The following is a 144,179-nucleotide window of genomic DNA, read 5'->3' on the forward strand; positions in this document are numbered from 1 at the left end:
ATGATATTTATAACCCAGGAACAAATATTATGTTACATAGTGGAATGGAATGGAAGTGGTGTTGCCGTCTTGGGCTCCAAAGCATCGAGAGCAGAAAGTGAGCTTGTCTTGTGCAGCTTTACTCATTTCAACATAATTTGTATCATGGCACTGTGCTATAAGGGGTGCACCAAGATTGCTCCTTGCCCCAAGTCTCTAATCCACATATTGACTATAAGTGATGTGGTGGCACACCATCAAAGTTGCATCTACACTGTAGATTTAACATAGTTTGACACCACTTTAATTGCCATATAGAATCCTGAGATTTGTACTTTGGTTAGGCACCAGTACTCTTTGGCAGAGAAGGCCAAAACCTAGAAAATGATGCCTCTCATGATTTCATAGCATTGCGAAATGGCAGTTAAAGTGGTGTCAAATTGCACTAATTCTATAGTGTAGATGCACCCTAAAGCAGAGTATTTCTTTTCTACTGCAGTGTGACTCAAAATAATGGTCCCTGGAGCAGTGCTGATCTGTTAAGCAATACATGACTGGTTAGCAGAGAATTTCCAGGAAAGAACCAGTCGTAGCCAAAGGGCACCAATATGGTACCAGTCCCTGGCACATTAAAAGAAAAAACTGCGGCCTTATTAGATATTCTAAGAAGCACTGCTCTGGCTGCATGTGAGCAGAAGGCAGACAGTAGATGGGCTTTGTGGCAGTAAAGAGGCAGTGTAATATTATGTTCTGAGTGTTGGGACTATGCCCCCTTCTACACTGCTATATAATCCAGATTATCAAAGCAGATAATCTGGATTTATATGGCAGTGTAGAAGGAGCCTATGACTCTGAAGACCAGGATTTTATTCCTTGATCAGTCATAGAAACTCACTGGTTGACCTTAGTCACATGCTCTAAGGTCCAGAAATCCCATGAAAGGTTCACCTTAGTGACACCATCAGTTGGAAATGATTTGAAGGCAAACAACAACAAGATGGGCAGTATGGCATACTCAGGTTTGGTCCCAGAGAGTAGAAATAAAGTAGCTTGAGTTTGGAAATTAAGCAATAATATACTTTATTTATATTCTGCTCTATCTCACTGAGGGGATTCAGGGCGGATTACAGAACACATATCCAGCAAACATTCAATGTCGTTATACAATTACTGTATATACTCGAGTATAAGCCTAGTTTTTCAGCCCTTTTTTTAAGACTGAAAAAGCTCCCCTTGACTTATACTCGGGTGAGGGTCCTGGTTGGCTTATATTTGGGTCAGCTTATACTCGAGAATATATGGTACATTTATTATTTTTCTCTATTATTTTTGGTATTAATACATTTATTTTTTCTCTATTATTGTTGCTACTATTACATTTACTCTATTTTTATTATTATTATTAATACATTTATTATTTTACTCTATTTATTATTACATGTATTATTTTCCTGTATTTATTATTATTATTACATATATTATTTTACTCTATTATTATTAAAAGGATACATAAACACATTTACATTGAAGAAAATGAGAATAATGATTTGATCAGAGTTGGACAGTCTTATCTTAAATTTGAGCTTTATGTAACTATTTAAAAACATTTAACCTACTGATGCCTCAATTAATGTAATTTTATTGGTATCTATTTTTATTTCTGAAATTCACCACCCTCGGCTTATACTTGAGTCAATGTTTTCCCAGTTTTTTTGTGGTAAAATTAGGTGCCTCAGCTTATATTTGGGTTGGCTTATACTCGAGTATATACGGTAACAAGGACAGACAGTACATAAACAGAGGTAAAGACTTACCGTGTTTCCCCGAAAATAAGACCTCCCCAAAGAATAAGACCTAGCAGGGGTTTGGGGGGATTGCCAAATATAAGGCCTCCCCTGAAAGTAAGACCTAGCAACTGAGGCTGCAGCAGAGTTCCATTGGGAAGCATGGCTGCAGGGCTAAAGCAGCACTCATTCATACACGGAGGGAGGGAGGGAAAGTGCTTGCTTTCTGTGCCTCCCTCCCTCCCTGCCTTACCTTTCCTTGCCTGTCCCCCTGCCGAGGCTTGAAGAACCTTCCGTGGCTGCTGCCGTTTCTTCCTTCCTTCCGTCTCCCTCCTGGCCATGCTGCCTTGCTTCCCAGAGGCTTCTGATTGGCTCCTGGAGCCAGGGCAAGGGAGGGTGGGAGGGAGGGAAGGAAGAGGGCTTTCCACTCCTCCCCAAGGCTTCGCTCCTTAAAGGTACAGGACGCATTGGGATTCTCCTCTCATCTTCCTATCCTATGCCATGAAACTGATTATTTTATACTATTATTCTATTGCCATATTACTATCATCATATTCTGTTACTATTATTATATCCCATTATTATATTATCCTATTAATATATTTTAAATAATTATATTATATTTTTCTATTATTATTATATCATTATATTATTATTCTATTATATTTTCATATTATTATATTATTATTCTGTTATTATTAAATTCCATTTTATATTACCCTATTAATATATTTTATATCATTATATTCTATAATATTATTCTATTATATTATCATATTATTATTTTATTATTATTAGCATATTCTGTTATTATTATTATATTCCATTTTATATTATCCTATTAATATATTTTATATCATTCTATTCCATTCTATTATTCTATTATATTATCCTATTATTATTATATTATTATGCTATTCTGTTATTATATCCCATTATTATATTATCCTATTAATACCATATTATTATCATTTTCTGTTATTATTATATCCTATATTATATTATCTCATTAATATATTGTATCTATATATATAAAAGAGTGACGGCATCACGGCAATTCACAAAACAACAAAAGTACAGGCCCCCCAACCTCAAAATTTGACAACACAACCCATCATCCACGCCTCAAGGTTGATTCAACAAAAAGAAAAGAAAAATAAAGTCCTAATTAGAGGGAGAGCAATAATTTTTTTATCCAATTGCTGCCAGTTTAGAGGGCTAATCTCTGCCCACTTGGTTGCCTAGCAACCAGCCAAGGGACAGCCAGGTTTCAGTTAGGGGACAGGCAGATTTAGGCCTCACTTAGACTTCTTCCACAGATTATCTAATTTGCACTGGATTATATGGCAGTGTAGACTCAAGGCCCTTCCACACAGCTATATAACCCATTTATAATCTTATATTATCTGCTTTGCACTGGATTATCTTGACTCCGCACTACCATATAATCCACTTCAGTGTGCATTTTATACAGCTGTGAAGAAGGGGCCTCAGATAATCCAGTTCTGAGCAGATAATATAAGATTAGAAATATACAGTAGAGTCTCACTTATCCAACGTAAACAGGCCGGCAGGATAAGTGAATATGTTGGATAATAAGAAGGGATTCAGGAAAAGCCAATTAAACATCAAATTAGGTAATCGTTATACAAATTAAGCACCAAAACATCATATTATACAACAAATTTGACAGAAAAAGTAGTTCCATGCGCAGTAATGCTATGTAGTATTTACAGTAGAGTCTCACTTAGCCAACACTCGCTTATCCAACGTTCTGGATTATCCAACGCATTTTTGGAGTCAATGCTTTCAATATATCGTGATATTTTGGTGCTAAATTCATAAATCCAGTAATTTCTACATAGAATTACTGTGTACTGAACTACTTTTTCTTCCAAATTTGTTGTCTAACATGATGTTTTGGTGCTTAATTTGTGAAATCATAACTTAATTTGATGTTTAATAGGCTTATCCTTAATCCCTCCTTATTATCCAACATATTCGCTTATCCAACATTCTGCCGGCCCATTTATGTTGGATAAGTGAGACTCTACTGTATTGTATTTACAAATTTACCACTAAAATATCACAATGAATTTAAAACACTGACTACAAAAACATTGATTATGAAAAGGCAGACTGCGTTGGATAATCCAGAACATTGTATAAGCGAATGTTGGATAAGTGAGATTCTTCTTTAATATGAAATAATTACTGGGATAGAATAATGCAGAACAATATAATCTCTAAAACCAGGACAGTAAATAAACAGGGGAATTCCACACAGGAAACAATTAGGGCCAGCTAACACCTCCCAACAAAGTATTCCCATAATCAAAGTCTGGCAAATCCTCTGTTTTCTCAGGGCCACAGACAGTAGAAGCACATAAAATATCGCAAACAACACCACTCTGAAAACAAGGGAATTCCAGACAGGAAACAATCAGGGCCAGCTAACACCTCCCCACAAAAAATTCACTCAGGGAGGAAACAGCCAGGCTTTAAAGCTGCAAGGCCATTACATCCTAATCATTTTTCCTAATTGCAGCATTCATACTTGCCTGCAACAAACAAAAAACCCAATCAGAAATATTATGTATTCACAACCTTTAGGAAATAATATCCCCTGATGGCGCAGCGTGTTAAAGCGCTGAGCTGCTGAACTTCTGGACTGAAAGGCCGCAGGTTTGAATTGGGAGACCAGAGTGAGCCTTTACTGTTAGCCCCAGCTTCTGCCAACCCAGAAGTTCAAAAACATGCAAATGTGAGTGCATCAATAGGTACTGCTCCGGCGGGAAGGTAACACCGCTCCATGTAGTCATCCCACATGACCTTGGAGGAGTCTACGGACAACGCCGGCTCTTCGGCTTAGAAATGGAGATGAGCACCAACCCCCAGAGTAAGACACGACTGGACTTAATGTCTGGGGAAAACCTTTACCCTTGACCTTAACTACCACCAATTCCTCAATACTTTATTTCCCAGACCACCAGACTTCACCACAGCAACGCGTGGCCGGGCACAGCTAGTATCATTATATTATTATTATATTATCATATTATTATTATAGTATATTATATTATTCATCATTCATGACTACATAGAGAGAAATCAGCGTGGAAACCTTGTGAAACCTAAATTGCAAGAGGTACCATAGATTGTTGTACATGTAAATAATGGTAGTAACAAGAAATTCTTGATAGGATTCATAGTTTGTCTGGTTATTCTGGTTTGTGATGACAACTACTTTACAGTATATAATAAATGTTCATTTTGTTGTTCAACAATAAATGTGAGCTCTTCTTCATGGAAAAATAAGACATCCCCTGAAAATAAGACCTAGTGCATCTTTGGGAGCAAAAATTAATATAAGACCCTGTCTTATTTTCAGGGAAACAGGGTAGCCCTTGTTAGTATTTGGATGAGAGGCTACCGCTGCAGGCTATATTTCAGAATATAAGAAAGACCTATGAAATGCACAGGGTTTCAAGTGACTTGAAAGAATGAACACACATATATACACACAATTAGAATGTTTAAAGGGTGAGAAAGACCTAAACTACAAACCCCAGAGTTCAATGGGCGAATTTAAAGTGGGATGTAAACTCTTGAGCTACACTTTAAGCTCTAGTGTGATAAGGTCCATCACATTATGCTATATGTGAGAATGTGTACTTGTTTGCACTGCTTAATTACTTACAAGAAAGCAGGAAGGGTTGCCCAATGTGCTTTTTCCTCAATGTGATTTTCTGTTAGCTAGAAATATCAACTCAAATAAACACATATCTATAGAATGTGGGTTTACTTATCCATAGTTTTGCTTATTCACTTTTTTTCGTGTCAGCAGCAGCTTGAGAAATTGCAAGTCACTTCTGGTGTGAGAGAATTGGCCGTCTGCAAGGACATTGCCCAGGGGACACCCGGATGTTTGATGTTTTACCATCCTTGTGGGAGGCTTCTCTCATGTCCCCGCATGGAGCTGGAGCTGACAGAGGGAGCTCATCCACACTCTCCCCGGATTCGAACCACCGACCTTCAGGTCAGCAACACAACTTTCAAGTCAGCAGTCCTGCCGGCACAAGGGTTTAACCCAGGGGTCCCCAAACTAAGGCCCGGGGGCCAGATGCGGCCCTCAAAGGTCATTTACCTGGCCCCTGTCCTAAACTTTAGACTTAGGGTTGACCTAAGTCTACCTGGTCTTTGGAGGTCTCTTTGCTTACCTATGGTCTTATGAGATTATTATTATTATTATTATTATTATTATTAAACTTTATTTGTACCCCGCTAGCATCTCCCGAAGGACTCGATGCGGCTTACAAAGGCCAAGGCCTCAACACACAATATCACAATACAAACAAAGGCAAATTAAAAGAATTAAAACAGTATAAACCACAAGCAAAACAATATGCTAAAACACAATAGAACTGGGCCGGGCCAGAGTAACGGGTACAAGATTAAAAGTGCTGATGTGACAGGTGATATATAAGGCTTATAAGGCAAGTGCAGAGTGCGATATGCGATCTTAATTCTAATAAAGTGCTTATGGGACTTGGTATTGGAGATTTCCTATTAATCTGGGAAGGCACATTGGAACAGCCAGGTCTTCAAGTTCTTTCTGAAGACTGCCAATGTAGGGGCCTGTCTGAGATCCTTGGGGAGGGTGTTCCAGAGTCGGGGGGCCACCACAGAGAAGGCCCTGTCTCGTGTCCCCACCAACCGCGCTTGCGACACAGGCGGGATCACGAGCAGGGCCTCTCCAGATGACCGAAGTGAACGCGTGGGTTCGTAGACAGAGATGCGGTCACGGAGGTAGGATGGTCCCAAACCGTTCAGGGCTTAGATCATCCTAAACTAAGGCCCATGGGCCGGATGCGGCCCCCCCAAGGTCACTGACCTGGCCTCTGTCCTAAACTTTAGACTTAGGGTTGACCTAAGTCTGAAATGACTTGAAGGCATACAACAACAACAATCCTAATTTTGGATTATTTCATCCTAGTCCGGCCCCCCAACAGTCTGAGGGACTGTGAATCGGCCCTCCACTTAAAAAGTTTGAGGACCCCTGGTTTAACCCATTGCGCCACCGGGGACTCCTCTGCTAATTCACTTAGGGCCTCTTATACAAGCTCTACCTTCTTTTTGATCCCTGCCATTCACTCAACTGAAAATAATAGGGTTTGATAATATCAGTGGTTTCTCATATCCATGTAAAGTCTGGGAATGTATCCCCTGCAGATATATGGATGGCATGGATTTGCTTGGATCTTCTTCTTCCTTCTTAAGGAAGATGAATGCAGGCTTGAATATCTTTTAAAAAACTTAGTATGGAATCATTTCCATTGCCAGTTCTCTCCTCATAGAGAGGGTGATGTAGATTTAAGAAATCTTTCCAAATAGGGTTGTTGTATGTTTTTCGGGCTGTATGGCCATGTTCCAGAAGTATTCTCTCCTGACGTTTCGCCCACATCTATGGCAGGTATCCTCCTCTGAGGATGCCTGCCATAGATGTGGGCGAAATGTCAGGAGAGAATACTTCTGGAACATGGCTATACAGCCCGAAAAACATACAACAACCCTCTGATCCCGGCCATGAAAGCCTTCGACAACACTTTCCAAATAGGATATTTTTAAGAAGAAGAATGGGGTGCAGAAGAGAAATATAACTTTCTGTCGCACGTTTTACCATCTTGCAGTTGGCATTCAAAATATTTATTCAAATGCCAACTACTCTTTGGTAAGTATAGGCCCAGAGTCCTGTTCTCTCTTTGGAACCATCGTCCCCAAATAGCTTCCCTTTCCCCTAATCCTTTAATTCACCCAACACTGTTATTTATGAGAAGAGGCATAAATCACAGGCCTCTTTTTCCCTCCTGAAAATGGACTTTTATGGCTTTTGACGGGGTCAGGTTTCTGTTGCCCTTAGATGGCAAGGCATAATTGCTATTAACCCATGCCTTGCAGGGCTGAGAGAGAATCTGAGAAAGAGGTGTCACCCCGGAAAGTGCTCTTTGCGAGAAGAAAAACCGTTTTGCATGCTCTGGATCTGAAACTCCACCAGGCAAAAGGAAGCGAGGTTAGAGGCACATGAAGGAATGCAGCTTCTGAGGGTTTATTGGGGAATGAAGCTATGTTTTCTTTTCTTCAGAATTAGAAGCATGAAGTGGTTTTGGCTGGCTTTCTTTGTAGATTGAAAATGTTGGGTTTTTTTTTATAAATCCACATTTATCTTTTATCTCAGCAATCCTTGTAAGGAAAGCTTGCAGTGACATTCTCTTTTTAGGAATGTAAAACAACCAAAGGCAATTGGGAAAAAAACCCCAATAATGTATTTTAAATGTTTTGGTTATTCTCACTCTGATTTAAGAAAAATGCTTCTGTTTACCAGTGGGCTTTTTTTAGGTTGCTATGGGGCCCCTGGTGACACAGTGTGTTAAAGCGCTGAGCTGCTGAATTGGCGGACCAAAAGGTCCCAGGTTCAAATCCCGAGAGCAGAATGAGCGCCTGCTGTTAGCCCCAGCTCCTGCCAACCTAGCACTTCGAAAACATACAAATGTGAGTAGATCAATAGGTAGATCAATCTGGCGGGAAGGTAACAGTGCTCCATGCAGTCATGCCGGCCACATGACCTGGAGATGTCTAAGGACAACGCCGGCTCTTCGGCTTAGAAATGGAGATGAGCACCAACCCCCAGAGTCAGTCACGACAGGACTTAACGTCAGGGGAAACCTTTACCTTTACCTTTTTATGGGGTACAGTAGAGTCTCGCTTATCCAACCTTTGCATATCCAACATTCTGTATTATCCAGTGCAGTCTGCCTTTTAGTAGTCAATGTTTTTGTAGTCAATATTTTCAATACATTACGATGTTTTGGTGATAAATTCGTAAATACAGTAATTGCTACATAACGTTGCCATGTATTCAACTGCTTTTTCTATCAGTTTGTTGTAAAACATGATGTTTTGGTGCTCAATTTATAAAATCATACTGTAATTTGACATTTAATAGGCTTTTCCTTATTCCCCCCTTATTATGCAAATTTTGCTTATCCAACATTCTGCTGGCTAGTTTATGTTGGATAAGCGAGACTCTACTGTATAGGAATCTTGTTACTTTTGCCACAACAGCATATTATGAGTATCTGTCATAAATCTCAATACTCCGAATGTCTGTGGCAATATTCCCTGCCTAATTCTCTATCTCAAGAGCAAAACAGGATAATGAAATACAATATTTATACAGTATCCACTGGGGTTTGGTCCCAGGATCCATTGTGGCTAAGCTCTGAGGATGTTCAAGTTCTATTACATTAAGTGGTACAGTTTAATGGAGACACCAATATAAAATGGCAATATCAAAGTTTCGTTTTTGACTTTTAAAACGTATTTTCAAACCAAGAACAACTGAGTCCAAGAATGCAGAATACTTGTATATGTAGGATTAACTGTTCTTTGATAGGCAACAATGATAGCCATTTTTATGTCCTTTTCAAGGTAGGAGTGTGGGGTGCTGTTCATTCCAGATGACTCCCAGTGTTAGCAACTGGAAGACACTGAGCAGTTCACCTGTTTCACTGCCCTTCGTGCATTTTTTTTCACAGTAAGAAATGAAATCGAGCAATTTAGGGTAGTCACAGATAGTGAGGTCCGGACTTAAGGTAGCGAAATCGGATACCAAAACCTATTAAGTGGATGACCGGCACTGGCCATAGGCCGCCTGTGGATCCGTGACCAATAAGCTATAATCTCACTGTTTCCTAATCAAAAGATCTCACCAGTTGAAGAAGAAAGCCATCAGGGTATTTTGATGGAAAGGATGACAGCTTGTGGTAAGCCACATAAGGAAGCCGACATATTTATAAATAAAAAAAAAAACTTTATTTATAACCTGCCCTCTCCCTCCAAAGGAACTAGGGCAGTTTGACATAGGCAAAAGCATATATTTTTACACAGTGAAATTCTTTGTATTTCCTGCTCATGCCCCAACTGGAGCCGGTTTCACACTGATTGGCAGAGCCGGCCTTGACATCATGGCCCGCTGTGAGGATTCCCTTTGGGAGGTGGGACTGCAGCTCCCGCCAGCCAATCAGAGAGCATTCCCTGCTTCCAATGCAGATTTCCGTTCTCCAATGGCTGACAGGGGACAGGATGAGATGCTGGACACAAAATGACTTGCGGGAATTACCATGTCCCAACTCTGGGACGAATGAAGAGGGGCCATTTGGTCCCATGAGTTCTATCGTCTGGATAAATGGGTCATGAGTCCTCAGTTAATGAGCCTAATACCTCTGGCGCAAGTGTCCATTGAGTTCCAATTTAGAATATTGTCCATGATGTAATCTGTTCCTGGAAAAGGGGAAATGTCATTGTAAATGACTGGAGCAGGACCTCCTGGCATATGCCAGATGAATTAATTTCCCATCCATATCATCCTGAATAGCACAATAAAATATTCCCTCATTTGCATTCCACATATATGTCATCCTAAATAGATGTTTTATATGAATTGTTGTTTTTACATTGTTTTTAGGCATTGAATTTTTGCCTATTTACTGTAAGCCGCTTTGACTCTCCTCGGAGAGAAAGGCGGGGTAAAAGTGATGTAAATAAATAAATAAATACACAGATTCTTTTCAGTTACAATTCATTTTCAGTAGTTTTGTGAAAACATAAAAAAAAACTGACAAGAAGAAAGGAGATGGAGAATGTCCTGTAGGCTTCTTTCAGCCACACTCCAAAAACATTTGCACCTGATCACTTAAAAAATATGACAGAGCACTAAGCGGAAAGTAAGGCAAGGTCAAATAGGGGAGCAGCCCACTTAGATTTAATCAGTTTCCTATCATTTAATTAGGCTAATCATCAATCATAATTTTCTCTACAAATTATATTCTAAGTAAAATAAAGTGGTTTATGGTTCCATTAGGAAGGAAGATTAACAGCTTCTTTCCAACCTAGGTTCCTACTACAAACATCACACCACCAGAAACATGCACACACACAAAAAAAAAAACGACTACAAAAAAAACCAAAACCTCAATTGGCCCCTGTGACAACTTAAAACTAGAAAACTGCCATCTTGACTAAGGCTTATGAGTTGGTGTCAAGCAATGCTGTTCTGCATACTCTTAATACTCTTACTTAGTATTATGTAAGTACTACAAGTGTTTATCCAAAATGCTTGGGACCAAAAGTGCTTGGGGACTGGGACTTGGGAGATCAAGGTAAAGGTAAAGGTTTCCCCTGACGTTAAGTCCAGTCGTGTCCGACCGGCATGTGGCCGGCATGACTGCATGGAATGCCGTTACCTTCCCACCAGAGTGGTACCTGTTGATCTACTCACATTTGCATGTTTTCAAACTGCTAGGTTGGCAGAAGCTGGAGCTAACAGTGGGCACTCACTCCGCTCCCTGGATTTGAACCTGGGACCTTTTGGTCTGCAAGTTCAGCAGCTCAGCGCTTTAACACACTGTGCCACCAGAGGCTCCTTCATGTTCAAACTCTCACCTAAACATGAAGAAATGTCATTGAGCCAGACTACCTTCTCTATCTCAGGCTGTTCTCCCTCACAGGGTTGTGGCAATGAGAATTAAATGTACCAGAGGACAGCTATGAGCTAACTGGAGGGAAGATGGATGTGAAATGTTAACAGTAGGTACATATGATCCTTGTATCTGTGGCAGATGTGTTCCAAGCTCTCCTATGACAATATATAGCAAACTCTATATTTTGACTGTATTTGGGCCAGAACCATTCCACAGAATTGCATGGGAAGTTCTTGAAAGGCCCAATATTTCCAGGGAGGGAGATATTTTGTGTAGTGTGAGTTAAGCCAGAAACATTGAATCTATGGGTAAGGGGGAGTGCTGTATTAGATGATGGTAATTTTATTGCATTTTATTCTTTTCAAGTATTCATTTCAAATGTCTGAATTTTGTGTATAAACACAGTCCAACAAAAAGAAATCTTAGTTTTCAGGATTGTTCCTGGGGTTATTTGGGACTCTGATTGAGAAAATTGCATTGGATTGGTATATGGCATATGTTCTATATCAAAAACTAGAACTGATAGGGAGAAACTGGTGGCATTCATGGAATCAGTGGATCAAATAAACACAGAAAGAGGGCTAACATTTGAGGCACCAAAGTGCATGTTGGCCAGTGTAATGTCATTCTGTTTTAATGTTAATTTTTGTGTTTTTTGATATTGTACTTGTTTTAAAGTGAGTCACCTTGAGTCTTAATTTGAGAGGAAAGATGGGGATGATGAGAATGATGAGAATGATGATGATGATGAAGAGGAGGAGGACAAAAAATCAAACCAAGTAAATGTCAGCAGGCGCAGACATAGACGATTGGATAGCCTGCATCCATGATGCTATTAAAGACAAAAGGGTTTCATCTTGTAATTAATTTGGTAACACCCCAGGTGGGATATCCTTGGTGGTTGGAGAACAGATTGCAAACAGATGCCTCCTGTCACCAGTCCGTTGAGAGGAAATATCTTGTTCCTTCCGTCCCCCAAGAGCAACGGCTACAGCTGTCCAGGTTGGCAAAGACCCAATAGCTGCAAATGTGTGTTTCAGAGGAAGGCAGAGAAAAAATACTTGTAGGGAAGAGACCCTATCCAGCTGGGGAAAGAAGAGGGTCTGGGTGGGTGAGTGGGGGTACTAATGCAGTGGAACATGCGCCTCCTCCCAGTGTGAAATGCAGCCGGAAAGGCAAGAAGTGCTGGTTTCTCAGCCAAGGGCTCAGTGCCAGAGGGAGCCATGCCCAAAGATGGGAATGTCTCAGCGAAGAGAGAGCTTTGGGATGTTCCTCAGCTGCTGCCCTGCATGCCAACAACCTTTCTGTGCCAACTTGGAGACATACCAAGCCAGCTGAGGCATCCCAAGAGATTCAAAGCCTAAGCCCACCTTAGTCTTTCTAAGCTTCAGCAGCCCTTATTAGCAGGCTGCCCAAATCCAGTGCGTGAAAGAGCTTGGATTGGCGGCCCGAGTCCATCCTTTGAGGAAGGAAGCCCAGGGAGTATCAAAGGAAAGAGCTTTATAGCAAAGGCTGTCCCAATGTAGAATATGGTCAAGCGTGTGTCTGTCTGGGACTGGAGAAATCTCCTGCCAAAGCAATTACTGGCTAGCAGATACAATCAGACCTCCATATCCATAGATTCAGCATCCATTGATTCAACCACATACAGCAGTGAAATCAAGAAATCAGAAAATCTTGATTTTGTCATTTGTAATACAGTAAAGGATAGGAGCGCCGGTAACAACGTGCGTTAAAGCACTGAGCTGGAGACCGAAAGGTCCCAGTTTCAAACCCTGGGAGTGGCGTGAGTGGCCGCTGTTAGCTCCAGCTCCTGCCAACCTAGCAGTCCCAAACATGCAAATGTGAGTAGATCAATAGGTACCACTCCGGCGGGAAGGTAACGGCGCTCCGTGCAGTCAGGCTGGCCACATGACCTTGGAGGTGTCTACGGACAACGCCGGCTCTTCGGCTTAGAAAATGGAGATGAGCACCAACCCCCAGAGTCAGACATGACTGGACTTTTCTGTGCCAAGAAGCCTGTTATCTGTAGATATCTCTGATACGTACATTGGGACTGATATCAGACTGATACTTTCTGTCTGAGAGCAGTTGTTCCTTTTTCATTGTATTTTTCATGTTACTGTATTGAAGCTTTGTATTGGGGATTTTGGTGTCACCATATGCTATATGGTAATTACAGTTCTCCTTTTGTGTTTGTCTGCTTCTGTTCAGCACATTTCTCCCAATGGGATAAGGAAATTTGTTTTAAGTCATGAATCCAAAATGCACTTCAGCATGTTCTATGTGTTGTTTTTTCTATGTGCAGTAGCAAGGGCTATCACCCATCCAGTCCCATTTCTGCTTTTCCTTTCCATACAGTTAGAAGCTTCCCTCTACTATTGATATGTAGGTGTCTATGTGTGATTAAGGCCAGTCCTATCATTAAGCATAATACCCAGGGACAGGGCTGTTTGTGTGTCTTGTTACTTGGCAGTCTGGTCAGTTTCTTGTGTGTCTTGTTACTTGGCAGTCTGGTCAGCTTCTATCTTGAGTGGAAATCTCATCTTTTCCCTCAGAGATCAAAATGCATAAGACCAGTCACAATGGTTTAAAAGTATAGATTAAATTAGCTTTGTCGCTCCAATTTTTTTTTGTTTTCTTCTAGTCACCTGGTAAAGCTGCTCAGCAATGAAGGAAGATACAGGCTTGTGTAATTATTTCTCATATTTTTTAGCCCCTGAAATGTAACCATAGCGCTCCTCCTTATGCTTTAGGGCAGAACAAACATCTTTCTTTCACTTCCTGAAAAAGCAAAAGCATGCTATAGCACTCAGATTGCTCAATAGACCCTTGTGCAGTTTTGCGTTGAGTGAAATTCCTGTTTTGGCGCTCATCACTATAATAAAAGTCATTATGGTACCTGCATTAAACAAGAAAATAGCAATCCAGATGGCTCATCTAATTAAAATTGCTACTGTGCTTGTTCTCGTGCGCAAAGAGAACAACACGATATTGTTAGGCTCATAGGAAAGTCCTATTCATTTAAGCAAAGATTATTACTGTAAAATGGATTTGTATCTTGCATTCTTTCCCAAAATCAAGGACCAGTTTCCTAGTATACACTCAGAATTAAGATAAAGGATATACTCAGTCCAGGAATTATTTTCAGAACCAGCATGATGTACTGGTTTCAGCACTGGACCACTCTGGAGATCAGGGTTTGAATCCCAACTCAGCCACGAATACACACTTGGTGCTTTTTGGATAAGTCATGTTCTCTCTGCCTCAGAAGGAGGCAGTGGCAAACTCTCTCTAAATAAATCTTGCCTAAAAACACCAGTGGAGATTTGATTGTCATATGTCAGAAACGACTTGAAGGCACACAACAAAAAACAGAACTTGCAGTTCCATTATGAAAAAACTCCCTGGTCTCTCTCTCCACGTCTTCCATCTCAGCAGCCAAACTGGACAATGGGAGAATACGTTTTTGTTGTTGCAGTTGTCAAACAACTCCAAGTCAGAAAACATTAGGGATCGATTGCAATTCACCCTATCTACTTTCTCCATTCTTGTACTATAAAGGTAAAGGTTTTCCCCTGACATTAAGTCTAGTCATGTCCAACTCTGGGAGTTGGTGCTCATCTCCACTTCTAAGCCGAAGAGCCGGCGTTGTCCGTAGACATCTCCAAGGTCATGGGGCCAGCATGACTGCATGGAGCACTGCTACCTTCCTGCCGGAGCAGTACCAATTGATCTACTCACACTTGTATGTTTTTGAACTGCTAGGTTGGCAGAAGCTGGGGCTGACAGCGGGAGCTCACCCCACTCCCTGGATTCGACCTGCTGACCTTTCAGTCAGCAAGTTCAGCAGCTCAGTGGTTTAATCTGCTGCACCACCGGGGGCTCTACACTATACTATACTATACTATACTATACTATACTATACTATACACTATAGATTGTCTCATATGACTATTCTGCAAGTGTTTTAAACACCTAAATGCACATCTAAGTTTTATGTTAGAATCAGGGGCGGCTGAACCTATACGCAAACTACGCAAATACGGAAGGTGCCAATCCCCTGGGGGCACCCTGGGTTTCCCTAAGCTGGGCCTTTGCCAAAGGGAAGTGTTTCCTCCCTCCGGTAAAGGCCCAGGACTTTGAGGAAATCTCCATGGCTCTCTTCTTCCACTCACTGCATTTGAGTGGGGGCGCCAAAATACTGTTTGCTTACACTTGAAAATTGCCTAGGGCCGGCCCTGGTTAGAATTATAGTTCTCAGGATTTTTTCAACCCTCTCATCATTTTGGGCTTCAGGTTTCAGAATCTCTGACCACACTGCCTGGAATTTCTGGAGATCGAAGTCCAAGCTATCAAAGGTAGATGACTATTCAACTAGAAGGCCTCTCCTTCCAGACAGTGTAAGCAGGACATCTTGGACTCCAGGATTTGTAGCAGTCCTTGCTAATGAGGACAATTTCTGTTTGGATAACCCCCATGCATGTATCTTTGGAATGAAGTTACAGGCACAGGACATCCCTGAAAAACCCCAAGACAAACAGTTCTTTTCTATAAATAAGCATGCAGTACTTGTATCATGCATTCTTGTGCAAATATAGGCACCTCAACAGACCGGACCACAAATGAGTCTGAATACTGAGCCAAGAACCACACCCTATAATATTTTACTTACTTCTCATTGGTATTTGTGAAAAATGGAAAGACAAGGATAACTCTTATCTCATAGCCAAATACTCTCAAATGTTAGCCAATACCTCTTAGCTTTCATGCACATTTGAAACGATATATGCAAGATATTGCTTTTGTATGAGATGCTGTGATGAAAATACACAATTGTTAAGGGGCATCTGGCCCTAATATCAGATCCATAGTGATAAAAATATCACTATGTGGTGGAGGCTCTTTCTTTGGAGGCTTTTAAGCAGAGGCTGGACGGCCATCTGTCAGGGGTGCTTTGAACACGATTTCCTGCTACTTGGCAGGGTGTTGGACTCGATGGTCCATGAGGTCTCTTCCAAGTCTACTATTCTATGATTCTATAACATATCTGCTCCATATTTTTACTGGTTTGTCCAGAAATGGAAGGGAATAACACTCTGGAAGTATGTGTTGTTGGTTTCTGAAATAGTAGCCCATCCTGTAGAGCTGATTTGGGCAAAATCTGGCTCTCCAAATGTTGGACCATTTGCTATGCTGAATAGAGCCGATAGGAATTTCCGCCAAACAATATCTGGAGTCAACAAGTTCCCCAGTTCAGATATACCACAGCCAGCCCTGCATACTTGTTGGGATTTGAAGCACAGGACTGATATGAAAGAGGGAAAACCCCTTTTTTGTACTTGAGAAAACATTTCTCTAGGAATCGCTAGGTCCTCCAGCATGTCCAGAGGAATTTGATCAGTCACACTGGAGAACCTGAGATTTCTAAAGAGACCATATTAATCAAATCCATAAACTCTCAAAAGTAGAGGGCCAAATTTAGTGCCAGTTTCACATTCAATCTTGGTTATTTTAAGGATCTACCCCATAACTGAAGGCCTGCTCCAGGGATATATGACTTGAGTTGCTTTGTGGAGGTTTGTTGGCAAATTGAGAATGCCCAGAGTGCAAAGAATGAAAACAATCCAGCTCACTCATACTCAGGGTTTGAGTAGGGCTGTTGGCTATGGGAAACCACCGGCAGTTGCAACGTATCACCTCCACCTTTGGCCACTAGCAACTAACTTGCAACTAAGTTCTCACGCTGGTGTGAGCTCAACCCACTTGCAACTCTTTCAGTTGTTAGAGAAATAGAAATTAGTCATAGTTTCATATTAGACATAACCTTGGCTTACCTCAACATAATGCTCATTAAACAGAAACAGCCCCAGCCTAGTTATTGGGATCAGTGAAATTTCAGCACTTTTGTCATTGATTAAACAAATGTTCCTGTTCCTTACTAGCTGGCCATCTCTTCCCTAGTCTATAACATCCATCAGAATTCAATGGATGTTCTGCTTCTTGACACTAGAAATCTCCATCATTAGACTGCAATTCCAAAAATGGCCTGAGAAAGTTACATCCCCAACTATGCAGAAAAGTAAGGTGGTAATCTTCCTGCGTTTTTGAGCTGGAAAACATTCCCTGCACTCCAAGTTGGACATAGCTTTTGGGAATTCAGTATCTTCTTCCAGAATTCACTTGTGCATATGTGTGTATGAATAAAGCAGAGTTATACAGATGTGTTCTTGATCCTTCTCACACAGAAGATAAACACCACCTTTGCAGCAATCCATTAAGAAGTAACTCCAAGCCTCTTTCACTTTTCATTAGGATGCTCTTCTCAACACACATTCTTCTGATCATTTCACATATCCAACAAGGCTTCTTTTTTATCTTGTTGGTTCAGCCCATTACACTCCCAAAACTCCAATTTCAAGTCAATTATACTATATTCTGCTCCTGGATACTCTGCAGAAATGTCTTTATACATTTATACAGGGGCCGGGCTGTGCCGCAGCTGGTTAGTAGCTAGCTGCAATAAACCACTACTGACTGAGAGGTCATGAGTTTGAAGCCCGGGTCAGATTGAGTGCCCGACCATTAAATAGCCCCAGCTCATTGTTTACCTAAGCAACCCGAAAGATAGTTGTAAATTTAGGGACTGTTTATGCGGGGAGACTAATTTATGTCACCATAAAAATGTCCAGCAACGTGCGTGCTGGAAGATGAGGAAGTACTCCATCAAGACTTGGCATCACAGTGGGTGATGAAGCAACAGTTCTTCCTGTGGCCAGAATCGAGCATACCCTCATGAAGCCGGAAAATGTTAAATAGCCTCTGTGTCTCTGTGTGTCGTATGTCTAATGGCATTTAATGTTTGCCATGTATATGTACATTATGATTCGTCCTGAGTCCCCTTCGGGGTGAGAAGGGCGGAATATAAATACAGTAGAGTTTCGCTTATCCAACGTAAATGGGCCGGCAGAATGTTGGATAAACTAACATGTTGGATAATAAGGAGAGATTAAGGAAAAGCCTATTAAACATTAAATTAGGTTATGATTTTACAAATTAAGCATCAAAACATCATGTTATACAACAAATTTGACAGAAAAAGCAGTTCAATACACAGTAATACTATGTAGTAATTACTGTATTTACGAATTTAGCACCAAAATATCACGATGTATTGAAAACATTGACTACAAAAATGCGTTGGATAATCCAGAACTTGGGATAAGTGAGACTCTACTGTAATGTAATTAAATAGCAAGTTCTCAAAACTATTCCTGGGAGCTCCTTTATAAGATTGGTAAGGGCAGGAAGGTTCTTCTGAGGCGCACTGCTTTCTCGTGGCAGAATTGTTATTGAGTGGTGGGACTGTGCAGCACAGAATATTTTATGACATAGTGATGGACCATAACAGGAAACAATTGAGGAAAGCATTCCTCAGGCATATGAGAATTGAAACCAACCACGACAAGGCAAAGCCAACCTAGTTCTGAGAGAGCATGCATCTCAAATCCCTGAATAAGTAGAAGAGAGGAAAAACTGACAAGAGATAACCAACAACCATTTGAAGCAGAACGTTTTATTCCCCTTCCCTCATCAGAGAAAGGACTTGGCAGTTGTGTACGACTTAAGTCTTGGAAGGACTAAACAAAGGTTTTTGGTTATAAAACTGGCAAAGCAAGGAGCAGCTCTTGCCATTAGGTTATCTGTTATCAATAGAGCTTCCATCTCAAGCCATAAAATGGGAAAGGAGATCTAGAGACGAAAGAGACAGGCCGTCTGCAGTTCCTTTGGGAGCAGTGGTTTCTCTCAAGCAGTGGATGGCACTGATACGCATATGTAGTAGCCAGATGCCAAACTTTTGTTGTTGTTAATAGGGCAAATCTAGGAAGTGGCACAGATTCAGTCCATGGGCACAAAGCTGGTGCTTTGGCAAAGAAAAAAAAGTGTCATCAGTCCTGCCTCCTGCCCCAAAAGGGAGAAAAGGAAAAATCACTGACAAACTGGATGGGAAAAGAAGTAGTTAGTGCTGCATGTAAACAGATCCACAGGAATTCCCTCTCATCCTAAGGGCAACCTGCTCCCTCCCAATCCCATAAACCAGCCTCAGTGGCACAGAAACCCTGCCCATCCAAGAGAGCAGTAGTGTCTCAAGGGGAGGGGAGTGGTACTACATTGGGGCCCAGGAGGAAGGGCAGTGTTACAATCAGGCGGGGAGGGGGAAATTAAGGCACAGAGACGTGAAAGGGGCTGCCGGGGATGTGCTCATCTCCCCATTTCACCACCAGCACATAATCCCCTCTGTCCTTCAGCAGGTAGGTGACGTTATAGAGCCGGTTGCCCAGGTGCTTCACCACAATCTCCTCACAGGGGGTCTTAGGGCCATGGACGCCCACCAGCAGCATGTTGTTCCCTGAGAAAAGAGCAAGGGCCAAAGGGTCAAATACAATGGAGACAGGGAATGCTTGAGTTATGCCTCACCATTTCTCAGTCAGGGTATTTCAGCTCTCCCCTTTCCCATCAATCCAAACTCCTATATTGGTCTGGGAAATGTATGGGACTCCAACATGTTGTCCAACTGCATGTTCCAGTATTCCTTACTACCAGCTGTGCTGGTTAGGGTGGCTGGGAAACACAATCCAACATTGTGAGATTCCGTTTAAACAGCCGTATAACAGCGGAACACCCTGCCTTAGAGTGAAGCAGACTCCCCTTTCTGGAAGTTTTTCGCTGATTGAGAACTCCTGCATGGGAGGGGTTGGGCTAGATGGTCCTTTCCAACTTTAGGATTATATGATCATTCAAAGAGCTACACACTGCTATTTAATCAGCAAACATCAGCTCTGTCCCAGCAGTATTAGCAGGGGACAGTCAGGCGTATATATGGAGGATTGTACAGAGACTTTAATCCTTCTATACCAGTGGTTCCCAACCTTTGGGCCTCCAGATGTTTTGGACTTCAGCTCCCAGAAATCCCAGCCATATTACCAGCTGTTAGGAAATGAAGTCCAAAACATCTGGAGGCCCAAACGTTGGGAACCACTGTTCTATATTCCCCTCCACCCTCGAAGGTCCCGAGTCCTACATTCTTTCAGAACCAGGAAGAACCTATAATTTTAGCTGGGTCTGGCAGCTTCCATAATCTTGTTTATTCCAATAACTTTAAAAAAAATACAAGACTAAAAAAAATACTAAGAGGTATCATATATCACTCATTGCTCAGCTCACTCAGACTATGAAAATAAGTCCCTCGCATAAGGTATCACTAGCAGAGAGAATGGAAGTTAATAATTCCTATAACATGGGTGTTTTCATAGTTGACAACAAATAATGTTCCCACCCAGCAGCTGAATCCAGAACACCAAAGGAACTTTTGAGACACTCCCTGCACAATTCAACTTTAAAAGCAGACCACATATTGCCATAGGAAGCTTATCTCTTCAAACAAATGAAGACATACTGCAGAAAAGACAGACCTTTATAAACGGCAGAAATTGTTATGAAGATAAAAATATTAAAACAAAAGAAATGGCAGAAGCTTCAGACTCCATGCAGTCCTCTTTAGAAGTCACTGACACTCACCTGCTTTGCTGCAATCAACAGTGAAGGAATTCTTTTGCCCCACAAAACCCTTGTTAAGGCCCAGACCCTTGGCCACCACTTTGCTGGCATCAGAGGCAAACTTGGGTGTTGCTCCATCAGGTTTGGCTGCCCCATCCATGAAGACTGACGAAGTCTCGTGGAGGCTGTGACTGGGGACCAGGCGGGTCCCTTACAGAGAAAGGAAAACAACAGCATGAGTGCGAATAGTCCTCACCACCATAAAATATTATGCATGAGGAACCCTAAGGCCCTGGGGACAATTCCAGTTTTCCCAGAACCCTTTTTTAGCCCAAGAGTGTATCTGTGTGTCATGTCGGGCCCCACCTATCTTCGCGACTGCATCCCCCTCCCCCCTATGTATCTGCACAAGCGTTAAGATCTGTTGGGGAAGCCCTTCTCACAGTCCCACCATCGTCAGAAGCATGGTTGGTGGGGACGAAGGAAAGGGCCTTCTCAATGGTTGTCCCCAGGCTTTGGAGTGCCCTCCCCAGGGAGATTAGGCAGACCCCCACCCTTGTCCTCCTTCTAGAGTTAATTGAAGACTTGGATGTTTAAGCAAGCCTTTGAGAATGTCTAGCCCAATGGTCTACAATTATGACACAGCACAGCACTTTTATCCCAATCCTTTGTTCTTTAGCTACAACTTGCACTATCCCTTTCCTTTCTTCTTGTTTACAGTTGGCCATGATTTTATGACAGATGATACTTTAGGTTATTGGTGCTGCTCTGAGTTCAAATACTAGTGGTTTTTTTTTGTATTGTACTGTTTATTTTATGAGTTGTTTTAGACACCTTGTGCCATATGTAAGCCACCCCGAGTCCCTTTGGGGAGATGGAGGCGGGGTATAAAAATAAAGTTATTATTATTATGTCAAAAGTGTAGGGAGAAAGCCAACCAGAAGCTCTAGAGAACTACTAAAAGGTAAACGTAAAGGTTTTCCCCTGACGTTAAATCCAGTCGTGACCGACTCTGGGGGTTGGTGCTCATCTCCATTTCTAAGCCAAAGAGCCGGCGTTTTCCGTAGACACCTCCAAGGTCATGTGGCCGGCATAACTGCATGGAGCGCCGTTACCTTCCCGCCAGAGCGGTACCTATTTATCTACTCACATTTGCATGTTTTCGAACTGCTAGGTTGGAGAACTACTACCAGCTGGTAAATTACAGTAAAACTTCTGTATCCATGGTGGATATGTTCCAGGAAAGATAATTCAGAATACTATTAATATAAGTTAAATTACCAAACAGTTACATTGAAGGGCTAGAAATTTCTAGTAAGCTATCCCTCTAGGCCTTTGTTTGCCAGTAGTTATACAGCCCTCTTCTCCATTCCAAAAGACTTTGATGTCTTTCACTTTCACCTTTTCATCATAAATGGCACTATAATTCCACTTCAATGGCTGTACGGATTACTGAGATTTGTAGTTTGTTAGAGAAACCAGAGGTGCTCCCCAGCTGAGAATTTTAAGAAACCCCTCTCAAGGGCCAGTCTCAAGACGTAGTGCCTCATGCTGAATGAGGCAAACAGGAATTGCAGGTCACATCTGGCAGGGCAAAGATGCACCTACCATTTCCCTACCTTTGAAGCAGGCTTTTGTACCTTTTACTGCCTACAGAACAGCTTACCTGTGATTTTGGCTTTGAAAGGGCTGCCAGCAATGTGGTATGGGCCACCAAACTTAATGGAGATGAGGTAACTACCAGGCACCATGGGTGTATAGATGACCTTATAGCCCTCTGGGCACTCTTGGCAATCCATCTTCACTTTCGAGGGGCCATCAATTGTGACAGCTAGCGCCCCAGGTCCCGCATTTGTGGTGTTGACTATGAATTCTGCAGGTTTTCCTATAAACATTGAGAAAATTTCCAGAGTAAGATGAGCTGGTTCTCCCCAAGCCTCGCCCACTTCCAGCTTCTTCATAACTGGTTCTTACCTGTTATACCACCTTCTAAGCCAGGGCCATAAGCAGACACCATCCCGGGGTCACCAGCTTGGCCCACCTCCCCAACACGAATCTTGAAGGGGCTGCCAGGGATGTGGCTGCCATTGAATTTGACATCGACAGAATAGATGCCATTCTCACGGGGGATGAAACGCACGGCATACTTATCTGTGGCAGAACAAAGTACAGAAAAATTAATCAGGAAAGTATTAAAGCAGCTGACTGCCGGCAGGGGAACATTCAAGTCAACATGAATATAGTCACATTCAATTATGTGTGTATAGCCTTTTCCCCGTTCTTTCTGTATCTCGGAAAGAAACAGACATCACCAAATATATCCTATTGACAATAAGGAAATAAACAAAGGGTAGATGGTAAGATAAAGACGGGGGCTCAATGCCTAGTAGCCTTGTGGTTGCTTATAGTATAGTAACGTATGGTTACATCAGTGCAAGTGCTTTTAAAGATATAGCACAAGGAGGTACTTGGTACCTCATTCCACAATACCACTGCTCTTGCTGTGCAAGGGCAGTTGAAAGCTCCCAGACACGGGTCCGTCTTTGGGGCTAAATGTGGGAGGAAGGGTGTTTTAAGGACTGAAGCATTCTTGACTTCAGAACACATTACTGGATCAGTCTTTACATGTGAACTGTATCTTTCTTTTGACCCAAACTGACAGCTAACGAGTTTTAACTCAATTCCAGAGCTTTTAGTTGTGTTTCAAAATGAAGTCAAGGCCAAGTAATAATTAGACTGGCATTTCAGCACACAAATAGAGGAGAGCTGGATGCTGCATAGGAAGCTTAATGCTATTTGCTCTTGCACTGAGACATATTTGGATGCCATTGCAGAGAAATCAACCATGCACATCCAACAGCATTCAACCCAACAACCCACAGAATTATATCAGCTCTGGTCTCTGTAGCAACATGAGTGTTGCTGTCTCAATGATTGCTCTGCAAGATGGGGGTTTCAAAGCGGCAAATGCTGACAGCTTTTCCTAGTCGATAACTCAAGTCAAGACTACAGTGGGGGAAAGGAATCTCGTTTCCTGTCTTGGAGAGCTAAAACAGCCCCACCCCCCTTACACTCCCACCGCAGATCTTGCTAACATAACTGTTCTAGGGAAACCCCCTGAGCCAGCAGGAAGTGGCTGGGAGCCCACATCTACTGCTCTCTTTTGATGCCGTGCCTGTCGTCCCTATTTCTACTTCTGTCTTACCTATTGAACCAGCAACCATAAATCAGATCAATAAGACAACCCTGGGGAGGGAACTGTTAAATTAACAATCTGTTGTGGGAGCAGTTTTGGCTGCAGGGAAGGGTATCAATACTTTAAATAAATTCCACAACAGGGACCCATGGTGGTTAGACTGGAATTATAACATTATAATGCCAACAGGCATACTTGGAGAAAATGTCACAGGCACTGAAAGAAAATGGATGTCGTGAGCAAGGAAGATGATTGTTTATCCACAAAATGGCTGCCATAGATGGTGTAATCAGTTATAAAGCACCCAGGAAAAAGGGACTGCTTCCTATGCTATTTTCATTCTCTAAGAATATACCTGAGCTCACATATGGCCCAAATGCTTTTGGGGTGAAGGGGGATTAATTGCACAAGTGTCAGCAAAGACAGGTACTTCAACTTGCAGGTGGCTCAGCAGGAGAACCATTAAATGTGCTAAGATCATATGGGAATCATGTATCCTACTGGTTGTGTGTCAGCAGTGCAGCCCTATTTTGTCTGGGGAGGGCCAATGCCAGAGCCCCTTACCTTCATCGATTTCTGTAACATGGCACTCTTCCAGGGCCCCTGAAGGGCTGTGCACTTTGGCATCAATCACACCTTTGGCCCCGTTCAAGCTGACGGCAAACGAGGCTGGCTGGTTCACTTTTAACCCTGACTCCTGGAAGCACAGAGCATGTTAGATAACAAGAAAAGACCAAATGGGCAGTGGCATCATTCTTGGGCAACTTGGATTCCCTCCCTACCTCAATAGAAGATGGAAGTTTGCTTACCTGAAAAAAAGGGGGCTTAGAGAGGGAGAACTGCTCTGGGAAATCTGGGAAGCAGTGCAAGAGGCAGGCAAGCAAATAAGGGCGAGGGGCAGGGAGATTTAGATTAGCACCCTAAAAAGCGGGAGACTGGATAGTTTTTGAGGCGGGCAGCAAGATTGGCAAAGCTGCATCCAGGGAAGCTCTCCATCTTTAAGCCCCCATTGGTTTGAGATGCAGGACTGTTAGCAGCCTTTAAACGAGACACGAGAAAAACCCCAAGTAGATCCCTGTGTGGCTGGCAGAGTTGGCACCATGACTGTTCTGAGGTTGGCGTAGGAGATTTTCCCATATTCAAATTTCACAATGTTTTCTCCCCTGAGAAGATGCCAAGACCCCCTTTTCACCCATGACACATCTTCTACCCAATTTGATTCCCACCCTCTGGGACCCAAACCCTGTTTATTTGTTTTCTCTCTCTGGTCAAGATTTCTCAGCCAGCCCAGGAGAGCAACAGTGCCAATTCAATCCAACCAGCAGGGGGAACAAATGGGCGGTTTCTCCCAGTGCCTCACCTGAAGACTAGAAACAGTAAGCCGGCGGGCATCATCTGAGGTGGAGGTGGCTGGCACCACAAAGGGACTGTCTGGGATGTGCTCATCATTGAACTTCACTGAAACTTCATAGTCGCCTGTCAGAGAAGAGGGAGAGACACAAGAAATGACAATCAGACAGTCATACTTGACTGAGGGCATATTTACTGACAATATATTAAAACTTAATGCCTTTAGGGAGGTACTGTTGGACAATGGCTCTAATTGTTCAACAGTGAACAATGATTCTGCACTATGCATGGCTTTTATCTGGCATATGGAATCCTGGAATTTGTAGTTTGCTGGGGATACCTGGACCTCTTTGCTACAGGGATCTAGCATACTCCACTAAGCAATACTAAAGCTCTCCAAGTTCCCCACAAAGCAATAAATCCCAGGATTCCTTCAGATGCAGATATGGCAATTAACATGATATGATTTTTTAAAACTGTGTACTGTAGAGGTGAAAAAAAAATCCATTGCAGAGAGTTGATTTCAATCAGTAGAGTTGATTTCAATCCTAAGAAGCAATGACTGGAGGGGGGATTAAAAAGCACTAAGAAATGTTTTAATAAACCAGAAACATATACCCTGTTTCCCCGAAAATAAGACATTCCCATAAAATAAGACCTAGTAGAGGTTTTGCTGAATTGCTAATTATAAGGCCTCCCCCGAAAGTAAGACCTAGTAAAGTTATTGTTTGGAAGCACACCCGCTGAATAGAACACCAAAACATGCAGGAACGGTAAAGGTACGTATCGTAGATTGTTGTACAAGGAAATAACAGTAGTAACAGGAAATTCTTGATAGGATTCTGGTTATGCTGGTTTGTGATGACAACTACTGTACAGTATATAATAAATGTTCATTTTTTGTTCAGCAATAAATGTAAATTCTTCTTCATAGAAAAATAAGACATCCCCTGAAAATAAGACCTAGTGCAACTTTGGGGGCAAAAATTAATATAAGACACTGTCTTATTTTCGGGAAAACGGTAAGATCCTGTAGAGGAGAGATTGCTTAAATATTTGGCAATTCTACACTGAGATCTGCTCCCAGAAAATTTTAGTTGCATGTGCAGATGACTTTCAATATGGAGCAACTATCACATAGCTACTGTGTTTGACAATATTGAACCCACAGTAGGAAATAGCATTTAGAATCTAACCATTTGCTTGAGATTACATATTTTGACATATGAACTAAAGGTGTCCAACTAGCAATTAAGCAATTAAAGCGATTAAGAAGAGCAGTACATCAAAAAGGCATCATTTTAAAACTCTGGAAAACTTCCAACATTTACAGCTCTAGCAAGTTGTAACCCATTAGTTAGATCATAGATTCCACCCAACCCAGCTCAAATTCCATAGAGATCATAGAAAAAATTTGAAGAAACAATTTGATATACAACAATGCCCATTTCGTATATAATCATTTGCTACCCGCAAACTTAATTGAAAACTATTCAAGGTTCTTCATCATTGATTTCTTCTCCCCAACAGAAAACTGCAGGATGACAGATCTCCCAGCCTGTGTTCCAGATGGCTGTTCCAAAAGATCTGCCAACCTTCTGAGCAAACAGAAAGAAATCTCTGTACAACTCTGGAACCATTCCAGGCAGCTGGCAACATACAGCCATGACAGATTTCAGAAGCTGGCTGCCACACAGATTTGCTAAGCTGCTTGCCACAGCCTTTTCCAAGAAAAGGATCTAGAATAAGCCCCAAAGTCTGCCTTTGGAGCTTCTCCAGCGCCCACCCTTGGAATGAACTCTGATTTTTGAAAAGTTACTACAACTCCCCAACTACCAGGGCCATAGCTAGAAAAGAAATTGGAGGGAGGGGGTTTTGAAACTTTTTGTGTGTGTATCATGAAGAACAGTTTCATAATACAAAATAATTTAAATAGTACATCATGCCTCCATCAGAATCTGTTGCCCATACACATAGGTGACCACTTACCAGGCTCTTGCACAATGTAGGAAACACCACATGAGCCATCTTTGCGGTCCTCAAAAGCAATTTCTGCCTTACTGGGACCTTCCACAGCAATTGAGAGACCTCCTGCCCCTGCCTCCCGTGTCCAAATGCTAAATTCAGCTGTGGAATAAAGCAAATATTCAGTGAGGCACTTTTGGAGTTCCACTTAATGGAAATCCTGCTTGTTGTTGTTGTTGTTGTTGTTGTGATCATGTTTATTTATACCCTGCTTTTTCTCTCCACATGGAGACTCATTAAAAGCATTTCAATACAATGTGATATGTACAAATAAACAAACATTAAAAATATATCACTGGTATTAAAAAATCAGTTTAAATCCATAAAAACATATTCAAAACTTAAAACCACAGCAGGCTCTGACAATCTTCAAAACGTTCTTCTGTCAAGGCCTGCATGAACAAAAATGTTTTAGCCTGTCGCTGGAAGGACAGCAGGGAGGGGACACCAGAGTCGAGGGCAGCCACGGAGAAGGAAGGCCCACTCTTGTTCCCACCAACCGAGCTTGAGATGGGGGTGGGACTGAGAGAAGGGCCTCTCCTGAAGGTCTCAGGGCCTGGGCAGGTTTGTACAAGGAGATGCAGTGAGCCAAATAACTTGGACCAGAGACATCTGGGGCTTCAAAGGTAATAACTTGCACTTTGAACTGTGCCTGGAAACAAACTGACAGCCAGTTGCTGCAACAGAGAGGTTGTCCGCTCCCTATAGCCACTCCAGTGAGCAACCTGGCTGCAGCTCTTTGGACCACCTGAAGTTTCCAAGCACTCTTCAGAGGCAGTCCCACGTAGAGTGCGTTACAGTAATCCAGATGGGATGTAACTAAGGCATGGGCCACTGTGGCCAGATCTGGTTTCCCAAGGATGGATGCAGTTGGCGCACAAGTTTTAATTGTGCAAAGGCCCTCCCAGCCACCGAAGTGTTTTGTCATAAGTAATGGGCTGGATGAGGCAAGCAAATTGAAACTTAAACCAGACAAGACAGAGGTGCTCCTGAACAGTCGGAAAGCAATAGAGTTGGATGTCATCTGAATATAGGTGGCACAACACTCTAAAACTTCGAATGACCTCTCCCAGTGGTTTCATTGTGTATGTTAAATGGCTTTGGGTGTTAAAGTAGCCATTTCAGAGAATTGAGAGTTTCTGAAAGCACATCCATTGCTTCCTTGCTAGAGAATTCTGTTCCAGTAACTAGTTGGAACAACCTTTCATCTGAAAGTAGTTATGATCCTGACCACACATGTCTATGATTTTGGGTGTAAGGTCAACTAGCTGAGAAGAGATATCCTTCAATATAAATACTTGGCTACAGTGTTCCCTCACTACATCATGGTTCACTTTTCGCGGATTCATGTTTCGTGGTTTTTCAATAAACTCTAAAAGACTATTATAAATCATAAAAAAATTACAATTTACAGCCTAAGGAAGGAAGGAAGGAAGGTGAAGCCAAAGGGAGAGAAAAGGAGCCCAAGTGGCAACAAGAGAAGAAGGATGTGATTTATCAACACATGATTGGTTGATAAAGACTTAAAATAGTGTATAACTACTAAAATAATGTATAAATATTAAAATAAATATAGTGTCCCTACTTCGTGGATTTTCACTTATTTCAGGTGGTCCTGGAACCTAACCCCAGCGATAAATGAGGGAACATTGTATTTAATGGCAGAACTGATGTTACTCTATGCACCAATTTCTTTCGATACATGGATAGATACAGAATATACTTTGTGGAGCCGAGTAATGAAAATATGATATGGGAAAAGTCTGAGGAGTGTGAGGATTGAGAACCACCGTAAGATTACTGGAGGAAAGGCTAGATATAAATGTACCTAATAATGAAAAATTAGTATGACATCAATTGCAATTAAAAAATGGTTAAACAAGATATCAAGGCCCAGCATTATGCCGAACACTATCCCTTTTCTGCTTCAGCTCCCACGTTAAGCTTTTTCCTTCCAGCATTGCGTCCCCACTTCCCTCCAGCAAACAGGCATACCTGGCACTCCAGCTTCAGCTCTTTCCAAGCCTGGGCCACCTGCCCGGACCTTGTGGGCACCGCCCTCACCAAGAGGCCCAACAGTGAATTGGAAGGGGCTTCCAGGTACATGCTGCCCTTTGTATTTGACGCTGACTGAGTGGATGCCTGTCTCAGTGGGCACAAAGCGGATGCAGTAAGTGTTGTTTTCAGCCTCCAAGATCTCTGCATCATGGGATTTTCCTGATGGGCTAGTCACCTGAGCTGTCATGTCTCTGATATTGATCTCTGGAGAACAAGAGGCAGAAGTGAGATCAACACAGAAATACACTTTATCGAAGGCCTTGACAAAGATGTAAATGGCTCATCCAGTACTTGTGAAGCAAACTGTGGGGAAGAATTTAGGTTGATTTCCCCCTTTATTTCCAGACATTCTTATTCATTTAGCTCTGAAGCATAAAATCCTTTTGAACAATTCTAGATCTAGATTATTACTAAAGTCCAAATGTCTGTGCTTGACTTTACCAGGTTTGATTAATCTAGGAATATTTAGGTCATTTATAACAATTTCATGGTCCGGTTTCAGCAGACACTGGCCACAGAGTCATGCTGGGGGACCTAAAGATTTCCAGGGATGTGTTATCCCAAATAAAAAAATATATATTTTTAAAATTCTTTTTTCCCCACTTTCACAGGGATCTTTTGTCCCAACCCCAGTGAAAGTAGAGAGCTGAGTAATAGTGGCCTACTACTGTTTCATTTTTAAATAAATGTCTTAACCATACCGTGTTTTTAAATGCTATAGACTGTCTTGTATCCTGTGCTGAGAAAGGCAGATACTAATCAAACAGATACTCCAGCAAAGATATTCTGTGTCTGTGATAAGGAAGACAGACTTGAACACAGCCACTTCTACTATCTTTGCCTGCCTGGAGGCGTGGAGAAGGACAGCATCTAACAAAATATGCTGGAATGGACAGTTGAGAGAATAATTAAAACATGATTCACATTTCTTTAAAAAAACTGGACTGTTCATGTCTGAATATATTACCCAAGTTTCTAGCTTCCAAAACTTTGCTGGGCACTCTCCATGAGTGTTTTTCCAAGCTAAGGACTGGAGGCTTGTTTGGAAAAAGGAACAAGGCCCTGAATAGCATGTACCTTCCATGCCAGGGTCTTATGCCTTGTGCAAAAGTAGACATTTGGAAGTGGCACCAAATTCTATGGGGTTCCCTCTCACCATGTGAGAAGTGAGGTCTACAGAAGGTGCTGGGATTTATTGAAAAGTTAGGAAACCTGATTTTTTTTGGAGTATAATGTCTAGAAATACTTTCCCTCCAGCCAGCGGTGTAGTTCTGTAATTCAAATATAATGTTTACAAGCTCTGCAGTTCTCCACTAGCTCCCTATGACTGCCAACTTTGTTTTTCAACTGCTGCTTTCAAGTCCCTCTTCTTGAACACCTCACCTGGGATTTTCAAACTGAGGTCACACTCAGTGCCAATGTTGGCGACTGAAGGGGCTTTCTGGCGCCGTGTGATCATCTGCTTCATTCGACCCTCTCCAGTGACCTTCACAGAAAATGGGCTGCCTGCAACAGACAGAGAAGAAAGGAAAAAAACAGTTGCAAAGAGCCAGTCACTGGAATAGAATAAAAACATAGGTAGATGGGGCCTCACCCAAAACTATGAAACCAGACAGGATAAAGTTGATGGAGAGCCCCCCTCCATCCCAAATGCCATTGCATAGTAGCCAAAATGGGCTGGACTTGATATTACTATTCAAATTAAAACAATCTCAAATTAATAATCATAAAACACTTACAGAAACCATGATGTGAATTAATGGTGATATGGAAATAAATGATTATGATGAATGCAATAATAATGACGATGTCTTCCTTACAACATTAAATCTCATTTTTAAAAAAACTATGCAACCTCTGCATCATGTGTTGGACTATTGCTCCAAACATGGAGGAAGGAATATTTGTATATTTTTTATTGACCCGCACAAGCAGATATCTGTTAATTCTTTGGCAGCAGGAAACCTTCAAGGGATTTTTAGCTCTCAAACTCCCCAAAAATACCCAAACTTGTGCAAATGGAGTGGTTTGTGTCCCTATCACTCCCCTAATGCCTCCCAAATCTCCTCAACTAAAAATTAATAAAACTTTGACTGCTAAAAGACTGGTACTTCAAAATAGGAAAGATCATTTTTCTCCATGTGTAATTCAATGAATAAAAGTGCTAACACTGCTTGCAACATTTGAAATATGACACACAGATGAAAACTGAAAATCAACTTATATTTGCACATTTGATTAGCTTTTATAGAAACTTATTAACATGGTTGTTTTTTTTTGCCTTGCATTTTTATTTTTTGCTTTATCATAATATGTAATTGAGAACCCATATGTATGGCACTTTCAACATGGCTAAAACAGACTGGTATGGCCCACTGGCCCTGCATGGAAGGATGCTGGGCCTCTCTCTGGTTGCCCACTTTTGCTGTGGAACAATTCCCGACTCCCCATCTTCAGATCTCATCCAGTTGTCAAAACTGGAGGAGGTTCACTACCCCATTTGTTAAAAAAACATAGGCATTTTGCACCAGCTACCAAAGGGCCATCCCATTCTAAGGTAGCTCCCTGGTCCTTCCTGGGCACAACTTTGCTCTTCTTCACCCCATATCACATCTGATGACCAAAGCAATGGCTCTCACCTGGAACATGTTGGTCTGCAAATTTGATGTTGATTATGTAGTTGCCAGGCTCAGTTGGGCAATAGGTGACTTTGCAAGTCCCATCTTCTAAGTCCTCTGTGTTGATGTCAACCTTACTAGGGCCTTCAATAGATAAACTCAGCCCACCATAACCTAAAGAGAAGACGGACATTGGGGATTAAGAGTTTTTTCTCTATGTCTCAATATCCAAATCGATAGTCAAGAGATAAGTACTAAAGATGGATGAGGATCACATTCTGATTCCATAAAAACTAAAATTTGCAAATTTCTTCAGAAGTTTGACAAAAACAGAAACAACCCCAACAAAGCCCCCAATAATTCTCCACTGTACGTGAAAAAGCACTTTACCCATTATGGCATAGGACTTTGAATGTAGCAATTTAGAGAGATGGTCTCTTGCTCCCTAAAAATGCAATTTTTAAAACCTCTATGCAGTCCTGGCACTCTTATACTGGACACTGGCATTCAATATCTGGTGACAAACAAGTAGCCAGAATGCCCACTGGGAACAGACTGAAAAAAGGAAAGGAAAAAAAGTTAACAGGATAAGTCTCTTGATTCTCTTTGGCATAAATTGAATTGGACTGAATGACTTGTCCCTTTGGCGCAGTATTTCTCAAACTGTGCTCCTCCAGGTGTTTTGGACTTCAGCTCCCAGAAATCCCAGTCAGCTTACCAGCTGTTAGGAATTGTGGGAGCTGAAGGCCAAAAATCTGGAGGAGCATAGTTTGAGAAACACTGCTCTAGTATACTAACACTTACCTAAGTCATGTTTTATTTTGATATATCTTCGGTCATATCAAAATAAAACATGACTCTTTAGAAAATACACTAATAGTTGGTAAGGTAGAAGGAATCAAGAAAGCCATTACGCCAAGCTGGCAAGACCTTATTGCTGCTAGGGTGATTTGGAGGCCTCTCATTAATAGGACTGCAATAAGTGCAAGTTATCTTGGGCTGTTAATATCAGTTTAAGAAAAATCTTATAAGATTACAGTTAAGCATTCTCAAGGCCCACTTAAAATAAAATCAACATGTACATACCAGCATCTCTTGTATCAATGATGAATTCTGATGGTTCAAAAGTCCGGCCTTCACTCAGCCCTGGACCAGAGACCCTAACACGACTGGCGTCACCAATTTCTGATTGGCTAATCATCACTGTGATTGGGCTACTGGGGATGTGCAGCCCATTCTTCTTGATGTTCACAATGTGTTCTCCAATCTCTTTGGGGACAAAGGAAATTCCTACAGAAAGAAGTAGGGGAGAAAGAAAGGAACGAGATGTTGATCGATCTACTCTATCTTTGGTTACCAATAAGCTGGTAGTTAAAGCTGTGTGGAGAGCAGATATACCGGGAATCACAGATTGTGGACACTCACCTACATGCCCATTGCGCAATCGTTTGAGCAGACAGGGCTCCTCGCGGCCAGATGGTGGGATCACTGTGGCAGTCAGTTGGCTCAAGTCTGTCTCTGTGATGTTCAGGGGGATGTCAGCAGAAGAGCCCACTTTCAGGTGGGACATGCGCATCGTGTCATCTGCTGAAAGAGACAAAGAGGTGGGTCACACATTACTGTGCGACAGCTAGCAATCCAGAACACCCCATTCCCAAGTAGGGCATCAAATCTCACCAGTAATCTTGGCAGTGAAAGGACTTCCTGGGATGTGTTTGTCATTGTATTTCACCAGGATGTTGTAGTCACCCGGTAGGACTGGAAGATAGGACACGGTACAAGTGCCATCCTGGTTATCAGTGCAGCTGATCTCAGCCTTAGAGGGGCCTTCAATGGCCAGAGAGAGGCCACCTGCAGTAGGTTCAGAAGGTAACACAGGAAAGGTAAAAGGGAGTCCATTACTCTGAGTAAGCATGATAAATAAGCAGGCCTAGGCAACCTGAAGTCTTCAAACTTATTTTGCGTTTGTGCTCTGTACAAACGACCCTATTTTGCCTATTTTATTCTGAAAGGGAAGCCAAGAATGAACTTGCTAGGCAGAACCCTGAAGAACCCTTAATTCGTACCATTGGGCACCCTACAGATTCTCTGACACTTTGTTTGGCAGACTTGTCAATAGGCTAAGGAAGAAAACAAAGGTAACTGTTAAAAGTTTCAATTGTCACTTATAATTGTCACTTAGAATTTATAAAAAGATAATGATTTTTTCTGAAGATAAAAAATGGATATAGCAAAATTTAAAAATGTGTGGTTATTTTAAAAACTCTATAAAATTGTTATATGATTATCTGACACAAATTTTGACCTTATTTTTGAATATCTACCTATCTATCTATACACACATATATACACATCTAACTCTGGGAATATTACTTTTAATCGATGCAGGAAGTATTTCCCATCAAGTCAGAATGGCAGCCTCCCCAAATTGCCAACTTTGCTGAACTTTGCACCTCCCAAAGTTTTATCCCACAGTCATTGCTCCAGGCTTTGAAACAGCCTAATTTTTAATTTCTCTTCTCGTTTCTTGTTCCATTGGCCTTGGATCTTTTCACGTGGGCTTGACTAACTTCTTTGCATTTATACACTTTTTTACACTTTGAGAGTTATAGTACAGGTTCTGAAATGCTTTGTTTGTTGCTCTGTGCCTTCCAATTGTTTACAACTTATGGATACCCCAAGGAAAATCTATCATAGGGTTTTCTTGGAAAGGTTTGTTCAGGGGGCTTTGCCTTCTTCTGCACCTGACCTACCAAGGTTACTCAGTGAGTTTCCATGGCGAAGTAGGAATCAAACTCTGGTGTCCAGTTGTAGTCCAGCATTCAAAATACTATACCAACTGGATCCCTTATTAAATGTAAATGAAACATGTTTCTAGGCACCATCTGCACAGTACTAAGCCCATCCTTACAACGAATGGAGAGACCAGGCAGCTATTTTCTTCATCTAAATGAAGCAGACAGGACCCCCAATCTTACTCAATGAAGGAAAAACCAGAGAGCCAACAATCAATACAGTAGATTATCTCCAAAGACACACAAGTTTAAGCAGAACAAAGAAGATCAAGAGAACTTATCTGACTCACCTTCTCCTGCATCTTTTGTATTGACAGTGAAGACTGCAGGCTTGTTGACTACCCCATGGATAAGACCTGGCCCATAGGCAGTCACATGGCCACTGTTGACATAGTCGACATAGAATTGAAGGGGACTGCCTGTTGAGAAAAAGGAAAAAGATGGTGTCATCTAGGTTACTATTCCTCCCACTAAACTCTCTCAAGCATACCACCCAGGACAAGTCAAGGGAATAACACAGCTTCAATGTCTCTTGACAGTGAAGTTACCTGGGATGTGCATATTGTCATAGCGGATATCCATCTCATGTAAGCCAGCTTCTGTGGGTGCATAGCGCACCGTCACTGTGCCATCCTTGTTGTCAGTGATGTCTGGCTTTGCTACCTTGCCAGATGGCATGCGCACCTCACCTTCAAGGGAAAGAACAAGGCAAGATAAGTAGCTTTAAATAGAGTAGGAAGCCAAGCAGCTAAGATTCCTTACTAGAAATGATGTTTCAACTGAACCTGGGTTTGAGATCCTAATTCACTCATTCATTGCTGTGAGTGAAGGCACTTGTTTACACAAGGCTGGAACTTCTTCAGGTCCTTGCAAGCATGCATGTATTTAAGCATATGAAAATGCTAAGAATTGTAATATGGGGTGACAAAACATGTAGCCCCCCTCCCATATTATTTGGGCTGCAAACCTATTTGACATCTTACCATTGGCTCTACTAGCTAGGGCTGATGGAGCTGCAATATAAAAACACCTAGATGTCCATAACATGTCTGTCTTATCTATCTGGCCTAAAACATTCTGCCTACTACTTCTGGAGAAAGATAAGGAGGTAAATAAGTACAGTACCCAGTTAATCCATATTATCATGAAGGAAAGCAAAAATTATTATGCTACATAAATTCTAAAACAGGGTCTTGTTAGCAATACAAAGGCCCACTGTGACCACCATCAAAGTTGGGGGAAAATAAAATAAAGTGAAGTAAGAGGTCTACCACTACTAAACTACCTACCGTACAAATTTGTGTATAAGTCAGGGGGAAAACTAACAAAATATTACCCCAAAAAACCTGGGTCGACTTAAACACAAGTCATTGTAGGTGCAAGGCCCATTTATGTGAGGAACAGAGGTGCCTCACATGAAAGAGGTTTGTCTTGCTTGCTTTCTGCTTCAGGACCAAGACTGATGGTCCAGGAACATTTTTTTAAAAATGAAACTTAATAGCTGAGTTCTGACCATATACATGCTGTGCTCATGAGATAGTGAGCACAGCATGTATATGAGATATTGCTACATACATACACAGTAATGGTGGTCTATAAATAAAAAAAACTGGCCTGGCATAACAGCTAGCGCTAGATTTGAGGCCAAGCAAGCCCAGTGAAAGCCTTCTATCATAGACAAAAGGTTATCCAGAACTCAGTATTACCTGTTATCTCTCCTTTCTTGATGGTAAAAGGGATAACCAAGTCGAAAGGCCGCAGTCCAGCATCCAGCCCATTGATGGGACGGTCTGTCGCCTGAAAGATAGAGTCAGCCCACCAACCCAACAGAAGAGTGAGAAACGGGTCTTTGAAAGCCATGGGAGACAAGAAGACAATGGGAAAGAATGGCAAGAGTCCATAAAAACAGTGATGGAACACACAGCTGACAAAGACAAATCTCAAAAAGGCCACCTGGTGGATTTTTTCTTATTCCCCAAAGGCTAAGTGGCCATTGGTTAATTAAATAGGTTTGGGAATTCATCCTCTCACTTTCTTTCAATCCAAAATATTTCAGGTCTGAATTTCCTGACAATAAAACCCGAAGGCTTCTGAGACCAGTTTGTAATTCAGCAAAACGCCAGGTTGTTTGACGTTATGACTACATGTTTGGATACCGTAAGGCAACTAAAATGGCTAAACGAGACTTCCAAGACCTAACACTTATTTCTAGAGCTTGCAGAAGTTTTTTACACCTCTAACTGTAATTTTCAGAACCCAACAGTTAGCAATTTGGCTTTGTTAGATGTGAGAACTGGGAAGTGCAGCCTAAATCTGAACCTTTCCAAACTCTGACCTTTCTTAGTTGTTCGAGGGCTCTAAATTAAGAAACTATCTTTGGTTTGGCCTCCAAGCATAGAAGCCATTCAGGCAGATGATACATTCTCTTCCCTCCCTTTCATTTTAGGAGCATTTGGGATTGAACAAAAGCACTACTGTTTGCTGTTAAGAAAACACCTCCTCCAAGGTGGAGCTGGTCCCCAGGGAAGTGGGGCATTACAGCCAGGAGGCATCACAGTTTCAGTGCCATTTATTGTGTGGCACTAATATATGTGGTACAACGACAACAGGACAGAGCCTAGAGGGCTACATTTTTAGAAAGACGGTATGGTAAAAGCTATATTAGGTTGTAGCACTTAAAATGAACTTTCTCCCAAGCTTTGGATAAGTCCGAGCCACTCTGTTTCCCTGGCGTTGTTTTGATGTTATGTTGCCTTTTTTTGCCTGGCACTAGAGCCAGCCCTCCTCATTAGATGGGTTTAGGAGTACAGAAACTTCACAAAAATGGAAAAAAACCAGGATTAAAAAGTCAATTATAACTTAAGGTAACACCTTTATAGGAACTTCTAGGTCCTCAAACACAACTCTATAGCCCAACTTCCAGTGGAGGCTGACCACAGAGTTGCACTGAAAGACTGGGGGAAATTATATGAATTTTAAAGTTAAATCTGCAAATCTAGCGGGCTAACTCTAGTTACTCCAACTTGACTGCATTCTATTGATGGGCAGATTTGTTTCATGTTTAGCTTTGGGGACAGGGAATTATTGGCCTTTCCAAGATTGAGACTTCAATTCCCAAGAAATCCGCCCAGCACAACCACTGGTAAGGGACTGTGGGAGCTGTAGTCCAAACTATTGGTGGAGTTGGATAATCTCCCAACTCTATTATAACTGTTCAGGGCAAGAGTTAGTGCTGAGTAGAACTCTAGTTATGGCTAGCCTTAGATAACTGCTAGTTAAAGTCTCCATAAAAGTCAAAAAGGGGAGGAGCACTGCTGCCTATTCCCTTATATTCTGGAAAAAGTGGACTTAGCACTACCTGAGTGGGATAAGACTTGACAGTCCCTATAGCAGAAGGTTTGACAAGGACAACACACAAAGCATGGATGGCCCCCCCAAGACCAGCATCAAGAGATGGAGGGACGTGACCTTAGACAAAGACAACTGGGGGAAAAGCCCAAATCCTATCACATTCTGGGAGGATCTCTTCCCTTCCGGAATTCAGGTGCAGAGAACACAAAAGTAGGGTAAAAGGAGAGAGGGGAGATACCCCTTGTAACAGCCTATTTGTAGCAGCATTCAAGCAAGTATGTGCATTTGGGGCGGAGGGAAGTGGAGGAGAGGAGACTGCGACAGGCATCTCTGGACTAGATGTGCAAGGAAGGAGCTGGGCAAACCTGGTTGGGGCCAGCCAATCACAGCTCAAGGAATGCTGTGATGGGGATCCTAATGGGAAGAAAGGATACAAAACTGAGGCTTGTCTTTGACAAAAGGCAGATAAGGGAAAGGCAGCACAGCTCTATTTAAAAAAACATCCTTTTTCGTTGTGTCTTGGTTTCTGGGATTGTGGCGCTGATTCACAAAATTGCATTGGATAGACCACATCAGCTCTAGCATTTTTAGGTATGTGCAAAGTTTATATCATAAATCTGTAATTTTGGTATGCAATAAGTAGATTTTAATGTAGTAGCCTTTTCTTCTAATAGATTTCCTCTATACTTAAAAGATAGTATTTTAAATACTGCATTAAAATACCCTGATTTTTTATGGGCAAGTGGAGTAAAGAGTGGTATGAAATATGTTCTGTATCGCGAAAAGAGCTGATGAAGTAAATTGATGCCATTTTTTGAACCAGCACATCAAATCTACTCAACAACAGGTCTAACATTTGAGGTCCCAAAATGTGTTGGCCACTGTAGCCTAAAGAGAGAGAAAGGACTGCAGAGAGATTGCATCAACCAACCTTTGCCCTCTTCTTCCCTTCATACTAGACTACTCCCAAAGGCCATTACTTATCCACAGAGGCAGATATGCTGTCTCTACCCTACTCCCCACCCAAAACAGTGCCACTGCAAGATTCTCTATGTGTAAGCTTCTGAAGGAAGTGAGAGCTGATGGAGACACTGTTCCTAGTTTGATGCAGCACCTTTACATTCCTGGTCTTATGGAACTGTGTAGCAGTAGTCCCGTAAACAGGGTTGACAGATATTTAACATGTCCACACTTATTCTAATGAATAAGTTTCCTCATTTCTATAAAATTTCCTCCGATTCTAGTACCAGTTAAGTCTTGATGGATGCAGGTAGGGCAGAGCCTGCAGCCAGAAATTTAGTCTGATGGCCAAACTAGACATAACAGCATTGATGCAATTAGCAACTATATCTCCCCCCCCCCCCCCCGAAAGTCAAAAGCAAATAGGAGTTTTATTTGCATTAGGAATTTGTGAAGGAGAATGAAGAGACATTATCCTCTCCACATCTGGACTGAGGCCAAGGGAACTGAATTACATCTCCCCAGAGCTCTGCAGCAGACGACTGGGACTGACACGCTGACTAGATTCCAAACTCCACCTTCATCGTACAAAAGCAGGTCCCCACTTTCTGCCTAATCCAAGCTGTGTCAGTCACAATGCAAAGTGAGTTGGAAGGGATCTGTGCATTTGTGACCTCAAAGCGGCAACCCAACCTCCCCACCCCTCAGCCGCCAAGCAGTGCCAGACAGTGCAAAGCAGGCTATTGAATTCCATAGGGTAGCTCCCGCAAACTCAGAATGTGCTGGGCTAGCTTCTCCACCAAGAAACTGAACTGTTACTGCTGGTCCCCAGGGCTGCTGTGCACCAGACGGATATGCGTAGGGTGGGGCACGCATCGGCTGAGCCATCTGTTGGGGGGTCGGGCGCTCACCATCCAGGGCCTGTGGCAGGAACGGAGGGTGGAGGGGCAAGAAAGTTAGAAAGGACCAACCAATGGACAAGGCAGCTCAGGGCCAGGGTACCCATTATAACCTGGGGTGGGGGAAAACACGTAGCATTCCAGATGTTGAGGACCCACTCGCGGGCCAGACTGCCTAGGCTGGGGGAAACTGGAGTCTATCAACACCTGGAAAGCCTCCACACTCTCCAGTCCTGCATAATATAGCCGTATGTCCCATTCCAAAACTTCACAGAGGTTAACAGTCAAATAATGGCAAGTAGTTGCTTAAAGCCATCTCAGTGGAAGTACAATGGTCTTCCCAAAAAGAGAGGTAACTTCAATATTGTTATGCAGAAGAATTTATGCCTCTATTCAACCCATGTCATCCCTTGGAGTCAAGGGAAGCATCCCATACAGGCTATCCACAGCACCAGCCTCTATGCAGGACACCGTACGTGTCAAAAACTAGAGCTTGTGCAAGGCAACTTTTTCCAACACCTCAGTGGAAGTTGGTGGATTTGATTTTGTGGGGTGATGCATCCATTCTGGGCTTTAGTCTGAATTGTCTGCCCAAAGTTCTGAACAGGAAAAGTGTTAAACAATTGCAACAGTTCATTTAAAAGTTCAGGCTCATACCCAGAACAGCTTCATATCTCACACACAAGTAAATCTCAAGCCTTTACTATGGGTGAGATCTATAAAAAATGCAATTCAGTTGTTCCACAAAAATGATTCTGAAGTTGAATTTACCATGTTCACTAATTTTCCACAATTATCAGCAGCCATGAGAGCCAGGAACTTATTTTTAAAGAAAACCAGAGATTAACTCTTGAGAACTATGTGGTTGCTTTTAACAAAATAGAATAATGAGAATTTCAGTATATCACTAGCATAGCCCTAACACACTAGAAGGGATCTTCAGATGTAGCAGACACTCTGTGTGCCTATGCAAAATAATTTCCAAGTCCCACGGCACTGAGTCTAAGTTCTACAAGGCTGTAGTGGATGCTGTAAGATCAGGGTGGGCAAGAAAGACAGTATTGTTTGGCAACACAAAATAATGATCTCATCGCAGCATATGCATTTTGTGCTTGGTATGCCAATTTGCATTGGAGGCGGAGGTATCCTAGGAATGTCATATGTAGGTTCAACATGTGATTTATCTTATATATATGAAACCCAAGAGGCTGCAGGGCGAAAAAAATGCCTGACTTTTTTGGATTTTCACCAGCTATATCAGTCTTTGCGAATGGAAGAATGATATCACAACACACAAGTTTCCTATCCAAAAAGCACCTCATTTAATGTCAACAGCAGTAAAGAGCATAAAGTGGATAAGATCTAGATCTAATCCTTTGGCAACTATGGAATCAGAAGACCTTTCAGAGTCAATGCGGATCAAGAAACTAATAAAAGAACAGAGGAAGAGCCCTTATAGGTTTGCCCAACGGCATATTTAATCCATCTTTTTGTTCCAACAGGAACCAGCAGGGTGCTTCTGGGAAGCTGCATAGAAGATCATGAAAGCAACATTAGCTTTTGGTTCCTTGGCCACTAGAGCTTAGAGGTATACAGACATTTTAACCAGTACTCACGTGTAGCCTAATCTTCCATGAATGTTAGCACAGTTTAGGCTGTATCCTGTGAAAATTCTATGCAAGTAATCTCCATTGAATACATTTGGGGGAAATAACTTCTGAGTAAACAGGATTAGAATCCAAAGACATGGCCATGTTAGGTTGCAATATCAGTATGCAAAGGGTTCTTGTAAAAGTTGCATCTTAGGAAGCAGACTTGGTCTACAAAAACTTATGCTACCAGCTTGTAATGGTTTTAAATAATGGTTTTAACATGAAGATAACGGATGGTTTATTTTATGTTCTGGCATTGAATTTTTGCCGTTATATATGTTGTGCTCCGCCCTGAGTCCCCCTCAGGGTGAGAAGGGTGGAATATAAATGTTTTAATAAATAACTTTATTCCCTCAGTCTCAAAGTTCTTACAAGATCTCTTTGCATGTCTCGGATTGGCACTGTGACACAATAGAAACTACAAGGAAGAGGAGAAGGTTGGGACTGAGCTAAAAAGGAGATTGTTTACATGCATAATTGGCTCTGAAAGATCCTTTGCTCCCTAGGGAGATTTCAGTTTTTTCATTCAGATTTGGGGGGAAAGAAGGAAGAAGAATCAAGTTACTGCTTTCAAACCTTTCTTGGCTGAAGAATGTTATGCTTGAGGCTCTCTAAACACACAAGACAATGGCTAGAAAGCAAGGGGGGGGGGGTGTACTATACTCTTCAACACTCCTCCTCCTGCCTCTGTGATGAGCCAGAGGGCTCTTTTGTGTTGGAAACTGGAAACTGTGACTAAGATTTGAACAGGAAGGCTTCTTTTATGAAAGCCAAGCAATGAGTCACAAGTTCTAGGAAGACAAGGTGTGTGTGTAAAACATTCATGGGTTGCTAGCTTGCCCTTGGCTGTCAGATGGCATTTTAACATAAATGCCACTGCAGAGGTTTTCTCTCTTTCTCTCTCTCACTCAATTTCTCTCCTGCATATATGTTTCAAATGTTGATCCTGCACTATGCACATGAAAATGAAGAATTCAAAGCTGCACCACTACAGAGAAAGCTACAAAGACATAGAATCATAGAATAGTAGAGTTGTAAGAGACCTCATGGGCCATCCAGTCCAACCCCCTGCCAAGAAGCAGGAAATCGCATTCAAAGCACCCCCGACAGATGGCCATCCAGCCTCTGTTTAAAAGCCTCCAAAGAAGGAGGCTTTTAAAAAATTGCTCTTCTTTGAGCACATCTGGAAAGTCCTACATTGGAGTCATATGTGTTACTTTGCTGCACAGAGGAAGTTTACACAGACCATTCAGAAATGTAATTATATAATTAAAGACTACTTTAGAGTGAAGTGGAGATTCTAAAATTCCAACAGCACAAACCAGAACTTTTTGGCTACAAGTCAAAGCTTCCAAACAAACATGGGAGATGCCTGCCATAGATGTGGGCGAAATGTCAGGAGAGATTACTTCTGAAACATGGCCACACAGCCCGAAAGACATACAACAACCCAAACATGGGAGACTGAAGAACTAATTATCTTGATAGTTTTAAGAACAGGTTTCTAGCTCTCAAGGCTACAAAGCAGGAAAATCTGAGAACAGGAGAGAATTTGAGCAAGCCTTCAAAAAGATATCTATGAATATTTTTAGGTCCCAAAATTCTTTCGTTTGTACAAAATACAACATATACTTCAAAACTGATCTTCAATTAAGTTTTAAAAAACAGATCCAGGTTCAGATTTGTCCAAGTAAGAGAAATCCACACAGTTCAGAGCAGACGCAGTGGTTCTCAAACTGTGGTCCCCAGATGTCTTAGGCCTTCAATTCCCAGAAATCCTAACAGTTGGTAAACTGACTGAGATTTCTGGGAGTTGAAATCCAAAAACATCTGGGAACCCCAGGTTGAGAACTACTGGACTAGAGGAACAGGCTGGCCTTATGAAGAGCAGAGAATCTGCCTCCCAATGCAAGCAGGTGTTATACTGGGCCATGTATTTCAGTTCAGAGCACTGCAAATAGGAACAATTTGGCTCCTTGGTTCATGTGTTTTGGATTAAGGTGTTTTGGGGGAAAGGGACTCCTGGTGATTCAAGTATTTCACTCTTCCATTCCTGGAAACCTCAACTGTAAGGGATAATGTGGCATGTTGGTTTAAAGCTTCCCCATCCTGGACAGACTCTTGACTGAAGGTGTCAAACACCCAGAGGCTTACATTTCTCTTCAAGTCTTTGCACTGTTGTCCTCCCACATTTTAAAAGGAAGCATCCCACTCCACCTATATAGATTGCTTTGTCTCTGGGTTGAGTCCTCTTGCCTCTAGAAAGCTGGGCTTCCTCAACCTGCTGATCTTCAAATGTGTTTGGCTGCAGTTCCCATCATCCTGAATAGCTGTAGTGGCAGGTGATGATGAGAATCACAACTCAAACTACCTAAAAGGAACAAGGAGCCTTCCAGCAGTAACAACGATGCCAAATATGGCTTTCAGATATTGCTACACAGCTACTATCATCAGCCTAAGCCACATGGGGCAGAGGTAAGGGATGCTGGGAGTTGCAATCAACAAAATGTGGAGGCCTATATAGTCATTATACCTGAAACAGAAGAACTTTGTGATCACATTAGCAAGAGCCTGGGCATTAAAGCTACTGATGTACTGCTCTTCCAGGGAAGATCCTAGGCTTGTGTAAATTTCCTGCTCTGTCACTCTTTGGACTCACCGTGACCTGGAAAGGACTGTTGGGGATATGTTCTCCTCCAAAGCGCACACAGATGACATATTTGCCTGGCTGGGGTGCCGTGTAGAAGATGTCAAAGGTGCCGTCCTCATTTTCCACCACATCAACGTCCACCTCAGTGCCGTCAGGAGTACAAACGGTGCATGTCACCTTGCCCTTCCCGGCAGCCTTGGCATCCACGGTGATTACCGTCTCTTCACCAATCTGGATGGTGGGGCCAATGCCAGCTCCTGGCAGAAGGGAGATCCATGGGGAATGGAGAACTTGATCCTGACCACAAGCCCTCTTCTATGACATGCATAGGAGGTCTCAGCCCAAGCTCCCAGCCTCCAATCCTAGCCAAGAAGACTGGAACTACCAACCAATTCTATGTTCAGGCAAGGAAATTTGAGAAAAAAGAGTCAGCTTTCCAAATGGTTAAAGATTCAGAGGTCAGCCGACTGTGGTATGGAATAAAATGGGCCACTGCAATCCCGATGTAGCCCCTTAAAATGTAAAGCTCTCCAATGGACTTTCAGCACATTCAATCCTGCTGAAAATCCGAAGTAAGATGTTTCACAAATAAAAATATCTGCATCTATGCATTCCCACATGGATGAGTGTATCTAAAATGTAATATGGAGTTCCTCTTAATTACATTTGGCTCCATATTGTGAAAAACCCTGCCTGCCTAATTAGGAGAGAAAGGTGGCTCTAAAATTCAATAAATAACTACTTCCCACCCCCATAACCATAAGGTCTTCCAAAGATACTTTTAAAAGTGCAATCATAACACCTGGAATTCTGTTCAGCAGCATTTGGCTATGTTCAATTCTTGACTGGGTCCTTGCTGTATATGGACCAAGAATCTATCTTCTAAGCATTTCAAAGTGATAAAAGGCCCAAATCACACCCCACCACTTCCTACTACTTCCCAGATACTTTGACCTTCCCTTCTTTTATACTTCAGTGCCTTCTTCCATTTGTCTTTGGCCTAACACAAAGTTGGAAGAATGAGAGAAGGCCTACTGAGTCTCTCCTGATGTTGTGCTGAGTTGAGCAAGGAGGCAGAACAGGGATTCAAAACCCTGCTAGTTGGCTCTGGAGGCTGGGAACTAAGTCGGACCCCACTGCTAGCTTTCTGTATAAACTCCAAGGAACTGACCAGATAGCATCACACTGAAGAACTAAAGCAAGACTGAATTAGAACAACCATAAGCAATGATTGGGCCCCAGCAGAAGCAGAACTAGTAGTAGAGGAAGCAAGGGAAGTTACAGCAGAGGGCAAATGGGGGCATGCCAGTGCCAAAGTCCATCAGAAGAGCAGGTTCCCCACTGGAAAAGAATCAAGGGCTTGATATTGTATATCGGTTTGGGGCTCATATTGGGAAAAGGGCAGGATATAAATTAATCAAGTAAATTTGGACACAAAATAGGAACTCAGAGCCCTTGCATGCTACTTGAGATTGATTTTCATTGTTCTATCCCACTTAAAAAGGATTCACTTGAGGGAGAAATGGTTTTTGAACATCTGCTTGACATTGACTATAGGACTATGTCTAGAAAGGAGCTCTCACTAGCCCTTCCTTGGCACCCCAATGCGACTGTATCGTGTGCTTCTGCAAGAAGCCATTCATTCAATACAACCTGTGGTTTCATGTATCCAGGTGAAGTCCGGGAACATATCCCCATGGACATGAGGGTCATACTGTATCTAAATCAGGTGTTGAAGTAGTACTACTGTTCAGAGACTTTATCTAGGGTTGCAGCTTGAGATATAATTGATTAATTAGATGGGTCACAAGTTAAAAGAATGTTTTTTTACTCAGTTTGAATGTAGTATGCGTAATGCAGTATGGAATACACATGTCTCTTTAAACCTTCAGCTAAACAGTAAATAGGTTTGTGTTTATCCTCTACAAAATTTTGGCATGAGAAAGGAAATGACCACTTAAACTGAGCATATCTAGTTTAAATATATATGATCTCCTAAAGGAGTCCCTCTCCCACTTGAACAGTTGTTTGTCAAGGTGTTTTTGGATTTCAACTTTCAGAAGCCCCAAGAGATATGGCCAATAGAGAAGGACTTGGGAGTTGTAGCCCAATAACACCTAGAAGCCTGTAATTTGGGAGACAATGAACCAGAATATATTGACCAATCCCAGTGGAATGGAAACCTTTGCTTTCTTTTTCAGTCGTGAGCAGAGGTGGGGTCTAAGACAGATACAGAGAACCATGCAAGGGAAATGATGGGGAGGGGGGAACAGAGCAGGTAGGAATATTGGGAGTGGGGTGGGGGGAGTGGGAACGCCATTAGCAAGCTGCTTACCTAGCCCATGACCTCCAATCGACACTGAGGTGAAAGGGCAAAGAGCAAGAGTAATCAGGGTGAGACAACAATCACACGGAACAGTGCACAATTAAAACTACTACAAGAAAAACCACACACAACATGACATTTTCCCTCCCCACAGTGGGTAAGCAGTGTGGCCGGATGTGCCCGGCAAAAAGCAGTCAGTGTGGGGGGTGTGGCATTGTTTCAGCGTGGCTCGCCCTAAGCCCACCCCAAAGTATGCCAGTGACCCCTTTGCTTGGAGGAGTTCTTACCTGTGACTGTACACTTGCTGGCATCACCAGTGGGCAATGCACGGATACGGTATGGCGAGTAGGGAATTTCATCCCCACCGTACTTTATAAGGATGGTGTAGCGACCTGTCATGTCAGGCACATAAGACACAGTGTAGGTGCCATCTTGGTTGTCCCGAATAGTGGCCTTTTTGGGTTTGCCTTCAGGATCCTAATAAGAGAAAGAAAGGAATGACAGGAGGGCGAGAAATTGAGTTAGGGCCAACAGAACAAATCAGTTGTAATCCCAAAGGTACTATTATTGACACCTTGATTAGAACACTAATTCAAGCATTTAAATAAATATTGACTTTGAGATGAAATTTTTAAAAAATGTGTGTTAGAAGTTACTGTATTTACAGGACAATGATAAATGTGAGCTGTGTCTTAGGCCTGAAAAGAAATGAGGATCCAAATCCTGTGTGAGCTAATCAAGTAAACATGACTTGTGATCCTAAATGCATTAAGCACTAAAGTTATGATGATCCATGCCACTGTGTTCTCTATTTCTTTGTATGGTTATGAAAGTTGGACAGTAAAAAATGCTTATAGGAAGACAAGCAACTCATCTGAGACGTGGTGCAGGAAAAGGGATCTGTGGATGCTGTAGACAGCTAAAAAGACAAATCAATGGGTACTACAGCAAATCAAGCCTGAGCTCTCCCTAGAAGCCAAGATGACTAAACTGAGAGTGTCATATATGGCCATATTCTGAGAAGACATCACTCATTAGAAAAGGCAATCATGCTTGCTAAGATAAAAAGCAGTAGAAAAAGAGAAAGACTGTATTCCAGATGAATATAATCAATCAAGGAAGCCATAGTCCTTGATCTTTAAGACCTGAGTGGGCTTTTGATGGCCACTATGAACGTCTCTTGTTCATAGGATAGCCGTAAGTTGAAGTTGACTTGAAGGCAGTTAACAACAAAACCTCTGAAATAATCGTGGCAAGAGTGTCAAATTATTGCACATCAACTGCTTCTGCTATCTAACTGGAAACTTACTGACTGCCTGTACATTTTGACACTTCTCCCGCCCTCCCCCCCCATCATTCTTACAGCTATCTAAAGCAAGAGCAAGAGCCTCCACTTAGTCAAACTCTACTTACTGTGATCTGAACAGCCAACAAGCCCTCTCCAGCATCCTTGGCATCGATTGTGAACTCCACTGGCAGACTGGCAGGTACACCGGTCGTGTTCAGCCCCGGGCCACTTGCCTTCACTTTGCTGGCATCATGTGTGGGTAGGACCTTGACCTTGAATGGGCTAAAGAAACACAACAGCCAAAGAGATGTTAATAACATCTTGATGTTTTGATATTGAATAGATTGCAATGAGGTTTAACCTGCCGTTAAAGAATTGAGATATGGACCCCAGCATTACCCCCAAGGTCAATCTTGTAGGCCACCCTGTTTGAAGCCACTGTAATCTGACTAGCACACAAGGTTCAACTTCATGAATGGTCCCTTTGGGGCGGAGCTTGCACGTTTGCTGAACAGTCCTGCTGCCAAGCTCCTCTGTCAAAAAGTGAGTCAAAATATAACTTACTCAAGGTCTAATTAGATTGGAATAGACTCAAAGTTCAAAGTTATCAAGGAATAAGGTCTATTAGTCCTCTCCTGAGAAAAAGCACTGGGTGGTATGTAGAAACTGATTTACAACCCTGGCCTCTCTACCGCTGTATACAGAAGCCGTTGCTGCCATAATTGACAAATTACAGTAGCTGAGAAGTCAGGGAGAAAAGTAGAACAGAAAACAATCAGCTGAGCAGATGAGATAGTGCCGCTTTTCACTCAACAACACACTAAAGATTTAGAAATGGCTTCAGAAACCCCAAACCTTTCAGAAAATATAGAACAAAAGCTGGATCTTCTGGTGGAAAAGGGCTCAAAAGCTCGATGGAACAGCTAACTCTTGAAGTTAGACATATTAGAGAAAAGATGGTTGAAAGTGTGATCAAATACACCTGGGCCTTTCCAGCATTAATAATTATTTTCAAAGATGGGAAAATTTCATTACAAAAACCCCTGATAAACTTAAACCTGACTCAATCTTCACAGGGAAAATCTTCAGGAGAATAAGGAGAACCGGCAAATGAAGAAAATGAGTCTGAAATGGAAGAACATCCAAGAGCAGAACAAGAAACTAAAGAAGGAACTACAAGAAAAAGAACTGAGAAATCTTGCTCATCTAACCACTACAGAATCCCCAATAGAAGATACATGTAGCTCTTCATTCATGTTTGACCTGCAGACATGTCTGTAGTTGGATCTATTGATATTGGTAAATATTTATTGTAATTATATAGAGGAGTAAAATCTTACCAGCAAAACCAGGAATATTAGTCAGTCTAATTTCCAAAATAAGCAGGTGGTACTCAAAACATTAATAATTATTATTATTATTATTATTATTATTATTATTATTATTATTATCACCAAGGTATAAAAATGGGGGAAGTGGCTGAAAAATTAGTATGAAAAAGGAGGGTAGTGGAAGGTCTGGAAATAGTGATAGATAGGAGGGTTGTGTTAAGGGGGAAGAGATTAGGAGAGGGGATAAAGGGAGGATGGGTTTTGAAGTATAAATTGAGTCTAACATAGGGTAAAATGGTCATAAACTATGATCTCATTCAATTTAATCTCAAGAGGCATTCTCTCACCTCTTGCCTACAATATGCGGTTCAAAATTAGATAAACCATTTTGTTATTTATTAATTTGGGTGGGGTGAGAATTATTGAGTCATGATGTCCTAAAGGAGAGAATGACATGACACTTAAGAAAAGACCTTAAAAGATCTGTTTTCTTTAGTCTTCATGATAAGAAATTATATCCAAGATCCTTCTTGCTTTATAACCTGTTACTACCCTGTTTCCCCGAAAATAAGACATCCCCGGAAAATAAGACCTAATAGAGGTTTTGCTGAATTGCTAAATATAAGACCTCCCCCGAAAGTAAGACCTAGCAAGGTTTTTGTTTGGAAGCATGCCCGGCGCCTGCCAATCAGAACACCAGAGCATGCAGAATTGGTAAATGTACATAACAGTTGTACATGGAAATAATGGTAGTAACAAGAAATCTTAATAGGATTCACAGTTTGTCCGGTTATGTTGGTTTGTGATGACAACTACTGTACAGTATATAATAAATGTTCTTTTTTTGGTTCAACAATAAATGTGAATTCTTCTTCATGGAAAAATAAGACATCCCCTGAAAATAAGACCTAGAATATCTTTGGGAGCAAAAATTAATATAAGTCACTGTCTTATTTTCGGGGAAACACAGTATTTGAGGAGTGGGGCAACTAGAACCTTGATAATGTATGTCAAGAGTTAATATGCTAAGCCTCTGTACCACAGAGGCCTTTGAAACTAGTGTTTGAATTTAGACCCACACCAGTCAAACCATGGCCCATACCTACCTGCGTGGCACTTCCTCATCTCCATAAATTACAGCAATATTGTATGGGCCCTCCCTGCTCGGCACATAACTTGCAGTCTGAGTTCCATCAGCATTATCCACCACATCCACGGGCTCAACCACCCCTGCAGAAAAATTACAACAGGTGAAGAAAAAAGGCAAGCCCCACAAATCAGCACTACTAGCCTTGGCAATTTGGGATTTTTTGCTTACCTTTGGGACCCTGGACTTTGACCTGGAGGGGTGCCACACCTGCCTTGCTGGTATCGATAGTGAAAGACTGGGGGACATTGGCTCGGACCACACCTGGAGTCAGGCCAGGACCTGAACATTTAACCTTTGATGAATCCACCACATCATTCACCGGCACTTTGAAAGGACTCCCTGCAGAGAAGACAGTGTTGTTTGAACTAAGAAGCCAAATCTGTATCTGGTGTCTCCCAATGAAGGCCTCCTAAGATGACGTTCCTCCCATTTCCAGCCCACTTTTGTTAGTGCCATCCACATTTGCAGTATCCCACCTGGAATGTAGCTACCAGTTTTTTTGGTCTTTAAAGAGGGATGCAGGTTTTGACAACTGGTGTCACTTACTCAGCACATATTCAGTCGGTAGGGTTTACCTGAGCAGCAGATAACTGCAGTAGCAAACCTGATGCTAGCAGCTATACCTTCTGGCTTATCTGTTCATTCTATCTCTTTTAGTTTGGTTTGGAAGACACACAACAACAACAAAGGATATATCTAAATATTCTAGTGCCTCAAACGGTAAGATCTGGGCATATTTGACTTGCTAATTCCAAAAATGGCACCAGTTTTCCCCTATTAGCTTTGGCTTTTGAGACACAGAAAATAGGCCTAATAATAATAATAATAATAATAATAATAATAATAATAATAATAATAATACTTTATTTATACCCCGCCACCATCTCCCTGTGGGGACTCGGGGCAGCTCACAATATTACAAAAGTAACAGCGCAAATACATAAAAAATACACACAGTTTAAAACACAAGAAGATGATAAAACAGAAGTTAAAACAAAGGTTTATACAACAGTAATAATATCAATAGTAATAACACTCTCCATTCTGCTCACCTATTAAAAAGATCAAGGTATTTTAATATAGTGTTTAAATTAATATCTTTTAAGCATTAAGGAAACATATTAAAATTTAAAGGAAGTGCTACTACATGAAAATCTATGTATTTTATACAAAAAGTACACCTTTATGACACAAACTTTCTCATCATCTGGTACATAATATCTAAGAAACTAGAGGTGATGTGGCCTATCAAATGTAATTTTCTGAATCAGAACCGCAAAATAACTCCAGGAACAGGCCTAAAAAACAAAGATGCCAAGATTTTTCTTTGGTTGGGTTGTTGCTTAAAATAAACCTACAACCAAATCAGATCAGCTACATGAGAAATGTGGAAACTCTGGCCCTCCTATTGTTCCTAGCCATAGGTGATATTGGCTGGGACTTCTGTAAGTCCAAGTCCAAAACATCTGGAGGGCTAGAAACAGTGTAACCCACCCCATTCTTAAGGAATACCTGGTACTTGGTGGCCATCGTAAGTGACATTGAGGCTGTAGGTGCCTGGCTCATAGGGAATGTATTCCACAGAGCAGCTGCCATCTTTGTTGTCAGTGCAGGACATCTTGGCTTCAGAAGGACCTTCAACAGCTAGACCCAGTCCACCAGTACCAGCCCCCCTGGAAGGGAAAGAAAGTTTAGACCATTCATTGTGAGAAGTTCCTTGAACTCTGAAACAGAACCCTGTGCAATTTCATTTTCACAGGCTCTTGCCTCAAGCAAGGTCTTAACAGTGAAGGAGGGGGTTCCTTTTCAGTCAACCCCAACGGGTGTGGGGATGTTATTTTAACAGAATTAGATAAAGGTTAAGTTTTGTGTGAACTACTTTCTCATTGACTGTAATCTTCACAAGACAACACTTTCCACAGAGTAATAAAAGCATTTACGGTCTTCTTAAGGTACAACTGCAATGCTTTGAGGGAGAAATGTCATTTTTCTAAAGCTCCTTCTCTGAAGGGCTTTAAACAGAAGCTGGATGGCCACTTGCCTGGAGTGCTGTATATTTTTGCATGACAAAAGGGGGTTGGACAGGGTGGCCCTTGCAGTCTCTTCTAATGCTATGATTCTATGACAGGACAGAGCAGACAGTCCAATATTTAAATAACTTTTGCAGTCCCTGAATACTACCACTCCTCTACCAGTTTTACCTGGTCTCCACAGTGAATTTATTTGGCTTGTTTGTAGTCCCATTTTGGATGCCAGGGCCATGGACTCTGACCCTTGTAGGATCACACCCTTCTGTTACTGGGACACGGAAAGGGCTACTGGGCACAGGGCTGCCATCATAGGTTACATCAATAGAGTGGACACCTGAAAGATAATGGGAAGGAGAAGAAGCAAAAAACCTGTTAGGAAACAGGAGTCACATCTTGTACACCTACTTATTGTCAGAACGTATAGCAAAGGACATAGCCATACAGCCCCATCCTCATGAAGGACTGCAAATTCAAGAACCCTAGTGGGCAAATCGAATGAAAAGTGATGGGAACGGCAGTCCAATATCTGAACTGCTGCATGGTTCTCATCTTTGTTCTAGTAAGAATTAAACTCATGCCCCGGCTGAGCAGCTGGATACAAACATTCAAGAAATAGATAATTATTTTTTCTCTCCTTTGCTCTCTTTCTCTCTCTTTCATAGGTGTGTACTAACCCAGTGGTAGCCAACCTTTCATTCTCCAGGTCTTTTGGACTTTAATTCCCAGAATTCCTGACCATTGGAAAAGCTAGCCAGAGCTTCTGGGAGTTGGAATTCCAAACTTTGGACACCACTATGGTGGTGTCTAACTTCATTGACACCACTAAACAGGGCAGGTTGAAGCCCTGGCTCAGACAGCCCAAAATTCTTTGATATTTCAGGCAAGAAATTTAAGACAGAGTTCACCTCCTGGGGAAGAAATGAACAGGTCAGAAAACATGCCTTTTCCTAGACTATAACTCCCAGACCCCCCCCCCCCCCCAAACATGGCCACTGGCAGAAGATTCCAGGAGTTGTAATCCAAAAAAGCAATTTTTCTGAGGTCTGTGAGTAAAATGAGCTACTCCATTTTAAAATGCTGCCTCCCAAAGCAGGCCACCTACCAAACGGTAGGGCCACCCCAGGTTCCTGTCACAGTATCACCCACCCTAAACCTCTATTATCAACAAAAGATTCAGCTATATTTCCCAGATTGAGACTTTCAACAAATTTCCTCTTGGAAAGAAAACAAAACAAAGCCTAAAACAAAAAAGTCTTACTTTGTGCTACTTGTTCCTTTTTAACTAGTCTCTGTCTCTCCCATTCCTAAATTTCAGCTGGGTTCCTCACTTGGAAGAAATACTCCCCACCTCACCCCCGCTCTCACCATCTTCATAGGGTGTGTACTCCACATTGTAGGTCCCATCGCCATTGTCACGCACATAACTCTCTGTCACGTTTCCAGAGGGATTTGACACTCTTGTTTTGACATGAGGGCCTCCGGTCTTCGTCAGCGTCCGCGCATCCACATTAAACTCAGTGGTGGCCTCACGAAAAACTCCTGGGAAATATGAAGGGCTTGCATGAACTGTGCCACACAAAAGATTGCCTCAGAAGGGAATATCTGGACTCTGCCCCAAACCACAAAATACACTTCATCTTGGTTCTTAGCTGAGGAAAAGTACTATTTGATGAAAGTAGTATTTCAAATTGCACTTTTGGGTTGATGGTACATCTACCCTGTAGAATTAATGCAATTTGATGCATTATTCTGCCTTATTTGCTAGTCTCTACCACAGCCTAAACACTCTTATTGTGAGGTGCTAGATTAATGCAAGGATTTGTAAATTAGTCCATGGTTTAAATGTGGAATGTCTCATCCTTATGTCTAAGAAGACAATTTAAATATACGGAAAGAACGCCTTCAAAAGTATTTGAAGTCAAAGGATTAGGATTTCTATTGCACCGTCCTCATGACTGGGGAAAATTAGAAAGTATTCCCAAAAAGCAGAACAGGTGACACAGAATCAGAGAGTTGGAAGGCATCCCAAAAGTCAGCTGGACCAACTCCTTTCCAGAAGCTAATGATCCAACCTTTCTGTAAAAAAGCTGCAACAGAAATTGCATGCCCACCTTGAAGATGCAAGTTTCAAAATAGCCATAAGAGATGGTTGGTATTAATAATGTGTGTGCAGAATTAACAGTAACTATTAGTAAGTTTGTATTTTCTCTAAATACCAAATGAAAGCACTGATTTCAGTTAATGTAGCCATGAGTTACTCAGAAAAACGAACATATTATCCACATTCATAACTTATACTATGTAACAAAATTTGGGGAAAATCTGTTCCTGTTTAACTGTGCAGTACTTACTTTGAAAGTAGTTTATACAGTAGAGTCTCACTTATCCAACATAAACGGGCCAGCAGAATGTTGGATAAGTGAATATGTTGGATAATAAGGAGAGATTAAGAAAACGGCTATTAAACATCAAAATAGGTTATGATTTTGGAAATTAAGCACCAAAACATCATGTTATACAACAAATTTGACAGAAAAAGGAGTTCATTACACGTTAATGCTATGTAGTAATTACTGTATTTACGAATTTAGCACCAAAATATCATGATATATGCGTTGGATAATCCAGAATGTTGGATAAGTGAGTGTTGGATAAGTGAGACTCTACTGTACTACAAAACCTTCATCTTTGTGGCTGCCACAATCTATGTTGAATTGGTTGACACTCGATTAGATATGCATTGAAAAATAGCAAAATGTGCTGCAGGATGTCCCACAAAATTAAAGTTTTTGGAGTTTAATAAACTTTTTCCATGTCTTTATGATAGAGCCAATTAGGAAATGACATTGATAACCCAGGAACAAACATCATGTTACACAGTGTTATATGATACACTCACTTATTTCTTTACTTAAAAATACAGTTTTGGCATTTTGTTTGGTTTGTAAAAAAGGAAAAGCTTTCCAATCCCCAAACAGGAAACACCCTTAATAAAAAGGGACAGCCTGCCAGTTTTATAAAGCAAAAGCTTTCTAGTCCTCAAATGAGAGAAATATTTTACAGTAAGAAAGGATGGCACACTATGCCCATGTTATTCCATTGCCTCACCTTTGCCTTCCACACCGGGCCCATAGACCTTAACTCCAGAGGTGTCCATAGCTGGCTCCACATTGAGCTTGCTGGGAAAGTTTGGAATAGGCTGCCCACCGTATTTGATTGTGATGGTGTAGACACCCGGGCAGAGAGGGATGTATGTGATGGTGTATGTGCCATCCCCGTTGTCCCGCACATGGACTTCAGCTTGTGTGCCACTTTCAGAAATGATCTCAATGGTGAGCTCAGCGCTACCAGCACTGGAGCAATCCACGCTGAACTCTCCAGCCTGTCCCACTGTGGCATGTTCCAGGCCAGGGCCAGAACATTTCACCTTTGATGGGTCAAAGCCAGGCACCACCTGGGCTTTGAAAGGAGAGCCGGGCACATGGGTATCAGCAAAAAGGATGTTGATGTTATACTCTCCAGGTTCAGTGGGCAAATAGGAGACTGAGCACGTGCCATCTCCATTGTCCAAGCATTCAATTTTGGCCTCGCAAGGGCCCTCCACAGTCAGACCAAGGCCACCATTTCCAGCTCCTTTGGTATCTATGGTAAAGGGGGCAGGAGAACCAGCCAGGCCACCCTTCAAGCCTGGACCATGGGCCTTCACCTAGGGTTAGGGGAAATGGGGGGGGGGGGGAGAAAGGAAGCAAAAAATCACGTCAGACATACATAATAACCACGACACAGAGCATGCTCTTATGAGAGCAATGTTTCATCACAGGAAGGCAGAAAAATCCTTTGAGAATAGTTAACTTGCGCTCATAAAACAAAATATTGATGAGCAAGATAGATAACTTATTTAGGTTTCCACCCACTACCTTGGTCTTCCACTATGGTAGCCACAACTTCCCCCTGTAGACCAAAGACTCAAAGGAATTAGGAGGAGGTTGTTCAATATCCTTCTCCAGCTCCTTCAAGTGTTCTGCATAGCAAATGCCACAATTCCCAGCCACAATATTTTACAGAAGGACTACTCCATGCAAAACACAGAGATTATCATGTTGGTAAATAGAAAACATCCAGAGCCATGATGCCACCCATTAGGTCACAAGCTCACTGTCAGATCAGCACTACTCTTTAAATTGCCTCTGCGTCTGTCTGTCTCTGTCTCTGTTTGATGTGTTTATGGGCATTGAATGTTTGCCCTATGTGTGTATAATGTGATCCGCCCTGAGTCCCCTTCGGGGTGAGAAGGGCGGAATATAAATACTGTAAATAAAAAAATAAAAAATACTCTTGAAGAAAGAAGGACTGAAACTTCTTTCCAAGATACATCATGGGATGCACAAATATTGCAGGAAGGCTATACTGGCCCTCTCATTCCACATAACATGAGCAAAATTCCAAGTCAGGATTATATTCGAAAATATAAGACTCAGGCAACCTACTTCCTACCTAGTTCTCCCCTATGTCCACAGCAAGGAGGTCTAATTGATGTGTGTCTAGAGCAGGCATGGGAAACGTGTTTTGGACTTCAACTTCCAGAAATCCTTGCCAGCTTACCGGCTGTTAGGAATTGTGGGAGTTGAAATCCAAAACAGCTGGAGGATTGACATTTGCCCATGTCTGCTCTAGAGTCTGGTATGGTAACTTTGAAGTCGAGGCTCACCTTCCCTCAGGCAAAAGTATATCACCGTATTGAACCCAGACTGGTTAACTGCATGTGAGCTTGAATAGCCAACCATAGAGTGCAGCAGCCAGAATGTCTTTCTGAAAGTGCTACAGTGGGGGTTTAGACTTCAAGCTTGCACATTCATCTCCAAGCCAGTCTCCTCCACTCCATATGTACATTGATATTGCATTTTACCTAATGGAATGTGATCTTCAAAACCTGCCTAGTGTTTTAATGGGAATCAGAACTCATAAGGTCTTAAAACCAGGACCTATTGATTAGCAGTAATTATCTGCCATCTCATCTGCCATCTCCCTTTCACTGCCTTGTTCCTTCTGAGTGTCACTACAGTCTCTGTGATAGCTGCAGGGGCTGAACAATAACATATGGACTGGGACAAAGGGATTCCTACAGGAAAGACATTCCAGCTAAAGTTTAGGAAGAACAGATTGTAAGACCTTTTGGTCAATGGTGGAGTGTGGCAGTCTCCTTTTCAGGAGGTTTTTAAACTGAGGCCGATGTCTGATGGTCTCAGACAACTGCCAGAGTCCTAGAACTCTGGAGGTCGACAAGAGGTGGCTACCACATTGAAAGTCTTGTACATTCAAACTTTTCCTTTAAGGGCAATAAACTATCCCAACCCAGCCATCTTCTGACTGGGAACTCTCACCTTGGATGGGTTGGTGGGAGGCACAGCTTCCACAGGGAAGGGGCTGCCTGGAACAGGCACTCCATCATAGGTCACATCCACCTCATAGGGCCCTTCCTCCCGGGGGATGAACTTCACCACGCTGTTGTCCGAGCTGAGTCCTGGTTCCACTTTGCAGGGTACAGGCTTGTTTGAAGGGCCTGTGATCTTAGTAGCCACTTTGCCTTGGCCTCCAGCCCCCTTGGACTTGACGGTGAATTCCTGGTCTTTGCCCACTTCCACTTCTGCAAGAATGGGCTGTGTGTAAGCTCCCTCTTCATACAGCTCTGTTCTAACCACAAACACCTAATCTGCCCCACAGGACCCACAGATTCTCGCAACACCAACTTCCTTTTCCTGTCTTAGTACCCAAGTACTAGGACAGAATCACCAAAGCTGAAGTAAGAACTCTTTCTACAAGATCAAGGAGGGGAAGCTTTTGGATTATGATTATGCTCCATCTACCATAACCAAGAGGGAGAGACTGTGGGCATTGTTGTCAAAATATCTGGAAGAGACAAAACTTTCTCAACGTCTTTTCTAGCAGTGGTTTCCAGATTTATGCCACTACATCCCAAGACCAGTAGAAGGTGGCAAGGCGAAATATCCCATATCTAAAAGGCTTGGGACCAGAAATATTTTGAATTTCTTTTTGGAGTTTGGAATACTTTGAAATGTGAGATACCCTGAAGATGCAACCCAAGTTAATAACTAAATTCGTTCATGTTTCATTACACCTTATATACATAACCTAAAGATAAATTTGTACACTATGTTTTCAATACTTGTACACAAAACAAAGCCCATTGAACAATCAATAAAAGAAATGTGTCACTATCTCAGTCATACCTGTGGACAATTCTGAAGTATTTTGGATTTTGGAATTGAGAATAAGGGAGTTTTAACATGTAATATTTTGGACTGGCATTAAGCCAAGAAGAGAGAGAAATGTTGGCACAACTTTGATTTCCTGATTAACAAAGAGACCTGTGGAAAACTTCCAGTTTTTTTGGACCTGGCTACCATTCAGGAAGGAAAATGTTTTATGTGAATAATCACAAAGGAAGTCCCTAAAGACACGCCTCTTCTGCAAAAGTGTTTTCCTTCCGAGTTTTCTCTCATGGAATTTACAAATTATAGCCATGAAGGGTGGGTGAGGGCTTAAGGGTTTACTTTCTCTACCAGTTGTTTGGGGTGAAATTGCCAATTTTCTTGTCAGGGCAAGAGCTAACAGTTTATGCCAATACACAGTACAGACTGACCCACCAGAATCTATATTGCATGGGAACTGTTCTGCTTCCTATGGTTAAATCAAAGCCAGTGTCTTCAGTCTGACAGGAGATGGGAAAGGAGATGAGGATAAATTAGTGTTGGGATAGACTTCAACCTTGAGGTTTGCAGATGTTGAACATGCAGCTGCCAGCTAGAACTGCAATACAGAACAGCCCCATATTTATGGGAAATACATTCCAAGTTCCCTATGTGGATACCTGAAACCATGGATAACAGTGAACTCTCTGTTTTGAATATATATGGGCCAGAGGTATACCATAAAATCCAATTGGAGGACCTAGGGAGTTGCAGAAACATTTCCAGGGTGGATATTATTTGAAGAGCTGGTAAGTAAAACCATGTGTATTGAATCCAATAGATAAAGGGGTTCAATTCCCTCTTCACAGCTAGTAGGGCTTGTTGACGATGTCAGGGCCAACACTTCAGGTAAAAAAAAAAGGGAGAGCAAAGATGCAGACCCATCATCATGACCCAGGACAGGTTCTAGTACAGCATTTTGCATGTCCTTCCAACCATTAGGAAAAGCAGAAATTGGCATCATTGTGTTCAGAATTCCAGCTAGCTTATACATACTGTCTCCAAGACCGGAGATCTTGATTTTGCTGAGGTCCAGGGTGGGTGCCACTCCCACGTTGAATGGGCTCTTTGGGATGTGGTCTCCTCCATATGTTACGTTCACTCCAATGTTACCCTGTAAGACAGGACTCAATGGTGTAACCTATCCTCTACCGCAGCAGCAGCCTTCTGATGCAGCTTCTCTGTCAGCCTCCCTCCAAAAAACCCTCTTTTTCTGCACACTAACAGGACCCTTCTCTGAAAACACCTGAACAAATGAGGGTTGGTGGAGTGTGCTGTCGTCAAAGCTCAGCTCTTGAACATAGATACGGAGCAAGCCTTCTGCTGCCGTTTCTTCTTCCATTGGTTTAACAGTAAAAAGAGAAGTTTAACTCCCCCCCCTCCCCCCATGAGCTTGAAGATGACACTACCACCCTCTTTTTCTCTTAAACCTTTCAATTCCATGAGATTCATGCAGACATGAAAGGCAAATGGCCATCAGAACACAAAAGGGGTGAAAAACTAGTATTCTTCTCAACACTTCTGAAGTTGGAAGTAGCAGGGGACATTAGGGTGGAAGAGGGTTTGAACTCCATCTATCAATCAGCCTCACTGGCATGCAGCCCCATTCAACATTCATGCACAAATGTGACATGGGATTTCAAGAGATTCCTTTCCCTTTGACCAGTGGTTCTCAACCTGTGGGTCCCCAGGTGTTTTGGCCTACAACTCCGAGAAAGCCGAGCCAGTTTACCAGCTGTTAGAATTTCTGGGAGTTGAAGGCCAAAACATCTGGGGACCCACAGGTTGAGAACCACTGCCTTTGACACACCCTTCTTGTGATAAACTTTTATTTTGTATTTAGATTAGGATCTTCAGTGCTTGTAGATTGTGTCCAGACAATGGCATGGATCATTGTCTGCTGTGTGCCTTCAAGCCATTTCTGAGTTATGGCAACCCTATAATGGGGGTTTCTTGGCAGAAATTGTTTAGACTGGGTTTCCCTTTTGTCTTCTTCTGTGACTTGCCTAGTGGGTTTCAATACCCCAGCAGGGATTCAAACCCTGCTCTTCAAGTGTGTTAATTCAACATTCAAATCACTACAGCATGCTGGTTGCCAAACACTCTTTTACAGGGGGAAAACCCTCTTTCATAGTACTCTGGAAACAAGACTATACTTACATGAAGGTGATACACTTCTCAATTATCCTAAAGCTACTAAATAATAATAATAATAATAATAATAATAATAATAATAATAATAATAATAATAATAATTGGGTGCCGTGCCAAAAGATCTCAGCTGGCATTTGGAAACAATAGACATTGACAAAATCATGATCTGCCAACTGCAAAAGGCCAACCTACTGGGATCTGCACGCATCATCCGAAAATACATCACACAGTCCTAGACACTTGGGAAGTGTTCGACTTGTGATTTTGTGATATGAAATCCAGCATATCTATCTTGTTTGCTGTGTCATAATAAAATAACAACAACAACAAAAATAACAACAACTTTATTTTTATATCCTGCCTCCATCTCTCTGAAGGGATTTGGGGTGCTTACATGGGGACAAGCCTGATCCAATGAAGATTAAACCAACCACAGATTAAAAATTCTGGGATCTCCTTTCCTAGTTAAAATCTGCATTGCACATTCTGGCTTTAAGACTATTGCTTTAAGTGTGTCCAAACTCTTAAATCTACCCATCTCTTCCCCATTGACTTACCTGTTGCACAGGGGTGTACTTGACAGTATAGGTGTTATCATGGTGATCAATTATTTCAGAATCTCTAACAGCCTCTCCTTTGGCTGGGCCAGTGAATTGGACATCCAGCTTGGCCTTACCAGCTGCCTTGGTATTGACTGTGAAATAAGTTGGCTTGCCAATCTCTACACCTGGGGAAGAGATGGGGGTGACCAAAAAGGTCTGTTACAGACCACAGATAGCACTTGGGGGCATAATGTTCTCAGACCACAATTAACATCATTCCCCAACCACAGGATTTTCCCAAGGAGTGACAGTAAATGCACTCCAGCAACACTTGGAGGTGCATCCGTTCCCCAGTCCTGACCCATAGAAAGGGTTATCTTAACAATACACTGATTGCCAGCAGCTTCACTGGTCTCCAGACTTAGCGACTCAAAAATGTTTTTCTAAAGCCTCTTCCATATTGATTTTAACATCTTGCCATAGTTTATTTTTAAAAGGGTATGAATAGATGCCTGTAACCTTTGAAGTTTTTTCCTGTCTTCATGGCATCCTAGGGAACTTTTAGAGCATCATTTGTTATGTATGAAACTGATCTGTGAGGAGCGGGTGCAGAACTTGTTGGGAAACGTGTAAGATAATGGGGGAAGAGAGAGAGCTTTTTATTTAAAACAGTGGTTCTCAACCTGTGGGTCCCCTGGTGTTTTGGCCTACAACTGCAAGAAATCCCAGCCAGTTTACCAACTGTTAGGATTTCTGAGAGTTGAAGGCCAAAAATCAGTGGTTGAGAACCATAAAAAAGCTCTATCTCACTATATCATGATCATAAGATTAACTTTCCACAAATGGTCCATAGATGTTTCCCGTCCAATATTGCATACTCTTTACATTCCCTGCATGTGGTAAATGGGGAGATATTTCAAGCCAGCCTAGCATTTCAATATATCAACACAGTAGCAGAGTGTGCCCAGCTTTGCTCCCCATCTTTTCCGGCCTGTGTTCCTGAAGGCAAGGTGGAGCAAAGCCAATTCTTAGAGCTGAAGCCATAGTTACCAGCGATATTAGGAAGCCTGGAAACACTTTGATATCCTATATGCAAAGTATCACTGCACTGAGGAACAAGCCTGCTTCTCCAAACCCTTTCCCCATCCTGTTCTAAGGAGAGTAAGGGAGGAAGCTGTAATTCAAGCATCACTCTGGATTCAGAAGCAGATGGAAGTCATATGTTCCAAATTCAAGCTTCCACAATGTGAAACGTTTTATTAATAAAAACACACTGCAACTCTCTATGCTGTGCAAATTTCAAGGAGCCTTTTCCTGCCCTTGATCTCACTCCAATTTCCCAGCCACACACCCACTGCCTGAATCACATTGGTTTACACAGTGTCCCAACTCACCATTCCTGTTGAGGCCAGGTCCCTCAGCCTTCACCTTGCTAGCATCATGCGAGGGGTCCACTTTAATTCTGATGGGGCTGGTGGGGGTGGCCTAGAAATTAAGAGGAAGGCATGAACACCCCAGAGCTTCATCCAACTCTATTTCTCTCACAGACACAATTTGACAGCATCCACCCTAAAAAGTGGGCTTACCTGGTCAGCAAAAAGCACCATGATGGTATAGCTGCCAGCACCATGGGGAGTATACTTGACTGTGAATGTGTCGTTGTCATTCCGAATGATGTTAAAGTTGATGTCTGCCTCGGCTGGACCCACAACACCTGGGGCACACTTAATCCCAATGCTCACATCACCTGGAAGAATGGATACAGCTCAATAGGTGGGCCATGGCAACTGATTTAAAATTGGTAACCAGATGCATCATCATAGCCTGCCTCAAAAATGTGCTGCAGGTCCCTAAGAACAGTTCACTTTCAGTGTATTATAGCTTCTGCTAAAACATTTGTTCCCAACCTTTTTTTGACCAGGGTCCACTTTAACCAGGGACCACTCTCCAACATTAGTACCAAAAGGGTTACGAATCAGTTTTTGGTCAACCTTAGAGCTGATTTGGTTATCTGGGTTGCTGATTCAGAAAATTGCATTGGATAGACCACATCAGCTCTAGTTTCCGATACAGAACATATGCCACCCAGTAGTTGCCATCTGCTCGCCCACAGAAAACCATATTTAATAATCTAGAGCTGATGTTGTCTATCCAATACAATGGTCAGCTCTGCGGAAGTAAGAGGAAATAAAATTAATAAATAAAGGGGAAGGAGCTTAGCAGACCGGATTTTTGTTCTCGCGGCCCACAGGTTGAGAACCACTGTGCTAAAGGTTGTGTGTCTTTACCCCAAAGGAAAGCATTTTATGCCCTTTGCACAAATGCACTTGCACAAACAATGCCTTTCCCTCTACAATATTCCACCCAGGAGTAAGACTTGGAGAAGGTATTTTTAATTCTAGCTTCTACACCACACCCCTGCAACAAGCATGCACAGTTTTTAAAAAAGGCAGGTTTGAAGCCCAAGGAAATCAAAATCCAAACAAATTAAACTTCCAAGTTCTGAACAAAGATGTGAGAAGTGGGCCTCCAGAGGTTTGGACTTAAAGCTCTACTCAATATAATACAATGAAAAAGGCAATTGGGAAGTGTAACAAAAAGAGCATCTAGAGGGGCACAAATCCCTCCCCAGCAATAAACATACTACAAAACTATACTGGAATTCTTGAAGAAATTTCCAGTGTTGATGCTAAGAGAAAGCCCCACCCTGTAGACCTTAGAACTGATTTCCAAGTTTGTATGGAGGGCTACAATTTCTCTCTATCCTCAAAGCCAACACAGTATTTAGCGGGTTAAGGTGAGAGGGAAAAGGGGGACTAAGATGGCAAATAGGACTCTACTGCAGTAGTGGCAAATACGGCATTCCAAGAGACCCACAAATGAAAACAAGTCTAGGCTCACCTTGTCCAGCCTCTGTGCAGTCGACTGTAAAATAAGTAGGTTCGTGAGCCTTCAGGCCAGTTTTCGCCACACCGGGACCATATACTTTCACTTTGTTGGGGTGACTGCCAGCTCCAACATTCACCTAAGAGACACAAATACAATGGGGCATTGTTGGCTGAAAGGGTAGGAGAGGTCCCTTGAGGTAGGATGGACATACTTCACAACTGAAAAAATATAGCTGTCACAGAACTATGGGAGTTCTTGCTGGAATGTAAAGAAAACACTTGCTGATTTATCTCTGGGGCTCTTGTCCTAATGTTTTAAAGAAGGTAAGTGAAGTTCCACTGCTGTTGTTACAGACGGATGTGGTTAATCTGAGACAAAATAACCCAACCTTCCAAAAACAGCCAATACAATATATTTGAGATCATTAGGGCAGAATTATGTGACCTACAAAGGCCTTTTTTGATTCTCCAGGGTCCCCATAGCAAAACCAGTTTTAGTGAAGGTGAGAGAACCAGAGATCCTGCAAGGACAGCTTAGAGTCAAAATCCAATGGCTAGTCCTAAACTAGAGTAGACCTTTGTAACCACATATTTAACGGTAAGTTAACATTAATGTCCTATTGATTTTATGAGCCTTTCTATTTTTGGATTTAGGCCATAATGCCCTACAACAAAACCTGGGGCTTTGTGTTAGTGTGTGCGGGTAGCGTTGTTGATATTATGCAAGCCATAAGCTAAAATCTGGTCACCCCTGGTTTTGAAGGGAAAAAAACCCAAATCAAGACAGCCCATAGAGATGGAATTAACCCCAAGATCTCTACAGCCTTCTCACTACTAGACCAGAGGGCACAGCCACAGCTTGAGGATAACTTAACAATACAAGAACATCATCCAACACTGTTGACCTCACACTCAGCTAAAGTACAGAACAGCAAAGGCAATTTATTTCCAGTGGAAAAACACTATTAATCGAATGGGAAAAATATTGTTCCACCATAAACTGGAGCCACTTGCTAATGCAAGGGTAAGCCAAGTGCAGTCTTTCATACTTTGTTGACTGCAGCACCCATCAGTTTTAGTCAGCACTCCAATAATGCCTGGAAGGCCTTGCATTGGTGGAAAGGCATATCTTGGCCTAAATTCTTTCAGTCCTGATTAGAGATTCATTAACTCCATTAGATTTAGTGTCTCATTAGAGTCTCATTAGATTTACCTAGTGACTCACTATTCAACAACTGATTGGTCTTGTCTAGTTGGGACTCACTGATTAGATGTCAGCCCTCAATTTTGACCCCTGGGGTGAGCCCAAGGGATTATCATATTCTTTCCTCTTCATCAAACCCTTTTGCTTACTGCTGCAGGGGAAACAAGACTAACCCTGTAGGGACTGTTGGGGATGTTGACTCCTCCCCAGGAGACCATGGCTGTGTGCTTCACGGGCTTCTTGGGCACATAGGAGCAGCTGTAGGTACCATTGCCATTGTCCTTCATGGAGACATCCACGGGAGATCCATCAGAATCCTGAGATGGAGGCAATTGGAGAAGATGACTTTCTGGCACACATTACTCCCCACTTCCACATTCTCTACCACTTTTCAGAGCTCCTTATACCATTTGCCTTCTCCCCCCAGTGTCTTAGGATACCTCATCCTCCACAGTATGGATGTGCAGTCACACATATCTGGAAGCCCTCGGGTTAAGGCAGCTCCACCTGAATTTTGCCAATGCAAATGAACCTCACCTGTACTTGCACTTTGAGAGGTGCCTTTCCACCATTCTTAGCATCCACTGTAAATTCTGCAGGTTTGTTGACAGCAACACCAGTCTTGTCTAGCCCTGGGCCATAGGCTTTTACCTAGAAATTGGTAAATAGAGCTATTAGTTCTAAAGCAGCTTCCATCATGCTGTGTGATTACCATAGTGGTCACTGCAAGTCATGTAAGGACAGTCAATAGAGACAGTTAAAACATTGTTAATCTAAACAACTTTAATGAAAGTGCACATCCTTTCACCAGAGAAGAGGAGACATTTTTGGCTACAGTAAACATTGTACTGCAATATTCAACATAACACGGTCTAACAATTTCTGAGTAGACACACAAGCTCACAGAGCAGTTTGTGGGTGGTTGGTCTTGGTTTGAGCTATTGGTATTTGGAGGGAGGATACTAATAAAAAGCAAATAAGACACTAAAACAGAATTAAAGCAATGTCTCAGTGAGGAATCCCATCCAGAACTTTCAGGTAACTTTCCCTTAGTTGTGAGCTTTGTCGACCAATCCAAATTCCTCTATCGCATGCAAACTGTTACATGATGTGCTACATTTCCCATCAGTCATAACTGAAATAGCCAGTAGAGAGGAATGCTGCAAACTGTAAAGATGACAATTCCCATCCTGCTCTAAAGCCATTCAAAGTTGATGCCAGTTTTCAAAGGAAGCTCATATCAGGTAAGAACAGTAAATTTCAACCAGGGATGAGAATCACGCAGCCCTCCAGATCATGGACTGCAACTCCCAGCAGTCTGGGAGTTGTAGTCCAACATTTACAGAAAGCCACAAAATTTCCACCCTGACCTTGAATGGTGTGTGCAGGTACAGCCTGGACAATCTAGAAGATCTTACTCTCTTTCTAATCACCAACATGAGGCCCACAATTAATGCTTTCTCAGGTTCTGCTTCCCTCTGAGAAGTATGCACACATACACGCATACATTCAATGCCTAGGATGTGAAACAGGGTAAAACCTTATCCAAAATTACAGCATAGGTTCAATTTACCTTCTCAGGGTGGAAGTCCTTGGGAGCAGCTTTGATCTCAGCCATGAAGGGACTGAGCTTTATGTCCTCACTGTTGCAGAACACATGAACAGCATACTCGCCAGGTTCCTGGGGCCAGTAGCGCACGTCACAAGAGCCGTCACCTTTGTCATCACATTCAATCTTAGCCTGCGAAGGGCCCTCCACTGAGAAACCTGCAGGGCATTGGGTTGAGAGTGGGGAGATATAAGATCAGAATTGGGGCATCGGTGGCCCGGAGGACATTGGTTTGGAGACATGTCAATCCCTCCCAAATACTGAAAACATGGCAGCAGGAGAAATAGAAAACCCTCTCATAAAGACCTCAAAACTCTAGTTGGCTCCCCATACAGGAAAAGTGTTCTTATATAGGGCTTTATAGACCCTAATAAGCATTTTGAATTGCATCCAGAAACAAACTGGTAGCCACTGAAACTGTCACAAGGGGGGAGTTACATGTTCCCTGTGATCAAACCTAGATGTAGCATTCTGGACCAACTGAACTTCCCAAGCACTTTTCAAAGGCAGATACACATAGAACATGAGACAGCAATCCAAACAGGATTGTAGCAATGATATGCATCACTGGGGCTAGATCCAACATCCACAGAAATGGGTGAAGATGCAGCAAGCATATTCCTGGTGTTTTGCAAAAGCTAGTGTCTATATTCAGGGCTGAATCTAGCTATACAGCCATACTGCAAATCTAAGTCTTTAAAACGCTGCGTGAACATAGCTTGAGGCCCTACTGACTAAACAATCCTTTTTTCACCAGACCAGGGAACCTACGTCCTGCTTGGATCAAGCTGCAGTGTGTATGAAAATCAAGTTCCCTGCACCCAGAAATTCAGGACCACAATCAGTCATTGCTTGGCTTTCCCAGTTACCTAGTGTGCCAACATCATCTCCGATGGCCTCCACCACAAAATCAGCTGACTTGCCAACGACGCCTCCTTCCAAACCGGGTCCCCAGGCTCTCACCTTCTGGTTTGTGCATTCTGTTCCCACTTTTACCTCAAATGGGCTGGTAGTGAAAAAAAGGGCTTATGCTTAGTCTCAGCCATAGAAGTCTCAAAATAGTCCAGTTTTGCAGTAGCCCCTTTAATTGTGTGTATTTATAAAATGCAATTTAAGCAAAAGGCCTCAGTTTCAGAGATAAGCAATCTGATGCTGTCCTGAAGATTTTACACTACTTTTCCCATAATTTCTAAACATAGCAACAGGATAAACTGTATAGGAGAGTTGTAATCCCAAACATCCCAAGGCCATCTGTTTGCCCCTAATTGAGGCCTTCACAAAGCACATCACTAGAGACAAATCAAGTATTGCTGACATTAAAATTCTAAGTAGTTAAAATGAAATGAACTCTCTGTAACCAAGACCTTGAATGTTAGAGAGTTCAAGAATGGGAAGAGATTCAAGGCAAGTACTAAGTATTAGGAAGAGCTGTTCAGCAGTGGGATACACTGATGCCTCAGAGCAGGGTTCCCCAAACTAAGGCCCGGGGGCTCTCCAAGGTTATTTACCTGGCCCCCGCCCTCAGTTTTAGACTTAGGCTTGCCCAAAGTCCGAAATGACTTGAAGGCACAACAACAATCCTACTTAATTTGACTATCTCATTGGCCAGAAGCAGGCCCGCACTTCCCATTGAAATCCTGATTGGTTTACACAGTATATTGGTTAAAATTGTTTTTATTTTTAAATATTGTATTGTTCTTTAATTTACTAATACTGTGCAATCCTAATAATATAATATATTGTGTATACATATAATATTGATAATATTATAATGTAATACAATATAATATTTATTTATTTATTACAGTATTTCTACCCTGCCCTTCTCACCCAGCATGGGACTCAGGGTGGCTAATAATAATACAATGTAATAATATTGTATAATGTAATAATATGAATTATATATTATATATCAAATGTAATATTACTAATAATATTAAGGTATAGTAATATAGTACAATATCTATATATATAAAAGAGTGATGGCATCAGGGCAGCGGACAAAACAACAAAACTACAGGCCCCCCAACCTCGAAATTTGACAACACAACCCATCATTCACGGCTCTAGGTTGATACAACAAAAAGAAAAGAAAAATAAAGTCCCAATTACAGGGAGAGGAATAATAGTTTTTATCCAATTGCTGCCAGTTAGAAGGCTAAGCTCCGCCCACTTGGTCTCCTAGCAACCCACTCAGCCCAGTGTTAATAAAAGAATAAAAAATAAAATAAATTCAAATAATACAATAAAAATAATTAAAAACACTAAAAAAATTAATACAATAAAATACTATTAACAAAATAACTAAAAATAATACAACAAAATAATAAAATATAATAAATAAAAAAGATAAGTTACAATAAAATTAATTAAAAAAATACAAATAACGTCAAATAAAAATTCCACAACAACTTTTAACCAATACCACCACCACTTTGCCACAGCAACGCGTGGCCGGGCACAGCTAGTAGTAATATATAATGCTAATATTGTGCTTTGCTAATAATATAATTTATTGTTTGTACATACAACTTTTAAGTCGCTCTGAGTCCCCTTTGGGGTGAGAGAGGGTGGGGTATAAACGTAGTAAATAAATAAATGTTGTTGGGTTTTTTATTTTGCACTACAAATAAGACATGTGCAGTGTGTATAGGAATTTGTATTTTTTTAATGATAATTCGGCCCCTCAACAATCTGAGGGGCCATGAACCGGCCCTCCACTTAAAAAGTTTGAGGACCCCTGCCTCAGAGTGTGGTGGTGTCTCCATCACTAGAGGTTTGTAAATAGAGGCTGGATGGCCATCAATTGGGAAGGCTTTGATTTTGGATTTCTATACGGCAGAAGGGGGTTGGAGTGGATGACCCCTCTATGCATCTCTGCAGACCACATTACCTTGAGCCTAAGCATACACTTCTTTGCACCTCTTTCATACAAGCAGAGCCCTCCTATAATGGCCACTCTCAACTTCCTTCCATATTAACATTAGGATTGTCTCACCTGCGGGGGATGTGCTGTCCACCCCAAGTAATTGTGACTGTGTAGTTCCCAGGCACAGTGGGGTAGTACTCAAAGCTGTACACACCATCACCCAAGTCCTTCTGCTTGACACGTTCCTCTAGTCCTTCTGTGGATAAAGTGGTCAATTGATTAGTGTCAGCCCATACAAAATGAGCCTACTGTTGCTTCTGGGTGTCACTGAAATGGCAACAAACTGCTATTCCATTTGTAATTGCCTTTTTATTGACAAAGGAGGAGAGTGGTGTTTGTAGGATTTTCTGCCCATGGTAGCAAATATCTCAGACACTTTGGACAATACAGAACAATCCCCATATCTGCAGGACCATTACTCATGGATTTATTTATCTACTTATGACAAAAGCATTTTCTTAACTCTCTGGCACATGACCTCTCTAAGTATTTTTAGGTCCTCTAGCGCAATACCTCTATGGTATTCAGTATTCTTGGGCTGGAAGTTCTTCATTTCAAGAGGATTTGCTATTATCTTCAGTTTTGAGTATCCATATGAAGCCTGAGAACATATGCCTTGTAGATATGGTTTGTATGTGTATATGCACATATTTTGAGTGGGACAACATTTGTTGCTCTGCCTCAAACAGCAGAGGAGCTTGTGCCAGGTTGGCTAGTAAGTGTGGAAAATTACCCTGTAAACTAAAGAAGTAAAAAAAAAACCCAACAACAGCACAAATGTACTACAACCGTACCAACATTAAACTCCAACCCAGTGATTCCAGTCATGAAAGCCTTTGACAACACATTAAACACCTCATATTTATCTTCCGTTCTGTGGACAATTCTGTGCAGACATATTGGAACAAGTCCAATGTAGGAGACCTGTTGCTTTATTTATTTATTCTGTATCAAAATCATTGCATAAATTATGATAAAACTGAAAAAAATAGAAGGAACACAAGCAGCTAATTATCTTTTGACCAAAAATGGGCAACAGTGACCGCAAGGTTTGTAGCCTCAAACAAATCTTCCTCTGTACATGAGGCAAGACATTGTGGATAAGCATACAGATGTGGAGTTGTCTGTTCTGCTCCACAGTCACACAAGGTGGAGGATTCTTTTAGGTAGTGCCATTTTGCCAGGTTGTCTTTTGATCTGCCCCGGTCCACTTCTGAATCTGTTCAGGGACTTCCAGGTTGCCCATTCTTGGTTTGCCCCTGGAGGCAGACCCTCGTGAGGGGCCATCCAATTGGGATTTCCTGGTTTAGCTGCCCAGAGGGTTACTCTTGCTGTTGCTGGGGGAACATTAAGAGGAGTGGTGGTTCTCATGAAGCTTTTTTTTATTTGAGTCTACTGGGGGGGGGGGGGGGGGGAGGCTGATAGCCATGCAGTGGATGGCTTTCACGGTGTTCAACCTTATTTCTCTCACAGTTAGCAGCAACTTCCCATCGCACATCAGGGAAGGCAATGCCATCTAGCTTGTAGAGTTTATCAACAGGTGTAGGTTTAAGACATCCTGTGATTGTTCTGCATATTTCATTCAATGCTATGTTCACCTGCTTCGCATGGGCAGACTTGTGCCCAACAGGGCAGGCATACTCAGCAGTTGAGCAAGACAAGGCCAAAACTGATGTTCTTATTAATTTTGGGTCTGCATCCCATGCACTGCCAGTAAGTTTCCACAGGATGTTATTGCGTGCAGCTACTTTGTGCTTGGTGTTCATACAATGTTTCCTATATGTTAGTGTTCGATCTAAGACGACACCAAGATATTTAGGATGGAAACAATGTTCAAGGTCTTGGCCTTCCCAGGTAACTTTCAATTTCCTGTTAGTTTCACGGTTCCGTAGATAGAAAGCACACACTTGTGTCTTGGCAGGGTTAGGCTTCAGGTGGTTCTCTTTGTAGCAGCTGGAGAGATTTTTCAAGGCATCGGTGAGTTGGATTTCGAGTGTTTCAAAGTCTTTTGCTTGTGTTGTTAGACCAAGGTCATCAGTAAAAATAAAACTCTTGCTAAAGAATACTATTGCTGTTGCTAAATAATACTATTCCATTTCCAGTTCTGCAGTCAAGATTTAATCATGAGTTCAATAGTTTCCTGTAAACTGACTGGGAAGCGACTGGGAGACCTGGTGTCTCTCAAGTCAGCTTTGTCTGGAGGACTCAGGGGCCTAACCCCACTCTCCCCTTCAACAGGCAGAAGGTATTTGTCTTAACATTGCCTGTTGTTTCCGCAAGGCCTGCAGTCTGTGATTGACACCTAAGCCCCACGAAGGACTCTTTCACAATCTCACAATCGAAGAATTTAGGATGCCACAACATTCTTGTCCCCAGCTGCCAAGGGCAGCACAGTTTACATTTAGGTTCTTCATGGCATGGCGCCTCCAGGGAGATAAAACACAGCCGCATTCCCAAGATTGTTATCTTCCAAATGGGAGCAGTCGTATTTTTTGGCTCTAGCAACTCTCTCCAGCTTCTGAAGTCTGCCCCAGGCCTCATTGCCCAACCCTGCACTAAATGCTTGCGGTTTGAACCTGGGGTTATGACTATCAAAGCCAGCCTCTTTCCATCATTCGCATGCCTTTGTATTGCAGCAACGTTTACTTCCAGCCTAGACAAGACCTTCATTATGACCCTTTATGGCTCTGCTGGCCCTGCCATACCATTACACATACACACAGCACAATTATTCTACCACAATAATATAATTTACAGCTTTGCTTCCTTGGTTCAGTGACATTTCCTTGTTTAAAGTACACATACCACAATGAGCCCCTCCTGGAAGGCCCATTTCATTGGCACTTCCTGCCAGGGGACCCAACAATTCTCACAGCCCCCAGCCAAACAATGGCAGTTGACAGCAACTTTACTTTGAAAGGATTAAAGGGTTTCTAGAATTTAGCACTGATAGAAGTTTGCAGGAAAAAAGTAAAGGAGAAAATGCTGTTGAGAGTTTCCTTAGCAAACAACAGCAGGACTTTAATTCTTCCAAACACTGAGTTTTTAATGCAACTGAGCACTGGTTCTCCACCTCTGGCACTTCAAGTGTTTTGGAACTCAACTCCCTGATGTCTCAGTCAGTACGGCCAATAATCAGGGATTCTGCGAACTGAAGACCCAATTGTCTCAAGACTCCAAAGGCTGAGAGCTGCTGCAACAGATCTACCTTCCCAGCAGGTCTCCCTATGCAAGGCAATGGACAGGCCCAAACCTGTTAAACTTTCACAGTGAAAACAGCATCATGTGGCCTCCCCTTTGTTTCCTGGGTTCAGACAGCCTCTTTATTTCCAGAGAAATTAACTAGCTGAGCATTTAAAGCTCCAGTCAGGAGGAAAGAGATATATGTTATCCTTAGAGAAAGCCATCACATGCTTCCCTAGTTGCAAATGCTCCTCTACTAGCTTGCTGTCACTTGTAATAGGCCAGCCCTATTGCAAAGCCACAGGGTGGGGAATCAGGCCAAGGTGTTAGGACAAGAGCTGTCTTTGCCACACAGTCTGCCCTGACCTCCCAAAAAACTTTGCTACTTCTCAGATGGGGTGTAAGATACTTTCCAAACTGCTCTGTTGAGATATAGTTGCTATATCTCATCACTTCTTATACAAAAAAAAGGAAGTGGTGCCATCTTCTTAAGTCTCTTAATCTCTTGGGCTAGCAAGAGGCTAGTAAATCAGTTCACCCTTGTGAGAAGGATCTGGAAGGTATGCCAAATAAGCATGCCCAGGTTTACGCAGCAAAGAACCTGAGTCACCCTAACCATAACCAAAAGGCACTGGCATAGTAGAATCAAGAGCTCAATCTCAAATTATGTCTCTATGGTTGCACTGCCCTTTCTCTGCTGGCTGTAATAGCTATTTGGCAGTTTATGATTCTCATTAGATCTGGGCAGATACATCTACTAAATGAGCTTTGTGCGTCTCCCACAGAAATAGACCAACATGAGATATGATTCTAATTGTGAGCAAGAGAAGCAACAGCAATATCCCCGGAACATGTGGAAAATGCAATTAAAGAGTCTTACTTATCCAACATAAATGGGTCGGCAGAATGTTGGATAAGTGAAAATGTTGGAAAATAAGGAGAGATTAAGGAAAAGCCTATTAAACATTAAATTATGTTACGATTTTACAAATTAAGCACCAAAACATCATGTTTTACAACAAATCAACAGAAAAAAACATTATGTAATTACTCTGTATTTACTAAATTAGCACCAAAACATTGCAATGTATTGAAAATATTGACTACAAAAACATTGACTACTGAAAGGCAGACTGCGTTGGATGATACAGAACACTGGATAAACGAAGGTTGGACAAGCGAGACTTTACTGTATTTCCAATTGAAGCCCAACACTCCCCATCTTTTGCACTCAGTAACTAGTAGCAAAATATGTACATGCAAACAGACACACAAACTTACTTGGGCCTTTCACTGTAACTTTTAGTTCGCCACTGCCGGCACCTTTTGTGTAGACCTTGAAATCTGCCGTTTCCTTCACCCGGACACCTTTGGGCTGTAGGCCTCGGCCCACTGCTCTGCAGGCATTGGGATTGCATGCTACAGCAGCAGAGAGAAAGGAAAAAGGCGCATGAACACAGTATCTCCCCCTCAAAAGAGAGAGAAAAGAAGGAAGGAAAGGCTCCATTACTCTTGATAGGGCAGATTTTCACCCTAGTTAACATGCCAGGCAACTTATCAACTCCCACAACACAAAAGGAAGACGGGAGTGAGTTTAAGTCAATAAGTTGTCCTTGAGAGAACATGATCCTAAACCCCTCACCACAAGTTCACACCACCCTGTGCCCCAGGAGTGATATACCATTGGCCCTGGGTCTTGGCGCCGAGCAGCTGAGAGGAGATGAGTATCAGCAGAAATCCAGGGAGGTGGCTCTTCAGAGGAGAAAGGTAAGAGCAGAGGAGAGCTGGCTCAGGGCAAGAGGAAGCAGGTAGAGAGGAGAGAAGTTAGCACAGAACAGAGTACCCTCCCACACTTTCTGAGAGAGAAACAAACCAAGCAGAAGCAACAGTGTGGAAGACAAAGATGGCCCATTGCCAAGCCCACAGCTTAATAGGAAACTCACCCTGCCCCACAGTGACTGTATATGGACTGCGGGGGATAGGGATCCCACCAAAGGTGATGTAGATGGTATATGTGCCCTCCAAGATGGGTTTATAGGTGCAGCGGTAGGTACTGTTGCCCTTGTCCTCCAAATTTTGCTCGACTGTCCCCTTTTTGCCTGTTGGGTCTTGAATGATGACTTCAATTTCCCCAACTCCGGCACCTAGAGGGGGAAACGGGTGTATTAAGAGGGAGAGAAAGGCACTAAATACATTGTACATCTTGCATCATCTTGATTCCAAGTATTTCACCATTGTGACTAGAATTAAGACTTTTGAATGGTTTTAAGAATTCTCACCCAATATTAATAAAATGACAGCATCTGCATTTCATTTCAGGTTTTGCTAATCTATTTTAGAACTGGGGTTCATCACCTTACAGCTCTCCTTTAAAGCCTGGCTGAAAACCCTGAATGGATTTACAGCTCATTCAAATGGGAGGGACAATGTCTTTCTTATGTACTTCTTACAAAGTTTAATTAATCTGCTGACCATCCGAGGTTTTAAATCTATAACTTCCCTCTTATTCAGAGAGGAGGGTTTTCATCCAATACACATAGATCATTCTATTTTAATCCTTGTTATTGTGTGCCTGCAATTTATTTATTACCTTTAGCAGTGGTTTTCACCCTGTGGGCCCCCAGGTGTTTTGACGTACAACTCCCAGAAATCCCAGCCAGTTTACCAGCTGTTAGGATTTCTGGGAGTTGAAGGCCAAAACATCTGGGGACCTACAGGTTGAGAACCACTGTCCTAAGGCAAACTTATCAGGGATTTCTTGACAGGATTTGTTCAGAGGGGGTTTGCTCTTGCCTTTCTCTGAGGGTTGAGAGAATGTGACCTGCTCAGGGTTGCCCAGGACGTTTCCATGGATGAGCGGGAATTCAACCTGTTTCTCAGGAGTGATAGGGGCAGATAAACTAGTGAGGTTAAAATTCTTGGGAACCAGCTTTTCAAAAATAAACTTTCCAGCCTTCTATTTCCAAACAGCTGTAGTTGGAACCAAAAGATAAGCAGCATAGATGTTTCCTGCATCCAGAGATCAGAGCATCTCCATCAATGCCTGACTGACCTTATATTTTATCATGACAGTCCCAAGCCTGCAATGTTTCAAGGTATTGTTTATGTTATCTTGTACCTTGTAGTACCTTAACTTCCTTCTTGTTTACAAGTTTCACTCAGTGCACTTTGCCCAGTTCATTTTATGTTTTTATTGCTGTGTTTTTCATGTGTTTTATAATGATAGTGATTTTTTAAATGCCTTTTAAATTTATTTGTGTGTTTTTGTATTTGGTATTTATATTTGATATTACTGTATGCTGGTTTTATATCTGTGAGCCGCCCCGAGTCCCTCTGGGGAGATGGTGGCGGGGTACAAAAATAAAATTATTATTATTATTATCATCCCCACTTTCCCCCTCACTGACCACTGTAGCTTTAAACCCTTGTGATCCACCCCGCTGCCCTGGAACTGTGAAGGCAAGATCTGAGACATGTTTTTAAGAGCTCAGGAGGTGCAGCTGGGAAATGAAGTTTGGTACAGTTGGCAACAACTGCTTCCTTTCTGGCAGCGTCCCAGAGACTGGAAGCCAACAATTTAGGGACCAGCACTGGAATGACCTCTTTGAGCAACACTGATCTAAAGCATTTCAAAAATTGTTCTCTGAAAGAAAAAAAATGTTCTGTTCAGACAGCAGCAGATGTGAATCTTTACAAGGAGGATAGGAGAAGCTGGAACTGTCGCTGAATAAGGCCTCCTCACCAAAGTTTGAGAACCACAGAGCCATACAGTCATATATCAAATGCACAGCATGATAATCTGCTTAAATTATGGGACACCATAGTAACATGCTGTGTTTTCAACTACAACTGTCTTTTTTAATAATACTGTGAACTAGCCTGGGTCTCAGTATGAAAGTGGGGAATCTTCGTCTTCTGAAGAAGTAGTAGTCCACCTTTTAGGCTTTCAGATGCCAAAAACTTTTTGTATTTTTCACTGCACCAAGTTCAACATGTCTAACCCTGCCCACAAAGTAAATTAAACTATTTGTTTGCCAAGTTTCAAAACGTTTTAAGTAGCTCTGCATTTTTATTCTAAATGTATTTCTACCTCATATGATAGTATTGTTAAGTTGTATTGTATCAGCAGTGCCTAGTGATATTCTCAAATCATTACAGTTGCTAAGCGAAGGTTGTTTTCAGATCAAGTTTGGAGGGAAGATGCCTGCTGCACATTTCTTGGTCCTCCTTCATAGCTAACAAAATTACACACAAAACACATTCAGCTGGTTTTGCCTGTGATCTCTTAAATCTATTTGGTGAGGGGAATAGTTTTGAGATGGATTTTCTTCCACTAAATTAGAATTAAACAGCACTGAATGTGCTACTTTATAGTCCTCTCTTCATATTCACTGAGTTTAGAAATGAGCACTCCAGTAAAAGTGGGTAAACTGCAAATTAAAAAATCTAACTTCTTAATCTGAGAGAACACCTCTCTAGAAATCACTGTGTTCTCTAGTACAACTCTGTGGTCAACTTCTGGTGGAAGTTGACCAAAGAGTTGCTCTAGAGGACCTAGAGCTTGAATCACACCTGCAAAACTGAAACTCACAAATGTGGAGGGCCAACTATAAATCACAGTGACCAGGATTTACTGAGTCTTTAGCTATGCAAAGCCACCAAATATAAGCATGCACCAAGTAAATAGAATTCCTCTTTATTACAACTTTACTGCAGTTTGCATTGGCTTCTAGACAAACAGCATACTGCAAAGTCTCTTCTCTACACTCTGTATAGTTTCTTTCAAATTTCCATCTGGCTCATGGTCATTTTGGAAATATATTTTAAACACACCCACACATCCATGCAGGAGAAGAGTTCTCTGATATAGAAACTGTGGGATGCCAAGCTATGCTCTACTTAGCACAAGGACAGTCTTCAACTTGGATTTAGCGAGGAACGTTCATTCTTGGAAAACAGTCTGCAGCCAGAAAATCGGGGAAACCGCTTAGGCAGCAGCTTGTAATTTTAAGGCACTATTGTCTTCAGCCTTTGACTCAAAAGGAGGCTGTTCGAATCCCAGTCATGCATACAAAAGGCAAGATCTGAGACAACAAGAGATCAGTTGTTTCCCAAGGGCTATGGGGATAAGGAAGGAGCCTGTTGCCAGAAGGGAGTTTTTTTTTAAGAGTGAGAGATTTTATTCCTATATAGATGCTATTATGCTTTGATGAGCTTTAGAAGAATTATGTTTCTTGACTACAATCCTGAGAATCACCCACTGCTATGGGGAATTCTGGGAACTAAAGCCCAACTTTCCCAGGGCCTGAATGAGACTCATGGAGATGACTGATCTTGTCCAAGTACCCTTGTGTACTCTGTGGCATTGTTAGTTACGTATCCTGCCAAGTTAAACAAGCTCACAGGACAGCTTTGAGTCCCCAATTATTTCTGCCTATGAAAAATCTGCCTGCGTGGCTGGCAAAAATCACATTAAGGTGCCCACCTCAAAGATCAAGTCTAAATCTTTACTTATGCAAGATGTTAGAAATAAAATACATGAAGTCAGCTAAAGGTTGTCTTAAGAAGGCAAGAGTGGGATGCAGAAGTGAACTCCAAAGACCTTTTGGGTTGCCATAATCACTCATTCACAGGTAGGGGTTGTTGGAAGTTGAAATCTTATGAAATGTTATGCATTCCCTCATTTGTTTCCTGAAGTCAGAATAGGAGAAGAAGAAAGCTACAAGTCGAGCCACACCCTACATGCAGATGTCAGTATACTACAAAGGCAAAAAGCTACTTATCCATGAAGGCTCAGGATCAAATCTCACTTCAGCTCAGGCAAGTTACTTATCCAGCTTATCTCCCCCTGATGTCTGCTACAATCCTTCCCAGAATCTTGTAAGCACTGAGAATACCTGTGACTCCATAAATGCTAACTTGTAACTATTAAATAGTACTCTACTGTCTGTAGAGCAGATCAATGTGTCCTCAGAGATAACCATGAGACCTAGAAATATACAATATACAATGCTTTTGTCATATTATAGCCTTTCATATCAGAACTTTTCAAAAACAAAATTATCCATTGCCTTTAGGCTTTCATGTTCCAGAGTAACTTGTGACCCTTCAAACATTGTTGGGTCCATCTGTTTTAGACAACACAACCAATTATTGAGGGGTTACAGGAGTTGTAGTCCTTGCTCTAGCAAAAACAAATTTTCTCCACATTGACATAGTCAGCACATTTGCTGTCCAAACTTTGACTTGGCCAGGATTGGCATTGCCTATCATTCTTTCACCCACATTTCCTGACAAAGGGTGCATTTACATTGTAGAATTAATGCAGTTTGATGCTACTTTAGCTGTAACCACTCAATACTGAGGAATCATGGGAGTTGAGATTTGATGAGACACCAGCACACTTCTGGCAGAGAAGGCTAAAGGCTTTGTCAAACTACAACTGCCAGAATTCAATATCATTGAACAATGACAACTAAGTGGTATCTCCTTTGTACCCAAAGACTCTCTGCCCCTTTTACTGACCAGCAGTGAAAATCTCAAAGTAGGTGGTCTTGTTGGCAATGTTTCCTGAAGGCTCCAAGCCAGGGCCCTGGGCAGTGACTTTGCTGGCATCTCCATGTGATTTGTCCACATTAACCTCAAAGGGACTTTTGGCAATATGCTGCCCGGCAAACAGTACTGTCACCTGGAAGTGAAAATAAGGAAGGAAGGAATCAGAGGCTGACACAAAGGAAAGTCTTACTTCAAAAATCTACTTCTGCTCACAATCCTTGAAAGTTCTTACCTTGTGAACACCTGTCACCTTTGGCACATACCACACAGAAAAGGTCCGATTCTTGTCATTGTTTGCAATCACCTTAGCCTAGATAACAGAGGAAATATAATAATTTCTTATTATTCATAATAATAATAGTTATCTTATTATATACCCTAGTATGACTGTTTAATTTATAATTGGGTGAATGCAGGGGGCTACATGAGAAATCTTTCCACCTCTGTCTCTCCATGTGTCGTGCACAGCAACAAACCAAAATGCCTTTAAACTCCAAAATCTATCTTAAAAAACAGCAAAAAGGAGCAACATTGCATGGCTTCTTGTTGTTTTTGAGAGAGACTCAAGAGGGAAAGTATGGTCACTTACCTATAACCATATTTCTTAAGAGTGGTGATCTGTGAAATCCACACATATGGTAGTTTGATGCACCTGTGCAGCAGTTTTGGAACCCTACAACAGCTGTTGAGGCTAGCTTCGCCAACCTTCCCCAGAAGGTATACAGTCCCCAGGTGGGGTTATAACCTTAGTTTCCCACCGCCACAGTGGTAAATGAGGCAGGCATGATGATAGCGAGGAGGATGTATGGGAATGTGTGGATTTCACAGATCACCACTCGAAAGAAACACGGTTGAAGGTAAGCAACCATACTTTCTCCACTGTGGTGTCTGTGAAATGCACACATATGGTAGATTAGCAAGCCACTTACTGTAGTTGATGGGTGTCATAACACCGCAGAGAAAAGGAGAGCTCTCCCAAAGCCCACTTGGTGCTTAAACAGGAGGATCCACCTTTTAATGTGTCCCAAACATCAGCAGAGTGGCCCATGTAGCTACCCTGCAGATGTCCTCCAGGGGTATGCCCCGGCAGAAAGCTGTAGAGATAGCAGCAACTCGCATGGCTCCTCCTCCAGCAGCTGGTAGGCCAGCCAGATGGCTGCGACCATCCATGCGGAAGACTTTTGTGGGGACACTGGACTCTCAAGTGGAGTAGTCGGTCCTGAAAGAAGGCAGGGAGTACAATATCTTGTGCGGTGTGGAACAGGGAGGTGACCTTGGGTAAAAAGGTGATATCAGTCCGCATTATGACCTTATCCTTACGAAACCACATGCATGGGTTAACTACGTGAAGAGCACAGAGCATGCTGGTCCGTCGTGATTTTACGATAATGAGGAATGCAGTCTTCCATGATAGATGGGCTAGGTCCACTGATGAGAGAGGTTCGAACAGTGGCTTCACAAGCGCAGAAAGCACCAGGCAAAGATGCCACATGGGCGGTGGAGGGGTGCAAGGTGGGCAAGTGTTTTTGTACCCCTGCAAGAACATCTGGACCATAGGGTCCTCAAAGCAGGAGGGGAGGCCTTGGCTCTTCCGATAGGCAGGGATTACCGCCAGGTAGCACTTAAGCAAGGACAGCGCTAGGTCCCTGTGTGCTAGCTAGGTGAGAAAATCAAGGAGGAGTGCCATGGGCACTGCGAGCGGGTCGACATTGCACTCCTGCGCAAATTGGGTAAACTTAGCCCATTTGCAGCATATGATTGCTTCGTCAATCCTATGTGCTGCCGCTAAGATGTCTAGTATGGCTGTGGAAAATTGCTGGGACTGATCTTCCATGTGATGAGGTGAAGCCACTGAATGTCGGGGTGGCGAAGTGTGCCATGGTCTACGGTCAGAAGGTCTGGACAACATGGGAACATATGGTGGCATCCGTCAGCCATCATTGCCAGCAGGGGGAACCGGGGCTGGCGTGGTCACCACGGTGCTATGAAAACAGCATCATGCCATCGTGATAGATCTTGGAGACTACTTTGGGGAGAAAAGGTATGAATGGGAGGACAAAGAGGAGGGGTCCTGTCCAACTGAACAACAATGCGCTCCCCAGACAGCCCGCCGAGGACAGTTGTGCTCCCCAGGCGCAGAAGAGACTGCACTTGGTATTGTCCTGCGTGGCAAAAAGGTCTATGGCCAGCACATTGGAGCATCTTGGAATGTGGACTGTGGTGAGCCGGATGTAGTTGCGCATGCACCAGTTCCAAATTGTTATACTCGGGGGTCAGCAGGGAGCACGGCCGTGTGCCCCCTGGCTTGTTCACGTGCCACACAATTGTCGTGTTGCCCGTACACACCTGGACCATGCGCCACTGGAGGACATCATGGAAGGCCTGCAGGCCCTTGTATAAGGCAAGCAACCCAGGAAGTTGATATGACACTGCCCCTCAAATGGAGACCATGGGCCACACACCAAGAGTTGCCCGGTTGTGTGCACCCATCCTAGGAGGGAGGCGTCCGTCATGATGGTGCAGGACAGGCCCTGGGCCCAAAAGGACATCCCTATGCACACAAGAGGGCCTTCAGGTGCTTCTATTTTTCCATGCCTGCGGTGTTAACTCCTGGCAGGCCGCATAATTTTTAATGGAGTATGTCTCCCTCAGACAAAGGAGAAACTTGTCATGCTCGTCCATGTCAGGTAGCTTTCCCCCACTGGCCGAGCACTTCTTAAAGATAGGGGTTGACATCTTAGAGTAGTCGAATACAGTCCTTGGTCAATGGTAAACCAGAATAGCCAAACCTTGGAAGAATCACGAAGTCAAACAGTCCATTTTCAGAAAAACCAGATATAACAAACAAAAGATTCCTACAATGCTGCTACTTGCAGCAGAAAAGAGGAACTAAGGCTATAACCGCACCTGGGCACTATATACCTTCTGGGGAAGGTGGGTAGGACTATAGCCAAAGCCTCAATAGCTGTTGTAGGGTTCCGAAACTGCTGCACAGGTGCATCAAACTACCATATGAGTGTATTTCACAGACACCACGAAGGAGAAACCAAAGTACAGTCATTCCTCTACATTTATGGCACATTAAGGACACAGGATCCCCAATAAACTGGAAAAAAACAGACATAAATAAAAATTGCAATCCCCTTTTTTACACTTCTCTAGGCATTTGTAGGCCCTCCAGTGAGATTTTGAAACAATATTGGTAGAGGTTCCTTATAGAATTATGCTGGAGAACCTACATATGCCTAGGAAGGACATAGGGTACTTTTTAGGTCACAAAAAAGGCAGCAATGAAGAGTCTGCAATAAATCTAATTAAATCCACACACACTTAACCAGCAAATGTGACAGGATGACAGTATTTCAGATAGTAAAGGATTATGAGGTGCTTGTAGGAGTTTGGGTGGGGATATGTTTATGTATTTTCACACATCCAGGAGCTTTATGCATTGTTTGTGGGCCAAAATTATGATTTTCTAAATGGAGTTGGTACAGCTGGGAGGTGTCTGGAGTCTTAAAAATGGGGCCCACCCTGAAACACCCAAACTGTCAGCTGATCCAGATTTTCACAAAATGCTGCCTCTAGGACTCACTTCTTCACGGTGCCCAGCAGGGTCCTCAACATATACCAGTACTTCTCCCTGACCAGCACTGATTGTTTCTACAGTGAACTCGGCCTTCTTTTTCACCATGTTCCCCGTGGGTTCGATACCTGAAATACAAAAGGCAATATTAAAGGCTGGTCCTTCCAGCTACTGATCCTACTGGTAGGCTATAATACAGGCCAACACGCTTTTGGTCCAAAACTTACCACAAGTGAAAGCATTGCTAAGTAGCTATAGACAAGCTCTGTCCTACCCTAAAGCTCTTTAACCATAGCTTCAAAATTGGATAACATTCTGTATTGGTGTTACAGATTTGTAAATCTAGTTACAGATCTCAAAGTAACTGTTGCATATTCATTATTAATATGCATTCTCAATTGTGGCAATATTGTCATGATTGTTTATAACATCCGTCCCTCCAAACCTAACAATAGTTACACCAAGCAATTGAAATATTTTCTCTTGTGGGTGCCTTAGTGCAGCAGGATGGCATACCTCCTCACATCTGCAACAGGGAATTGCAATAGGAACCCTACTACTGGTTGCCATGCCCTTTCTTGATGGTGAGAGGGTGCCGGAAACATCATCCTGCTGCTCTCAAATTTGCAGATGAATAGAATTGTATTGGCTCAGTGTGGTTGTGGGCTTTTAAGATATGTTTAGAGGGTCAGGCCAGGAGACGCTACTCAATTATGCATTCTTAGCTAAGTGGGATGTCAGCCATTATCTAAATAAGGGAAATTCTGCTGCTCTCTGTATGTTGCTGAACCTGACCTTCCAGCATTCCCCATTCAGACAGTTGGATTTTGCAGTAAATGAATCATTTGGAGGGCTGTAAGATTCTCACTCCTCATCTAGGTGCTGTTCAATTCAGAACTAAAGACTTGGATGTTATTACAGCACTGCTTGACACTCCTCCAAAGTCACATGGCTACACATTGGAATTAGTACAGTTTTTCCCCATCTCACAAATCTCGAACCTCGTAAATGTGCAGGACTAAAATCCCCATCATCCCCACGCAGCATTGCCAGCTGGGGGCAAAGGGAGTCAAAGTTAAAGGATGGCACAGAATGGTTTTCCCTCAGATTAATCATAGGATGTTCTCTGGGAAAACATGTGAAAATACCAAGACAATCTCAATTAATGTCTAACCCTAACGAGACAACAATTCTGTCTACTGACAGTCCTTCCCAAGGTCCCCATCCTTTTCCTAACTAAGATCCTTTGTGAAAATATAATTTGCCTCCTCACTAGGGCAGACACTCCAATTCAATGGCTTGTAGACATTCATGCCTTCCAGACATTTTTAGACTGCAAACTCCAGCAGCCCAAGTCATCCGAGCCAGTGGTTAGAAACGCTAGGACTTTTAGCTCAACACTGCCTGGAGGAACACATTATATCCATCTGTGCCCTTCTTCATAAAGGGGGGGGGGGTTACCCTTCATGGGTCACTCACCTGACCCATACAGAATGTTATGATTGAGCCTCGTGGCTCTGTTTCTGACAGGCGTGGGCGTAAGACTCCTCGAGAGTCGGATACTCTCGAGGAGCGAGAGAGAAAAAGACTGCGAGACATATTTGCAGAACCCTCTGACGAAGAGTCTTTCGAAGGGTTCACGGAGAGAATGGAGGAAGGGCTGGTTAGCTCAGAGGAGGATGAGATGGATTGGACTCGGGTAAGGGAGGAATTGGGGGCCACTGGCCATGATGGGGCAGAAGATGAATGGGGACCTTCAGGATTAGACCCATGGCGTAGCTGGAGGGATGGGACGGGATCCACAGCTGGAGATGCTGTTGGGCGTAGTCAGAGGTGTTCCAGCTCTGACGAGGAAAGTGATGAGGAAACGCCCGGGTTAAGGAGGGCAGCTGACAGTGATGAAGATTTGTAACTGGCATAAAATGGGGCTTGGGAGCAATTGCAAATTGCGTCGGGCAAGGTAATCTGGGCAAACGCTTGGGATTCGTGTGTGTGTGTGGGACGCTTCCCTGAAGACTTGTGTACTTTCCTGTGCTGAGACGTAAGTTGATTGGAATCCAGGGTCAGACGGCGGGAGGGATTGTGTGGGCATTTGTTTGTGCAAACCTGTGCTTACTCTTATTAGCTTGACCTTCCGTCGTCTTCTTGACGGACGCCATCTCCTGTTTTGAGAACTCGGACTGAACTGACCACGGCTTGTCTTCCCCCCTTCTTGGACTTGGAAAAACTACAAACGTCTGCTTCTGGCTTTGATCTACGGAACGGAACTGGTCTACTCTACTGCTAAAATCCCTGGCTGAATCGTTCGTGTTGGAATCCTGTCTGCTGTGTGTGTGGGAGCGACGCAAGTTACTCTAAACACAGTGTTGGCAGCAGAGAGGAATCTGCTGCCAATTAGTTGCATTCTTTGTATCTTTTGTTCCTTGCCTTTCGTTTTGTTTATACCCAGGCTGAAGAAAGCAGTTTGTTTTTACCCGGATTAAACTCCGGTTTAATCCGGTTTATCTTTTGAACATTTACTTTTGCCCCTTTTTGCTCCTAAAGGCAAAAATTGCCTGGCCCTTGTGTTTTACGGGCATTTTTGAGTTCTGTAATCTAATAAACTCTGTTACTTTGAATCTTGTGGCGTTCTGTCCTTGACAGATTGCCCGACGCCCATAAAAGGTTTATTGCAGCAATAAACCCGTCAGGAAGACGATGGATGAGTTAAGAGCCAAATTAGACCAATTGCAAACGGCTGTTACCGCTAGCCAAACCGCTCATGCCGTGAAAGGACATGTTTTGACTCCTGAACGCTTTGACGGAACCAGGTGCAAGTTGCCAACCTTTTTGGCACAAGTGGAGCTTTATTTTTCTCAGCTCAGTGCTCATGCTTATCCTACAGACACTAGCAAGGTGGCCTTTATTTTGAGTTTGTTGACCGGTCCCGCAGGACAATGGGCCACTAATTTAATTTTGGGAAATGACCCAGTCAAGGACAATTTGAATAATTTCAAAAAGTTGTTAACTGATACTTTTGGGGATCCTCTCCGCACGGAGAACGCTGGGTGGGCTCTGTATCGGTTGAAACAGGGAAAGGGGACTGTTTTGGATTACTTGAATAAGTTTAACCTGTATCGCCACCAGCTGGATTGGGGGGAAAATGCATTCATGCTTTTATTTACTGCCGGGTTAAGTGATATGCTCCAGGATGAATTAGCACGCTTGGAGCCGGCTGAAAGCTGGGACGCCTTAGTAGCTAAGGTGCTGCGTTTAGACGCAAGGTTCGAGGCTCGTAAACATTCAAAAGCAATGTGTGCGCCACCCATGCAGGTAACCAGGGCACCTGAGGTGATGGGGGAAGAGCCCATGGAGCTTGGGGTCTTTAAAAAGCTGTCTACAGAGGAAAAGAGCCGTAGGAGGCAGCTGGGCTTGTGTTTGTACTGTGGGAATGCTGGGCATTTTGCCAAAAGTTGTAATGTGAAACCTTCCCAGCTTTCGGGAAAAGGCCAGCCCTAGTGCGACGTGAGTCCAACGCACTAGGGCTCCTCAAGCAGTCAACTGAGGGGAGGAAGCATGTTTTCGTACCCATTACATTATCTGTTGGGGGAAGGGAACTTGTTTCTACTTTGGCACTGCTGGACTCAGGGGCCACGGTCTCTTATGTAGATATTGAGTTTGCTAAGAAGCATGGCATTCCTAAGGTGCGCAAGGCATGCGACGTGTGGGTGGAAGGAGCAGATGGGAGACTGCTGGAGACTGGGGTGGTTAACCAGGAAACCTCAGCAGTAACGTGGGAGGTGCAGGGAGTAACGGGAACGTTTGTGTGGGATATTACTAGCTTGCCTAGATATGATGTGATCCTGGGGATGGATTGGCTAGCTGTAGTAAACCCACAAGTAGATTGGGCAACACGTAAAGTGATTTTAAAGAGGCAGGACTGTTGCACTCTAAATGTTACTCATTCTGATATGGAGGGAGTGCCTGCTGAGTATGGGGAGTTCTCTGATGTATTTTGTAAAAAAGAAGCGGACAAATTACCACCGCACAGGCCATATGATTGCGCCATCAAGTTGGCAGAAGGTGCGAAACTGCCAGCAGGGAGGCTGTATGCCTTGACTGTACCGGAAAGGCAAGCTTTGCGGGAGTTTCTAGATGAAAATTTAGCCAAGGGGTTTATTCGCCCATCTAGTTCTCCAACTGCGGCACCAGTATTCTTTGTAGTCAAAAAGACTGGGGAACTTAGGCTGGTCTGCGACTATCGGATCCTAAACAAATACACCATTCGGGATAGGTACCCGCTCCCTTTAATCTCGGAACTGTTATCAAGGGTGCAAGGGGCTAAGGTCTTTACCAAGCTTGACCTGCGGGGGGCCTATAACTTAATCCGTATACGGGAAGGGGATGAATGGAAGACGGCATTTAACACGTGTTTCGGATGCCACGAGTTCCGAGTCATGCCTTTTGGGCTTTGTAATGCTCCTGCGGTCTTCCAGAGGTTCATGAACGATGTGTTCAGGGACCTAATTGACCAATTTTTAGTGATTTATTTGGATGATATCTTGATTTTTTCTAAGGACGAGAAAGAACATCGTCAACATGTTAAGCAGGTTCTGCACCGACTGCGGGCTAATGGGCTTTTCGCCAAGGCTTCCAAGTGCGTCTTTCATGTGCCTGAAGTGGAGTTCCTAGGTCATGTAGTGTCAGGTAGGGAACTTAAAATGGACCCACATAAGGTTGACGCCGTCAACTCATGGCAGGAGCTGAAGACTAAGAAGGATGTACAAAGGTTCTTAGGTTTCGCTAATTACTACCGGGAGTTTATTCCGAATTTTGCAAAGCTCACGGTACCTTTGACGCAGCTTCTGCGCAAGAAACAGCCATTTGTGTGGGGGCGGGAAGCTCACGAGGCATTTCTACAACTTAAGTCTAGTTTTCAATCGGACAACATACTAACCCATCCTGATGTTGACAAACCGTTCGTGGTAGAAGCGGACGCTTCTAGCTACGCGTTGGGGGCTGTATTGTCTCAGAAGGATTCCTCAGGGACCTTGCGTCCCTGTGGATTTTACTCGCGGCAACTAACACCCTTCGAGCAGAACTATACCATATGGGAGAAGGAGTTGTTGGCGATTAAGGTGGCGTTTGAGGTGTGGCGGCACTGGCTTGAAGGGGCACGGCACCAGATCGTGGTCAGGTCTGATCATAAGAACTTAGAGCACTTGCAAACAGCAAAGAAGTTAAACCAGCGTCAAATCCGCTGGGCTTTGTTTTTCTCCAGGTTTAACTTCAAGGTGCAGTTCGTGGAGGGGAAGGCAAACTTGCGGGCCGATGCTTTATCCCGCAAGCCAGAATTTAAGACCAATGAGCAGGTAGTATGTCAGACCATCTTGCCTACTGCCTCGCTGTGTGTTGTAGATAATGAGCTCGGGTTACATGACCAGATCCTTGAGGCTCAGAAAGATGATGTGTGGACTCAGGAGCAACTGATGTTGCTCTCAGCAGGTAACCGTACCATACTGCCGCATCTCCAAGATCAAGACGGGGTATTGGTGCGTAGGGGGCAGGTTTACGTACCAGTGGGGGCCCTCAGGTTGGAGGTGATTAGAGCCCACCATGACGAACCCATGGCTGGGCACTTTGGCAGGTTCAAGACCGTACAGCTTATCACCAGGAGCTACTGGTGGCCAAAGATGCGGCAAGACATTCTGCGCTTTTGTGACAGCTGCGCCGTTTGCCAGCAAAGTAAGACGCCTGTTGGGCGCCCTAGAGGGTTGTTGTCGTCTTTACCTGTTCCGGAGAGGCCATGGCAAATCATTTCCATGGATTTCATTTCAGATTTGCCTAAGTCTGGGGGTTATACTTGTATTTGGGTGGTGGTGGATTTATTTAGTAAACTGGCTCATTTTATTCCTTGTTCAACCATTCCGGCGGCCCCTACGTTGGCCTTACTATTTACAAAGCACATCTATCGCTTGCACGGAGCACCCGAGGTGATTATTTCCGATAGGGCTCCGCAATTTGTGTCACGCTTTTGGAAACACTTCCATGAGTGCTTGGGGACTAAGTTAAACGTGTCGTCCGCCTTCCATCCGCAAACGGATGGACAGTCGGAACGGGTTAATGGGCTCTTAGAGCAGTATTTGCGTTGTTTTTGTTTAGATCAACCCACGGCTTGGGTGAAGTGGTTACCGGTGGCGGAATTTGCTTACAACAATGCGGTGCACACGTCTAGTCAGCATACGCCGTTTGAGCTTACTTATGGCTTTCACCCACGGGGAGGTGTGGCGCCGTCGACCAATGTGGTCTCTTCGGACCCTGTGTACCGCTCTACGGAAATGGCTGCATTGCATGATGTTGCCCGTCGCTTACTGTTGGAAGCTAAGGCAACGCAGAAGACTCAGGCTGACCGCCACAGGCAGGCAGGGGAGGAGTTGGAAGAAGGGGATTTGGTGTGGTTATCTTCCAAACATATTAAACAGGCTGGGGGAAAGTTTGCGCCTCGGTATTTGGGTCCCTTTCCTATCGTTAAAAAGATTTCTTCTGTTGCGTTTCGTTTGCGTTTACCGTCTAGTTTAAAGGTCCATCCAGTCTTTCATCGTTCGCTGTTGAAACTTGATACCTCTAGTCGTCGTGGTGCTATAGCGGAGGGTATCACTGCCACTTCTCCGCCATCGGGGGAGGAGGCCTTTGTGAGAGGGGATAGTGTTATGATTGAGCCTCGTGGCTCTGTTTCTGACAGGCGTGGGCGTAAGACTCCTCGAGAGTCGGATACTCTCGAGGAGCGAGAGAGAAAAAGACTGCGAGACATATTTGCAGAACCCTCTGACGAAGAGTCTTTCGAAGGGTTCACGGAGAGAATGGAGGAAGGGCTGGTTAGCTCAGAGGAGGATGAGATGGATTGGACTCGGGTAAGGGAGGAATTGGGGGCCACTGGCCATGATGGGGCAGAAGATGAATGGGGACCTTCAGGATTAGACCCATGGCGTAGCTGGAGGGATGGGACGGGATCCACAGCTGGAGATGCTGTTGGGCGTAGTCAGAGGTGTTCCAGCTCTGACGAGGAAAGTGATGAGGAAACGCCCGGGTTAAGGAGGGCAGCTGACAGTGATGAAGATTTGTAACTGGCATAAAATGGGGCTTGGGAGCAATTGCAAATTGCGTCGGGCAAGGTAATCTGGGCAAACGCTTGGGATTCGTGTGTGTGTGTGGGACGCTTCCCTGAAGACTTGTGTACTTTCCTGTGCTGAGACGTAAGTTGATTGGAATCCAGGGTCAGACGGCGGGAGGGATTGTGTGGGCATTTGTTTGTGCAAACCTGTGCTTACTCTTATTAGCTTGACCTTCCGTCGTCTTCTTGACGGACGCCATCTCCTGTTTTGAGAACTCGGACTGAACTGACCACGGCTTGTCTTCCCCCCTTCTTGGACTTGGAAAAACTACAAACGTCTGCTTCTGGCTTTGATCTACGGAACGGAACTGGTCTACTCTACTGCTAAAATCCCTGGCTGAATCGTTCGTGTTGGAATCCTGTCTGCTGTGTGTGTGGGAGCGACGCAAGTTACTCTAAACACAGTGTTGGCAGCAGAGAGGAATCTGCTGCCAATTAGTTGCATTCTTTGTATCTTTTGTTCCTTGCCTTTCGTTTTGTTTATACCCAGGCTGAAGAAAGCAGTTTGTTTTTACCCGGATTAAACTCCGGTTTAATCCGGTTTATCTTTTGAACATTTACTTTTGCCCCTTTTTGCTCCTAAAGGCAAAAATTGCCTGGCCCTTGTGTTTTACGGGCATTTTTGAGTTCTGTAATCTAATAAACTCTGTTACTTTGAATCTTGTGGCGTTCTGTCCTTGACACAGAATGCCTAATTTTCCCCATGTTCCCCCCCCCCCCATCTCGACTTACCTGGCCCATAAGCCCTGGCCTTCTTAGGGTTCAGCTTGGGTCTAAGAGGGGCTCCTGGCTTTAGCTTGGCTTTGGGGAACTGGGAGAGGTATGTCATGACGGAGTGCTCATCGACGTTGGGATCCACAATCTCTTCAGGAGTGATCACCTACAGAGAAAAATAAAATAAAAATAAATTGTAGGGAATAAAGGACAACTTAGGCTGCAGCCTCAAATCGAGAAACAGAATCCATTTGAGAAACTTTCGTAGTTCATTTTTAAGCAAATTTCTAGTTTTTAAAGTGCAGAGACACAAATCAACACACTGAAAAAAATGAATTTGGGGTGGGGTTGAGGTGGGGAGAATAAGCTTTCTTCATATGGGTTAAGAAAAAATGTTTCAGCCAGAACTCAGAAAATTTACTTTGTTAAATTGAAACAACCCTCCTAAAGCCACCGCACAATATCCCTTCGTCAACTACATTGAAACTAGGAACAGTTTTTTGCAATTATTTTATTATTTGACACAAACGATCTAATATACAACCAGAAAATATACATTAAAAATAATAAAACGTGTAGATCTGTATTCAAATGGCAACATGGGCAAAATAAGTATAACATATTTTACCATTCACTCAAATTTAAGACATTTTCAAAGCAAAATCCATGCCAACTATTCCTTACTAGAATGATTGGTTAGGGGTTTTAGGAAAAACTGTTTTCATTTTTGAGAGAACACTACTTTGCCTTATTTCCATTATTTGTAGCAAGGTTTAGCTCAGTGCAGATGCCTATGTTCTACAGATACCATGCACACATTACTTACCTGTGGGATGCCCAACCAATCATCAGCTTGCTGCATGGCCTCCCTGGCATTGTTGACAGGCTTGCTGGCATCCCATGAATCCCAGTCAGGACACAGACCTGTATGAAAAGAGATCCCATTCCCCCTCATCAGTTATGGGTAGCAGATTATTATTGTTTTGCAAAGACAGGTGCTCTAGGATACCTGCAAAGATATGCCTGCATCTCTGAGTACAGTAGACTGGAAGTTCTCTATGTTGTAATTTGAATGCAAGAAGTTTCTGACCTATAGCAACTCTAAGCCTAACCTATCACAGAGTTTTTTGGGGCTAAAAGTGTGTGTCTAGCTTAGTGGGTTTTCATGACTAAGCAGGGATCTGAAACCTGGTCTCCAGAGTTGCAATCCAATACTCAAAGCTCACAACCATCTGTTTTTCCCCTTTCCATGTACATAACTTTGCCACCCACCTCAATAGCCGTCATGCCACTCCTTAACTGCATGAAAGAAAATGCTAAAGCAGATGCAGGAATCATGTACAGCCTCTGATGTTATTAGACTGCAACTTCCAGCAATTCTTTACACTCTTTTTTTAGCACTTTACAATTCTGAGGTTGAATACTGCTGTTTTAACTACAGCAATTGCTGTATTTTATTATTTTTACCAGGGGGTATTGTGAATTTATGATGTTGTATTGACTGTTTATTGCCTATGTTTTGTTTTGCACTTGTTGTATTTTGTATGTCACGCCTTGAGTGTTTTGTGAGCCATCCCGAATCCCTCTGAGAGATGGTGGCGGGATATGTTGTTGTTGTTGTTGTTGTTGTTGTTATTATTATTATTATTATTATTATTATTATATATTCTTAACTAGGAAAGCCAAAGGTGACAAATACTGAAATTTGCAGTCCAACTATCTGAAAAGCCATGAGATTCACCTCCTACTCTAAACAAGTAAAGGAGACAAGAAAGATCAGAGATTCATCTGGAACATTTGCAACAGACCAGCAAAGATTTCTTTAACTCTCAATAGTTTAAAAGCAACAAAATGACCCTCCTCCCTCCTTGAATTAAATAAGGATTCTGCAATTGAGAGCTTTGCTGTGAAAGACTGAGATCTCAGTTCAGTTGAAAAGAAACCCCCAATCTCAGTGTATTCCCGGTTGCATTGCCTATTTACTTTGTAAGACTTTGATTCTTGGCTATTGGGCCTGAGAAGGGTTACAGTAGATCTGACATGTCTGAAGTCGGCTTCCCTGCCTAGCATTCAACAGCAGTGTTTTTATCAAGGTAGAGCCTTCCTCACAATACACTTTGCCAGCACTACTAGCCTTTTCTCCCTCTGTACCTGGAGCGCAGCTGTCAACGAGAGCTCCCAATGCCCGGCCACTCTGCCAATCTCTGCTGAAGTTTGTGATGGGCAACTGAGGCAATTTGTTTTGGATCCAGCCCAGCAGCCGTTGTTTGGGGGTTTGCTTCTTGGCCTCTTCGTCATCCTCTTCATCCCAAATGGGCATGGAGATGGAATAATGCAGGATCAGCGTCCAGATCAGGCCCAGGATCAGCTTCAGGTTCCCATCTACAATAGCTTTGCTGTCTGAAGGGGGAGAAGGTCAGAAACATGTCAGGAGTCGCTGGGAAGAAGACTTCACTAGACCACCACCCCTTGGGGTTGTAACTGGAAGACTTAGTTCCCAATCATCACCTTCAGTGAGACCAATGGCACAATCCCTCATTTTCTCCCAATGAGACTGAAAACTTGACATTCTTTCCTCCTCCTCCTCCTCCTCCTCTAATGGTCCAACTCTTTGCAAATCCTCCCCAGGGAGACAGATGGTATGGCCCTTCATCCCCACCTTTCCTCAACACGATATGTTCAGTAATTCCCCAGTAAGACAGGCTCTACTAGCCCTTCTCAATGAGATCAGAAACCCAATATTTTTCTTTTGGTTGACATTTTTTTGCTTCTTTCCAAATAGAACAGAGATCTGGTCCTTCCAACTCTCAGTGTGTCTGCCCTCCTAGAAACTTCTTTTCTTGGTGAAAAAGGCAACCCAGTCCTTCCCTCTCACACATACACTTCTGGAGATAGACAGCCTGGCCCTTTCTCTCCCTTACATCAGGGAAATGGGTAGTTCAGTGAGAGAATTGGCCAATGTGAGTATGTACTAAATTAATCTTTATCCACACATGTACTAAATATTGTGAGAAATCACTGTAACACAAACTTTTAAAAGCTGCCCATTTGTCTCATAAATGGCTTCTCTCATCTTCACCAAGAAGCAGTTGACAGACCAAAAGTTAGTTATCTTTTCAAGCTGATTCAGAGTGCTCATCTTTTGGATTTCAGAACTCCAGATAAAGGATGGATACTCAACCTGTAAATTCTGGCTGTCCTACTACCAAGTACCATGCACTGAATCCCAATCTCTACAGGTCTCAGGCACCAGGAAAGAAAATATATTCACCTCAGGCTTTTTTTTTTTTAACAACAGTTTTTACTTGCTACTATTTTTAAAGATTGGCATACAACTGATTGTTTTATCTGTGGTCATTGTGGGTTTTATCTGACTGTAATGTGGCTGGGCTTTAATAGTTACTGGTTTAGTGGGCAGGGGTTGACAATCCCTTGGAAGAAGGCTGAACATTTCAATATACCCTAAGTCAGTGGTTCTCAACCTTCCTAATGCTGTGACCCCTTAGTACAGTTTCTCATTTTTGTTGCTACTTCATAACTGTAATTTTGCTACTGTCATAAATCATAATGTAAATATTTGATATGCAAAATATATTTTCATTCACTGGACCAAATTTGGCACAAATACCCAATACGCCCAAATTTGAATACTGGTAGGTTTGGGGGGGGGGGTGATTTTGTCATTTGAGAGTTGTAGCTGCTGGGATTTATAGTTCACCTACAATTAAAGAGCATTCTGAACTCCACCAACAATGGAATTAAACCAAACTTGGCACACAGAATTCCCATGACCAAGAGAAAATACTGGCAGGGTTTGGTGGACATTGACCTTGAGTTTTGGAGCTGTAGTTCACCTACATCTAGAGAGCACTGTGGACTCTAACAACAATGGCTCTGGACCAAACTTGGCACAAAAAGACTCAATATGCCCAAATTTGAACACTGGCGGAGTTTGCGGAAAATAGACCCTGACATTGAGAGTTGCAGTTGCTTGGATGTATAGTTCCCCTTCAATTAAAGAGCATTCTGGACTCCACCAACAATGGAATTGAACCAAACTTGGCACACAGAATTCCCATGACCAACAGAAAATACTGGAGCAGTTTGGGGAAAATTGACCTTGACATTTGGGAGTTGTAGTTGCTGGGATTTATAGTTCACCTACAATCGAAGAGAACCTTGAACCCCATGAACAACGAACTTCCCACACAGAAGCCTCATAACTAACAGAAAATACTGGTCTTTGGTGACCCCTCTGACACCCCTCTCATGACCCCCCCCCCCAGGGGTCCCAACCCCCAGGTTGAGAAATGCTGCCTTAAGTGTTTCGCCCTACATGTTCTAGGATCCCACAGCACAGAACCACTGCAATAAAATGGTATGTAATTGTTACAACTGCATAGTGTGGACAAAGTACAAGGAAACAGGCAACACATGCAAGTTTGCTGTTAATTCAGGACTGGGATTCCCAACTTGCTGCCTCTGCAATAAACTATAATGTGAAATTAGTTTCTAGGTGCAGGTTTCTTAGAGGAGCCAAAATCCAGCTGGGGAGTAACACTAAGCTTTGCCCTTCCTGTAAGTTCCTGTTCCTATGTCTAGGAAGAAACAAGCAGCTGGGCTAGGTTGGAGTAATTATGCTCCAGATTGCTTACTCATGAACTACAAAGCCAGAATTGTGGCTTGGCGTTTTTGTGCGAACATGGCCATGCAGTATGAGCAACAGCCCTCTGAGTCAAGCCCAATTTCACTACACAATTACAGCGGTAGAAGTGGGGCCAACAAAAGGGGGGATGGAAATTCTTTTTTCTTCTCGCAAGCCAGCACACACCCCTTTGTTGGCCTCACTTCTACTTTCATCTCAATATTAATCCCATGCTTGCATTTGTGCTCAATTTATTCAGAGTTCCTCGATAATTCTGTTTACAAATGATGCCATGGATCCTCCAACACTGACTTTTGTCAGTCTCTGTATTTTTTTTTAATCCTGTTACAGCTTATTAAATTTATTACATGAAAATAGTTAACACTTAAATTAACAGTAACAGTTAAGTCAGTCTCTGTATTTCTGAAAGAATTTGCTACAAATGCATGCAAACCTCAGGGTAATATCTTTTTGGATGGTTTTTGTTACAAAGGGCCTTTAATTTGGATATTGGGGAAAGATTCTGTTCAAACAAGGCATTTAAGGGGGAGGCAAATCTCTGCAAACACAGAGATATTAAGCAGGGCTGCTTCCCTGCTGACTCAAAACAAAAATCTGAAGAGTCAGAAAAAGTAAATAGCATGGAAAGATAGGGATGAAAACATAGATGAAAAGGATCTGGAGAATACCATGAGGAATTATTTGTTAAAGAGCCAATAATTTGTGTCCATGTTTAGAGAAGAGTAACACAAAACCCTCATAATATTGTTGGGCAGAAGTCTGGTCAGAATGAACAAAACAACATTGGTGGAAAACAGAGATTAAAAAATCGTAAAGTGACCCAAAGGTCAGACTGCAACTCCTAGCAATCCCCTAATAAGCACAGTTAATGGGAGCATTTTTTATTATCATCCCAAGACAAACATGGTTCTCCAGCTCTTGTGGCAATTCTGGGGAAGAAAAAAGTCATTCCGTGCTCCAGCCATTTCCCAAGATTGTTTCTTCAGGTCAAAGCTTTCCAAACGGTGTGTCGCAACATGATTGCGTTTCACCTGGAGTATGTGTGGCTGTATTGCACAAACGTTATGAGAATACTTTGAGTCCATGTGAAATAAGCAATAAATCATATATTTTTTGAAAATATAGATGAAAGGTTTTCATGAGATATATTGTGTTAACAAAACATTTCATTATTATAGTTTATATATGTATCCTCGTCTCTTATAGAATGATAGAATTGGAAGAGACCTTGTGGGCCACCCAGTCCAACCCCCTGCCAAGAAGCAGGAAAACTGCATTCAAACTAAGCACCCCCGACAGATGGCCATACAGCTTCTGTCTAAAGGCCCCAAAGCCTCCACAACACTCCAGGGCAGAGAGTTCCACTGCTGAACAGCTCTCACAGTTAGGAAGTTCTTCCTAATGTTCGGGTGGAATCTCCTTTCCTGTAGTTTGAAACCATTGTTCCATGTCCTAGTTTCCAGAGAAGCAGGAAACAAGTCCTCTCTATGAATTCCCCTCATGTATTTATATATGGCCATCATGTATACTCTTATGTATTCTTCTCTTCTGAAGGCTAAACATGCCCAGCTTTTTAAGCCGCTCCTCATAGGGCTTGTTCTCCAGACCCTTAATCATTTTATTCGCTCTTCTCTGGACACATTCCAGCTTGTCAACATCTCCCTTCAGTTGTGGTGCCCAGAATTGGACACAGTATTCCAGGTGTGGTCTGACCAAGGCGTAATAGAGGGGTAGCATGACTTCCCTGGATCTAGACACTAGACTCTTCGAAGGGGTTGGTTTAACCTTCGATTTGCGGGTAAAACTGAATTATTACATCATGAAACAATGCATGGCTAAAGAGTACATCACCAACATGAAATGTCTGGAAAACTCTAGATTACTCACTGTCACTAAAGCTCTGCTGTTCTCTTTTTTCCCAAGCTCTAACTAGAACTCAGAAGCAGCAAGCTACAAAGAACACAGTTAACTGTTATTAATAGAAGACATAGTACGCATGTTGTAGGTCATAATTTTAGAAGACACACAATCAGCAAGAGCCGAAGTTTCTTTATCAGTGTAACAAGTTTTTAGTTACTCTCAATAGTACTGTTTGAGATACTAAGTTTCTCTCAATCTCATAAATCCTATGGTTTTTCACTCAAAAAAGAAAAAGGGGAAAATAATTAGCAGCACATACTTTTTTTTTCTCAACACTGCACTTTAACATCATCAGGCCCACACTTTCCATTGAATTACTGGTAAATTTATGCTGGTTAAAATAGTTTTTCATTTTAAATATTGTATTGTTCTTTTATGTTTGCATGTGTTTGCACTACAAATGCATTAGGAATTTGTTCATGTTTTTATTAAAATATAGCCCAGTCTCCCAACAGTCTGAGAAACTGTGAACTGGCCCTCTGCTTTAAAAGTTTGAGGAACCCTGCCTTAACCAGTCCTTCTCAAATCCCAAGAGGTATACTTAGTAGAGCTGGGCTTCCACATATATCCCTTGGGCATGGAGGTCTGCAATTGAAGCCTGCTCTACATTCCTTGGACTTCAGAGGTAAGGCAAGAAAGCACAAATGATCAAGTCTTCTAATCTGTACAATAGTACCAACAAATGGGAATTCCCTCTAGAAGAAAAGTTCTTAACCAGAGGGCAATGGATCCGCCCTTCTTTCCTTCGTAATTTTATTTTATGCATTTAAAAACATTATTCTTGTGGGGACCTGTTGGTGCAGATGTGATGTGTTTATTAAATAATATAAAGTACAGTGTGGAGTTAATATGATTTTTATTTTGATGTTGCATGTTCTGGGTGCAGTGGAAAAAAGCTTGGTAGGAACAACAGTTTTATGATACTGTGGGAAAACTCACATTTCTAAATGTTTGCAGAAAATAATCATTTGAACAGATGCTGCTTCATGTTAAGTTATCAGTTACTGAAATTGTGGAGAGGTTGTCAAATATAATTTTGAATAATACAGAAATTTTATTTGAAGACATCATAATGTTGAGTGTCATAAAACCACTGGTCACTTACATTCTGAAAAGGGGGCCATGGTTTTCCTGACTAGTAAAGGAGTCAGTTGAACAAGAAAGGTTAAGAACTCCTGCTCGAGAAAATGGCCCACCTAACCACTGCATGCCTTTTAGCAACACCATTCTGCCAGGAAGCTTTCCGGACAGCTTTCCCCAACCCAGAACAAGCTGGACCTCCAGATGTTAGCTTTCCAGACACCCCATTCTTCACCACTAGTTATACTGGCCCAGACTTCTAGGACTGGCAGTTTAACAACATCTGGATAAACTACATGTTTCGTATCCCTTCACCAACATAGTATTCATGCATCTACTCCTATAGACATCTTTACAGGATTAATTTCATTTGCTATGTATACAAAAGGATGCCTCAAGCAGTATCAACAACTTAGTAAGATTGGACTGCAATGCTTATCATATCCTTCCTGAGTAAGGCTCACTGTACCCAACTCTATCTGGGGGACCCCAGATGAAAGAGAGAAGCTTGCAAATAGCATCATATTTTTCAACTCTCACTCTTCGAGAATCAGTAGGGGTGTGGATGAAGAGATAGAGATGGATAGAGACCTTGCAGATGATATTGAATTACATCTCCCAGCTACTCTAGCTACCACTGGGTGAAGAATGGCAGGAACTAAAGTCCAAAAAGTAATGGGAAATTGTACCATTCTCACCTGTTATATAAAGTGCTTGTACAAGAGAGGAAATCATTACCTGGAAAAGCAGGGATTTCTTTCTCTGCCGTTTGAGTCCCCCCCCCCCCCCCACAGACACACCCTGCTACCACTGAACAAATGGGGCTTCAGGACCCTGTCACCTCCGCCAGCCAGAGAGGATCACTCAGCAAAATTGTAGCTGAATGAGCTCCGAACAGCCGAATAAGCATTATGCCAAAGAGGGCACGGGACTTCCAAGAGGCACCCAGGCCTAGAAGCCAGCAGCATCCAAAAGGGAGTGGTAAGGTAAGGCTAAACTCAGAGTTGGAAGAGACCATAAGAACCATCAAATCAAACCCCCTGCCACCCAGGAACCCCAATCAAGGTAAAGGTAAAGGTTTTCCCCTGACGTTAAGTCCAGTCATGTCTGACTCTGGGGGTTGGTGCTCATCTCTATTTCTAAGCCGAAGAGCCGGCGTTGTCCATAGACACCTCCAAGGTCACGTGGCCAGCATGACTGCATGGAGTGCTGTTACCTTCCCGCCGGAGCGGTACCTATTGATCTACTCACATTGGCATGTTTTCGAACTGCTAGGTTGGCAGACGCTGGAGCTAACAGTGGGCGCTCACTCCGCTCCCCGGGTTTGAACCTGCGACCTTTCGGTCTGCAAGTTCAGCAGCTCAGTGCTTTAACACACTCAGCCACCGGAGGCTCCTCACCCCAACCAAAGCACTCCCTAAAGACGGCAATCCAGTCTGTTTAAAAAATCTCCAGAAAAGGAGAGTCCAACACATATTCCGCTGTTGACTAATTCTAACTATCAGGAGGTTCTTCCTAATGTTTAGGTGGAATGTCTTTTCCTGCAGATTGAATCTATTGCTTCACTTCCTAGTTTCTAGCTCAGTAAGCGACCCGAAGCTCCAGGCAACACATCCTGCCTGGAGGGTGTAAGGATGCAAGTCTCTTCCCATCTACTCTCACATCTGCACAAAGGCAAAAAACAGGGGTCCATGCATGCAGCACATTTCTTGTAGAAGATCCAGAGCACCAGGATGAAGTGCTCAGTGCCTTCCCATACCCCCCCCCCTTTTCCTAGAGATGGGGGAGAAGGAGAAGAAAAGAAGGCAAGGCATCCCAGCCACCTCCCAAACCAGCCCTGCACCGCCCACCCAGCCACACAGCCCCGCTCCAGCATTTTTTAGCCTTATATGGAATGGCCGGCAGGCAGGCAGGCAGAGAAGCAGGCAAGCAGGCAGGAGACTCTTCCATCTCACAGGATCCTCCTTCCAGGGGGAGGGGAGAGAGGCCAGAACAGCCCCCTGCATATGGGAAGAGGAGGTTCTGCCACTCCTTTGAGGCTCAGCCCCCCTCTTCACTACTCCCCTACATCCTGTCGCCCTGAGGAAAGGAAAAAAATAGGGAACAGCCTTCCCAGCCCATCCAAAAGCTCCCAAGGAGGCAGAGGAAGCAATACAGCAGCACACCACTGAACTCACAGATGAGTAAGGCGAGCCCAACGTTACTACACATCCATGCAAACTCACATTCTGGGGACAGAGCTGGGTAACACATCCCTCAAGCATGGCAAACATGGCATTTCGGGTGGGGGGAGAGAAATTCTACTTCTTGGAAACGGCTGCCAGGCCTAGTCTGGTTTGAGTCAGCGTCTGAAACCCTGTGACTCATGGCCTCAAAGACCAAAAAAAGGCTGGATTCCTCTCACTTGCCATTATCCTCATTGACCCAGTAGGCTAGAGTATAAAAGAAGCATTCCAGAGATGCTCTGTAAGCAGAAATTGCAATGGAGAAGGAGACCACTTAGGCAGCATTCCCCCTTCCTCATTTCCAGAACCTTGTCCCAACTAATGTTCCTGCCCACTGCTGCAACCACACAGCTTGCCAATAGTCCAGATTGCCTTTTGCTCCCAACATGGAGCCATTGCAGCCCAATACAGAATGCCTGAGAGTAATCCATCTATGCGTGTTTTTCTGATTTTACAGTAAGGAAAGTCCTCCCAGGGCATGGTCTTACCAACCCTTGCCAGCTAGCAATCTCTGAACAAGCAGAGAACCCTGTTGCAACACCAGGAACTAGTCCAAGGTCTACTCCAATACGCCCTCTCCAGATTTTGCTGAATTTCTGGTACCATCATTCTGCATCTTCTAAGAGATACACACACCTTACAAGAAGTTCACCAGTACATTTGTGGGCTACATGCATCTTGCAGAGACACAAGTTGCGCAGCTCAGAGCCCCTCCCCCACAGTCATATAACCCAGAATATCAAGGCAGGAAATCCCACAATATCTGCGTTGAACTGGAATATATTGCAGTGTGGACTCAGATAACCCAGTTCAAAGTAAATATTATTGGATTTTCTGCCTTGATATTCTGGGATACAGGGCTGTGTGGAAGGGCTCTCAGATTCACATTCAGCAACTCCAGGAAGACTACAAGTTGCCCATGCCTGAACCTCCTGTTTCTGTGCCACTCTATAAGCATTGCAATTGGGATCCCAAGACAGCATCAAAGGTTATTGTCTTAACACTAAAATGCATTATAAAAAGTCCTGGGTTTAGCCTGAGGAAAAAAGGGGATTCCCTGTTCTGAAAGAAGAATTAACACCTATTAATGCAAGGCTGCACAATTTAGCCACCAAAGTATACAAACTGCTCCTCTCAGACACACACTGCAAGAGGTCCATCAACACTGATTCACTGCATTTAACTTACAGAGACACAAGCTGCACAGCCCAGAGCCTGATGCAGGAGTGCACAACTGTGGCACTACGGATGCTACATGGGGTGTGTTTCCAGCCTCTCTAAGCAATTCTATGAAGGCCAAAATTATGACTGTTGTGACTGGTGATATGAGTAAGAGACAGCAAATGGTCACAGAAAGGCTTGAAGTTTCCAGAAGTCATATTAGTGCATGCCTCCTATTCTAGTTTAGGCATTAGTTGAGGGATGGGAAAACACAAGGACTTCCCACTCATCTCTCTCTCTCTTAAAGGCTACCTTTTTCCTGTCTTCCTCTAGACTGGGAAAGTGCTGGAGCAAAATCCCATGAGCCTTAGCATAATTAATGGTGAGGAAGGCTGGAAGCTATAATCCAACCACATTTGCAAGGTCACAGTTCACCTATCTCTGTAACAGATCCCTTTCCGTTGTGCTATGGATGGTGTGGAAAGCTCAACCTCACCTGCTTTTCTGTGACTGTAAGAATGATGGTGATGTTATGTGCCTTCAAGTCACTGCCAACTTATGGTGACCCTAAGGCAAAACTACCAGGGTGTGCCCTCAGTGTAGGATTATTTCTGCACTCCCTCTTACAATGAAAGAGTGTGACTTGCCCAAAGGCACCCTATGGGTTTCCATGGCTGAGCAAGGATTTGAACCCTGGTCTCCATACATATAGTCCAGCATTCAAACCACTACACCATGCTGGTCAACAATGAAGATGCAGACACTAAGCAAGCAGGGAAGAACATGGACCATAGACTGGATGCGGGGCCACAATAAGGCACATGCATACAAACACATTTATTTATTTGTGTGTTTGAAAGAGCCAGTAAGAACATCAGAGGCATTGGCCACGATAAAACTTGGAAATAATTTTGGATTATAATTCGCAGAATTCCTCAGTCAGTACAGCCACTAGCTATATAGCTGAGGGTTTCTGGGATTTGTGCTCCCAGAAAAGAAAGCTTCCAAGGCTACACAGAGTTGGTTTGGGTATGTATGTATTTTATTTTGTTTTATTGTAATTGCCTGGGCTTGGCCCCATGTTAGCCACCCCGAGTCCCTTTGGGGAGATGGAGGTGGGGTACAAAATAAAGTTGTTATTATTATTACTATTCCCTGTGTACAATCTCAGGCTGTTTAGGGGTAAGGCTGCACTACTACGGAATACGCCCTACCTCCTAGGATTGCAAACATTAGCCTCCCCTACCCAAGGCCATCCAGTAATCTGTGCTGGCCCACAAAGACCACAGTCCTCTGTTAGTCAATAGCCACATAGCTTCCTATTTTTGTGTGTGTGTGTGTGTGTCAGGAGCAACCAGAGTTGCTTCTGGAGTGAGAGAATTGGCCGTCTGCAAGGACGTTGCCCAGGGGACGCCCGGATATTTTTGATGTTTTTACCATCCTTGTGGGGGGCTTCTCTCATGTCCCCGCATGGAGCTGGAGCTGATAGAGGGAGCTCATCCGTGCTCTTCCCGGGTGGGATTCGAACCTGGCAGCCTTCAGGTCAGCAACCCAACCTTCAAGTCACAAGGCTTTTATCCCCTAGGCTACCGGAGGCTCCTATAGCTTCCTATGATGATGACAATAATAATCCAACACACTTGTTAGGTACCAAACTGGCAAATGATAGTTTAGGAAGTGAGGAGAAAGCATTTCCCCCCTAACCTGTGTGATTTGTGGGCAGTTAAAAGTGTAGACCTGCCTTCTCTCCTTATGTATTTCCAAGACAAAGGTATACAAGGTGTTTGGCAACCACTGAAAACTGAAAGGAAAGGAAATGACTTGTACCGATGGGATGGAGAAAGTATAGTCCTACATATGTTGGATTTTATTATTAACTTTATAGCCTACATGTCTTACTATAGCGACTCAAGGTAGCTAACAACTACACACCCTAATAAAAATGTAAAACAAAACAAATACAAAAATTATTTGTTTTTAGTATCTCCCATCATCTACCACCCTTGGGAGCTGCAATCTAACATCTTCTGGAGGGCATCTCATAGGCAGGATTGCTCAAAACACCAGGACAGCTAAAGAGCCAGTTTGAGTGGCACTTTTCTCAACACCCTAAAAAACCTTGGTGAAAATTAACCTTTTGAACAGCAATTCCCACAATCCTCCAGGCAGCTATCCTGGTTGGGAGTTTTACAGGATTTGTAGTGTCCCTTCTCCTTTTTCTCCAGGCTTGCGAAAAAGGGGACAGGAAACCCTCAGGGCTACAACTGCAACCATCCTGTGATGGGAGTTGCAGTCCAACACAAAGAGGGAGAGTAAGGTCAACTAACAGGACTCCCAGGAAGGAGACCAGGGATGTTCTTCCTCCTCAAGACGTGCAACCACACTTGTGCTCCAGGCCAGGCTATCTCAGAGGTGGTTTGGAAGCAATAAGGCCATTGCTTCATTGCCATTTAAGAGAGCCGCAGGCCAGGAAGCCAGAGCGGCTCAACCACATCTCTTCCCCACCCTTCCCTCCCTCTCTAGCCACAAGTTTGCGGCCACTTCTGCTCAAGATTTGGCAACAGGCCCACTGCAGTGGGGAGGAGGTCGAGGAAAGGATGGGGGAAGAAGAAGAAAAGAAGTTGGTCAGACCGGAAAAAGGAGTGTGCTATGCTTATTCATTTGGGGGGGGGGGGGAGAGTGTCAATGGAGGGGTGTAGCCAATCCACAATTTTGGAGTCCCTGGCCAAAGAGAGGCAATCTCTCCCTTCCCAGCCCTGCTAATATTGTTGCCTCTGGCTCTTGAAAGTTAAGGGGCCCCCAAGATGTTTGGAGAGAAACATAAGAGAGAGAGTTGGCGGGGTTTCTTGCGTTGGCCTTGCAGACAAAAAGCATGAAACCAGAGCTGCCCTCCCTGCCCCGCCCCATGGCAGCCGCCCCTCATGCAGGCCCCAGGACTCCGCTCTTCCCCCCACCAAAAAAACTTGCAATGAGGACTTTTTTTAAAAAACACCATCTCCTATTGTAAATACGATTTCACCAGTTGCATCTTTGATTATAGCCCAACAAGACATTTTTTTTCCTTGCTGTCTTGGGTTTTTAGGCCTATTCCTGGGATCATTTGGGTCTCTGATTTGGAACATTGCATTGGATAAACTGCATTAGCTCTGGTTTCTTAGGGTCCTTCCACACAGCCCTATATCCCAGAATATCAAGGCAGAATATCCCACATTATTTGAGTGTGGACTCAGATAACCCATTTTAAAGCAGATATTGTGGGATTTTCCGCCCTGATATTACGGGATATAGGGCTGTGAGGATGGGCCTTAGATATGGCTATCCTGGTTTTCTATGAATGGCAAGTATCATATGCTCCGTATCTAAAATGTTAGCGCTGATAGAGGAAAACTGGTGCTGTTTTTGGAATCCAATGGTTCAATATACCCAAGGCCCTTCCAGTTAGGCCCTATATCCCAAGATTTAGTCCTAGGTTTTCTGCTTTAAACTGGATTATATGAGTCCCACTGCCAGATACTCCAAGATAAAAATAAAACCTGGGATCAGACCCTGGGATATAGGGCCTGTCCGGAAGGGCTCCTAGAAACTTTACTAACATTTGAGGCAACAGAACATGAACTGCCTACTGTTATAAGAGGCTCAAAGATGACCCAACCATGCATTTGTGAGGCAATAGACTGGCAAACTTACTACAAAGTTTCTTTGGGCATTCCTCTACTACTACCCACAGTCACAAAGGCGTCTGATGTCTGAACAACTTCTCGCAAGTGCTTTTTTTGAAAACATTTTACATGTAACACCATGTAATTTGTTATATATCTACTGTATGTGATGCTATGGTAATGTAAATGAAAAAAGAGTCCATAGGATTGCTGTGAATTTTCCGGGTTGTATGGCCATGTTCCTCTAAAACCAGGACAGTAAATAAAAAACACCACTTAGAAAACAGAGGAATTCCAGACTTGAATCAATCAGGACCAGCTTATACCTCCTAACAATGGATTTCCCCAGGCAGGAAGCAGCCAGGTTTTGAAGCTGCAAGGCTATTCAATGCTAATCAAGGTGGCCAATTGCAACATTCACATTTGCCTCCAACAGACAAGAGTTCTTTCTCCCACCCAGAACATTATTCCAAGGATATATAAACCCCATTTGACTAGTTTCCAACAGACCTCACAACCTCTGAGAATGCCTGCCATAGATGCAAGCAAAACGTAAGGCGAGAATGCTTCTGGAACATGGCCATACAGCTCGGGAAAACTCACAGCGACCCAGTGATTCTGGCCATGAAAGCCTTCAACAACACATAGTCAATCCATACTTGAAATCCTAATTGTGACTTTTTGGGCTCCCTTTGTAGTCACCACTGTGTTTATTTGAAGCCCAAATAAAGGCATTTGTATGGAAGAATCACTGCAATCATAATTTGTACTGAAGAATAACTAATCATAATGACTTTGTCAGTGTTATGGACTCCATCTTGCCTTCTAATGTAGGCATGGTCAAACTTTGGCCCTCCAGGTGTTTTGGACTCCAACTCCCACAATGCCTAACAGCCGGTTAGTCCAAAACACCTGGAGGACCAAAGTTTGCCCATGCCTGTAATCTAACGGTCTGTAAGCCTTGTAAAGACCCACCCTGTAGCAGCCACAGTGTTGAGCACAAGCCCAAACAAAGGCATTTATATTGAAACATAACTGCAACTATGATGATTTCATCAGCGCTGCAAACTCCATCTGACACTGGAATTGTGTGCAAGCTTTGCAAAGTGCATTCACAACTGCAAGGCTCACTGTAATGTTTCTTTACTAGTAGAGTCTCACTTATCCAACGTTCTGGATTATCCAACGCATTTTTGTAGTAAATGTTTTCAATACATTCATAATTTGGTGCTAAATTACTATATTACTACTTAGCATTACTGCGTATTGAACTACTTTTTCTGTCAAATTTGTTGTATAACATGATGTTTTGGTGCTGAATTTGTAAAATCATAACCTAATTTGATTAAGGCTTTTCCTTAATCCCTCCTTATTATCCAACATATTCGCTTATCCAACGTTCTGCCGGCCCGTTTATGTTGGGTAAGTGAGACTCTACTGTATATTGAAACATAACTGCAACTATGATGATTTCATCAGGGCTGCAAACTCCATCTGACACTAGATAGTGTGCAAGTTTTGCAAAGTGCATTCACGACTGCAAAGCTCACTGTAATGTTTCTTTACTACAGGGGTCCCCAAACTACGGCCCGGGGGCCACATGCGGCCCATCGAAGCCATTTATCCGGCCCCCACGGCACGAAGGCTGAAGGGGTTGGGCTAAATGGCCCGAGGGTTCTCTTCCAACCCTCTTTATTATTATTATTATTATTATTATTATTATTATTATTAACATTGAGGCTGGGAGGCCATTTGTCAGGGGTGCTTTGGTCCACAAAGGCAGAAAGGAGTTGGGCTAAATAATAATAATAATAATAATAATAATAATTGACACAATGACACAGTCTGACACAGCAAACAAGATAGATATGCTGTATTATTATTATTATTATTATTATTATTATTATTATTGCTCGGTGACCACCTGGCTAACTATAGTCCGGCCCTCCAATGGTCTGAGGGATCATGAACTGGCTCCCAGTTTTAAAAGTTTGGGGACCCCTGCTTTACTAGTACTGGGAGGGTGTGGATATTGACGGAAAGGGCTGAGAAATGTTGTTTTTTTAAACCCTCGACATCAGTGCTTCTCAACCTGCCCCCCCCCCCCCCGGATGTTTTGGGCCTACAATGTCCAGAAATCCCTGCCAGTTTACCAGCTGTTAGGATTTCTCGGAGTTGAAGGCCCAAAACAAATGGGGACCCCAGGTTGAGAACCACTGCTCAACATGCTAAGCAAACTTCGGGTCTGTAGGTGTTTTGGACGTCAACTCCCACCGTTCCTAACAGCCTCAGTCCCTTTCCTTTCTTTTCCTCTTCTTCTCCCTCCTCTTACCGATGGAGACGAGCTTGATGTTCTCCCTCTCGAGGAACTCCAGGGCGACGGAGACGTTCTCCAGCTGCATCTGGCGGAAGGTGGGCCGGGCGTTGTACTTGCGGCCCATCTTCTTCTGGCTCAGCACCTCGAGCAGCGCGATCAGCCGCAGCCCGTCGCCCAGGTCCGTCTGCAGGTTGGCGATGCGCTTCTGGACGCACTTGAGGTGCTCGTTGCACCAGCGCGTGAAGGTGTTCTGCTGGATCTTCTTCCAAGGCGCGTCCTCCGCCAGGTCCTTCTCCGTGGCCGGCATCTCGGCGGCGTCCTCCCCGGGGCCGATGATGCTGCTGCCTCCTCCAACGCCGCCGCCTCTCCCGCCTCCTCCTCCTCCTCCCGCTCCGGAGGCCTGATGCAGGCGCGCCTGGGAGCCGCTCATTATAACGGCGGGGCTGGCGGTGGGTGGGACTCCGGCGCTGAGTAGGATGGGGCCGCACTTAAAGGCGCAGGAGCCTAAAAGAGAGGAGAGAGAGGGAAAGAAAGGAGAAAAGAAAGCGAGAGAAAGGAGACAAGGAGGGAGGGAAAGGGAATGAAAGTGGAGAGAGGAGACAAGGAGAGGGGAAAGGAGAAAGAAAAAGAGAGAAAGAGAGAGAAGAAAGAGAGGAAGGAGACAAGGAGGGAGAGAAAGAGAATGAAAGTGGAGAGAGGAGACAAGGAGAGGGGAAAGGAGAAAGAAAAAGAGAGAAAGAGAGAGGAGAAAGAGAGGAAGAAGACAAGGAGAGAGAGAGAATGAAAGCAGGGAGAGGAGACAAGGAGAGGGGAAAGGAGAAAGAAAAAGAGAGAAAGAGAGAGAAGAAAGAGAGGAAGGAGACAAGGAGGGAGAGAGAGAGAGAGAGAGAGAGAGAGAGAGAGAGAGAGAGAGAGAGAGAGAATGAAAGCAGGGAGGGGAGACAAGAAGAGGGGAAAGGAGAAAGAAAAAGAGATAAGAAAGGAGAAAGCGAGGAAGGAGACAAGAGAGAGAGAGAATGAAAGCAGTGAGAGGAGACAAGGAGAGTGGAAAGGAGAAAGAAAAAGAGAGAGAGTGAGGAGGAAGAAAGGAGAAAGAGAGGAAGGAGACAAAGACAATGAAAGCAGGGAGAGGAGACAAGGAGAGTGGAAAGGAGAAAGAAAAAGAGAGAGTGAGGAGGGAGAAAGGAGAAAGAGAGGAAGGAGACAAAGAGAATGAAAGCAGGGAGAGGAGACAAGGAGAGGGGAAAGGAGAAAGAAAAAGAAAAAAGTGTGAAGAGGAAGAAAGAGAAAGAAGAAAGAGGAAGGAGAGAGAGAATGAAAGCAGAGAGAGGAGACAAGGAGAGGGGAAAGGAGAAAGAGTGAAGAGGATGAAAGAGAGAGGAGACAGGGAGAAAGGAGAAAGGAATAAGACAGGAGGGAAACAAGGAGAGAGGGAGAGGGAGGAGAAAGAGAAGAAAAAGAGAGAAAGGAGACAAGATGGAAGAGAAAGAAAGAGAGAGGAGACCAGGGGAGAGAGGAAAGGAGAAAGAGCGGAAGGAGACAAGGAGAGAAGTAAAAAAGGACAAGGAGACAAGGAGAAAGAAAGTAGAAAGGAAAAAGAGGGAGAAAGAAGAAAAAAGAGAACAAGGAGACAAGGAGGGAGAGAAAGAGAGAGAGAAAGAAGAAAGAGAGGAAGGAGACAGGGAGAGAGAGAAAGGAGAGAGAGGAGACGAGGGGGAAAGAAGCAGGAGAGAAAGGAATGAAGAGGAGGAAAGAAAGAGGAGACAAGGAGAAAGAGAGGAAGGAGAGAAAGAAGAATGTAGAAAGTTGACAAGAGAGGAACAAGAAAGGAAAAAAGAAATGAGAAAGAGAGAAAGGAGATAAGAGAGAAAAGAAAACAAGGAGAGACAGAGAAAGGATAAAGAGAGAAGAAATAAAGAAAGGAGAAAGAGGGAGCGGAAGAAAGGAGAGAGAAAAAGAAACAGAGAAGACAAAGAGCGAGAGCAGGAAAGAAGGAGAAAGAGAGAAAGGAGAGAAGAGGGGAAAAGGAAACAATGAGAGACAAAGAAATGAGAAAGAAAGAAGAAAGAGAAAAAGGAGACAAGGAGTCAGAGAAAGAAAGAAAGAAAGAAAGAAAGGAAGGAAGGAAGGAAGAAAGAAAGAAAGAAAGGAAGGGAGGGAGAGAAAGGCAGGAAAAAGGAGAGAACAGAAAGAAGAAAGAGGAGGCAAGGAGAGAGATAGAAAAGTGACAAGGGAGAAGATAGAAGATTTTTTAAATGCTTTAGTGGAATTTAAATGCTACACATTTAGGAACTGAAGGAATTCATTTTGGTTGAGAGGTCAGAGTCCCCATTTTGCTCCAATTCCCAACACATATCACCAAAAGAAAACGGTTTTTTTCTTTTCAGGGCAAGGTTTCAGAAGGAGGCACTTCAGCTTTGGGAGGCAATTATTGTCGCATGATGCATTTATCACTTCCTCGAAAATAATAATAATAATAATAATAATAATAATAATAATAATAATAATAATAATAATTTTAAAAATATGACCCACTTCCTTTTTACAGCAGGAGGCAGGGCACCACATAGATTCAATACATTCATAAAAGGATGTATTTAAACACACATATTTAAATACATAACAATAACGTTAAAAGTTGTTTATCACCCTTGAGGCAAATACTGAAAGCAGGCTAGCTTTCTTGTTGCTGTGTGCCTTTAAGTAATTTCCAAGTTATGGAACCCTAAGACAACCTCAACCCAGGGGTTTGTTTACCCTGGTTCTTGGCTTGTAGTCTATCATGCAAACCACTGCATCTCATTGATTCTCAAGGCAGGATTAACTTCTCTGTAAAACATTATAAATAACATAAAAGGATCAGATCCTTTGGAAACTAAGCAAAGTCAACCCTGGTTACTACTTGGATGGAGAGCACCAATGAAGCTCAGGTGCAGAAGGCAATATTTTAATTAAGAGGAAGGAATTGGGTATTTTGTAAGAAACTCTATCAGTCCATAGGTAACTTAAAGGCACACAGACCCCAAATACTATAAGTGTCAATGTGGTGCAGTGGTTTGAATGCTGGGCCAGGACTCTGAGAATCCAAGGTTCAAATCTCTACTCAGCCCTGTGTGATCCTGGGCAAGTCACACTCTCCCAACTTCTAAATACCTCTTACCAAGAAAACCCTAGGATGGTCATTTTAAAGTGAGAGTTGCTTGCAAGGCTTGCAACACAAAGCACTTTAGGGTTCATCTCACGAAAGTGGCTGGGAAATGTAATTCTCAGCATTCTTCCATGTTGGCGCTTCTGAAAGCTGCAGGTGAACATCAGGAGAGTCACAAAATCCAACTCCAGAGGGAAGAACCAAGTGGGATGCTGTTAGTGAAGGAGGGGAAAGCTATGAACTGCCTCAGAGCTTAAGAAAGTCTGGGGAGGCCCAACTCTTGGTCCCACCTCCTTTGCAAGTGCGATTGGTGGGGACGAGAGATAGGGCCTTCTCAGTGGTGGCCCCTCGGTTGTGGAACTCCCTCCCAAGCAATATTAGTTCAGCCCCCTCCCTCCTGGCTTTGGGGGCAGGCCTTTGAGAAGTAGTATGTGCAATAAGTTTACTTGAAATTGTGCAATTGACGTTGGATCGGCCTTAGACCTTTCTTTTTGGATGATGTGTCTTAACATTGGACTGTTTCCTAATTATGTTTTATGTATGTTTAATTTAAATGTAATTTATTTCATGTTTTTATGCTTTAGGCACTATGTAGTGCCGCTTGTAAGCCTCCTTGAGTCCCCCCAGGTGTAGAGAAAGGTGGGATATAAATATGGTAAATGAATAAATAAATAAAAACTGCAGAGAAAGTACAGTAGAGTCTCACTCACTTATCCAACCTTGGCTTATTCAACGTTCTGTATTATCCACCGCAGTCTGCCTTTTAGTTGTCAATGTTTTGTAGCCAATGTTTTCAATATATTGCTATGTTTTGGTGCTACATTCATAAATACAGTAATTACTACATAATGTTACAGTCAATTTTTCTGTCGATTTGTTGCAAATCATGATGTTTTGTTGCTTAATTTGTGAAATCATAATGTAATTTGACGTGTTTGTTTTGTTTTTGTTTTTCGTATCAGGAGCAACTTAAGTTGCTTCTGGAGTGAGAGAATTGGCCGTCTGCAAGGACGTTGCCCAGGGGATGCCCAGATGTTTTGATGTTTTTACCATCCTTGTGGGAGGCTTCTCATGTCCCCGCATGGAGCTGGAGCTGATAGAGGGAGCTCATCTGCACTCTCCCCGGGTGGGATTCGAACCTGACAGCTTTCAAGTCAGCCTTCAAGTCACGAGGCTTTAGACCACTACGCCATCAGGGGCTCCTATTTGACGTTTAATAGGCTTTTCCTTAATCCCTCCTTATGAGCCAACATTTTAGCTTATCCAACATTCTGCTGGCCTGTTTATGTTGGATAAGCGAGACTCTACTATATATGGATTTGGGTTAACTTGTGGTGCAGCTTTGAACTGACCAAAAGGGCAAAGTTTGTTTGGTTTCCCAAAGGGTGCCACATTATGCCTTCAAAAACAACAACACTTTTATGTGGCCCAGTATGTGTTATTATGATGCTCTAGATCAGGCCTCTTCATCTTGTGACCCTCCAGGCATTTTGGACTTCAGCTCCCAGAATTCCTGATCATTGAACACATAGGCAAGGCCTTCTGGGAGTAGAAGGCCTAAACGCCTGGAGGACCATAGGCGGAAAAGACCTGCTCTAGATGTCAGGGGATGGCAGCTTCCATCAGTTCTGCTCAGCACGGTCAAGGGCTGAGGGATATCCTATAGCATCAGCATGGTGTAGTGATTTGAATGTTGGATTATGACTGTGAACACCAGCATCTGAATCCCTGCTCAGCCATGGATATCTGCTGAGTGACTTTGGGCAAGTCACACTCTCTTAGCTTCCAACTATGCAATGGTTTTGGGTTTTTTTAGTGTCAGGAGCAACTTGAGAAACTGCAAGTTGCTTCTGGTGTGAGAGAATTGGCCGTCTGCAATGATGTTGCCCAGGGGACACCCAGATGTTTTTGATGCTTTACCATTTTTGTGATAGGCTTTTCTCATGTCCCCGTGTGGAGCTGACAGAGGGAGCTAATCTGCGCTCTCCCCGGGTTGGATTCAAACCAGCAACCTTCAGGTCAGTAACCCAACCTTCAAGTCATCAGTCCTGCCGGCACAAAGGTTTAATCCACTGCGCCACCAGGGGCTCTTACTATGCAAAGGTGAACCCCCTCTAAAGAAATCTGGCCAAGAAAACCTCGTGCACACTAGAGCATGGATACACTTTAAATCTAGTTTCTGCCTCCTTAAAAATGCTGGGGCTTGTAGTTTAGGGAGGGGCCTTTTAACTCGTTGCTTTTTTTCATGTCAGGAGCAACTGGAGTTGCTTCTGGAGCGAGAGAATTGGCCGTCTGCAAGGACGTTGCCCAGGGACGCCCGGATGTTTTGATGTTTTACCATCCTTGTGGGAGGCTTCTCTCATATCCCCGCATGGAGCTGGAGCTGATAGAGGGAGCTCATCCGTGCTCTCCCCGGGTGGGATTCGAATCTGGCAGCCTTCAGGTCAGAAACCCAACCTTCAAGTCACAAGGCTTTTTATCCCCTAGGCCACTGGAGGGCCTCCCTAAGCTACAAACCCGATTTTTTTAGGATGCCTGCAAGTCTGCACATTCTGCACAGTTGCCCTTAAAAAGTGCTTTGCAAGAGAATCATCTACACCTCCAGGCTTAAGAGATAGTGGGATACTAGACTCTCTATTGAGAAAGAGAGGATCAGGTTTGAAGCTGGGTTGGATCTAAGCCTTTGGAGGTGATGGGGAGGCTGGGAATTCCAGACAAGCTGACTCACCCAGGCCAGACGATGATCAGGGCATTAATGGATGAAGCACCACACCACTCCCTCCCCCACTAACACACTGCTTCCTCTCTTCCTTCTCCTCTTCCTCGCCCCCCTCCCATTCATATAGAATTTAAGACACTGCCACTAGCCCTTGGGGACTTATGGTCCCTTTCTTGGGCCACAAATCCCAGCAGCCTTTAGTCAGTGCAGTCAAGGAGTTGAAGGGGGCTGCAGCACCACAGTGTTCATTGCTCTGTTACCTTGGAAGATCTTGTGTGCTTTGGCACAAAAAAAAACTTGAGCAGATTCACCCACAATTAGTGCAATTCGACACCACTTGAACTGCCATGGCTCAATGTTATAATATTACAGGAGCCCCCAGTTGTGCAGTGCCAGCAGGATTGGTGACTTGAAGGTTAAGTTGCTGACCTGAAGGTTGCCAGTTCGAATCCAACCCGGGGAGAGTGCTGATGAGCTCCCTCTATTAGCTCCATGCGGGGACATGAAAGAAGCCTCCCACAGAGATGGTGAAAAGATCAAAACATTTGAGTGTTCCCTGGGCAACGTCCTTGCAGATGGCCAATTCTCTCACACCAGAAGTTTCTCAAGTCAATCCTGACATGAAAAAATAGAAGTTTTTAGTTTTACAAGATTTTTTTACCCTTCTCTGCCAAACAGTGCTGATGCTTCACAAAAGTACAATTCCCAGGATTCCACAGCATTATGCCATGGCAGTTCAAGTGGTGTCAAACTGCATTAATTCTACAGTGGAGATGCACCCCTTCCTCTCTTCTTGTACTGCCTGGAAGCAGGGTCTGAAGGAATGCTGGGCCAGTAGGCACACGTCTCCCAAATTCCTATGCGATGAAGCCTTGCCGAATGGGAGCTTCCTCCCTCCCTGTCACCTTCCTTCCCCTCCTTTCCAGCTTCCCACCTGGCCCGTGCAAGATTTTTTAAAAATCCTCTCCTGGAGGCAATGGAAACTCAGCTGCTGCTCCTGCAAGTGACTGCTAGGCATGTGCTTCTATCTGGCTGGGCTTTGCCCAGGTGTCGCCCTTTCCTCGGCCAGCTAGGTGCCATGGTTTAAGCCTTGAATTATGGCTCTGGATAAGAGGGCTTTAGTCCCTTGACCATGGAAACCCTCAGGACAAATATTAGTTGAGTCACACACTCTCAACCCCCAGGAAACCCTATGCCTTAGGGTTGCCATATGTGGAGATGACTTGAAAGCACACAATGGTAACCTAGGAGAGATCAAAGGGCTTGCTTTTTCTCCCCCTTTGCCTTCCTCAAGCAAATACTTATCCCTGTCACTACATGACAGCGATGGGGCCAGTCCCATCTTGTTATCTCTACTGTCATCCACACACATTGCAAAAGGATTGGCTTTCAATGGGACATCAATTGCTTTGATCTCATTAAGGATCACTGCTTCAGATGAATGATTTGCTTTTGGTCAGTGTTTAGACTTGCCAAAATTCAAAGACATACGACTGTTAGTCTGGAATATAAACAGGCTAAGGGATCATTCTTCCATAACAATCCATTTGAAAAAGAAGTTCTTTTTTTCCATCCTTCCAGCCCCTCAATGCATTTTTGAAGGAGCCGCCCAGTCTCTAGGCTTATATCCTTATACATACCTGACCCTTTTGCAGTGTTTCGCTTATGTATGCAGTTAGGTAAAGGTAAAGGTTTTCCCCTGACATTAAGTCTAGTTGTGTCTGACTCTGGGGGTTGGTGCTCATCTACATTTCTAAGCCAGAGAGCTGGCATTGTCTGCAGACACCTCCAAGGTCATGTGGCCAGCATGACTTCATGGAACACCATTACCTTCCTGGTACCTATTGATCTACTCACATGTATATGTTTTTGAACTGCTAGATTGGCAGAAGCTAGGGCTAACAATGGGAGCTCACCCTGCTCCCCGGATTCGAACCGTCAAGCTATCAGTCAGCAAGTTCAGCAGCTCAGCAGTGTAACCCACTGTGCCACCGGGAGCTCCCATGTTTGTGGCTAGTTTTGACCAAACTGCTTGCTGGGATGTGTCAAATTATTCTTTTTTTGTGGTACAGGAACCTCTCTCAATTTTTATCATTGTATTTTGGTCTTTGGCACCAACATTTCCGTTAAAGAAATAATGCCCAGGAACACATCTACTTTGCTAACTGGAGTATGCCCATATGTCTCTTCAAAGAGCTTGAAGAATTGTGTTCTTTGGATTGCAACTAGAGGATCCTCAGAATGTGATGGGATCTCCTTTTCAGAGCCAGGATGGGTTTGCTTTGGTTGTGTCTTTCTGCATGACTGAATGAGGTTGGACTGAATGGTGCTTGAGGTCTCTTCCAACTCTTATGATTCTATGTAGATCACTAGCACCTTTGGGAATGAATAGCTAAAACTACCCCTGCTGGCTGTGCACAAAGCATGTCTATTTGGTCAAGACTGTTGCCCTATCTGACTTGGTGCCCACATACCCATGATTCAGCACAGCTGCAACAGCCCAACCACTTTGCAGAAGCAATATCAGCCCCACCCAGACTTCCTGAGACCAGTTTTGAAATTTCTCACTCTGTACCAGCTCCTGTGAACCCCACCCTGGACTTCCTCATCTGAAAGAATGCGGGGCTATTAAAGAATACTGGTGAAAGATCTCAAATTGGATGACATACTCAAAAGCAAGGCCCTCTTGTGAGCAAGGGACTTGTGACCCTCCAAATGTTGTTGGGCTACAATGCTCATTCTCTCTTACCACTTGAGTATAACAATTTAGGCTTCCTACATGGCTCTCCTGAACTTGGACCTTCTTCCTCCTCATTCTAGAACAGTGATGGCCAACCTATGACATGCATGTCAGCACTGACATGCCTAGCCATTTTTTCTGACACGCTGCTGCATGCAGATTGATTGGATGACTATGTTTTTTGTGGCCAAATTTGGTATAAATTTCTATTATTATTCTATTATTATTGTAGTATATTATCATATTATTACTGTTATATTATTATTATATTATTCATTGCTCATGACTACATTGAAACTAGAATTGAGAGAAATCAGCGTGGAAACTGCAAGAGGTACCATAGATTGTTGTACATGGAAATAATGGTAGTAAATACTTTTTGATTTGTTGAATACAGTTATATATTACAATTATATATTTTTGTTATTTAAACTATACATATTGTGAAATTATGGTTTTTTTCTCAAAGTGACACACCACCCAAGTCATGCTAGGTTTTTTGATGAATTTTGACACACCAAGCGCAAAAGGTTGCCCATCATTGTTCTAGAATATGGCAGGGTTGGTATATGGTTAATCAGATATCTGAATGGTGGAAACAGGTGACATGAGGCACCCAGCTCAGAGGCATTCTTCTTTATTTTCATATCATGAAATCAAAACCAGAGCCCCAATTTTGCAAAGACAAATTGACTCTAAGGCTGGATCCTACTGAACCTTTCATTCATACCTTGAATTCCCTGTAGAGTTGAGCAAGAATAATTGAGTGACTGAGCATAAAGCTGGAAGTTGTCATCTGCCCATCTTGCCTGATGGCAGAAAATTGTGGTCTGAGAAAAGCTCAGAAGGTGCAGCTTTTACATGCAAGCATTGGCATTGCTTGTTAGCCTTCTGACTCGGGACAACTGAGCTTCAAATGCTTTGGGGCCAGGCACAAATTCTTTAGCTGGCCTCAGGCAAGCAAGTCTTTCTCATCCTTTTCTGTGATACTATTACACTAGTCCCCTGTGGCCGGAATCAAGCATACCCTCATGAAGCCGGAAGCTGGAAAAATATTAAAATAGCCTCTATGTCTGTCTAGGAGCCCCGGTGGCAAAGTGTGTTAAAGCACTGCGCTGGAGACCCCGAAAGGTCCCAGGTTCAGACCCTGGGAGCGGCGGGAGTGGCCGCTCTTAGCTCCAGCTCCTGCCAACCTAGCAGTTCGAAAACATGCCAATGTGAGTAGATCAATAGGTACCGCTCTGGCGGGAAGATAACGGCGCTCCAAGCAGTCATGCTGGCCACATGACCTTGGAGGTGTCTATGGACAACACCGGCTCTTCAGCTTAGAAATGGAAGTGAGCACCAACCCCCAGAGTCAGACATGACTGGACGTAACGTCAGGGGAAAACCTTTACCTTTTACTATGTCTGTTTGTATATGTGGTATGTCTGATAATGGCATTGAATGTTTGCCATGTATAATAGTATGTATAACATAGTAATCCACCCTGAGTCTCCTTCAAGATGAAAAGGGTGGAATATTAATACTGTAAATAAATAAATATAACAAAAATGTGAAAATCTGTTCCTGGTTTGATGAATGGCCATCGGCCAGAAGTGCTTTTATTACGCTATGCTACAAAATTTGGAAACTGTTCCTGGTTTAAAGTGTTATTTGCTGTTTAATTCTGCAGTATTTACTTTGAAAGTAGTTGTTATACTCCAGAATATTCATTTTTGTGGCTGCCACAAACTATGTTGAATTGGTTGAGACTCTTGTATTAAAACAACTATAGCAAAATGTGCTGCGGAATGTCCGGCAAAATCAACGTTTTTGCAGTTTAATAAACCTTTTCCATGTTTTTGTGATAGAACCAATTAGGAAATGACATACATAACCCAGGAACAAAAATTGTGTTGCATAATGTTATCTGTGTTATAGATAATAATGGTGGCCTATTATTCAGAGCTCTTATCAGGGCAACATCTGAAATACTCTAAAGATAGAAGTGGGTAACTGTCAGGAGTACTCTGACTGTGTCTTTCTGCATAGCAAGGGGTTGGATTGGATGGTCCTTGTAGTCTCTTCTGAATCCATGATTCTAAAAACATCCAAATATCCTTGGATCACATCAATCCTCACTACCATTTATACCTACTAGGGCTAATGGGAATTGCATTCCAACTACTTTTACAGAGCTACAGGATGCCAGGCTCTGCTTTAAAGGTAGGTAAAGGTAAAGGTTTCCCCTGACGTTAAATCCAGTCATGTCTGACTCTGAGGGTTTGTGCTCATCTCCAGTTCCAAGCCGAAGTGCCAGTGTTGTCTGTAGACACCTCCAAGGTCATGTGGCCGGCATGACTGCATGGAGCGCCATTACCTTCCTGCCAAAGCGGTACCTATTGATCTACTCACATTTTGCATGTTTTCGAACTGCTAGGTTGGCAGGAGCTGGAGTTAACAGCAGGCGCTCAAGCCGCTCCCGGGATTTTTGAACCTGGGACCTTTCGGTCTGCAAGTTCAGAAGCTCAGCGCTTTAATGCACCTCACCACCGGGACTCCTTGCTTTAAAGACTTGCATGCATTTTAAATATATATCTCTCCCCACTAAAAGTACCACCCTTGAGGCAGCAGAATAACTGAAAAGGAATAAAAGGATTCTAGGAAAAGTAGGAGCTGCCTTGGGAAACGATTGTACAGCTGCCCCCTGCTGGCCTGGTGAGGAATTTCACAGTTTTACCTTTCTTTTGTCTCCTCACTTTGAGCACTTGTTAAAAACACATTTAACACTTAAAATTCCCAGGTAGCCTCCAGATAAAAGCATTCTGTGCCCAAATTTTAATGTGAGCTGTGGCCATCCATCAGTTGTTCTGAATGTTACAGTAATAAACAATACATATTCTGGGGTAGCCAGGTTGAGCAAAATACAACAAGTCCCCACAAGAGTGATATCTTTATTGGTAAATCAAAATGTAGGAAATACCTGTATGATGCATTTTCCCTTTTCTTGTTGGTCAATAAAGATCCACAAATCTATTGTGGATTTTGAGTGTTATCAGAATTATACGTAAAAGGTAAAGGTTTCTCCTGACGTTAAGTCCAGTCATGTCTGACTGGGGGTTGGTACTCATCCCAATTTCTAAGCCGAAGAGCCGGCGTTGTCCGTAGACACCTCCAAGGTCATGCGGCCGGCATGACTGCATGGAGCGCCCTTACCTTCCCGCCGGAGCGGTACCTATTGATCTACTCACATTTGCATGTTTTCGAACTGCTAGGTTGGCAGGAGCTGGAGCTAACAACGGACGCTCAAGTCACTCCCGGGATTTGAACCTGGGACCTTTCGGTCTGCAAGTTCAGCAGCTCAGCGCTTTTAACGCACTTCGCCACCAGGGCTTCTGAATAATACTTAGCATTGCCTACATTCTGGTTGGATGACTTCAAGTCATTTCCAACTGGTGGTGACCCTATTGTGGGGTTTGCTTGGCAAAATCCATTCAGAGGGGGTTTGCCTTGCCTTCCTCTGTGGCTGAAAGTGTGTAACTTACCCAGGGAACTTCCCTGGCCAAGTGGGGACTTGAATTCTGGTCTCCAGAGTCATAGTCCAGTGCCAAAAACATTATACCACATAATCTCTTTCAAATATAAAGTGTGTTCAAATTGTTCCATGTTGTGCATGTCATTTTGATGAGTCTTGCTGGGGTGGAAGCCATGCAGCCCTCCAGAGGCTGAAAATCCTAAACATCTCAGCTCTAGCCCAGCCAATGGGAGGAAAAATAGAAGTTGCAAACCATCAATATCTGGAAGACCACATACTTCTGGGATAGTAAGCTAATATCCTTCCTATTTTGCAGATGCAAGAGTTATGGGTGAGGGATTTCTGCCAGGTGCAAAATCTTGGGGTCTTGAGCATTTTCCACTTCAACACTCCAAAGCCATAGACACCTACAATGTTGGCAAGGGAGAGTTGTAGTCTCCAATATGTCAAGGACCAAAGTTCTCAAATATCTTAAAAGATGTGGAATTTTGTACTAGAACTATTCCATAGACATCAAAATCCTTGACTGAGAAAGATTGCAAAAGCTTGTATTGAGAACTACATACACACACTTCCAAAATGCACATGGGAAGGAGCATGAACTGCATTTTGATAGTGGTGATGTAACAGACACTCACATCCAGAAGAGTCATCTGAGAGTCTTGCAAAACCCATTAAGACACCATTAAGCTTAGCTTCCATGCCCCAAATTTACCATCTGTGACAACTGCTTTATCATGTTTTAGGGCAGGATAGGAAATCACAGAGTCTTCAGGATATTGGCCAAGATCCTGCCTCACAAACTATGATGTGTAAATGTATAATGGTGGAGCTACGTGACTGACATGCTAGTGGATTGGGATATATTTCACAATGGCCACACTGGTAGTTCTGTGTAGATACGACTCCCCTCCTACAAATGTGAAAGCTGAGCAATGGTGCAATTCAACTTTATGTGGGTTTTTTTTTTCTTCATGTCAGGAGCAACCGGAGTTGCTTCTGGAGTGAGAGAATTGGCCGTCTGCAAGGACGTTGCCCAGGGGACGCCCGGATGTTTTGATGTTTTACCATCCTTGTGGGAGGATTCTCTCATGTCCTCGCATGGAGCTGATAGAGGGAGCTCATCTGTGCTCTCCCCGGGTGGGATTTGAACCTGGCAGCCTTTAGGTCAGCAACCCAATCTTCAAGTCACAAGGCTTTTATCCCCTAGGCCACCGGAGGCTCCTGTTTTATGTGGTTGAAAGGTGGCTTCCAATGACGTAGTTTCCTAACAGGATGCTAGTAATGTTGGAGTGCAACTCCCAGCATTTCTCACCATTGGCTATGTGGGTGGCGGCTGCAAGGCCTTAGAATTTGACAATATTTGGAAGATTACATAATTCTCATTCCTGGTCCATGCTTGCACAGCCACTAGTGGGATGCCACAAGGTTCTGTCCTGGGCATCCCAGTCATATTCAACTTCTTTATCAAGCCACTAGTGGGATGCCACAAGGTTCTGTCCTGGGCATCCCAGTCATATTCAACTTCTTTATCAATGACACCAAAATAGGAAGGGTAAGTAATACCCCAAAGGACCAGATTAAAATCCAAAATAACCTTAATAGCAAGGTCAAAATGAATACAATAAATTTCAGCAGGGAGACATAGAAGGTACTACACTTAGGCAGAGGAAACGAAATGTATACATATAGGATGGGTTACCCGTTGCTTGATTACATGTAAAAAGGATCTGGGAGTCTTAGGAGAGAACAATCTAAACATGATTCAATGGCGTGATGCCACAGCTAAAAAAAAGGCAATGTGATTCTGCATCAACAAGAATACAGTGTACTGTTTAAATTGAAGGAAGCCATAGTCCCATTCTACTCTATTCTAGTCAGACTTCACCTGGAATAGCACTGTGTTCAATTATGGGCCCCACAATAGAAGAAGGATATTGACAAGCTGGAATGTGTCCAGGGACGGGTGAAAAGAAATGATCAAAGTTTGGAAGCCAAACCCTATAAGGAATGGGTGAAGGAGTTGCAAATATTTAGCTTGGAGAAAAGACTAAAAGTTGAAATGATAGCCATGTATAAATATTTGAAAGTATATCATTTTGAGGAGGGGGGAGGGTCAAGCTTCTTTTCTGATATTCCAGAACAATGTAGTCAGACTGCAGAAAAACAGATTCTGCCTAAACATTGTGAAGAGCTTCCTGAAAGTAAATGCTATTCAATTGTGGAATATGCTGCCTCAGAACATGGTGGAGTCTCCTTCTTTGGACATTTTAAAGAGAGACTAGATGGCCATCTGCCAGGATTGCTTTGATTACACTATGTACCAAAATTTGAAAAATGTTCTGTTTCCAGTTTGAAAGTGTTATTTGCTGTTTAATTGTGCAGTACTTACTTTAAAAGTAGTTGTTACACTCATTTTTGTGGTGCCACAAACTATGTTGAATTGATTGAGACTCTATGAGATATTCATTGAAAAACTGGAACAAAGTGTACTGCAGGATGTCCCACAAAATCAAAGTTTTTGCAGTTTAATAAACCTTTTCCATGTTTTTATGATAGACCCAATTAGGAAATGACATTTATAACCCAGGAACAAAAATTGTGTTATGTGCCTTCCATGGCTGAATGGGGTTGGATTGGATGGTTTCTTACATCTCTATCACTCTATGATACATATTAAGCTCCTTGATTTAGCATAATAACCAGTATAGTGGTTGTTGGGGGTTTCTACCTCCAGGGAGAAGCATTTGAAGGATTTTTTAAGCTCAGATGTTGACTAAAATAAGTGTAGGTTGTGATGCACCTTGACTAGTTGGGAATTGTGTGGTGGCAATGACTTGTTGCTTTTCTCAGGCAGCAAAGCACCTTGAAATGGTCTTTTAAAAAACCCTACAACCTCAGAGCAGAAAGCAAATGATATTGGATTAGGCAGAAACATTCAAATGAACAGTGAGAGGAAAGGGAAGCACGATGCACAGTCACAGTAGAATGACATTCATGTCACTCTCAAAAAAACTGTTGTCTACAAGTCCCATCAACCCTAGCAAGCAACACTAACAGTGAATGAAGTTGGGAGCTCGAGGATTGCACACTTTCCATATCTGATGGGCTGCACAATCCCACCACTATATTAAGAATATTGAACTAAGACCTGGGGAGATTCAATTTACATTCTCAAAGGGGGGTTGGGAGGATATAAAGTGGGTGGAAGACCATATATACTATTTTGAGCTCCTTGGTAGAAAAGTAGACTATATAAATATCACAGATAATTTTGTACAGCTACCCTGTTTCCCCTAAAATAAGACATCCCCAGAAAATAAGACCTAGTAGAGGTTTTGCTGAATTGCTAAATGTAAGGCCTCCCCCAAAAGTAAGACCTAGCAAAGTTTTTGTTTGGGACCATGCCTGCCAAACAGACTGCCAGAGAATGCAGGATCGTTAAATTTACGTTCCATAGATTGTACATGGAAATAATGGTAGCAACAAGGAAGTCTTGATAGGATTCAGTTTGGTTATAATGGTTTGTGATCACAACTACAGTACGGTATATAATAAATGTTCTTTTTTTTTTTGTTCAACAATAAATGTGAATTTTTCTTCGTGGAAAAATTAGACATCCCCTGAAAATAAGACCTAGTGCATCTTTGGGAACAAAAATTAATATAAGACACTGTCTTATTTTCGGGGAAACAGGGTACCTTTATTTCCATGGACACCAATCTATGGTATGTACATTTACCAATCCTGCATGCTTCCAAACAAAAACTTTACTAGGTCTTGCTTTTGGGGGAGGCCTTATATTTAGCAATTCAGCAAAACCTCTACTAGGTCTTATTTTCTGGGGATGTCTTACTTTCAGGGAAACAGGGTAGTAAAGTTTGCCTGTAGCTCCATGCGTATACCATTAGGTGGCGACCTTGCTCCCCTTCCCACCTCCCACTCTGCGCTCTCTCCTCCTTTCAGCCAGCACAGAGGAACTCCCAGCCTAGAGACCTGACTTCATATTTTCCCCTTATTTGGAAAGCTTCATTTCTTTGGGTTTTCAAAAAAACCAGCCAGACCCTTCCCAGGGCCCAACAGTGTATATGAGTGGGGGTGGGGGGAAAGGGCTGGGAGGCAGGCACAGGGAAAGAGGGAGCCCAGAGAGGAGTGCAATAGGAAGGAGGGTGCCTTGCCAGAGTGGGCTGTTGGTGCTGGTTTGGGGGTGCAGAGGACTAGGCCAGAAGGACAAAGGTTCACATGTGGGTCAGAGCAAAGGGCAAGAGAGCTGGATGAAGTTGTGGTTTGAAGGATTAGAATTAGGAGAAAACATCTCCGCAGATGATAATCTAAAACAATTCTTTTCTCTCCCCTCTTTCTATCTCTTGCACAAACACCCCAATCCTGTATTCCTTGCCAGCTTGAAGAATCCTCACTTTCCTTATATGTATGTGAGGAGTGAAATATGTCTTGTGCAGGGAGCAATTTATTATCTCATTATTACTGTGTGACATCAAGTCATTTCTGATTTATAGCAACCCTATCACCAATGTTGGAGCCTCCGGTGGCCTAGGGGATAAAAGCCTCGTGACTTGAAAGTTGGGTTGCTGACCTGAAGGCTGCCAGGTTCGAATCCCACCCGGGGAGAGTGCGGATGAGCTCCCTCCATCAGCTCCAGCTCCATGCGGGGACATGAGAGAAGCCTCCCACAAGGATGGTAAAACATCAAAACATCCGAGCGTCCCCTGGGCAACATCCTTGCAGACAGCCAATTCTCTCACTCCAGAAGCAACTCACCAATGTTTTTCTTTTGGGGGGGGGATGACCCATGGGTTTTCATGGGTGCGCAGGGATGTGAACCCTGGGCTCCAGAGTCATAGCCCAACCAATCAATCACTGGCTCTCTTTTATTTTACTGCTATTTAATTATCTTGGTTGTGAATATAAGTAACACCCTTGGTGGTGCAGCAGGATAAACCGCTGAGCTGTTGAACTTGCTGACCAAAAGGTCGGAGGTTTGAATCCGGGGAGCGGGGTGAGCTCTCGCTGTTAGCCCCAGCTTCTGTCAACCTAGCAATTTGAGTAGATAAATAGGTACTGCTTCGGCAGGAAGGTAACAGCGCTCTATGCAGTCATGCCGGCCACATGACCTTGGAGGTATCTCTGGACAACGCCGGCTCTTTGGCTTAGAAATGGAGATGAGCACCAATACCCAGAGTTGGACACAGCTAGACTTAATGCCAGGGAAAAATCTTTACCTTTACCTACAATACCTCAGGGATGGGGAAATTTTGACTCTAAGGATGGTGCTGAATCACAGTGCCCATCATCGATCACCATTGGCTAGTACTGATAGGTTTTGCAGTTCAATCACATTTGGATTTTCATGGGCATGCCCTTCCTAATTCTGCATTTCACAGCTCCACATCGGGATCTGGAAGGATGCAGCAGTGGACTGAAGGGGCTAAAGGCATTTTCCTTGTGAAGCAAAGGACCCTCTCTCAAGCTGTGACAACAATCACTTCTAGACTGACTTTCTCGTTTATTTCAAGGCTTTATCAGTCACTATGAGAAGAAATCTGGAACTTTTTGAATGGTTCTCTCTGACAGTATTCAAAAAGTCAGCTCAGGCTCAACTTATGATGCACATGGCAAGAGAAAACAGTTGTCTTTCACATAGTCATCTTAAAATAAAGGCCTGGTCATGGTATGGAGACAGCTTTGGTCACCTTGATGGATGACCTACGCATCCTACGCATGTTGGTTCCCCTGGACAGCGGCTTTCGATACCATCGACCATGGTATCCTTCTGGGGCGGCTCTCCAGAATGGGTATTGGGGGCGTTGCTTTGCAATGGCTCCGCTCCTTCCTGGAGAGTTGCACCTATTTGGTGAAGCTGGGTGATATCTGCTTGGACCCCTGGCCTTTGACCTGTGGGATTCCACAAGGTTCCGTTCTATCTCCCATGCTATTTAATATCTACATGAAACTACTGAGAGAGGTCATCCAGAGTTTTGGAGTTGGCGCCATCTCTATGCAGATGACACTCAACTCTACTACTCTTTTCCACCACATTCCAAGGAAGCCCTTCGGGTCCTAGACTAGTGCCTGGATGAGGGCTAACAAGCTGAAGCTGAATCCTGACAAGACAGAGGTCTTCCAGGTCAGACGTTTGGCCAATCGGGTTATAGGGTGGCAATCTGTGCTTGATGGGATTACACTCCAACTGAAGACACAGGTCCGCAGTCTGGGGGTCCTTCTAGACTCATGATGACGCTTGATGCTCAGGTGTCTCTAAGATCTTCTGGAGAGACTCTTCTCTTGCTCCCACCACCATCACAGGCACGGCTGATGGAGACAAGAGAAAGGACCTTCTTGGTGGTGGCCTCCTGGCTCTGGAACTCCCTCCCCAGGGAGATTAGGCTAGCACCCACCCTATCCATCTTCCGTAAAGTTCTAAAGACATGGATATTCCACTGTGATTTTGACTAGACAGTCCCCTAAATAATTTGGCCCCAACTAGGACATAAAATCTCAGCCTGGCACTATACTACTGTTCTCTACCCAAAGATATTATGCTCCATGTTACATTATCCTCCATCCCTAATTTTGCCGTCTGACTTACACACTTTATCCATCAGCCCTATGGTCAACATTGATTTGCACCAGTCTGCACACCCATGCCCAGAAACTGATTGTTATTTCAGGTTCATTGGTGGTTTGTTTTTTTTCGTGTCAGGAGCAACCGGAGTTGCTTCTGGAGTGAGAGAATTGGCTGTCTGCAAGGACATTGACCAGGGGACGCCCAGATGTTTGGATGTTTTTACCATCCTTGTGGGAGGCTTCTCTCATGTCCCCGCATGGAGCTGGAGCTGATAGAGGGAGCTCATCCGCGCTCTTCCCGGGTGGGATTCGAACCTGGCAGCCTTCAGGTCAGCAACCCAACCTTCAAGTCACAAGGCTTTTATCCCCTAGGCCATCAGAGGCTCCATTGGTGGTTGATTCAATGGTTCCCTTATACTCTGTTATAATGTTGTTGTTTTATTCTCTTTTATGATATTGTTTTATGTATTTCAGTGTTATTTTAACTATGTTGATTGGGACTGCCCCCATGTAAGCCGCTCCGAGTCCCTTTGGGGAGATGGAAGCAGGACACAAAAATAAAGTTGTTGTTGTTGTTGTTAAGGTTTCCCTTGACATTAAATCTAATCAAGTTTGACTCTGGGTGGTGGTGCTCCTCTCAATTTCTAAGCCGAAGAGCCGGTGTTGTCAGTAGACATCTCCTAGGTCATGTGACTGGCATGACTGCATGGAGCATCGTTAACTTCCTGCTGGAGTGATACCTATTGATTTACTCATATTTGCATGTTTTCAAACTACTAGTTTGGCCGAAGCTGGGGCTAACAACGAGAGGTTTCGCAAATGATAAATGCTGACCTTTGGGCCAGCAAGTTCAGCAGCTCCACCACAGCCCCATAGACATCTTGGTTAAAAGGGATTACATTTTCAGGACAGCGAGCTTCGGCCATGAAAAAAAAATGAAGTATCAGATTTGGGTGGGTGAGGAGTGCAGTTCACCTTAAACAACACAAAAACATCCCCCATTTTTGTGATTAGATTTTGAGCCTCATTGTAGGTGTTATTTGAGCTATCTGCCTCAGGCACTAAAATGTCATCTGATGTCTCTGAAAGGATGACAAGAAAAGGTTTGCCTCAGTAAATCTGTGAAGTGTTGGAGGCAGAGCCAGTCCTACTGTGAAGCAACATGGTATGATCCCTTCAGGCAACAGAATTACAGCATCACGAGAGGGCAGCAAATTGTTAGCTACCTGTATCTATTGTATTTCTACTTTCTTGCCTCGCGTGCCAATGACTCCTTGGGTGCTCTGACTCCTGACTTGGATGGGTGGGTGCCATCTTATGCTCTGCCAACAAAATCCTTTGGGCCAGTTCTGCATGAAAGATAACAAAACAGGCCTGCTCTTGCACAGCTTTTGTTCAGTCCTGGTACAGGGCAATTGCCATATGGAGTTTGGATTGAGTTTGTTCCTGGTGAAAGGCTGGGGTAAGAAGAAGTGCTGTTTAGACTGTTTATTTCAAACATGAAAAGAGCCCATTGTGTGTCTGTGCATTTTCCTAATGGGACATCATCACAGAAAGCCGCCCACTTTGCTTCTATACTACCACATTTTAATATTTTTTCTTTGAAGAATGTCCAATTTTCTGCTGTGCAAAAGCCACTAACAGTGCAAACTTTGAAAAAACATGGAAAACACCAGAAGTCCCTTTCTAGTATTGAAAAACAGGTATTTTGTTGTTGTTCAGCACCATGGGTAATGCCTGCAACCTATTTAAAAAGTGAGAAAATCCTTTTAAAAAACTATTCACACTTTTTGCAAAACCAGAAAAACAGGGATCAAGAAAATCCAGGTGGACTGAGGGCCAGAATAACATCTTTGAGACCATACGTAGCTACCAGGCCACAAAGGGCCCGGGCTGTGGCGCAGGTGGGAGAGCAAGCCAGTGCAATTAACTGCAATGAATCACTCTGACCAGGAGGTCATGAGTTCAAGCCCCGCTCGGAGCCTATGTTTGTTTGTCTTTGTTCTATGTTAAAAGGCATTGAATGTTTGCCTATATGTGTAATGTGATCCGCCCTGAGTCCCCTTCAGGGTGAGAAGGGCGGAATATAAATGCTGTAAATAAATAAATCTCTGCCTTAACAAAAGAAATTTATAGTTCATCCCTCCTTTTTACCTTCATATGAACCCTATGTAATAGGCTACCTAGCAGACATTATTTAGACTTTTAATCTATGACACGAGCAGCCTGGAGTTCCATGTTGGGAGAAATTTGAGGCAGGCAGTTAATCAGTTGGTGAAACGTTAGGAGAGAATACGTCTGGAAAATGGCCATACATCCCGGAAAACTCACAGCAACCCAGTTATTCAATTAATTTCTTGCTGAACCTGGAGTTAATCCTGGCTCTAATTAGTCCCAGCCTCACACTTTACACCACTGTGACCCTTCCTCTTTCTCCATTATGAGATCACGCAAAGATGAAACAGAATTTACCAATTAAGGTAGAGATAACTCTGCAAGGTCTCCCTATAGGCTCGATGTTGCTATAACACACAACTCAAACAGACAACAATGAAGACATCCTTATTTGGCTACCCCAATACAATCTTTTTTAAAAATAAAAATGTAAAAAGCTTTTGCCATAAGGTAAAGAACAGGTTGCATCTTGTTTAGGGAATTACTCTAAACCTATCTTCTGCAAACCTGTTGCCTTTGACATTGAATGGAGCAGGACACATGGGGCCTCCAGATGTTGTTGGAGCAGCATAGCCAGTGGAAAGAGGGATAATGAGGCTTCTCAAGCAAGCTCTTGAGACCAGAGAAGTTCATGTTTGACATAAATAGAATATGGCATTGACCATGCAGGTTTCTCACCTTTACTATCAATTATCCACCTATTCCTATCTCTTTATTTTCTTACCATACTGTTCTCTCTTTGATGCTGCCACACCCACACTCTATTCTATCTGGCTTGAAATAGCTACCCTCCTTCTGATACTGTAGTAAAACATACAAAAGTTACTGGGATCTATATCTTTTATCTTTTAAACTATCTTTTATGCCTGCCCAGGGAAATTAGACAGCCTTGTCCCGATTGTGTAGTCGCAATCAGTTATGCAAATCCTATCCTATTACCGGTACTTCTATTTCATCATGAATATGTCTATAGAACAGGGATAAATAATCAAGCACTGTGGCATCTTTAGAATAATTAGAGGGTGTCATGCAGATATCCAGACATTTTGGATTGCAGTTCCAGTATTTATCACCACTGTCTGTTCTGGCAAGGGCTGCTGGGATTTGTGATCTAATGATATCTAGTGGGGTCCGTGGTTCCCATCCTTATGTAGAGTGTGTGTTAAATGGGTTTTTGGACCTCTCTCAAAAGTAGGCTCAATGGGGCTTATTCCCGAGTACATAAGTGTAAGAAGGTTGCAATTCAGTTCACACTTACCTTTGAATAATCCAGAATGAATGTGGTGAAATTTACTTGTGAAAAAAGCATGCACAGGATCACTCTAAACTTCTTGACTATGAGTGTGCAGTGTGGAAACATGGAGGGAGTTCTAGGATCTTCTGTACAAAGGGATGTTTCAGAAGTGACTATTGGATACCACATTCATACCATAAGGTATTTACATCCAATAAAACCTTGACACCCTGACACTTTTGACTAATTAACTTGGAATAACACCACCTTCTCTAAACCGCAAGCCTCAGGATTCCTCTTTATCTGACATGTTTCCATGCCAGATAAAGGGGATTCAAGGCACTATTATTGTTTAGCATGAAAGGGTCCCTCAATCTTGTGCTTACAGCTGTTAAGTGTATTGGAATCTCCAGTTGACTCATAAGGTAAAGGTAAAGGTTTCCCCTGACGTTAAGTCCAGTCATGCCTGACTCTGGGGTTGGTGCTCATCTCCATTTCTAAGCCGAAGAGCCGGCGTTGTCCAAAGACACCTCCAAGGTCATGTGGCCGGCATGACTGCATGGAGCGCCGTTGACTCATACATGGATATATATTAGAAAGCATGTGTTTATGCCTTCAAGCCACCTGTTGACTGACAGTAAGGTAAAAGTTTTCTCCTGACATGAAGTCTAGTCGTGTCCGACTTTGGGGGTTGGTGCTCATCTCCATTTCTAAGCTGAAGGGCCGGCGTTGTCTGTAGATACCTCCAAGGTCGGCATGACCTGCCAGAGACCTATCGATCTACTCACATTTGCATGTTTTCGAACTGCTAGGTTGGCAGAAGCTGGGGCTACCAGCGGGAGCTCACCACGCTCCCCGGATTCGAACTGCTGAACTTTTGGTCAGCAAGTTCAGCAGCTCAGCAGTTTAACCCACTGCACCACTGAGGGCTCCTTGATTGACAGTAATCTCATGAATTTCATAGTTTCCTTTGGCAAGGAAACCTCAGACGCTATGCCAGTTCCTTACTCTGAAATATAGCCTGCTGTTTATTGGCAATATCCCATCCAAGTACTAACCAGAGATGACCTTGTTTAACATCCAAGATCAGATGGGATCTGGTGCCTTTAAGAGTATTCATGGACCCATATTGAAAATAGTCTAAGGAACATATTCTCCAAATTTACCAGTGTGGTGGAGCAGGTAACTACTTAGGATGTGGAGTGGAGAAACCAGATTTCATATCCCTACTGAGATAGAGAGCTCCCAATCAGCTCCCGACTCTCAGATTATTCTATTTTGCATGATTGTTAGGAATATAATGTGGGATAACCATGTGCACATATATCAAGCTGTTTAAGGGATGCTGTTCAGGTTTGGCCAATTTGTTCTCAAGTATCTTTCTCACCCACAATAGCACCTTCCCCACCCATTTGTGACTAACACTCAGTGTTAGAAGTCTACCCTGGGGATTAAATTGCGAGCACACAGTTACACATGCCCTTGAGCATCAGAAATATCTGTAACATGTTGTGGCCAGAGATCACTTATGGCACAGTAATTCCTTCTTGGAACAACAGAATGAATCCTTGTTATTGTGGCAAGCTGTGGTGGTGGTTATAGAGGTGTTATAAGGCAGCAATACTCTGAAGCAAAGGTTTTTTTTTCGTGTCAGGAGCAACCGGAGTTGCTTCTGGAGTGAGAGAATTGGCCGTCTGCAAGGACGTTGCCCAGGGGACGCCCGGATGTTTTGATGTTTTACCATCCTTGTGGGAGGCTTCTCTCATATCCCTGCATGGAGCTGGAGCTGATAGAGGGAGCTCATCTGCACTCTCCCCGGGTGGGATTCGAACCTGGCAGCTTTCAGGTCAGCAACCCAACTTTCAAGTCACAAGGCTTTTATCCCCTAGGCCACCGGAGGCTCCTGAAGCAAAGTCAAATGGCCTAATGCATAGTCTCCCTGCCATTTGCATTAAGGAAATCTTATATAAATCTCAATAAAAGAGTCAGGAACACTATAATGTGAAGAGAACTTGTGCAGGTGACCTTTTCAGTGGTTTGCCCTACAAGTTAGTTTTCAGGGGACTGGTTAAAATCTCAATGCTATTGTACACTTTGCTTCTTAGACACCCCACAATTCTTGGCTGCACATTGATTTCTCTCCTGGTTTGAATTTACACTTTTTCTGGACAGTGTACAAAATCCTCATCTGCTCTTGCGATTGAAAATACAAGAAGAGAGCCGTCATTTTCGGTGGCCATTCCAAATGACTGTGTGTCACCAAAATCACATGCTCATACGCTGTCAACTTTTCCTTCACTTTTGATACGCACAAGAGTAACAGTTACAAGAGTAACAGTGCATGTGTAACTGTGTGCCTGCAATTTAATGCCCAGGGTAGATGTCTAACACTGAGTGTCAGCCACAAATGGGTGGGGAAGGTGCTGTTGTGGGTGAGAAAGATACTTGAGAATAAATTGGCCAAACCTGAACAGCATCCCTTAAACAGCTTGATATATGTACACACTGTTATCCCATATTATATTCCTAACAACCATGCAAATAGAACAATGTGAGAGACAGGCACTAATTGGGAGCTTTCTATCTCAGTACGGATATGAAATCCGGTTTCTCTACTCCACATCCTAAGTAGTTACCTGCTCCACCACACTGGTAAATTTGGAGAATATGTTCCTTAGACTATTTTCAATACGGGACTATAAAGTACCTTGGGCAAAGCAAAGGGGTTTTGAACTAGCAAGGTTAGTGCACCCAGTCATTTGTTGCACTGCTGGTCTATAATAAACCAGGAGATAGGAGCCAATGTGGGATAGTACATACTTTGAGGGTTCCGTATGATTCTGAAAAATGGATTGTCGAAGGCTTTCATGGCCGGGATCACAGGGTTGTTGTATGTCTTTCGGGCTGTGTGGCCATGTTCCAGAAGTATTCTCTCCTGACATTTTGCCCACATCTATGGCAGGCATCCTCAGAGGTTGTGAGGCATGGATAAACTAGCCAAGTTTATCCATGCCTCACAACCTCTGAGGATGCCTGCCATAGATGTGGGCGAAACGTCAGGAGAGAATACTTCTGGAACATGGCCACACAGAATCATAGAATCATAGAATCGTAGAGTTGGAAGAGATCTCATGGGCCATCCAGTCCAACCCCCTGCCAAGAAGCAGGAAATCGCATTCAAAGCACCCCCGACAGATGGCCATCCAGCCCGAAAGACATACAACAACCCTCTGAAGAATTGAGTTTGATCCCCACCCAGCCATGAAAATACTCCAGGTGACTTTGGGCAAGGTGTGTACGCTTGGCCTGAGGAAACCCTGTGATCACTTTGCCCTAGAGTCACCTTACACTGGAAACTACCAATCCCCAGACAGACAATATAAATGCCTCTGTGTGTGTGTCAAAGATAATGTTTTTTGTTAACTACACACTTGCACTAAGACAAAGTTTCTATACTTGCTCAGTTTGTATGCATTCCTTTTTTTTTAATGTACAACATTTCTTCATCCTTGGTAAAAGGAGGCTGTGGGAAAGTAGTTTGCTCAATAGGAAGATTGATATGCTCATAGTCTGTCAGGAGTGGGGGATCTGTGACCCTGCAGAGGGTCTGCCTCTCTCAAAGGTCCTGGGCAGCAGAGCTGTTAGTGAGGGTTGATGGGAGCTGTAACCACCCACTTGTTCACCCCTTTAATGAATGGAGGCAATGTGTGACCAGGATGCGAGGGCAATGAGCCCAAGGGTGGGCATAGAGAAGGAAAAAAGGGATCCAGCTTTACCACCTGCCTGCCGCTCTAGCTGACATCTCCCAAATCCCCTCCAACCCCATTCACCCCACATGCCCTCCTTTAGTTTCTCCTATAGAAGCCTCTGGGACCTCTTCTACACTGTGATATAAAATCCAGATCATTTACCTTGAAAGTGCAGACTCATATAATCCAGTTCAAAGCTAATAATGTGGATGATCTGCTTTGATCAGCCGTGGTCATGGAATGGGTTAAACCCTTGTGATGGCTGGATTGCTGACCTGAAGGTTGGGTTGCTGCTGCTGCTTCTTCTTTTTTGTGTGTCAGGAGCGACTGCAAGTCGCTTCTGATGTGAGAGAATTGGCCATCTGCCAGGACGTTGCCCAGGGGACGCCCAGATGTTTTTGATGTTTTTACCATCCTTGTGGGAGGCTTCTCTCATGTCCTCGCATGGAGCTGGAGCTGATAGAAGGAGCTCAACCACGCTCTCCCCAGGTTGGATTTAAACTGGCAACCTTCAGGTCAGCAACCCAACCTTGAAGTCATTAGTCCTGCCAGCACAAGGATTTAACCCACTGCGCCATCAGGGGCTCCCAGTTGGGTTGCTTTTTTTTTTCATGTCAGGAGCAACCTGAGTCGCTTCTGGAGTGAAAGAATTGGCCGTCTGCAAGGATGTTGCCCAGGGGACGCCCGGATGTTTTGATGTTTTTACCATCCTTGTGTGAGGCTTCTCTCATGTCCCCGCATGGAGCTGGAGCTGATAGAGGGAGCTCATCCGCACTCTCCCTGGGTGGGATTCGAAGCTGGCAGCCTTCAGGTCAGCAACCCAACCTTCAAGTCATGAGGCTTTTATCCCCCAGGCCATTGGAGGCTCCAGGAGCTGATAGAGGAAGCTCATCCGCGCTCTCCCCGGGTTGGATTTAAACTGGCAACCTTCAGGTCAGCAACCCAACCTTGAAGTCATCAGTCCTGCCAGCACAAGGATTTAACCCACTACGTCATCGGGGGCTCCCACTTGGGTTGCTGACCTGGAGGTTGCCTGTTCGAATCCGCGAAATGGGGTGAGCTCCCATCTGTCAGCTCTAGCTTGCGGGGACATGAGAGAAGCCTCCCAGCAGAATGGGAACACATCCTGGCATCCCCTGGGTAAATGTCTCTGAAGACGGCCAGTTCTCTCACACCAGAAGCGACTTGCAGTTATGTTCTCAAGCCACTTCTGACACAATTTTAAAAAATCTGGATTATCATGCCTGCCACATGACCATGGAGGTGTCTACGGACAATGCTGGCTCTTCGGTTTAGAAATGGAGATGAGCACCAACCCCCAGAGTCGGTCACGACTGGACTTAACGTCAGGGGAAAACCTTTTATATAGCAGTGTAGAAGGGGCCTGGGGCTCTCTCCTCTTCCTCCTTCTTTCACTCCTTCCTCTCTGCTGGCCTTGTATGCATCCCTTCTCATCTTTTAGCAGTATCTCCGGCTTCCTCCATCCTCCATCCCAGGGGTTTCCTTCCTCCCCTCCTCCAGCCCAAGTGGGTTTTCTGCTCCATCCTTCCCATCTTCATCCCCCCCCTGTTTCCCTTTCTGTGACTCTCCTCCTCCTCCTGCGTCCAGGAGCCTTCCTTCTTTCCTTCCTCCGTTTCCGTCCTGCCTTCCCTTATTGCCTCCTTTCCCTTCCTTCCTTCCTCTCCTCTCTCCCGTCCAGGCTCCCTTGCTCACCTCTCCGGGCGGGTGCAGCGGGTGCTGGCGGCGTGGGGTGCCTCCTGCCCTGCCTGGGCTCGGGACGGGGGTCTTTGGGTCGGGAAGAAGAAGACCAGGAGGAGGAGGATGCGTCTCGGGTGGGAGCCGGGCTCGGACTGGCCGGGCGGCGGGGGGCGGCGGGTGGACACCGGCCGGGCGGGCGGCTCAGCAAGCCTTAATTGGTAAAGAGCAGAGTCGCAGGGAGGAGGGAGGGAGGGAGGCAGGGGAGTGGTGGCAGCAGATTCAGGGAAGGAAGGAAGGAAAGAGAGAGAGAGGGAGGGAGGGAGAGGGAGAAGAGGACCGGCCCAGACACCGCCCCCGGGATAAGTTCAGGCAGCGCCTCCAAACCGGGGTAGAAAGTCCTCCTCTCCTTGCTTTGGAGGACAAACCCTATGGCAAAGATTTTACCCTCTAGGGGGCGCCCTCTGGTTTGGGGAATAGACAACTCTCTGCACCGCATTGCCCTCCGCCAGGGGGCGCCACGCAGGTTACCAAGTCCCTTTCTGCTGCTGCTGCTCAGTCGTTTAGTCGTCTCCGACTCTTAGTGACCTCATGGACCAGTCCACACCAGAGCTTCCTGTCGGCCGTCAACGCCCCCAGTTCCTTCAAGGTCAACTCAGTCACTTCAAGGATACCATCCATTTATCTCGCCCTTGGCCTCTCTTCCTTTTTCCTTCCATTTTCCCCAGCATCGTAATCTTTTCCAAGTTTTCCTGTCTCCTCATGATGTGGCCAAAATACTTCAGCTTTGCCTCTAATATCCTTCCCTCCAGTGAGCAGCCGGGCATTATTTCCTGGAGGATGGACTGGTTGGATCGTCTTGCGGTCCAAGGCACTCTCAGGATTTTCCTCCAGCACCACAGTTCAAAAGCGTCTATCTTCCTTCGCTCAGCCTTCCTTATGGTCCAGCTCTCGCAGCCATAGGTTACTATGGGGAATACCATTGCTTTGACAAGCGGACCTTCGTTGCCAGTGTGATGTCTCTGCTCTTCACTATTTTGTCCAGGTTGGCCATTGCTCTCCTCCCAAGAAGTAAACGTATTCTGATTTCCTGGCTGCAGTCTGCATCTGCAGTGATCTTCGCACCTAGAAATATAAAGTCTGTCACTGCCTCCATGTTTTCTCCCTCTATTTGCCAGTTTTCAGTAGGTGTAGTTGCCATGATCTTGGTTTTCTTGACGTTTAACTGAAACCCAGCTTTTGCACTTTTTTCTTTCACCTTGGTGATAAGGCTCCTCAGCTCTTCCTCACTTTCGGCCATCAGAGTGGTATCATCTGCATACCTAAGGTTGTTAATGTTTCTTCCAGCAATTTTAACTCCGGCCTTGGATTCCTCAAGCCTCGCATGTCTCATGATGTTTTCTGCGTACAAGTTGAATAGGGAGGGTGAAAGTATGCAGCCCTTCCGGACTCCTTTCCCAATCTTGAACCAGTCTGTTGTTCCGTGATCTGTTCTTACTGTGGCTGCTTGGTCTTTATACAGATTTCTCAGGAGACAGACAAGGTGACTTGGTATCCCCATACCACCAAGAACATGCCATAGTTTATTATGATCCACACAGTTGAAGGTTTTAGAATAGTCAATAAAGCAGAAGTAGATGTTTTTCTGAAACTCCCTGGCTTCCTCCATTATCCAGCGGATATTGGCAATTTGGTCTCTCATTCCTCTGCCTTTTCTGAACCCAGCTCTGACATCTGGCAACTCTCGCTCCATGTATTGCTGCAGTCTTCCTTGCAGGATCTTGAGCATTACCTTACTGGCATGGGAAATAAGGGCCACTGTACGGAAGTTTGAGCATTCTTTAGCATTTCCCTTTTTTGGTATGGGGATATAAATTAATTTTTTCCAATCTGATGGCCAATCTTGTGTTTTCCATATTTGCTGGCATATGGCCTGCATCACGTTGACAGCATCACCTTCCAAGATTTTACTTCCAGGGCCCTTTCTACATTGCCATATTATCCAGCAAGGTAGGTTCCAGCAATACATAGAATCATAGAGTTGGAAGAGACCTCATGGGCCATCCAGTCCAACCCACTGCCGAGAAACAGGAAATTGCATTCAAAGCACCCCCGACAGATGGCTATCCAGCTTCTGCTTAAAAGCCTCCAAAGGAGCCTCCATCACACTCCATGGCAGAGTTCCACTGCTGAACAGCTCTCACAGTCAGGAAGTTCTTCCTAATTTATTTATTTATTTCCATCATTTCTATCCCACCCTTCTCACCCGAGGGGACTCAGGGCGGCTCACAATCCGGCAGAATTTGATGCCAATATACAATACAAAAGATTAAAACATGAACAATTAAAACAGTTAAACAGATTAGAATCATAGAATAGTAGAGTTGGAAGAGACCACATGGGCCATCTAGTCCAACCCCCTGCTAAGAAGCAGGAAATCGCATTCAAAGCACCCCCGACAGATGGCCATCCAGCCTCTGCTTAAAAGCCTCCAAGGAAGGAGCCTCCACCACGGCCCCGGGGAGAGAGTTCCACTGTCGAACAGCTCTCACAGTGAGGAAGTTCTTCCTGATGTTCAGGTGGAATCTCCTTTCCTGTAGTTTGAAGCCATTGTTCCGTGTCCTAGTCTGCAGGGCAGCAGAAAACAAGCTTGCTCCCTCTTCCCTATGACTTCCCTTCACATATTTGTACATGGCTATCATGTCTCCTCTCAGCCTTCTCTTCTGCAGGCTAAACATGCCCAGCTCTTTAAGCCGCTCCTCATAGGGCTTGTTCTCCAGACCCTTAATCATTTTAGTCGCCCTCCTCTGGACGCTTTCCAGCTTGTCAACATCTCCCTTCAACTGTGGTGCCCAAAATTGGACACAGTATTCCAGGTGTGGTCTGACCAAGGCAAGTTCAGCAGCTCAGCGCTTTAACGCACTGTGCCACCAGGGGCCCCCTAAACAGATTAACAATATACAATAAATAAATGTAAAACTATACAATGCAAAGTACTTGAGCCATTCATCCACAAAACCTTGTGCGTGAACCTTAATCCAGACCACGTCAAAGCCAACAGGGATACCAAGTCACCTTGTCTGTCTCCTGAGGAATCTGTATAAAGACCAATTAGCCACAGTAAGAACAGACCACGGAACAACAGACTGGTTCAAGATTGGGAAAGGAGTGCGGCAGGGCTGCATACTTTCACCCTACCTATTCAACTTGTACGCAGAACACATTATGCCACGTGCAGGGCTTGAGGAATCCACGGCTGAAGTTAAAATTGCTAGAAGAAACATTAACAACCTTACATATGTAGATGATACCACTCTGATGGCTGAAAGTGAGGAGGAGCTAAGGTTGCAGAGGCTGGGTTGCAGTTAAACATCAAGAAAACCAAGATTATGGTAACCAGACTGACTGATAACTGGCAAATAGAGGGAAAAAACATGGAGCCAGTGACAGACTTTGTATTTCTAGATGCAAAGATTATTGCAGATGCAGACTGCAGCCAGGAAATTAGAAGACATTTACTTCTTGGGAGGAGAGCAATGACCAATCTCGATAAAATAGTGAACAGTAGAGACATAATAATAATAATAACAATAATAATAATAATAATACTTTATTTATACCCCGCCACCATCTCCCCAACGGGGACTCGGGGCGGCTTACATGGGGCCATGCCCAAAACAATACAATATACATCACACTGGAATGAAGGTCTGCATGGTTAAAGCAATGGTATTCCCCATAGTAACCTATGGATGCAAGAGCTGGACCATAAGGAAGGCTGAGCGCTTTTGAACTGTGATGTTGGAGGAAAATCCTGAGAGTGCCTTGGACCACAAGAAGATCCAACCAGCCCATACTCCTGGAAATAATGCCCGGCTGCTCATGGAAGGAAGGATATTAGAGGCAAAGATGAAGTACTTTGGCCACATCATGAGAAGACAGGAAAGCTTGGAGAAGCTAATGATGCTGGGGAAAATGGAAGGAAAAAGGAAGAGGGGCCGACCAAGGGCAAGGTGGATGGATGGTATCTTTGAAGTGACTGGCTTGACCTTGAAGGAACTGGGGGTGGCAACGGCCAACAGGGAACTCTAACGTGGGCTGGTCCATGAGGTCACGAAGAATCGGAAGCAACTGAATGAATATTATCCAGATTATCCACATTATCTGCTTTGAACTGAATTATTTGCGTCTTCGGTACTTTTCCATTATCCAGGCTGGGTCCAAAAGACAGAGAAGGATCCACACAGAGGAAAAGTAAAGAAAAAGATCCACCCTGAGGAAAAATAATCTTACCATATATCAAGAGAGCTCTGGCGTGGACTGGTCCATGAGGTCACATAGAGTCAGAGACGACTAAACCACTGAGCAGCAGAATATCAAGGGAACAACTGACTTTATAGAAGAGCTAATAAAGAAAGGCAACTTGCAAAGTATCTGCAGACCCACTAAGAAAATTCAAGAAATGCTACAGTCGTAGACACTGTTACCAGGTGAGAGTATAGCGGAATCAGTAGCGTCCAGTTAACACCATGTGCAAAAGACTCAGACCAGGCAGAGGAATTTAAAAGAACAAAGGAAACTTTACTCTTGCTTGCTGAGTTGAAATATAAAACAGTTCTGCAATCATACAATGTCCATGTAGTTGCATAAGATCAATAACTAATCAATCAGCATCAATATATACAGCATAGCACATTCAAAATAGCTACTTGACCGTAGCTAGAGAGAGCATGTCCCTTTCTGTGCTCTCTCTTGAAGCCCAGATTTCCAACTGACAATCTCAGCCACCTGCCATCAAACAGATACATTGTTTTAGGTGTGGCCTTGCCTCTGAAAAAAGGCTGAGCTCTTTTGCAGAGTTCCCTTTGCAAACCAACTTTGCAAGGATTTCTTTACACACACACATACACATTAGCATTTTGGCGCAATAGACACAACTGTGGTTTATGATGGGGGGGGGGGAATAACCAGCAAACATGGGAAAAAATTGTTTCCTCCTTCAATTCTCTCCCCCAAATGGACTATCCTTCTCTGTGTTGCTGTGAATTTTCCGGGCCGTATGGCTATGTTGCAGAAGCATTCTCTCCTGACGTTTTGCCCAAATCTATGGCAGGCATCCTTAGAGGTTGTGAGGTCTGTTGGAAACTAGGCAAGTGGGGTTTTATATATCTGAGGAATGTCCAGGGTGGGAGAAAGAACTCTTGTATGTTGGAGGCAAGTGTGAATGTTGCAATTGGCTAGCTTAATTAGCATTGAATAGCCTTGTAGCTTCAAAGCCTACCTGCTGACTGCCTGAGGGAATCCTTTGTTGGAAGACATTAGGCGGTCCTGATACTTTCCTGTCTGGAATTCCTTATTTTCTGAGTGTTGTCCTTTATTTACTGTCCTGATTTTAGAGTTTTTTGAATACTGGTAGCCAGATTTTGTTTATTTTCATGGTTTCCTCTTTTCTGTTGAAATTGTCCACATGCTTGTGGATTTCAATGGCTTCTCTGCGTAGTCTGACATGGTGGTTCCAGCATTTCTGTGTTCTCAAATAATATGCTGTGTCCAGGTTGGTTCATTAAGTGCTCTGCTATGGCTGACTTCTCTGGCTGAGTTAGTCTGCTGTGCCTTTTATGTTCCTTGATTTGTGTTTGGGCAATGCTACGTTAAGTGTTCCCTATGTTGATTTGTCCACAGCTACATGGTATACAGCAGACTCCTGCATAGGTGAGAGGGTCCCTCTTATCCTTTGCTGAACGTAGCATTTGTTGGATTTTCTTAGTGGGTCTGCAGATAGTTTGTAGGTTGTCTTTCTTCATCAGCTCCCCTATGGGATCAGTGGTTCCCTTGATGTATGGTAAGAACACTTTTCCTCTGGGTGGATCCTTCTCTTCCTTTGGGGCCCGCCTGGATAATGGAACAGTACCAGAGACTCAAATAATCCAGTTCAAAGCAGATAATGTGGATGATCTCCTTGGATAATCTGGATAATATGGCAGTGTAGAAAGGGCCTTGGTCATCTGCCTGGTGCCCCCTGGTGGAGGGCAATGCAGTGCAGGAAGTTGTCAATTCCCCAACCCAGAGGGTGCCCCCTAGAGACCAAATCTATATGTTTAAAAGAGAGCCTTTGGTTTCTCAGATGTTTGGAATAACATATATTGCAATCCCTTGCTGGACTGTCACATTTGCAGGATACTCCACAATGGATTTTGCTCAGGAAACGTATAGGCCCCTAATTCCCCATTGTACCTCATGTGAATAGAAGTACCCTGTTTCCCCGAAAATAAGACAGGGTCTTATATAAATTTTTGCTCCCAAAGATGCACTAGGTCTTATTTTCAGGGGATGTCTTATTTTTCCATGAAGAAGAGCTCACATTTATTGTTGAACAACAAAATGAACATTTATTATATACTGTAAAGTAGTTGTCATCACAAACCAGCATAACCAGACAAACTATGAATCCTATCAAGAATTTCTTGTTACTACCATTATTTACATGTACATCAATCTATGGTACCTCTTGCAATTTAGGTTTCACAAGGTTTCCACGCTGATTTCTCTCTATTCTAGTTTCAATATAGTCATGAATGATGAATAATATAATATACTATAATAATAATATGATAATATAATAATAATAATATAATGATATACAATATATTAATGAGATAATATAATATAGGATATAATAATAACAGAAAATGATAATAATATGGTATTAATAGGATAATATAATAATGGGATATAATAACAGAATAGCATAATAATAATATTATAATAGGATAATAGAATAGAATAATAGAATGGAATAGAATGATATAAAATATATTAATAGGATAATATAAAATGGAATATAATAATAATAACAGAATATGCTAATAATAATAAAATAATAATATGATAATATAATAGAATAATAGTATAGAATATAATGATATAAAATATATTAATAGGGTAATATAAAATGGAATTTAATAATAACAGAATAATAATAATATAATATGAAAATATAATAGAATAATAATAGAATAATATAATGATATAATAATAATAGAAAAATATAATATAATGATTTAAAATATATTAATAGGATAATATAATAATGGGATATAATAATAGTAACAGAATATGATGATAATAATATGGCAATAGAATAATAGTATAAAATAATCAGTTTCATGGCATAGGATAGGAAGATGAGAGGAGAATCCCAATGCGTCCTGTACCTTTAAGGAGCAAAAGCAGCAGGACGAAAGCCCTCTTCGTTCCCTCCCTCCCACCCTCCCTTGCCCTGGCTCCAGGAGCCAATCAGAAGCCTCTGGGAAGCAAGGCAGCATGGCGAGGAGGGAGACGGAAGGAAGGAAGAAACGGCAGCGCAGTAGCAGCCACGGAAGGTTTTTCAAGCCTCGGCTGGGGGACAGGCAAGGCAAGGCAGGGAGGGAGGGAGGCACAGAAAGCAAGCACTTTCCCTCCCTCCCTCCCTCCCTCCCTCCCTCCCTCCGGTGTGTGTATGAGTGCTGGTTCTGCCCGGCAGCCATGCTTCCCAATGGAACTCTGCTGCAGCCTTAGTTGCTAGGTCTTACTTTCAGGGGAGGCCTTATATTTGGCAATCCCCCCAAACCCCTGCTAGGTCTTATTCTTTGGGGAGGTCTTATTTTCGGGGAAACACAGTATGTTAAAGGAAATGTAGATTGGGTCTTCCACCTTGAGCCTACCTACTTCGTGGGAGAGAACTCAGACCTCTTTCCCTACTATAACCTTTGGATAGAGCTTCAAATTGTTCCTTAGAATAAAATTCACTTTTTCCTAATTCTGTCTCTGCAGGATATTTACTTGGTCATATGAATGGGATGAGAAGCTGTTTGACTGACTTTATTTTGTTCGGACATGAGTACTGGGAGATCAATAATAGGCCTAGCAAGGGTTGAGGGACATGGGGTAGGAAACAGAAGAAGGCAAGCCAGGAAGTGGCAGGAAATGAGGAATGGCAGGCAATGGGTTTGGGGGCGATAAGTGGCTGAGGGGCATTGCCACAGCCATAGCTGCAGAGCAAGTGTCTTACTTGATAAGGAGAGAAAGCTATAGCTATCTTCTCATAAGTCATTCCACAAATGAAGAACTCTGAAACCTTCCACATCTTTTAACCTATTTCCAGCCAGCAGTTGCGAGGTTTTGTTGTCAGTTACATCCCTTGGTGCTGCTCTAAAACTGGCATCTACGTCAGAATGCATCCAAGCACCTTTATCTGCAAAATGATGTGCAAACACGCCACATGGAGTTGT

The 144,179-nt window shown here is 43.3% G+C and overlaps 1 protein-coding gene across 10 annotated transcripts; it reads right to left on the minus strand.

Annotated features, from left to right (window-relative positions):
- Window positions 1-18,858: 18,858 nt before the first annotated feature.
- flna (filamin A) lies at window positions 18,859-108,777 on the minus strand. Of its 10 annotated transcripts, none has more exons than XM_016991188.2 (47): window positions 108,363-108,777; window positions 93,471-93,719; window positions 92,146-92,243; window positions 91,338-91,485; window positions 83,465-83,583; window positions 80,105-80,182; window positions 79,843-80,005; window positions 75,261-75,461; window positions 74,599-74,736; window positions 70,204-70,330; window positions 68,075-68,211; window positions 67,170-67,363; window positions 66,134-66,247; window positions 65,770-65,913; window positions 64,406-64,529; window positions 63,091-63,251; window positions 62,899-62,989; window positions 61,520-61,689; window positions 59,805-59,922; window positions 57,921-58,183; window positions 55,648-56,245; window positions 53,905-54,078; window positions 52,711-52,873; window positions 52,022-52,182; window positions 50,678-50,848; window positions 50,466-50,589; window positions 48,154-48,310; window positions 47,028-47,217; window positions 46,750-46,773; window positions 44,424-44,671; window positions 40,027-40,134; window positions 36,609-36,699; window positions 35,451-35,591; window positions 35,193-35,321; window positions 33,785-33,958; window positions 33,533-33,691; window positions 33,194-33,397; window positions 32,129-32,281; window positions 30,873-30,995; window positions 29,427-29,693; window positions 27,396-27,533; window positions 25,417-25,532; window positions 24,621-24,753; window positions 22,835-23,011; window positions 22,527-22,745; window positions 20,882-21,070; window positions 18,859-19,712 (listed from the first exon to the last, which is right to left on the minus strand). In XM_016991188.2, the coding sequence occupies exons 1-47, from the start codon at window positions 108,775-108,777 to the stop codon at window positions 19,525-19,527; spliced, it is 7,971 nt and encodes a 2,656-aa protein (XP_016846677.2). In that variant the 3' UTR covers window positions 18,859-19,524. The 10 variants fall into 10 exon arrangements, with proteins under 10 accessions (XP_016846677.2, XP_016846676.2, XP_062827312.1 ...); XM_016991187.2 differs by having other exon boundaries at window positions 33,533-33,694; XM_062971242.1 differs by having other exon boundaries at window positions 33,533-33,694; window positions 55,648-56,239; window positions 57,915-58,183.
- Between the last annotated feature and the right edge of the window lie 35,402 nt (window positions 108,778-144,179).

Source organism: Anolis carolinensis, chromosome 2 (genome assembly GCF_035594765.1).
Source record: "Anolis carolinensis isolate JA03-04 chromosome 2, rAnoCar3.1.pri, whole genome shotgun sequence".
Lineage (NCBI taxonomy): Eukaryota > Metazoa > Chordata > Lepidosauria > Squamata > Dactyloidae > Anolis > Anolis carolinensis.

Excerpts from the sequence above, each read along its gene's own strand:
- flna (XM_016991187.2), bottom strand. The coding sequence starts at position 108,777 with ATGAGCGGCTCCCAGGCGCGCCTGCATCAGGCCTCCGGAGCGGGAGGA. Across the intron at positions 65,914-66,133 it reads CTCTCAAAGTGCAAGTACAG|GATTCTGATGGATCTCCCGT; the intron begins GTGAGGTTCATT and ends CCTCCATCTCAG. Across the intron at positions 40,135-44,423 it reads ACAGTCCTTTCCAGGTCACG|GCCCTGGATGGTGAGCGCCC; the intron begins GTGAGTCCAAAG and ends TTCCTGCCACAG.